The sequence below is a fragment of the Delphinapterus leucas genome, chromosome 14 (assembly GCF_059928025.1).
Source record: "Delphinapterus leucas isolate spDelLeu-1000000601 "Yukka" chromosome 14, BTC_Dleu_Yukka2, whole genome shotgun sequence".
NCBI lineage: Eukaryota > Metazoa > Chordata > Mammalia > Artiodactyla > Monodontidae > Delphinapterus > Delphinapterus leucas.
The window spans coordinates 66,920,477-67,064,655 of record NC_143142.1 but is presented as its reverse complement, the minus strand read 5'-3'; the positions used below and the strand labels follow the sequence as shown (position 1 = coordinate 67,064,655).

Genomic DNA, 144,179 nt, shown 5'->3' with positions numbered 1-144,179 from the left:
ATTAGCTCTGAATCTCCTCACTCAGCACAATCATGGCTGCAACTGGGGTCGATGGGAGTGCAAAACGGAGACTTTCTTCTCCCAGGACACAGGCAGAAAAACACGGCCCAGACCCACGCCTCCCCAACAAGGCAACTATGATTCTTCGTTGACCTAACACGACCAGCGATCCGAGGAAGGCTTTTATTTCCTCTCAGAGCTAAGAGTTCTTTAAGATTTGTTTACTCTCTATTTTGAAACAATTATAGACTCACAGGAAGCTGCAAAAATAGGACAGAGAAGTCCCAGGTACTCTTCACCCAGTTCCCCACAATGGTGACGTCTACCATAGGAGATCAAATATGTCAAAGCCAGGAAATTGACACTGAGACAATATGTATGCAGTGCGATGCCATTCACCATGTGGACAGGTTCCTGTAACCAACACCCCCTTCAAGATAACCACGCCAGCACCACAAAGGTTTCCCTTGTGCTGCTTCCACCCCACTCTCATTCCTAACCCCGGGTAAACAGGAATCTCTTCTCCATCTCCCTAATTTTGTCATTCGAGAATGTTGTATAAATGGAATCATACAGCGTGTAACATTTGAGATTGGCTTTTGGGGGACTATTCCAAATAAACTGTTATGAACACTCGTGTACGTGTTTGTGTGTGGACATAAGCTTTCATTTCTCTGGGATAAATGTGACATTTCTGGGTCATAGGCTAAAAGCTTAGTTTTTTATTTTTCTTTTTTTTTTTGCGGTACGCGGGCCTCTCACGGTTGTGGCCTCTCCCGTTTCGGAGCACAGGCTCCGGACACGCAGGCTCAGTGGTCATGGCTCACGGGCCCAGCCGCTCCGCGGCATGTGGGATCTTCCCGGACCGGGGCACGAACCCGTGTCCCCTGCATCGGCAGGCGGACTTTCAACCACTGCACCAGCAGGGAAGCCCTAAAAGCTTAGTTTTTTAAGGAACTGCCAAACCGTTTTCAGAGTATCTGCACCATTTTACGTTCCCATCAATAAGGGATGAGAGATCCAGTTTTTCCATGTCCTCGCCAGCATGCGGCTTTGAGCGTCTCACAAGCGTGGGCCAATCAGAACCCCTCCCGGATGTCAGTAGGTGATGTTGAGAGAGGCAAGTTCTTTATGGGGTTGCTAGTTGTAAGTCGTATTCATTACGTGTTTTTAAATTTTCTGTATTTCTGATGCTTTGACATCTGGGGGCTTGCTGACCCTGATGAGACTGCCCCTCCCAGGGCTAGCCAGTTCTTAGAGATGGTAAACCCGTGGGCCTTTCATATGCAAACTAACCAGTCAGAGCCCACACCCCCCAACCGCCTCCTTCATTGGCTCTTACATTTCGGGGGCCACACTCTCCCTCCCCTAATCACCCCAGGGACAGGTGTGAGACATCCAGGGGCAGCCCCTCTACCTCAGAGCCCATTGAAATTATTCAAACTAGCCAATCCTGCTTACCCTGCTCACCCATTCCTTCCCACAAGCACTGTAAAGGCTCTTGCCCACGTTTGTTTTGCTGCTGGGCCCTCTGCCTCCTGACCCACCGCGATGCTTCCCCGTGTGGCCCTGCACGGTGAGCCCAGTCCTCTTGGAAACTGTGAGAAACAAAGTATCTTTTCAATGGCAATTGTCTCCTGATCATGGGAAGGCAATTGTCTGCCTTCCCATATCTAATAATAAACCCTACATTTTAAAACTTGAGGACAATGTGCATTTAGAGTTGCAGGTGGTCCCCCTTACCCACCACGAGGAGAGCCCACCTGAGGATGAAACCCACCTACAGAAACACAAAGGCAAGACAGTGTCCTGATAGGATCATTTCAGGCCCCAGATCCACCTGTGCCTCAAAGGTGCCCCAGACTTCCTAGTACCTGAGCAGTTACCTCTTTTCGCTTTTCCCTAAACTATTTTGGGTTGGATTGCCCATCCCGAGCACCCTGACTGACGCACAGACAGGCCATGGTGACCCTGCCGAGGTGCTGTGCTTCAGCAAGACCCAGACCCCCAAGAGCGCTGCGGAAGCAGTCTGACAACTCAGCAAAGAAGGAGCTGGTGATGGGCACAAGTCTGGAGCATCTGTGAGGGGCTATGGGGAGAGCAGCTCTCTAGGCTCAAATTTCTCACCTGTAAAAGAAATGGCTTGGGCTTCCCTGGTGGCGCAGTGGTTGAGAGTCCGCCTGCCGATGCAGGGGACGCGGGTTCGTGCCCTGGTCCGGGGGGGTTCCTGCACGCCGCGGAGCTGCTGGGCCCGTGAGCCATGGCCGCTGGGACTGCACGTCCGGAGCCTGTGCTCTGCAATGGGAGAGGCCGCAGCAGTGAGAGGCCCACGTACCGCCAAAAATAAATAATAATAAATGGCTAGACTAGGTGTCCCTATGGACCCCTTCAGCCCTCACTCATGTTCCCCAATTCTCTAAGTTTTCATTTCAAAGGAAAAATAACACTAGCTAGGGCTCACCACCAGTCAGGCACTACGCTGAGTGATGCATGCACGCGAATTCATTTCATCCTTGTAACAGCCCTCCGAGGGGTGTGATTCTACAGATAAGGAAAGTGAGGCACAGATGGACGAAGACCAAGCTTGTAAGTGCAAGAGCTAGGATGAGACCCGAGCCGTCTGGCTGCAGAGTTCTCGCTGAAGACCACTCCTGAGCCCCTCGAGCTCCCCACACCCACGCTTCCCTCTGCTGGAAATTCTCCCCTTTCTGACCTGAATTCTTAGTCTCAGTCTCTTTCTTCAGTTCTTTTTAGTCTTTTCCTTCCCAGACTTAATCATCTGACTTTTTAGACTCCCCTCCAAAGTATTAGCTGCTGTTACTTTAAAATTTTCTTTTCTCTCTAAATTACTTCCCACATTGCCCCTCATGTAATCCCATAGAGCTGAGGGCCTTCCTTCTGGGACCAGCTCAGGCAAAGCCCTGCAGCAGTGGGGAATGGCACATCACAAGAGTGTTTCCGAGGCCAAGCAAAGGCCCTGGGGCAGCGGGGCTGTTAGGGGGCAGAATCTGAAATCCTGCTGGAGACACCGCCACTGAAGAATCGGGGGCCTGGGTTGCCTCTGTCTTTCGTTTGTGAAGTCTCACCATGGGTGTTCTTTTCATCTTCTCAATGTCCAATAATACAGTTTTCATTCCCCACCATTACCACCACGACTATTTATAGATGAGGAAACTTGCCCTAATATTTTAGCTGATAAACAGTGAGATATTTACAAGTGGGTCTGACTTCAAAGCTCTTGTCCTTTCTACTATATTATTAAATAAACTTTATAAAACACTACCCAGGGCTTCCCTGGTGGCGCAGTGGTTGAGAGTCCGCCTGCCGATGCAGGGGACACGGGTTCGTGCTCCGGTCCAGGAAGATCCCACATGCCGTGGAGTGGCTGGGCCCGTGAGCCATGGCCGCTGAGCCTGCGTGTCCGGAGCCTGTGCTCCGCAACAGGAGAGGCCACAACAGTGAGAGGCCCACGTACCGCAAAAACAAACAAACAAACAAACAAAAAACACCACCCAGTGCTTGACACTGCATTGTTTATGGCTAGCATGGGGGGCAGGGACTGGGCCCAAACAAGGGCAGCTTCTTTCTTTGGGAAGAAGCTGAAGTCAAGACGTGGTGGGTGAGAACCACACCAGGAGGCTGAGTACAGACCGCAACCCTTAGAGCAGCAGCATGAGACAGGATACTTGTGCCCTGGAGCTGACAATCGTACTGGGGGGCCAGGCTCTTCTGTAACAATAGCCTTGAATGCCCCTTTCTCCTACTATGGGGGTACATCATTCTCAAGGACAAATGGACCCAACAGCTATTTGCTGACCCAAAAAGGTGGTGTGAGGACTCTTGTGACAGTGCTCCCACAGCCATGGTGGTGCTTTGAGCTCCAACTGCAAAGGCAGCTCTGAAACAGGGCCAGCACCCTCCTCCAGCGGCCCCAGGGATCCCCCCACCCACACACTGGAAAGTATCTGATGAGCTCATTCATCCTGGGGCATTAGGCGCCCTCCCTGGGGGAACCAGGGCTCTGGGCCTGGAAGGAACTTACTGGGAGGCAGGGCTTGTCTCAGCACTGGGAAGAATTTTCTACGTTCAGAGGGGGGCAAAATTGGGACCCAGCCTTGTGCCACGTCCTCTTCTCTCTGGTGATGGAGTTTCTGACACCGTTAGCAGTCCTGGGACTGCTTCAAGCCACTGCTTACCTGCCCCTCCAGTTCCACCTCTGCCCGACATCGCCTGTGCCACGTGGTTCACATGCCACAAATGCCCACACCATCCTCTGTTTAGTGGCCTCTCAATGGGCCATCAGTCGGGAAGGTGACTCAATGACTGTCCCCTCCAGCTTCATGTCACCCTGCCTCTTGCCCACACCGAGAGGCTCTCACACTTACGGCAAAACTGGTATTTCCCTCACCAGGCTGGGAACACATCCCTTCCAAGGCTGACCTTCCAGGGACTTTGCTAAGGCGGCAGCCTTGACTGCCCTTCCCACCAGGGGGCGCCTTAAGAGAAAAATTCACGGGCAGCTCCTTTAGCAGCCGTTTCTCCTCTAGGTTCTTCATCAATTTTTTTTAAACGCAATTGTCCCGCGGCAGCGCATCCAGAAAACACATTTTTCTGGTCTCACCCCTACACTTTTCCACTTACCATGAATTGGCTGCTATTTCAGTAAAATAATTGATGCCTAACCTGGTGGGTTACTTTCCTTCAAAAGCGTTGAATTTTCAGGAAACTGAGACCCTGAGAGATTTAAGATCTCTATGCCTCACATTCCTCATCTGTGAAACAGTGATAATATTCTCTCGGAAAATGTTTGTGAGGATTAAATGAGTAACTACAGTTAACGAGTTCAGAACAGTGCCTGGCACATAGTAAGTGCTGACTCAGCGTTAGCTGTTGCTATTATTACTGTTGTTGTTATGTTCATGCCTCCGGGGCCTGGCCCTAGAACTTCCTCTTTGGCCTGTGGCTCCCCGGGCTCAGGCCGGGGACGGGGGGGTGTTCCCCCAACCTTTCAGTAACGGGAGCACTTTGGGGGCCTGATGGGTACCAAGCATCCTTCCGATGCTTTGAGCGCCAAGCCATTTGCATCAAGGGGGAGGCTTCCATTCAGGTCCAGGAAGGGAAGGAGCTCAGGATGCCGGCCGACCTTCAGCCTCAGACCCCAGATTCTGAGCAAACGAGGGCCTGGCTTAGTTCCTCCGCAAGATCGAGGCTCTTCGTGGACGAAAACGACAGCCGTCCTAGGCTGTCTCCCGGAGTCCTTGCGACATCGAATTAAAGAACCCTAATACCCGAAATCTAGGGACAGGACCACCGGTGTTAGTCCGGTTCCCGGCTCCGCCCTCGGGCTTGGGTACCAGGCGAGCGGCTCGGAGCTGGAACGGGCGCGTCCTCCTCACAGGCCGGCGACTCACCTGGGAGGAGCGGGGAGGAGCGGGGCGGAGGGGAGGCGGCACCGAGTAGGGCGCTCCGCGGGGCGTTGGCGACCCCTAGCGGTCGTCTTGGGAAGCGGAAAGCCCGAGTGCACCTCCCGACCCCTCGCCCTGGGCCCCCGCGGCTCCCCGCGGCTTCGCGCCCGCGTCGGCCCCGCCTTCCCCGGGGCCCCACGCCCCACTCCCTCCGCCCCTCCCAGGATCCCAGCGGCCTGCAGGCCCGGACTCGCCACACCCCGGACTGCAGTCCGCTTCCCCCCCATGCCTATACCCGGGTACCGGTCGGCCTCCGGACACCCCAGAGGTGACGAGGCGTGCCTGGGGGAGGGCGGGAGTCCCCAGGTGCCTAATGAGGACCCCCAACAGCCCGCCTTCCCCGGACACGTTGATAGGCCCGTACATTTCAATGGTGAGGGGGCAGCCCCCAAACACACCAGTTTTCCATTACGGCTCTGATGATAATCATGACGATGATGATGATGATGACGATGGTGATGATGGTGATGACGATGGTGAAGATGATGGTGATGGCTGCTAAGCTCTATCAACCCCTTCCTGGCAGCAGGCACATTGTTAAGTACTTCACATACATTTTTCTCAATTTATCCTCACATCAAACCTAAGACCTTAAGTATGCCTGTCAGTGCTTTACAGATAAAGAGACTGAAGCTTAAAGAAATTAGAGAAGTTGCCGAAAGTGCAACAATGAGTAACCACGGGCGGGTCTGATGATGCGGAGACACTCGAACCACTACCTCCCCGGTCTCCAGGTGTCTGCCAGTCACGGGTGCACAGGGTACCGCTGCAGTAGTGTTTTCACCCTCGGTGGTAGATTTTGCACGTCACCACCCTCCTTCTGAGTGCTCCTATTTGCCGATCATCAATGTACCAAGGAAAGGCGCCTCCGGAGCCCCAGGAGATGATCAGCAGGCCCCCCAGCCCTAACCCTGTCCTGGCAGAATCGCAGACATGCTCTCACCCCACCGCGTCTGCCTCTCAGCCTTTGTCCTCCAGACTGAGGCTCTGGTTCTCAGAAGGTCCCCCTAGGGACACTGCAACATGGCCTGGGCTGGCCTCAAACTAACTTCTCCATGGAGAATCCAACCTGCCAGGGCAGGAAGGCACCACCTCCCACTCGTCCTGTGCTGCCACCATCTCACCCCTCCGAGAGCCGCCCGAGGCCTCCAGCACAGGCCAGTTCAGTGGGCATGCCTTACCTGTTTCAAAGACCAAGGAATGAATGTTGTGTTAATTTCCTAGAGCTGCTGTAACAAAGTGCCACAAACCAGATGGCATAAAACAGCAGAAGCTGGGCTTCCCTGGTGGCGCAGTGGCTGAGAGTCCGCCTGCCGATGCAGGGGACGCGGGTTCGTGCCCTGGTCCGGGGGGGTTCCTGCACGCCGCGGAGCTGCTGGGCCCGTGAGCCATGGCCGCTGGGACTGCACGTCCGGAGCCTGTGCTCTGCAATGGGAGAGGCCGCAGCAGTGAGAGGCCCACGTACCGCCAAAAATAAATAATAATAAATGGCTAGACTAGGTGTCCCTATGGACCCCTTCAGCCCTCACTCATGTTCCCCAATTCTCTAAGTTTTCATTTCAAAGGAAAAATAACACTAGCTAGGGCTCACCACCAGTCAGGCACTACGCTGAGTGATGCATGCACGCGAATTCATTTCATCCTTGTAACAGCCCTCCGAGGGGTGTGATTCTACAGATAAGGAAAGTGAGGCACAGATGGACGAAGACCAAGCTTGTAAGTGCAAGAGCTAGGATGAGACCCGAGCCGTCTGGCTGCAGAGTTCTCGCTGAAGACCACTCCTGAGCCCCTCGAGCTCCCCACACCCACGCTTCCCTCTGCTGGAAATTCTCCCCTTTCTGACCTGAATTCTTAGTCTCAGTCTCTTTCTTCAGTTCTTTTTAGTCTTTTCCTTCCCAGACTTAATCATCTGACTTTTTAGACTCCCCTCCAAAGTATTAGCTGCTGTTACTTTAAAATTTTCTTTTCTCTCTAAATTACTTCCCACATTGCCCCTCATGTAATCCCATAGAGCTGAGGGCCTTCCTTCTGGGACCAGCTCAGGCAAAGCCCTGCAGCAGTGGGGAATGGCACATCACAAGAGTGTTTCCGAGGCCAAGCAAAGGCCCTGGGGCAGCGGGGCTGTTAGGGGGCAGAATCTGAAATCCTGCTGGAGACACCGCCACTGAAGAATCGGGGGCCTGGGTTGCCTCTGTCTTTCGTTTGTGAAGTCTCACCATGGGTGTTCTTTTCATCTTCTCAATGTCCAATAATACAGTTTTCATTCCCCACCATTACCACCACGACTATTTATAGATGAGGAAACTTGCCCTAATATTTTAGCTGATAAACAGTGAGATATTTACAAGTGGGTCTGACTTCAAAGCTCTTGTCCTTTCTACTATATTATTAAATAAACTTTATAAAACACTACCCAGGGCTTCCCTGGTGGCGCAGTGGTTGAGAGTCCGCCTGCCGATGCAGGGGACACGGGTTCGTGCTCCGGTCCAGGAAGATCCCACATGCCGTGGAGTGGCTGGGCCCGTGAGCCATGGCCGCTGAGCCTGCGTGTCCGGAGCCTGTGCTCCGCAACAGGAGAGGCCACAACAGTGAGAGGCCCACGTACCGCAAAAACAAACAAACAAACAAACAAAAAACACCACCCAGTGCTTGACACTGCATTGTTTATGGCTAGCATGGGGGGCAGGGACTGGGCCCAAACAAGGGCAGCTTCTTTCTTTGGGAAGAAGCTGAAGTCAAGACGTGGTGGGTGAGAACCACACCAGGAGGCTGAGTACAGACCGCAACCCTTAGAGCAGCAGCATGAGACAGGATACTTGTGCCCTGGAGCTGACAATCGTACTGGGGGGCCAGGCTCTTCTGTAACAATAGCCTTGAATGCCCCTTTCTCCTACTATGGGGGTACATCATTCTCAAGGACAAATGGACCCAACAGCTATTTGCTGACCCAAAAAGGTGGTGTGAGGACTCTTGTGACAGTGCTCCCACAGCCATGGTGGTGCTTTGAGCTCCAACTGCAAAGGCAGCTCTGAAACAGGGCCAGCACCCTCCTCCAGCGGCCCCAGGGATCCCCCCACCCACACACTGGAAAGTATCTGATGAGCTCATTCATCCTGGGGCATTAGGCGCCCTCCCTGGGGGAACCAGGGCTCTGGGCCTGGAAGGAACTTACTGGGAGGCAGGGCTTGTCTCAGCACTGGGAAGAATTTTCTACGTTCAGAGGGGGGCAAAATTGGGACCCAGCCTTGTGCCACGTCCTCTTCTCTCTGGTGATGGAGTTTCTGACACCGTTAGCAGTCCTGGGACTGCTTCAAGCCACTGCTTACCTGCCCCTCCAGTTCCACCTCTGCCCGACATCGCCTGTGCCACGTGGTTCACATGCCACAAATGCCCACACCATCCTCTGTTTAGTGGCCTCTCAATGGGCCATCAGTCGGGAAGGTGACTCAATGACTGTCCCCTCCAGCTTCATGTCACCCTGCCTCTTGCCCACACCGAGAGGCTCTCACACTTACGGCAAAACTGGTATTTCCCTCACCAGGCTGGGAACACATCCCTTCCAAGGCTGACCTTCCAGGGACTTTGCTAAGGCGGCAGCCTTGACTGCCCTTCCCACCAGGGGGCGCCTTAAGAGAAAAATTCACGGGCAGCTCCTTTAGCAGCCGTTTCTCCTCTAGGTTCTTCATCAATTTTTTTTAAACGCAATTGTCCCGCGGCAGCGCATCCAGAAAACACATTTTTCTGGTCTCACCCCTACACTTTTCCACTTACCATGAATTGGCTGCTATTTCAGTAAAATAATTGATGCCTAACCTGGTGGGTTACTTTCCTTCAAAAGCGTTGAATTTTCAGGAAACTGAGACCCTGAGAGATTTAAGATCTCTATGCCTCACTTTCCTCATCTGTGAAACAGTGATAATATTCTCTCGGAAAATGTTTGTGAGGATTAAATGAGTAACTACAGTTAACGAGTTCAGAACAGTGCCTGGCACATAGTAAGTGCTGACTCAGCGTTAGCTGTTGCTATTATTACTGTTGTTGTTATGTTCATGCCTCCGGGGCCTGGCCCTAGAACTTCCTCTTTGGCCTGTGGCTCCCCGGGCTCAGGCCGGGGACGGGGGGGTGTTCCCCCAACCTTTCAGTAACGGGAGCACTTTGGGGGCCTGATGGGTACCAAGCATCCTTCCGATGCTTTGAGCGCCAAGCCATTTGCATCAAGGGGGAGGCTTCCATTCAGGTCCAGGAAGGGAAGGAGCTCAGGATGCCGGCCGACCTTCAGCCTCAGACCCCAGATTCTGAGCAAACGAGGGCCTGGCTTAGTTCCTCCGCAAGATCGAGGCTCTTCGTGGACGAAAACGACAGCCGTCCTAGGCTGTCTCCCGGAGTCCTTGCGACATCGAATTAAAGAACCCTAATACCCGAAATCTAGGGACAGGACCACCGGTGTTAGTCCGGTTCCCGGCTCCGCCCTCGGGCTTGGGTACCAGGCGAGCGGCTCGGAGCTGGAACGGGCGCGTCCTCCTCACAGGCCGGCGACTCACCTGGGAGGAGCGGGGAGGAGCGGGGCGGAGGGGAGGCGGCACCGAGGAGGGCGCTCCGCGGGGCGTTGGCGACCCCTAGCGGTCGTCTTGGGAAGCGGAAAGCCCGAGTGCACCTCCCGACCCCTCGCCCTGGGCCCCCGCGGCTCCCCGCGGCTTCGCGCCCGCGTCGGCCCCGCCTTCCCCGGGGCCCCACGCCCCACTCCCTCCGCCCCTCCCAGGATCCCAGCGGCCTGCAGGCCCGGACTCGCCACACCCCGGACTGCAGTCCGCTTCCCCCCCATGCCTATACCCGGGTACCGGTCGGCCTCCGGACACCCCAGAGGTGACGAGACGTGCCTGGGGGAGGGCGGGAGTCCCCAGGTGCCTAATGAGGACCCCCAACAGCCCGCCTTCCCCGGACACGTTGATAGGCCCGTACATTTCAATGGTGAGGGGGCAGCCCCCAAACACACCAGTTTTCCATTACGGCTCTGATGATAATCATGACGATGATGATGATGACGATGGTGATGATGGTGATGACGATGGTGAAGATGATGGTGATGGCTGCTAAGCTCTATCAACCCCTTCCTGGCAGCAGGCACATTGTTAAGTACTTCACATACATTTTTCTCAATTTATCCTCACATCAAACCTAAGACCTTAAGTATGCCTGTCAGTGCTTTACAGATAAAGAGACTGAAGCTTAAAGAAATTAGAGAAGTTGCCGAAAGTGCAACAATGAGTAACCACGGGCGGGTCTGATGATGCGGAGACACTCGAACCACTACCTCCCCGGTCTCCAGGTGTCTGCCAGTCACGGGTGCACAGGGTACAGCTGCAGTAGTGTTTTCACCCTCGGTGGTAGATTTTGCACGTCACCACCCTCCTTCTGAGTGCTCCTATTTGCCGATCATCAATGTACCAAGGAAAGGCGCCTCCGGAGCCCCAGGAGATGATCAGCAGGCCCCCCAGCCCTAACCCTGTCCTGGCAGAATCGCAGACATGCTCTCACCCCACCGCGTCTGCCTCTCAGCCTTTGTCCTCCAGACTGAGGCTCTGGTTCTCAGAAGGTCCCCCTAGGGACACTGCAACATGGCCTGGGCTGGCCTCAAACTAACTTCTCCATGGAGAATCCAACCTGCCAGGGCAGGAAGGCACCACCTCCCACTCGTCCTGTGCTGCCACCATCTCACCCCTCCGAGAGCCGCCCGAGGCCTCCAGCACAGGCCAGTTCAGTGGGCATGCCTTACCTGTTTCAAAGACCAAGGAATGAATGTTGTGTTAATTTCCTAGAGCTGCTGTAACAAAGTGCCACAAACCAGATGGCATAAAACAGCAGAAGCTGGGCTTCCCTGGTGGCGCAGTGGCTGAGAGTCCGCCTGCCGATGCAGGGGACACGGGTTCGTGCCCCGGTCCGGGAAGATCCCACATGCCGCGGAGCGGCTGGGCCCGTGAGCCATGGCTGCTGAGCCTGCGCGTCCGGAGCCTGTGCTCCGCAACGGGAGAGGCCACAGCAGTGAGAGGCCCGCGTACCGCAAAAAAAAACAAAAAACAAAAAAAACCAGCAGAAACTTACTCTCTCACAGTTCTGGGGGCCGCAAGTCCAAAATCAAGGTGTGGGCCCTGCCATGCTCCCAAGTAAGAGGAGGCTTCCTTGCCTCTTCCAGTTTCGGGTGGTGGCTGGCAATCTTAGCGTTCCTTGGCTGGTAGATGCATCACTCCAGTCTCTGCCTCCGACTTCACAGGATCCCACCCAAAGCCCCTATTTCCAAATAAGGTCATGTTCACAGGTACCAGGGATTAGAACTTCAATATATCTTTTTGGAAGACACAATCCAACCTAAAACAACTGTTAAGGGCAATTTGCTTGTGGTCTGTTTTTCAATTTAAACTGAAGCTCCCGGGGCTTGGTTTGTCACAGCAAGCAAAAGGTTGGCAGTGTTTATGAGGTGCTGCCTTACACGCTGCAAAGATGTACTCGTTTCACCCCTGGTTCCTTTCCCTTTTTTTTTTTTTTTTTTCGGTACGCGGGCCTCTCACGGCTGTGGCCTCTCCCGTCGCGGAGCACAGGCTCCGGACGCGCAGGCTCGGCGGCCATGGCTCACGGGCCCAGCTGCTCCGCGGTACGTGGAATCCTCTCAGACCGGGGCACGAACCCTCGTCCCCTAAATCGGCAGGCGGACCCTCAACCACTGCGCCACCAGGGAAGCCCCCCCTTTCCCTTTTTATTAGTGCATCAATGGTGCTTTTGTTGTCACGGTACGACTGTGTTTACTCCAGGCTTAAGTGCCTCTGTTTCTCTTCCATGTTAGGTGTTAAAATGGAATATTAACTTGGAATATAGCCTCTCCCTCCCTGGCAGTGGCAAGAGGCATTCTAATGTCAAAATAGGTCAGGCTGACCTCGTGCACTCACTGAAGTCCAGACTCCTCTGCCTGGTCCTTAAGCCTCATCACAGTCCAGCTCCAGCTCGCCTTTCCCGGGGCTGCCTCTCAGTTCACACACTCAAGGGGTGCCTGCCTTTCCCAGAAATGCCCCTCGGGCTTTTGTAATCCTTGAGTAGGGAAGACTTTCCTAAGCAAAACATAAAACACAGAAAGCTGTAAAGGAAGTTTCTGAGAAATTTAACTACATCAATTCAAAACTTCAATTAGACATTGGGACCAATAACACAACTAAAAGCAAGAATCAGGCTGGAAGAAATCATTTACACATACATAACAGGCAAAGGATAAATATCCAGGTCCAGATATATAAAATCTTATACTAATAAATTTAAAATTACAATTCACCGAAAAAATAAACAATCCATAAACATATGAAAAGCTTCTAAACTTACTAATAATCAGGAAAACTCAAAATAAAATAATAGTAATACATCACCCTTAACCCAGTGTGACTGACACAATTTGTAAGTTGATAATATCCAAAGTGGGCAAAGGTGAGGGAACTCTAATACTCATTTGTTGGGACTGCAAAATGATAAGGCCTTCTGGGGGACAATTTAAAATTTTAAACTGGGAATTCCCTGGCAGTCCAGTGGTTAGAACTCTGCACTTCCACTGCTGGGGGCCCAGGTTCAATCCGTGGTCAGGGAACTAATATCCCACAAGTGCGTGGTGCAGGCAAAAAATAAAATAAAATAAAATTTTAAATGGGCAAACTCTTTAATCCAACAATTCTACTTCTAAATATCTATCCTAGAGAAATATTCAAGAAGCCCTGTGAAAGACATTTATTGTAGCATTTTCATAATATTCTGAAAAGTCAGATATCCATATTAGAACAGTGGTTAGATAAATTGTGGGCTATCCACACTATGGAATGTTGCAGCTGTTATATTAAAACAAGGCAGGTCTATATAAACTAACATAAAAAGGTGCACATATCACTGGATGAGAACAGAAAGTTGCAAAATACTAACATATATTTTCAATTTTTCTGAGACACATATTTTATCACATTTCAACATCTCTGAAAATCGGAAGTCACCTTATAATCAATGACATGTGAAGTGCTATTGGTCCACTGCCTATATTCCCTGAGTATACGTGAACCCTCAAAATTTCACAAACCCTTAAAGGGCGATTTGGTGAAGAAACATGAATGCTGTCTGTTGCCTGGAAACTTTGTTAACTTCTTGTCAGACGAAGAAAGTGTCAGCATCAAAAATTGCAGAATGCATGTTAACAACTTAGAGGAAACTCCCTGAGACGATAGTGAAGTGGTCTTTTAAGAAATGCTGCATCACAAGGCTCTCGATGGTGTAAAGAGGACACAGTATATAAAAACAGTCATGGGCAATTCAGGGTCAGAAGGGATTCGGAAGAGTCAGATTCTAAACATTCAGTAATTTTAGCAAACACCTAAACCAACTTATTTTATTTTCCATTTATTGGATGGACATGAGCTATGATACCAGAAAAACTTTGTGTAAACGTCTAAATAAATTCTTCCAATAAATGTAAAATAAAAATTACAAAGTGAAAAGAAAACATGGTAAATTACTATTTTTGTTTAGATTTACAGATAGTTCAAAGAGTTCCCATACAGTCCACACCCAGTTTCCCTTGTTATTAACATCTTTATTATAATGGTACATTTGTTGCAAATAATGAAGTGATATTGATACATTAATATTACTAAGTCCATACTTTATTCAGATTTCTTTAGATTTTCCCTAGTGTCCCTTTTCTGTCCCAGGAGCCCACCCAGGATCCCACATTCTATTTACTCATAATGTATTCTTAGGCTCCTCTTGGTTGTGACTGTTTCTCAGACTTTCCTTGTTTTTGATGACCTTCACAGTTTTGCAGAGTACTCGTATTTTGTAGAATGTGCCTCGGTTGGGATTTCTGATGTTTTTCTCATGATGAGACTGGGAAGAAGATCAAAGATGTAAAGTACCATTTTCATCACATTATGTCAAGGGCACAGAGTATCAACATGATTTTATCACTGTTTACATGAACCTTGATCACCCGGCTGCGGTAAAATTTGTCAGGTTTCTCTACTGTAAAGTTAATTAATTTTTTACAAAGATGTCAAAATAATTTAATGGGTGAAACAGAAAGACTTTTCAATAAATGGTGCTTGGACAATTGGATATTCTTATAGGGAAAAACCTTGACCCTTACCTTACAGCACACATAAAGATCAACTTGAAATGTATCACATACCTAAATGTAAAAACTAAAACTATGAAACTTCTACAAGAAAAGAGAAAATCTTCATGATTATGAGGTAGGCAAAGAATTCTTAGGACACAAATAACATAAACAATAAATGAAAAACAATAACTTTGATGTAATCAAAATTTTGAACTGCTCTTTGAAAGACACTATTAAGAACATGAAAAGGCGAGTTGCAGGTTGGGAGAAAATAGTCACCATACATATACCTGATATAGATCTTTCTACAGAATATATTTTAAAATCTTACAGTTCAATCAGAAGGCAAACAATCTGATTTTTTAAATGGCAAAAGATTTAAACAGACTCACAGAAAAATATATAAATGGACAATAAGTACATGAAAAAATGCTCAGCATCATTAGTCATCAAGGAAATGCAAACTAAAACCACAATGAGAGACCACTACATACTCACTAGCATGGGTTAAATTAAAAAGACTCACAATACCAAGTGTTGGTGAGGATGTGGAGAACTGAAATTTTCACACTTTTCTAGTAGGAAAGTAAAATGATGTCAACACTTTGAAAAAGAGTTTGGCACTTTCTTTCTTTTTTTTTTTTTTGCGGTATGCCGGCCTCTCACTGCTGTGCCCTCTCCCGTTGCGGAGCACAGGCTCCGGACGCGCAGGCTCAGCGGCCATGGCTCACGGGCCCAGCCGCTCCACGGCATGTGGGATCTTCCCGGACCGGGGCACGAACCCGTGCCCCCTGCGTCGGCAGGCGGACTCTCAACCAACTGTGCCACCAGGGAAGCCCTGGTACTTTCTTAAAATATGTGCATACAGGCAAGAAGTTTCACTCTTAGGTGTTTACTCAAGAGAAATAAAAACAGATATCCATCCAAAAACTTGAACATTAATGTTCATAGCAGCCTGAGGCATAATAGGGAAAACCTAAAACAACCTTGACGTTTTGCCAAGATATTAGGTTTCTGACATTCTGAAATGCCTCCAGGTGTGCTGGTTCAATAAAGAACCAATTAAATTGAAAACCAGAAATAGTGATAAATGCATGAACCCTCTATTGCTCTGTGGCTCATTCCTGGGCAAGATTTTAGCCGAGTCATGCCCCAGTCACAAGTTGGGAACAACCTACTGATTACATAGGATGGGTACCGTTCTGGGCACTACAGAGCACACAAAGCAGTGGAAGTCATGGTCCCTGCCTTAGCCTCTGAGCTCTCTAGTCTTAAGGAATTCCCGCCTGTCAGGCAGAGCCCACCTCCCGTTATAAAAGGAGAACCTGCCAAATACTTGCCCTCCCAGCCTCTCCAGCAGCCAAGATGTGGACCCGATGATCTAGGCTCTCCAATTATGTGTTCTTGACTCAGACTTCACTTGGTAGGCTACCGACACAAGACCTGGGGACGGTGCAGAATCCGCGCTGGCAAGGGTGGCTGGAACTGCAGAGGCAGTTCCCTCCAGGATTCAGAGGCAGTAACGACATCAGGCCAGCATAAGCAGTGAAGTCAAAGCTCGCTGCTGTTGCAGGGCCCAGCTGACAAGTTCTGCAATGTGACACAGGCAGTGCCTGGCTCTGTGGATTCCAAGCCCACATCTCCTGCTCTAGTTAGGATTCTAATTACCAAGCTGGATCCTTTTAACAAATTCCCTTTCCGCTTAAATTAACCAGAGCTGGTTTCTTTGCTTACTAGATAAACCAGGTCCTTAAGGAATTCACACTCTAGACAAGATGCTTACATAGATTCCCTGAAACAAGAGGGAACAAAGAAGATAGTATTACACAAGTGTTAAACTGGGTAGAATAAACTAGAGGCTCAGAGCGAGAGGGATTGCTCAGTGATTGAGGGATTTTCAGAAGAGAGGCTTAGCATGGAAGAGCCATCATAAAGGTAGGAAGTGAGGGGTTCCCTGCCCCATAGCCACAGGGCTGTGAGACCTGCAGGCCCCGGGACACTCTGTTTCCCTGGATTGCTCACGGTCTGGAGGAACATATCAGAGCATCCCTTTCTCTTCAGAGCTAGAGCCTCCGGGCAGCACCGTGATGAGCTGCGGTGGACTTGGAGGACAGCGTCTCAGGGCTCACTCCCCAAGCAGTTCTAGAGTGTCCTGAAGAACCTGCTGATAACATCATTCAGGGAGAACAGCCCCAGAGGAGCAAGTTCTAGTTCCTGGAGATCAGCCTCGAATGAAAGCAGCACAGAACTGAGAGGGATGCAGCTTATCCCAGCTTATCCCTTATGATTGGCAGTCCACCAATCAACACATCTCACTGAGCACCTAAAACATACAGCTGAGGGCTAGATTTCGTGTGTGGAACACGAAGTGTAAAGTGTGAGAACCCAGTGTGGCTGGAGAAACCTCCGGCTCACCTGAGGACAGTCCCCTCTAGCAAACGGGAGGTCTGAAGGGATGCTGCACAGCCAAGGTGGGCTTCCTCGGGCTGTGTCCTATGGAACACCAGAGGGGACGGCAGCAGTCGCAGGTGTCCCGGCCCTGCCCTCGTCCTGTTTCTGTGACCCGAGCTGCCTGAGACGGCAGCTGCGGCAGCCGGCTGTGTGCCATGGCAATCCTGCAAGTTTTGCCTCAACTAAAGTTTTCCCCAAGGTCCCAGCAGCCCTGGGCACCCAACCTCATATGAGATTTGTAAAAGGTTGTTCCTGACACAACTGTGCTAGTTCTGAATGTGGGGAGTGAGTTTGTGGGTGTTCATTTTCTCATTATACTCCATGTATCTTGTATATTATGTTCATTCCTTTTCATTGATTGAATACTACATGGTACTGCTTTAATTTACTTAAAAGTTTTACTGCCAAGAACTATAGCAAATGGGGATGTTTGCAAAGTTCTAAGGTGTCTTGGGAAGCACACAACTAGTAAGCACTGGACAGTGTGCCGTGGACCGTGCACAGGTGGCAGTCCTGACTTCCGGTTTGAGGCTGGGTTAGATGCCACACCAGGCTGATTCCAAGCTGATGATGCCAGCTGTCACTGCTGCCAGGACCAGTGGGATGGATTCCATTCCTCCTGGAACCCTTCCATCCCGGTCCCATCAGCTAGCTGTGTGGCTGCCTGACCTATTCTAAATCCCATCCTGCATATTCTGTTAAGCGTCTGTGTGAGGGGTGACTTCAGCTTTGCCCACTTCTCTAGGGTTTTCACCAGCAACTCACTACAGTGTCATATCCCCCTCCTCCTACCTTCACCTTCTGGTTCCAAGTAATCCTCAAGAATCCTATCGCTAACAGTGAAAAGATGTCCATGGATGACACTAGCAGTGGCGTCAGGCCTCGTTCACACTGGAGCAGTAAAACAGGCCACCTCCAGAAAAGTAACTAATTAATGGAACTAAAAGGTTATCTGATGTGACTGACCATAATAAAAGGAATTTCATCGTTCTTTTGCAAAGTTGGAGGCTAAAGTAAGAGACACACAGACTAAGCAAATGTGCACATTAAAATACTGAGGCAATTAATTTCCAGGAAAAAAGCAAAAGCCAAAAATAAATTATCCAAGAAAGAAAATACACACCAAGTGTCTCAGCTATGAATACTGAATTAAAGTTATGACTTAATTCTATCAGTGAATGGGAAATAATGGTGGTAGTGATAGTGTGAGAGAGCCAAATCCTCATTTTTCAGAGTAGGAAGTCAGTGGATGTCTAAAAAAAATTTTTTTAAACCAAGAAATGGCAATGCAAGTATGCGATTTAGAAAGATGGAGGTAAACCCAGAAAAAGAGCTAAGAAACAGGAATGGGAGTAGAGAGGGGTGAGGGTTAGGGTTAGTGTTCGAGAAAGAGACCTGTCTTTCATTGTAAGCCTCATAGTATAACTTTTTTTAAGATTAAACTTTTGATTTTGAGAAAATTATAGAGTCACATGCAGTTGTAAGAAATGATACAGAGGGCTTCCCTGGTGGCGCAGTGGTTGAGGGTCCGCCTGCCGATGCAGGGGACACGGGTTTGTGCCCTGGTCCGGGAAGATCCCACATGCCGCGGAGCGGCTGGGCCCATGAGCCATGGCTGCTGAGCCTGCGCATCCAGAGCCTGTGCTCCGCAACGGGAGAGGCCACAACAGTGAGAGGCCCGTGTACTGCAAAAAAAAAAAAAAAAGAAAGAAACGATACAGAGATTCCTCAGCAGTAACATCTTGCTAAATTATAGAGCAATTCCACACGGGTTATCCACATTAATACAGTTGACCCTTGAACAACACAGGTTAACCTGTGCTGGTCCACTTACATGCAGTTGATTGAATGCACAGGTGCGGAACTTGTGGGGACAGTAAAGTGATACACAAATTTTCCACTGCTAAAGGGTCAGCACCCCTTGCCCCCTGGGTTGTCCAAGGTCAACTGTACAGTCAAGATACACATTTCCATCACTACAAGGATCCCTCTGTTACCTTTCTGCTGTATACCCACTGACCTCCAAACTTGGCCTCTGGCAACCACTAATCTGCTCTTCATTTCTGTACTTTTGTCATTTCAAGAATGTTCTATAATTGGAATAATTTGTAATGTGGAGGAAGTGTCCTTTTTTACTCAGCAGCATGCTCTGGAGATCCATCTAGATGTGCATGTATCGTTTTTTCCTTTTTATTGCTGAGTAGTATTCCATGGTGTAGATGTATCACAGTTTGTTTAACCATTTGTCTCTTGAAGAACATCTGGGTTGTTTCCAGTTTTCAGCTATTACAAATAACGCTGCTATAAACATTCAGGTACAGGTTTTTTGTGTGAACATGACTTTTCAGTTCTCTGGGATAAATGCCCAGGAGTGCAGTTGGTGGAATTTGTGATTAGTTGCATGTTCGGTTTTTTAAAGAGAAACTGCCCAAGTGTTTTCCAGAGCGGTTGTAACATTTTACATCCCCACCAGCAATGTATGTGTGGTCCACTTTCTCTGCATCCCCGTTAGCATATGATGTACTTTTATTTTACCCATTACAGGTGTATAACGATATCTCATTGTGGTTTTAATTTGCATTTCTCTAATGGCTGGTGACGTTGAGTATCTTTTCATATACTTATATGCCACCTTATATCCTCTTCAGTGAAATGTCTCATGTCTTATGCCCATTTTCTAATGGGATTGTTTTTTTTATTACTGAGTTTTGAGAATTCTTTATATATTCTAGATATTGTCATTTCATTCTCTTAACAAGGTCTTTCACAGAGCAAATATTTTTAATCTTGACAGAATCCAATTTATCAAATTTTCCATTTATGGATTTTGATTTTGGTGTCAAGTCTAAGAACTTCTTGCTTAATCCTAGATCCCAAATATTTTTTTCTAAAAGTTTTATAATTTTAGGTTTTACATGTTAAGTCTGTGATTCATTTTTAGTTAATTTACATATAAAGTATAAAACTTGGGTCAAGGTCCGTTTCCTTGTCTATGTGTGTCCAGCTTCTCCATCACCATTTGGTGAAAAAACTATCATTTCTCCATTGAATTGCTTTTGCACCTTTGTTAAAAGTCAGTTGTGCATATTTCTGTGGGTCTACTTCTGGGTTCTCTATTCCATCTTATTGATTTGTGTGTCTGTCCCTCCAATACCACAGTCTCCACTACAGTAATCAATATACAGTAATTATATATATATACACACACACACACACATATTCAGTATACACACACACATACACTATATTTATAATGTCTTGAATTTGAGTAAACTAACTCTTCCTACTTTATTCTTTTATCAAAATTGTCTTACCTTCTGGTTTGCCTTTCCATGTGCATTTTAGAATAATCTTACCTATATCTACGAAAAAAAATCTTGCTGGGATTTTGACAGGAACTGCATTAAACCTGTATATCAATCTAGGGAGAATTGACATATTTACTCTATTGAGTGTTCCAATCCATGAACACACAGCATGTTCCTCCATTTAATTAGACGTTCTTCAATTTATTTCATCAGCATTTGTAGTTTTCAGCATACAAGTCCTATACATGTTTTGTTAGATTACACCTTTCTTTTTCAAGTGATTGTAAACAGTATTGTATTTTAATTTCAGCATCCACGTGGTCATTGCTTATGATAAAACTACCGTTGACTTGTGTACGTAAATCTAGTATTCAGTGACCTCAGTAGACTCACTTATTAGTTCTAGTTTTTAAATACATTCCTTGGGAATTTCTACGTAGACAATCATGTCATCTACAAATAGGGATTGTTTTACTTCTTCCTTCCCAATCTGTATGCCTTTTATTTCCTTTTCTTGCTTTATTACACTGGCTAAAACTTTCAGCACTGTGCTGAATAAGAGTTGTGAGAGTAGACATCCTTGATTTGTTCCCGATCCTAGGTGGAAAGCATTTAGTTTCTCACCATTTAGTATTATGTTAGCTGTAGGTTTTTTTGTAGATGTGCTTTATTAAAATGAGGAATTTCCCCTCTGTTCCTATTTTCTGAGTTTTTATCATGAATGGGTGTAGGATGATATTTTTCTTCTTTAGCCTGATAATGTGGTAGTTAGATTGATTTTCAAATACTGAGCCAGGCTGGCAGTCCTAAAATAAACTCCATTTGGTCATGGTGTATAATTTTTTGTATGTTGCTGAATTCTATTTGCTAATATTTTGTTAAGAATTTTTGCATATGTATTCATGAGGGATATTGGTCTGTTTTTTTTTTTGGTATCATCTTCGTTCGGTTTTGTATCAGGGTAATACTAGCTTCATAAAATGAATGGGGAAGCATTCTCTTCTATTTTCTGGGTAATATTCTGTAATTGGTATTAACTCTTCTTTGGTAGAATCTTCAGTGAAACCATCTGGGGACTGGATATTTCTTTTCAGGGATTTAAAAATTATTTCCATTTCCTTAATAGCTATAAGGCTATTAAATAATCGATTTCATGTTGGGTGAGTTCTGGTAATTTGTGTTTTTCAACAAATTGGTCAATTTCATCTAAGTTGTCAAATTTATGTGTGTAAAGTTTTATCTGTAGTATTCCCTTCTTATCCTTTTGATGTCTATAGTGGCTGTAGTGATATCCCATTTTATTCCCCATATTGGTAATTTGTGTCTTGTCTTTTTCTGTCAGTCTTGATAGTGGTTTGTTGATATTACTGATCTTTCCAAAGAACCTGTTCTTTGTTTCACTGATTTTCTCTGTTGGTTTTGTTTCAATTGTACTGATTTCTGCTCCAAATTTATTTCCTTCCTTCTGCTTGCTTTGGGTTTTTCTAAGTGTTTGAAGTGGAAGCTTTAAAGTACTGATTTGAGATTTTTTTTTCTTTTTCTCTAATGTTTGCATTTAGTGCTATAAATTTCCCTTTCAGCACTGCTTTAACTGAATCCCACAGATGTTGATGTTTTCATTTCTCATTCAGTTCAGTGTATTTTTTAAAAATTTCCCTTGAGACTTCCTCTTTAACCCATGGTTTAGAAATATACTGTTTAGTTTCTAAGTGCTTGGAGATTTTCCTGTTATCTATTACTGATTTCTAGTTTGATTCCACTGTGGTTGGAGAACACTTTATATGATTTCAATTCTTTTAAATTCATTAAGTTTTGAGTCTATCTTAGTATATGTTCTGTTTGCACTTGAAAAGCACAGTATTTTGCTGTTTTTGGATGACTTGTTCTATAAATGTCAGTTAGATCATATTGGTTGATGGTGGTGTTGAGTTCTTCTATATCCTTGATGATTTTAACTATTCTATCAACTGTTTAAAAAGCTATGTTGAAGTCCCCAACTATGGTTGTGGATATATTTCTCCATTCAATTCTATCATTTTTTGCTTCCCATTTTTTGCTCTGTTGCTTGGTGTATACACACTTAGAATTAACTGTGTTTTGATGAGTTAACTCTTTATCATTACATACTGTCCCTCTCTATCTCTTGGCATTTTTCTTTGCTCTTAAATCTACTTTATCTGATACTAACATAGCCAATCTTGCTTTTCTTTGACTGTTTACCTAATATATATTTTCCTATAAACCTTTTTCTTTCAGATTGCCTATATTGTTATACTTGAAGTTTCTTGTAGACAGTATATAGTTGGATCATGTTTCTTAATACAGTCTACCAATATCTCTCTTTTAATTAGTATATTTAAACCATTTACATTTAATATAATCATTAATATGTTAGATAGTAAGTCTGACATTTTTAAAAACATTTTCTCTTTGTTCTGTTTTTTTGCTTGTTTTCTTTTCCGCCCTGCCTCATTGTGAGTTACCTGAACATGTTTTAGAATTCCATTTTGATTTATCTATAGTATTTCTGAGTTTATCTCTTTGGTTAGCTTTTTCATAGTTTTAAATATTTACTCTGTATACACTTAGAATCACCTTAGGTAGTGTTGCAATTTTTGCTTCAACTAGCAAACATAATTTAGAAAACTCAAGATGAGATTTACGTATTAACACATATTTTTGCTTACCATATATATTATTTTGCTTACCATATTTTTAATTTCTTCTTGATATTACCTTTCTTCTTTTATCATTTCCTTTCTGTTTAGAGAAACTCCTTTAAGCATCATTCTTTTAGGGTAGGTCTGCTGGTGACAAATTCCCTGAACCCATCCTGTCCATCTGCCTGGCCCAAAAGGACTACATCAAAATAAAGAAGTAGATGCCATCCCCAAAGTAGGGCCAGAACTAAAAGAATTGTTCTTTTAGAACAGAAAGGGCTGAGGGTAAAGGGCACTACAATTTATCACAGTGAGAAGACAGGGTGAGAAGGGTTTCAAGAGGAGTTGGGACTTTTCAGGTTGTCATTTGTGGGAGCTGTGATAAGGCAGGAGATGGAATAAAGCACAAAGAATCAAGGGTCAAAAGTAGAGGGCAGAGAGAGATGAAGAATACACAAAACTGCCCTTACTCCTGAAGAGTTCCACAAAGGAATGCTTTTTGTTTTGTTTTTTTCCCCTCAACAGCATGCCAATCAACAACCCTCTCCAAGTTCAGCTTAAAATACTGTAAATTTTAGGTCAGGCGAGAATGAGTCTCTCAGCCTGATAAATGTCTCTGGAACTCACATCAGCAAGACGAGAAAGAAAATTCTGATTTGGTCGTGATTTTTTTTTTTTTTTTTTACAAGCCATTGCCAAAGAAACACCTTACCTGACCACCCCCTGCCCCACACTGACCCCTCATTTCATAAAGGAGGCAGCTAGGGGGGAATAGCTTTCTTTATCCTTAGATGGGCAATGATAGGGTCAGTCTCCAATTTCCAATTTCTGTCCTTTAAGTATCTTGGTTCTCATAATTCCCTAGTACCGACCTCTTCAACCACCATCATTCCACTCTCTCCTTTTAGAAATGAGAAAAGAATGGGGACTGTTCTCCCATGGTCATATTTGAAATGCTGTAGTTCCCATTTCAATTGTCACAAAGCAATGAAGGAAAATGTCCTCAAGTCTGAGAATTCGCTACGTGATTAGAAATTCTTTCTAGATCTAAAACATCCACAGGCTTTAAGAAAAAGAATGAGCACATAATGATTTAATTGGCTTTCTCTTTTAATCAAAAACATACTTTGTTACAGAGTTCTCAGGAAAGGTTCAACTATTTTTTAGCCACAGACTTCAACCAGGCAAAAGTATACAAAAAGCCACAAAAGAACTACCAGCCTTAGCTAACCAGTTTTCCCAAAAGCAGAGGTTAAATGTGGCTCTTCTGTGAGTTTTGGCATAGCTGCATTCCTCTGACTTCAGAGAAGGAGAGAGAGTTGGGAAATACTATCACCAAATCTGTTCCCAACCCCTAGTCACCTCCTCCAAATGGTTCTGCAGCTCACCAGGTTTTCATCATCCAGGAGCTTTCACACTTTTCCCTTAAATCACATGTCCAAGGCATCGGCCAGAACCCAACTTGGAAGAAGTTTGCTGACTCTATGTTTGGCCTTTTAACCAATCCAAGCCCATGAGTCCTTCTATCAATGACAAGCAGCCACAGCAACAGCAGCTGGTTTCATTCCTTCCTTTCCAACCACCACAGAGCTGGCCTCTACCAGGACTCCCCAATCCCCTACCCTTGACCCACCCCCCAAGGAAGGTTCTCAAGGTCCTTGAAAAAGCCAAGTCCATTAATTATACTCATCCAAGGATAGGCTGGAAGAGAACTCTGAAAGGAATGCTCCAGCCAAAAGTCTTCTAATCAAAATGGACCTAAAAAGAGCCAAAAATAAAGTGAATAATCATCCACTGGTATTGATTTCTTGAGTCATATAAACCATTTTAATTGACACAGTTCAAGGGAATTTCCCTGTTTTCAGAATAGAAGAGTTAAGAAACCAAAGACCCAAAGCAATGACCTCTAATAACCATTAGGCATTTACAGTAAGTTTTCAATCCATTTTAGTTTTAAAAAAAAATTACCAGCACACAGTACTTAAGAGGATGGTGTCACACACATACCAACCCAAAAGGTAGAATATCATGACTCCAAAAAAAGCCTTAATACACCTTGAATAGAGATGATGGGAAAATAAGATAAAGGCTTTTCTCCATTTTTTTTTTTTTTTTAAGTATTTATTGCAGCCCCCAAGGCGGTGCTAGGCCTTTGGTTGAATTTAAGTTTTAAGGACATATTATGTAACTTCTTGTCCACAGAACAGTAATAAAATATCAAGCCTAGTCTCATTTGAATAATGTGGAAATAAGTAAAAAGCCCCCTCAGACAGCAGACCAAAGGTAAGGAAGAAATCAAAAACTGCTGCAAGGTAGGCAAGGTCACTTAAACTTCAGAGCTGGAAGAACTCATCTAGTCCAACTCCCTCATTTTACAGATGAGGCAACTGAGGCCCAAAGAAGGTAAATGACTTGCCCAAGGTCATACATCAAATTAGTGGCAGAGCGCAAACTAGAGAGTGCAACTGTCTGGCCCCAGCCCAGAGCCACTACTAGTTTCAGGTTGAACAAGAACACTAGTTCTGAGACCTATTAAGAAAGCATCTGAAATAAACTGAAAATTAACCACATCAATAGAGAGAAATGATTGTCTTCACTAGAGTTTTCTCCTTAGTTCTTCCTACATTAAAAAAAAAAAAAAAGATGATGAAGAAAGGAAAAGAAAAAAAGGTTCATCCACTCATTCAAGTCTGATGTTAAAATCCCTGAAAACATCAGCAATCACTTTAGCTACTCCTTGGGGCAGGATATCAGACCCTCAATTCTCATAAAGGCACCTAAAGATCAAAAATATCTGTAGAGGAGGAAGGCCAGAAGATAGGACTCAAAAAGGGGACACCAAAACAAAACAAAAATGACCCCCTCATTTTCCAAGGTTTTTGTTTTTTTTGCTGTTCTTTTCTTTTTGCTGGTGTCCTCTAGGTAATGGTATTGCCTCTGGCTATTGATGCTAACTTAGTAACCAACCCTTGTAACCTCAGTATTTGTTTGAGCAGCATTCAAGTGGAAGCAACTAAACCTTTCAAAGGGGAAAATTATGAATATGACTCATTTCTCTCTATCTGAACTACCTGAAACTCAGCAAGAATCAGGAAGCACACTAAGCAGTCAAACTGATATCAAATGCCAAAGCAGTGAAGTTCTTTTCAATACTTTACAGGAAGCTTCCTTGGGTCCTGTCCCAGTTTGCCCTGGTGTTTTAAAGAAAGTTCTACTAAGTATGGTTATCTGGCTTCCTTGCCCAGTCGGGAAAATGAATCAGAAAGGGAAGAAGGAACTAAGGGGAGGTATACTAGTAACACACAGGAAGTGGTTGCTGTCATTAAAGGGGCGGGGGGAGTATAACAAAACCAAACATTCCAAACCATAGGAGTCTGCGACCATTTAGTGCAGGTAAAACAGTCCCACATGTCTTAGCAGCCTCTAAGGTCTACAAGACAGGAGGCACAAAAGAAACACTGTATCTAGTATGTTCTCTAATGTACATATCAAATAACTCCACCCAAAAAAATGGCCAAAGTAAAAAAAGTTTTACTGCTTAAATAAGGCAAGTTTGGATTATGCAGAAAATTCCATTCCACAGTGATACCAGATAAATAAGATAAACAACCTAGCAACACTGGGACAAGTGCTTACAGACAAGGCTGGGCCTGAGGATGCTATGAATAAGGCCACTAACTTTTTACATCCTTCCTGATATATCTTAGGAGAAAAGAAATTATCTAGTTGTGAGGAAAAAATAGAAAGGTTGCACACAAGATTCTCATACCCCATCTTCAATAATCTTGCAAAGGAGGACTTAGGTGATTATTTACAGATAGCTATCCGCAACAATGGGTTCTGCCTTTAGGAAGGAAAAAAAAAAAGCATTTTTTTCTATCTGCTAGTCTTAGCCAAACCCCATCCACAAAAGAGTTGTTAACTGACTTTACATACATGTAATTGCTTTCATATACTCATTTACCCCAGTAACCTAAAATTCACCATTTTCCCAATCTGCTATTATTAAATGCCAGTAAAATGACTCAATGATGGAGGGAGCAACCTATAGAAACTATCAACAAAAAGGATTATTCTGCCTTACTGAGAATAAAACTTCTTCTTCCAAAAGGCTCTCAAAGAGGTTCTGAACTAATCTGATTTTGCATAATAGCTAGTAACTACTAACTAGTTACCACCAAACCAGGAATCGAAATACTTCACCATATATTCTTTAATCTCCACATATACTTAAGAAGCACCATGGAACATGTAAAATTTCCCTTCTTCAGATGGGCATGGTCAAAAAGACAACTGCAATAAACTTTCGAAATAAGATATTTATCATCTGGAAGACAGGACATTTTATTTTGCCTTCAATGTTCTATTACAAATACCCCCTCTCTACACTACACCCTTCCACACGAAAGTGGATTTTTAACTTTGAAATACAACACAGCTCATATGTGTTCATTTTATTTGGGTTTTCTGAGTATGGTTATCCCTAAGCCAGGTCACTCAACCTGTAAACCTACAATGTTTACAGGAGGAATAGGACAGGCAACCTATTTGCCTATTAGGTCAATACAAACGAGCCATGCTTCTAGAAAAACAAGGTTATACGGCAGTGATTTATCATCATTATCTTTGTATACCAGGGGTAGTATACTATAAAAAATGACAGACTATATCCCACAAAAGAATCTACTCCCTGGAAAATAAAGGCAACACCATTTTGGATTTAAGGATTTCCCTTTGATAATGCACTGAAAGGCACTAGACAAAAGTGGAATGGGCCTCATACTGGATTGATTATAAAGGTACAAACCTGGTTCATCTCTCTCTCAGCTTCCACTGAAATTCAATATTCTGAGAGTCTCTGAGACATGAACTAGCTAGAGAAAACACACCCAGAACCATATACTCAGAGCAATCAGATTCCAAGAACTGTGGACACTATTCTACTCTTAAAATAGCCATAAAATCTTAAACACTGTGATTCTTTTAGTCTTACTCATCAAAGATGACTACCTCTAAGAAACGTAAATACTGTTCAACAACTATAAGCCCTCAGAAATAACTGATTATAATATACTAGATGTTTTCTCAAAAGCATGTGACTGAACCTAGGCACAAGTATAAAGCAATTAATAACTAGAAGTACTTCTATGTACTTGTCGTATTTTTATGGCTCTTTGCAAAAGGAAACCAAAGTGGGTGGCTTGGCCTGAAAGACAGACTACTTAGCAAATATTTTCCACAATACTTTCCCTAGATGATTAAACATGTAAACCTTCTTTAAAGTAGAATAGGAGGCAATGGATTATATCATAGCATGCTTGTGGTTCTAATCTAACATCCTCAATTTTTAAAATCTGTTATTCTAAAACTCTCTCCTCTTGCTCCTATTCTTCATTCACAATAAAACAGACCTAAGTAAAAAATTTCTAGAGAATGAAGATACCTTTTAAAAAATCTGCCAATAAAACGTAAAATCACCAAACTTTACAGATTAAGATTAGGTCTTTAACAGAAGTATCTGTAAGTACTCAAGAGTATAAATGAGTTGGTAGAAATGTTATTTTAAAAAACAAAATACAAGTAGCTTGGATCAAGATATGTTTAAATCACAGCAATAAGCAAACTCAGTGGTTTCTAGGATGGTCTTACTAAGAAGACCTAAGCAAAGAAGTAGAAGATTTGTTGATTTAAGTTGATATAAGGATGACTATCATGCATTAAGTGTTTCTCATGTCTCAAACTTGTAACACACCTGAAATAATCTTATTACACTTAGAAAGGCCCTCCATGAAGAAAGCAAAAACAGCTGAAAGATAATCCTTGATTTATTTCACACTATTTATCCTGTAGACAACCTACTTATAGACAATCAGGCCTAGTTTTGCTACAGTAAAATAAAAGTTAAAAAAATAACCAACCCTACACTTGATACATAATGTCCATAGGGAAGTCCTGGTAGAGTGGGAGAAAAAAACCAAAGCTGCCCAATAGTACTGGCTGTTTGCCTGTCACTTAGTAGAAGGTGTCTCGCCACTAAGGTTGGACTCAAAAGTGCAAAAGAAAAAAAACTTAAAAATCAAACCTAGAATTCAACTTTGCATGTTGAGATTCAGTTTTATTTATGCTACTAGCTAAGTAAAAAGCATACATATTGTATCTGTGGTACAGTCAATACATTTGCAACTTTTCTACTTAAATTCTCTATACAAAGTCACTGCCAATTCATATGATCATTGATGGCAAAGGGCTTAGAATAACCAAAAGGTATAAAAAAGTTTGCAGTCTTGCCCCAAGATACAAAAACTGAATTTTAAACAATGTCATAACATACATGATTTAAACAGTATACGAAAAAAAAGTCACACATCAAATCAAGTACAAAAATATCCAAACTACCTATTATGAACGGTAATGTTTCCCTTATTCTGCACTGTATTTAACACAGAATTTAGCAATTCCCAAAATATTCATTATTTAGTTTAAGCACTGCCACCTTTGCAGAATGGTTAAGATATTAGATGGAGTGACACTGCTTTTAGTGTTTTTAAAAATACAAAACCTTTCCCTATGTTAATGAAGGAAAGAAATTCCTCCTCTAGGCTTCTTAGTAACCAACCCTGTGCCTAGAAATATAGAATACATCTACTGTTTAACAGGGCTAAAGTAGATTTCGTGATAAATAGTTATCCAACAAAGATAACAAATGTAATTTTAAATGATATTCCTTTGGTAATTTTAAGGAATTCTCAATATACAGAGATTAGTGTTTTGCCTTGGCAAAAGAAAAATTGAAGTCGCAAGACAATCTGAATTGAAATCATCTTCACTAGTTTAACTTGAAAAAAACATTTGCATAAAAGGTTATAATACATTACTATCTTCTTTTTTAAACACAGAGTAAAGTTGCTCTTGGTAAAATTAACTCACCCGCATGGCACAATATTTTGGAGTAAAGTATGTTCAACAATAACAACTCACACACAAGATAACATAGGTGAATTAACTTTGAGAACTTCTCTGCCTTTAAAATCAGCAATATTGAATTTATTCTGTAGAATAACACACATATCAATGTTCTGCATATAAAAGGCTCTAAAACATTTTAAAGGGCTAAATTTTCCAGCATTGGAATGATTCCTTCATACATAACTGGTGAAGATTTAATGTGTTTTTCCTGATATTCAAGCTCTGAGCCATGCCTGAAAAGTTCTAAATAGGAAAAAAAAATTGTTTAATCCAGTTTCTGTCTGCTAGGAGCAAGGCAGCAAACACATTTTTCAACCCCTTATGAAAAGATAAAGCAGAACAAAAGTGAAATATATCTTCAGATTATAAACAGGATTGCATTTTATAGTCCACCATCCTGATAATGTTAAGGGCCCCAACACTAAGTTAAAAGACCTCAGTCTAAAGGCTGTGGGTCGGCAATAGGCATGGTGTGAAGTACTTCATCTAGGAGCTGGAGGGCCCGGTGTAAGTGAATCTCAATCCAGCAAGGTGTTTCCTTGATGCTCTGTCTTGGGTAATCAGGCCCCCAGCCTTTCACAAAACTCATCCTGAGTATGCATAAACGACGAAGGTCATCAACACCGATTCCAGCAGCAGCTGACAAACCTAACAGAAAAGATTTAGATGACGTCAGAGGGATAGCTGATCTCTTCCCATCCTCCCTAAATCTTACATTAATAAGGTGATTAGCTTTCTTTACTTCATTCTCCCCAGCATATAACTTCTCTGTCAAGGTGCCAAAAAGTAAGTGTAGATCTATACTTTATCAACAGGGACTGAAAACTTTTGGTAAAGACCACCTACATTCCACATGGGTCTTCTAGCTACCATCAATTATGAATTACCACAATCCACCAACACCCCACCTGTTTTTCTCTTTAGAAGTGGAGGTGAAGGAATAAAAAACAACTTGTTTTTAAGAGGTAGTGCATGTCTACAGGTTGGTTCTAAGAACCTTACTGTCTGTCTAAACAGTCTAGTTCAGAGTAAGACATGACTAATAATGAGACAGTTAACAGTCCTGGTTCCACTAAGACTTCTTGGGTGACCCAGATGATGTCTGTCTCTCAGTTTCACAATGTAACAGAGATAATATGTAATTACTCAACAGGGGGCAGTAGATGAGAATGAAAAATTTAATAATAGATCTGGATTCTTTAGTAAAAGCATGTTTATAACATCAAAACTAGCAAATTAATGGTTTAGATGCCCAAATCTTTAAAAAAATAAAATTTTCTAAATGAGTATGCCTTATCTACCTCGAAATTGTAAACTCCTGAACATAAGTCACAACGGAGACTCTGCATCTAATTTTCCAGTCAAAACATACAGTCATATAGTCAATCTGCATTCATCAATATTACAATGAAACTAATGGGAGGAATTTGTTATGTACTGTAGAGAAACCTGCAGGGCCACTGCAGTTTTCTTAGCCAGTGTGATTTGCTTACCACACTGAAGAGGTTAAGAACAGGGGTTGAATGAATCACTAGTTATGCCTTCAGACGTGGAAGATGGGTGCCACGTGTTTCCATCATAAAAGTCTATAGTCAGGAGTTTAACTCTGCAGTAAAAAATTCCCCATCAGTGTGAAACCTGGCACACAGTTCAATTTTACCCTAAAATTAAAAAAAAGTCTACAAGTTACCAAAATACCACCCTCACTTAGTTTTCTCTCCATGCTTAGCATACTTAAGAAAAAACTGGAGAGGTGCCTAACTCTGAAACTGAAATATGCTTTCCTTCTAGAATAAAGCAAAGCATGTCGGTGATCTCAACCCACCCTGGCTGGTGAGGCAAGAATTAAAAGCATCAGCAAAAAAAAGGGGAGACTGATCAATATAATATAACCCCCTTTCTCCTTTATCCCATACTCCCTTTTTTGATACAAAAAGAATGAACACAGGGTCCTAAACAAAGGGCAACTATTACAGAAGAACAGTTCTCTTTTTTTTGTTTACAAATTCAAAAATGTTATCCCAGTAAAAAGGACTTTAATTTCTATTATTGCTGAAATTAACTAATCAACTGAGTCAATCAAGATAAAACGCCAACTATTGCACTTTAAAAAAAAAAAAATCAAAAGTATACTTACTGATAGCTGGGGCTATTCCACCTACTGATCCGGGGCCAGGGATGTTTCCTGCCACGGCTGCTGCCTGGGCAGCTGCTGCAGCTTGTGCAGTAGCTGCCTGTTGTTGCATCTGACGATGACACTGACGCAAATCAAAGACCTTAAAAAAAAGTACAAGTCTCATGCCATGAGTCCAGCAGAAAATATTCCATACATCAAAAACCAATGCACAATTTATTTAAAACTCATAGCTTAATTTAGCTCTCAGAATTAAAGAATTAAAAATTTTAATTTTTTATGTATATGTAGTTCTTAGGAAAGGTGGCTTGAAGCTCACCAAGAGGCACATTTCACTATGAGGACAGCTTTGGCTGCCACAGCTCTCTGTATCCTTTATCTAGAGTTCAGTGTGGGGCAGCCATTATTGTCCTTGTGAAAAACCACACCACTGTGTAAAATGAACAGTTAAGAAATCATCCCTCCCTTTCATAGCCAAATTGCTGAGAGTTTTCTTTAGGCTGAATCGATGGCCTAGATCACACGGCCAACTTCTTTTCTTTATCATTCTATTTGGAGGAGTGAATAAAAGGCACTGTCACTATATAAGAAAACAACTACATTTCTCAGAGATGCACACTTTAATCCATAGGAGCAAAATAACATGATATTTAGGACTTGTTTTAAAATACTTTAGAAACAGAGGAAAAAGAATAGATGAAGTACATGTAAAATCTTAACAACTACTGAATCTCAGTGATAGATACATGGGATTTCATTAACTAGTTTCTCATTACTTTCTGTATGCTCATGATTAAAAAAAAAATGCTTAGCTTTGAATCCTATCACTGATACCTGCTACCTACATGGGTTAAATTTCTTAACCTCTCTGAGGCCTCAATTTTCTTATCTATAAAATGGGAATGCTAAGTGTACATGCTTTTTTATAAGGTTGTTATAAACTTGGCATAGTATACAGTAAGCTGTCAATAAATGTTACTTATTATATTTTATTTTAGTTTTGGCCTCCCATGTAGCCATTGACCTTTCAGGATAAGTTAAGGCGTTCATAAGTAATTTCAATGTTCTTTATCAGCCATGCCAAGGGCTGGCATTTTTTAAAGCACTGGAAGATTACACAAGCAGAGTGATCATCTTAGAAGTTGCAAGAAAGGAAAACAAGGACAGAGCAGAAGCAAGACTGCTCAATGCACTTTTTTTTATATCATTTTAATTTCTGAACCATGTGACTATATTCCTTTGTCAAGAGTAAATTACATTAAAAAAATCCTTCTAGTATGCACAAAACCCAAATATAAGCAAGCATAACTATCCTTGACAATAAAAGAAATCAAAGAATGCATAACATAGTACTTTATCAGATAAACAACAGGTTTGGAACCCAAACCATTAGTTTTCAGATGCCTGAAAAATTCTGACTGTCTTTAGCCATGGTATTTACATGAAACATAAGAGCATACAACAACAATAAACAAGAGAACCCTCTTCAAACAGCAAACCACATTCCTATTTACTTATTTCTCTACTCAATGCCAATCTTCCAGCATCAATGACGGACAAAACTTAGACTATCCCATTCTCTGAAGAGATAGAAATTTGTCACAAATAGATGTATTTATTACCTGACCAAACTATCAGTCCTAAAAGGCTTCAGAACAGAAAGCATGACAAAGTCAGGTCTGGAAATCAGAAATCCCGCAATGCCCAGAACAAAACCCACTGTTTTTTCAAGATTCCCAAGAGTCCATTAGATTCTGAAATTTTCCACTGGGCTCTCTGACCTCTTAGAAGGCATCACCTAGCACAGTACAAAGTGGGACTCAAATATTTGAAATGCCAAATAGCTCTACAACCACTTTTTTTTAAAGAAAGAAACTAACAAACCTTATTTTTTAGAGCAGTTTTAGGCTCACGATAAAACTGGGTAAAAAGTGAAGTGAGCTCTGCCTCCCTACTCAATCACAGCCTCCCTCACCGTCAACGCCCCGCACCACAGTGGTGCCCCTGCTACATCGATGAACCTACCCTGACACACTGTTATCACCCCAAATTACAGGCTACATTAGGGTTCACTCTTGGTTTTATAATTCTATGAGTTTAGACAAATGTATAACGACACGTATCCAACGTTGTAGTGCCATACAGAGTACTTTCACTACCCTAAAAATCCTATGCGCACTGCCTATGAGTTCTTCCCTCCTCTCTATCCCTGGAAACCACTCATCTTCTTACCGTCTCCATAGTTTTACCTTTTCCAGAATGTCACAGAGTTGGAATCATACAACATGTATGTAGCCTTTTCAGATTGGCTTCTTTCACTTAGTAATGTGCATTTTAGGTTCCTCCATGTCTCTTCATGACTTAATAGCTCATTTCTTTTTAGTGCTGAATAACATTCCACTCTGTGGATGTACCACAGTTTATTTACCCATTCACCTACTGAAGGACATGTTGGTTGTTTCTAAGTTTTTGGCAGCTGTGAATAAAGCTGCTGTAAACATCCGTGTGTAGGTTTTCGTGTGGACATACGTTTTCAAATCATTTGGGTAGATATTAAGGAGTGTGACTGATGGATCATATGGTTAGAATACATTTAGCTATGTAAGAAACTACCAAACTGTCTTCCAAAGTAGCTGTATCATTTTGCATTTCCACCAGTAATGAATGAGAGTTCCTGTTGCTCCACATCCTGGCCAGCATTTGGTTTTGTCAGTGTTTTGGATCTTAGCCATTCTACTAGTATGTAGTGGTATCTCACTGTTGTTTTAATTCACAATTCCCTAATGACATATGAACTTGAACATCTATTCATACGCTTATTTGCTATCAATGTATCCTCTTCACTGAAGCATCTATTCAGGTCTTTTGCCCATTTTTTAATCAGGGTGTTTTCTTACTGTTAAGTTTTAAGTGTTTTCTATATTTTCGATAACAGTCCTTTATCAGATGTGTCTTTTGCAAATATATTCTCCCAGTCTGTGGCTAATCATCTCATTCTCTTGACACTGTCCTTCGTAGAGCAGACATTTTTAATTTTAATGAAGTCCAGCCTATCAACTGTTTCTTTCATGGATCCTGCCTTTGATGTTGTATCTAAAAAGTCATTGCCATACCCAAGGTCATCTCCTATGTTATCCTCTAAGAGGTTTATGTTTTACATTTAGGTCTTTACAACCACTTAAAAAAATTTTTTTTTAACCATCATTAACCTAGTATGTCCCGGGAGGAGGGAATACAGCTTACTTATAAATTCCCAGGGTTCAATATGTTCTCAACATATCCCCACCTCCACCATGAGTTATTAAAAATAACCAAGACATATTCACACATAGGTTCTTTACAATATGTTATAAACAATCATAATTTCGATTGTCTTAATCTAAATCTATGCTAACACCAGGAGCACATATTAACCACAGAGATGAAATTTTAAAACTTTTATCTGCAGATGTAGTAAAAATGATTCATTAAGCACCTCAGCAAACCTTCTTTCCACATGGGTTATTTATGTAATTACAGCACCCACACCAAAAGACATATTATTGGCTATACTGCTAACTAAAACTCAGGCTGCTTCCCCACTGTATACTCTGTCTATACCATAATAGGTTTCATCTGTTATACTGGATAGCAAAATTAAGGCTTTCATTGAAATGCAACCATCTTCCTTTCAAAATTTGACTGAGTTGTTGATAAAAACAATTCAAAGTAACCAAAGGTTTTAAATATTCTTTTTGGCTCAGATCCAAAACATATTTCATCACCACCCCTGGGCTAATCAACAATTTACCTCTGATTTCATTTATTTAAACACATTTCCTGTGGTTACTCTCATATAAGTTTATTACAAACTTATTATTTAACAAAGGTGAGTGTCATAAAGATCACTGTCAACATCTTCAGGATATTCTCTTTCAACCAGGAGCCAAATTTTGGCATTCTTCTTTATAAGGCTCAGTTACAGTACTCTGTTTAAATCAACACCAAGAAATAGTAATCCAGAAAGAGAAACAGGTAATTGTGTTGGTGGTATACTGGGCATCTGAATATAAGACTGCTTTAAGGACTTGCTAAGTAATCTGACCTGGAGGTAAGAATCATGATATATAGTAAATGGGAATAAACTTAAGTGGGATCATAATAACCTTCAACCTAGTCCAGCTGTGGTTTAGAAACACAGCCTGCCCCCTGCCCCTAACATACATGTGTTCAAAAACAAACTGACTCATCATCATAAGAGAAATGCATATCAAAAACCACCACAGTGAGATACCACTTCACACCCTCTAGGATGGCTAAAATCAAAAAGACAGATAACAACAAGTATTCATGAGACTGTAGAGAAATCAGAAACTTCATATACTGCTGCTGTAAATATAAAATGCTACAGCCACTTTGGAAAACAGTTTGGCAGTCCCTTAAAAAGTTACACAGAGGTATTTTATGATCCAGCAATTCCACTCCTTGGTATATGCAAGAGAAATGAAGACGTATGTTCGCACAAAAATCTGTACGTGAATGTTCATAGTGGTATTATTCATAATATAGCCAAAAAGTAGAAACTCATATGTCCATCAACTGATGAATGGATAAACAAAATGTGGTATATGAAATATTATTCAGCCCTAAAAGGAATGAAGTACAGATATATGCTACATGGATGAAGCTTGAAAACATTATGCTTAGTGAAAGAAGTCACAAAAGACCACATTATATGATTCCATTTATAAAAACTGTTCAGAGTAGGCAAATCTATAGAGAGAAAAAGTAGGTTAGTGGTTGTCTAGAGCTGGCGGAAATAGGTTGTTGGGAGGTAACAGCTAAAGAGTACAAGGTTTCTTTCTGGGGTGAAGAAAATGTTCTAAAATTGATTGTGGTGACGGTTGCACAACTCTGTGAATATACTAAAAATCACTCAATTGCACTCTTTTAATGGGTGAATTATATGGTATGTGAATTATCTCAGTATCTCAAAAAAGCTCTTAAAAAACCTGAGTGTCTACTGCTTAAGCAACACAAACAAAACAGATCTTACTTTTGAAAGCAAAAGAGCAATGCCACTTAAACAGAATTCAAACATTTGCTCCATTTAAAGCTTGTAAAATGCCATTTTGTTACATCAGATTTTCATAAATATAAGGTGACTGCTATATCATGAGAGAAGCAGGAAAAAAAAAATCAACATCTTAGGAGAAAAAAAAATACAATTTAGTCCTAGCTTCTTGGTTTATAAAATGAAAGAATGGTTCTTCAAACCTATGTTTTCCTCATTTTAACTAAAAAGAAAAAAATGTGTTTGTGTGTATGTATGTGTATTGGGGGTAGGGATGGATTCCCCCATGTGGACTCCCCAATGTAAGGGCACTCCTTCCAAGGGTTCATGTATCTGTATGCAGTTCACCCCAGTAACATGATCTCTGGTGATAATCTACCTGACAACCTAAACTTTAGTTACTGCGGCCCAAAAAATTAGTAAATGAAGAAAAGGCCAATGGTTAGATTTAGGATAAACTTGCATCTCTTTCTGGCTAATAAGAAGACTCTTCTGAAGAACAATATACTTAGTAAACAGAAGTAACTATTTTTAAATCTTAGTTAATATAACAAAAATGGGATTTTTTTTACTCCACTAAAATGTACCACAAGAGAGTTATTTATTGTTCAAGGCAAAAGTCTGAGATTGCTATAAAAGTCTATCCATGACAGTGGTTTATCAAGTGATGACACGTCTCATACCTGGGTGGCTTTTCAAGGACCATTTGTACCAAAATAGAGATACTACATTATTTGACAATCCTAGAAATTAATTATACAAGATTCCACATTTTTTAAGCTTAAATGTTTTAAATACTACCTCATATCCGTTAAGTTCATAACTACTGTCTGGCACAAAGTATATATTCAACACTGTAGTCCTCTGTCCATTCACTTCTAATTGCACAAGTAATCCAGAGACTTGTAGTCAAGATGGATGCATAGTTATGCATAATCACCTTTGCTCTCTGCTCCAAACATATACAAAGGCTAGAAAAACTATTAAAAATAGATATCTTCCAAGCCAATCATAAAATTCATGTGGAAATCCAAGGGGCTGGCAATAGCCAAAATAATCCTGAAAAATTACAAAGTTGGAAAGCTCACACTCCCCAATTTCAAAACTTCCTACAAAGCTATAGCAATCAAGAAAGGGTAGTACTGTCACAAGGATAGATATATACAGCAACGAAATAGAATTGATGGCCCAGAAAAAAATCCTTTATCACTTAAGGTCAATTGAGTTTTCAACAGGGTGTCAAGATAATTCAATAAGGGAAAGAACAGTCTTTTGAACAAATGGTTGCTGGAACAACTGGTTCTCATACAAAAGAACAAAGTGGGATCCTTTCCCTACACCATACACAAAAATTCACTCAAAATGGATCATAGACCTAAATATAAGACCTAAAAGTATATAACACTTAGAAGAAAACATAGGCATAAATCTTCATGACCTTGCCTTAGGCAATGGTTTCTTAGATATGACACCAAAAGCACAAGCAACCAAAGAATAGATAGACTATACTAAATTTTAAAACTTTTGTGCTGCAAATCATTATCATGTAAAAAGTGAAAGACAAGCCAAAGAATGGAAGAAAATATTTGCAAATCATGTATTTGATAAAGGACTGATACCCAGAATATATAAAGAACGCTTATAACAATAATAAAAAGACTAAAAAATCCAATTAAAAAATGGGAAAAGATCTGAACAGACATTTCTCCAAAGAAGAAACACAAATGGCCAGTAAATACACAAAAAGAAGTTCAACATTATTAGCCATTAAGGAAATGCAAATCAAAACCACAATGAGGCAGATACCACTTCATATCCACTAGGATGGCTAAAATAAAAAAGGCAGATAATAACAAGTGTTGGTGAGAATATAGAGAAACAGAAACCCTCCATATACATTGCTGGTGGAAATGTAAAACAGCACTACCATTCTGGAGAACAGTCTGGCAGTCCCTCAAAAAGTCAGACACAGAGTTATCTTATGATCCAGCAACTCCACTCCTAGGCATATATCCAAGAAAATGAAAAAATACATCTACCTAAAAACTTACACATGACTATTCATAGCAGCATTATTCATAATAGCCAAAAAGTAGACACAACTCATGTCCATTAACTTATGATGGATAAACAAAATCCACAGTGGAGAGCAAGGACGAAAGACAGAAGGTACTTGGGGTACCAGCACCAAACAGGTGTAGAGGACAGGAATTTGACTTCTCAGAGTGATATGGAATGAGAAAACAGGCTCTCCGAGGGCTACAACTGGGCACCTGCCCATAAATCAAGTGCTGGTAAAACAGTTTGACAGTTAATTCAGAAATGCAACTAGGAATAAAATTCTTGTCCATGGCATAGGTAAGCATCAGAGAAATCTATGCAACAGGAAATTAGGCCCTGAGCATACCTGGGGATTGGAACTCAATTTCCTCAAGTGACAGAAATTCCTCTACCTTCTAAATATAAGAATTGGTCCTGAGATGTGGATCCCAGGGTGCCAGACTAAGGCAAAGCTGCCCTACAGGGAGAAGCAATGACAGGAAGGAAAAAATAAAAAATAAAATCTCTTGAGAAAAACTTGCCAACAAATATTAAACAGACTACAAAGCATACGAGGAAACACAGCACCACTTAAAAATAATAACAAAGCACAAATAAACAAAATTCCTTGTGGAAAAATTAGAAAACACAAATAAAGATAATTCTATTTGTGTGCTAAGCAATTTCCTAGGACTAAGTGAAGAGGCAGAGTTAATTCCACTAACTTACAATAGCTAATCTTAAACATGCTGAGGATGACGGTGAAAAATCTGAAATTAGAAATATATTTAGGGTATCTAATTACCATCTTCCACTTTCAAAAACAGTGTATGTTATAAATTAAAATTAAAATAGGTTGAATATGTAATAATTAATGAAAAATACCTCAGGCTTAATTTGCAAAATAATATAGTAAATAAAACTATTTAATGCACAAAATAACCTTAAAAAAAGTGGTACTGAAGAATTTTTCATTTCTCAGTTCTTAATGTGAAAAGCTATACTTTTAGAATTCCCTTCCATAAAATCCTAAAGGTTGGCTACGATGCAATTTCAGAGTCTGAGTTTTACATATTTTATATCAAAGGAAATTTGGAGGTTTCACTCAGTATTTTCAAGAGCCTGTGTATTACCCTAAAACATTTAACAAATTTGCTAATAAAACAATAGGGCATGAATGCATCCACAAAACTAAATAACCAATCATATCAATAAAAGTGCCCAGGAAATGTGTTTTATATACAAACATAATTTGATTATTTAATACATAAAGAGACATTTTTACACTCCTCCCACCTCCATCTCAATTCTTTAAACAACAAACAGAGCTTTCCAAGTCTAAAATATTTGAGTAAAATTGCAACTAACCTTTATATATGCACTTGGGTAGATCTTATGAACAGCGTCTCCAGGTGCACGCCCAGCTTCTCTGTCTAAGTAGTAGCTCTGTACAAAGACTGCGTGGTCACTAAGGCACCTGACCCAAACATCACCTTCACCTTTACATTCCAACTGCACACCTTTGCCTATGTGCAACCTTAGGAAGAAAAAGTGAATCACATTTCATTTTGATAAGTATTTAAAAATAAATTTTAGTTCAGATTATATAGCATACCCAATATTGAAAAATTTTAAAGAATAAAGGACATTATATAATACCATAACCAAAAGATAGCCACTGTTAACATTTCTGTATGTTTCTTTATTTTTTTTAGTATCCTATTCATATGTAATAATGATGAACATTCACATAATGCTTATTATGTATCAGGAACATTCAATATAAATTCTCACTTAACCTTCACAATTCAATTTAAATTAATTTAAAAATTCAGTTAATCACATGAGCCAAATTTTAACTGCTCAACAGCTACATGTGGCTAGAAGTTACTATACTGGACAGCACAGATATAAACCATTTCCTTCATCACAGAAAATTCTATTAGACAGCACTGGCTTAGAGAGTAGATAACTTATCAAAAGCACACAGCTAGGGATAGAGCCAAGATTATGTGCTTATGCACACACACATTTCCTTAAAGATTTGAGATCACACAGTACCTAAAATTGTGTGTTTTCCTGTAATATTTCATCTTAAGTATTTACATTTGATTATGTAAACTTTTTATATTTTAATGACTGCATAAAAATGAAAGTGTATTAAAATTTACTTAACCATTTACCTTTTATTATCAGTCTTCCATTATAAATAACACCTGTGGAAACATGTCTTCATTTTATGTTATTTCCTCTCAATAAATTTGGAGAAATACCATACAATCAGAGGAAATAAAAACTAGTTTTCAAACCGGGTTCCAAAAGGTCTAGTTACGATTCAAAACACAGAAACCTCACTAACTTTTAAAAAAAGACTGTATTTTATCATCTTTTAAATAACAAACATCTACAATTCAAATGAAATGCTTACAAATTCTGAATTTTCAAGACGATCTTTATTCTTTTATCTATATTTGAAAACATAATTTACATTGAAAGATATCTCTGAATAAAACACAATGTACTATGTTCAATTTTTAAAATTAACTATCTATACAATCAATACCTTGCTCTCTCAATGGCTTCTGTCCTGTGGACATTGGAGAGTTGACCCAAGCAAAAGCGATCTCCTCCAGAAGGGTCTACATAACCATCAACAGTAACAACAGGACAGCTTGAAGGAACCTTAAACGTCTCTCCTACTTGAACATCCATTTCAAAGTAAGCAATGGAACACCAATACTCAGGAGCTATAGGAGATAAATGGGAGAGAACAGCCAATCATGTGAGAAAGATTTAAGGCTTTTACTTTCACTCCATATGACAAAGCTTTTCTTAAAGGGTGAAGGAAAGGGATAGCACCCAAAAGAATTTATAATGCATTATAAAGTATGCACTGCCATGACTTCTACTTTTCAGCTTAGTATCTAACATTCTTGAAACTTAAAAAAAGTCATTTTTAAAATCTGGAATTTGGTTCTTACCTGAAAGTACCCAATCAACAGGGAATTTAAAGACCGGAAATAATTAGAAACATAAATTTTTTTACCATGATGTTTCATCTAACTGCACATAATATTTTCTATGTAGTCTGAACTTTTATTTTTTTTTAAAGCACACTGATTCTAATACGTATTTCAGAGAAGTGTTCTTGAATAACATCAATCTATGGTATATATTTATAGATCCCTAAATGAAAGAGAGGGCATAACCAAGTCAGACATCACAGACAAGAGTCAAGGTTAATTACACTCCAACTACACAGTTTCTATGAGCAGGATTTTTCAGTTGTCTCTTGGATGAAAGGTCATTTGTCCCATCTGTATTTTTAGTGAAGTCCATTCATGTTAACTACTATAATTTTTTTAAATTATTTTTTTACATAGCAGGTTCTTATTAGTCATCCATTTTATATACATCAGTGTCGACATGTCAATCCCAATCTCCCAATTCATCACACTGCTTTCCCCCTGACCGCTTTCCCCCCTTGGTGTCCATACGTCTGTTCTCTACATCTGCGTCTCAATTTCTGCCCTGCTAACTGGTTCATCTGTACCATTTTTCTAGGTTCCACATATATGCGTTAATATACAATATTTGTTTTTCTTTCTGACTTACTTCACTCTGTATGAGAGTCTCTAGATCCATCCACGTTTCTACTAATGACCCAATTTGTTCCTTTTTATGGCTGAGCAATATTCCACTGTATATATATATATACCACATCTTCTTTATCCATTCGTCTGTCAATGGGCATTTAGGTTGCTTCCGTGTCCTGGCTATTGTAGATAGTGCTGCAATGAACATTGGGGTGCATGTGTCTTTTTGAATTATGGTTTTCTCTGGGTATATGCCCAGTAGTGGGATTGCTAGGTCATATGGTAGTTCTATTTTTAGTTTTTTAAGGAACCTCCGTACTGTTCTCCATAGTGGCTGTATCAATTTACATTCCCACCAACAGTGCAAGAGGGTTCCCTTTTCTCCACATCCCCTCCAGCATTTATTGTTTGTAGATTTTCTGATGATGCCCATTCTAACTGGTGTGAGGTGATACTTCATTGTAGTTTTGATTTGCATTTCTCTAATAATTAGTGATGTTGAGCAGCTTTTCATGTGCTTCTTGGCCATCTGTATGTCTTCTTTGGAGAAATGTCTATTTAGGTTTTCTGCCCATTTTTGGATTGGGTTGTTTTTTTTAATATTGAGCTGCATGAGCTGTTTATATATTTTGGAGATTAATCCTTTGTCCGTTGATTCATTTGCAAATATTTTCTCCCATTCTGAGGGTTGTCTTTTGGTCTTCTTTGTAGTTTCCTTTGCTGTGCAAACAGTTTTAAGTTACATTAGGTCCCAATTGTTTATTTTTGTTTTTATTTCCATTACTGTAGGAGGTGGATCAAAAAAGATCTTGTTGTGATTTACGTCAAAGAGTGTTCTTCCTATGTTTTCCTCTAAGAGATTTATAGTGTCTGGTCTTACATTTAGGTCTCTACTCCATTTTGAGTTTATTTTTGTGTATGGTGTCAGGGAGTGTTCTAATTTCATTCTTTTACATGTAGCTGTCCAGTTTTCCCAGCACCACTTATTGAAGAGACTGTCTTTTCTCCATTGTATATCCTTGCCTCCTTTGTCATAGATTAGTTGAGCATAGGTGCATGGGTTTATCTCTGGGCTTTCTATCTTGTTCCATTGATCTATGTTTCTGTTTTTGTGCCAGTACCATAATGTCTTGATTACTGTAGCTTTGTAGTATAGCCCAAAGTCAGGGAGTCTTATTCCTCCAGCTCTGTTTTTTTTTCCCTCAAGAGTCCTTTGGCTATTCGGGGTCTTTTGTGATTCCATACAAATTTTAAGATTTTTTCTTCTAGTTCTGCAAAAAATGACATTGGTAATTTGATAGGGATTGCACTGAATCTGTAGATTGCTTGGGGTAGTAGAGTCATTTTCACAATATTGATTCTGCCAATCCAAGAACATGGTGTATCTCTCCATCTGTTGGTATCATCTTTAATTTCTTTCTCAGTGTTTTATAGTTTTCTGTATACAGGTCTTTTGTCTCTCTAGGTAGGTTTATTCCTAGGTATTTTATTCTTTTTGTTGCAATGGTAAATGGGAGTGTTTCCTTAATTTCTCTTTCAGATTTGTCATCATCAGTGTATAGGAATGCAAGAGATTTCTGTACATTAATTTTGTATCCTGCAACTTTACCAAATTCATTGATTAGCTCTAGTAGTTTTCTGGTAGCATCTTTAGGATTCTCTATGTATAGTATCATGTCATCTGCAAACAGTGATAGTTTTACTTCTTTTCCAATCTGTATTCCTTTTACTTCTCTTTCTTCTCTGATTGCGGTGGCTAGGACTTCCAAAATTATGTTGAATAACAGTGGTGAGAGTGGACATCCTTGTCTTGTTCCTGATCTTAGAGGAAATGCATTCACTTTTTCACCACTGAGAGTGTTTGTTGTGGGTTTGTCGTATATGGCCTTAATTTTGTTGAGGTAGGTTCCCTCTATGCCCACTTTCTGGAGAGTTTTTATAATAAATAGGTGATGAATTTTGTCAAAAGCTTTTTCTGCATCTACTGAGATGATCATATGGTTTTTATTCTTCAATTTGTTAATATGGTGTTATCACACTGATTTGCATATATTGAAGACTCCTTGAATGCCTGGGATAAATCCCACTTGATCATGGTGTATTATCCTTTTAATGTGTTGTTGGATTCTGTTTGCTAGTATTTTCTTGAGGATGTTTGCATCTATATTCATCAGTGATATTGGTCTATAATTTTCTTTTTTTGTAGTATCTTTGTCTGGTTTTGGTATCAGGGTGATGGTGGCTTCATAGAATGAGTTTGGGAGTGTTCCTTCCTCTGCAATTTTCTGGAAGAGTTTGAGAAGGATGGGTGTTAGCTCTTCTCAAAATGTTTGATAGAATTCACCTGTGAAGCCATCTGGTCCTGGACTTCTGTTTGTTGGGAGATTTTTAATCACAGTTTCAATTTCATTGCTTGCGATGGTCTGTTCATATTTTCTATTTCTTCCTGTTTCAGTCTTGGAAGGTTATACCTTTCTAAGAATTTGTCCATTTCTTCCAGCTTGTCCATTTTATTAGCAGAATTGCTTGTAGTAGTCTCTTAGGATGCTTTGTATTTCTGCGGTGTCTGTTGTAACTTCTCCTTTTTCATTTCTAATTTTATTGATTTGAGTCTACTCCCTCTTCTTCTTCATGAGCCTGGCTAATGGTTTATCAATTTTGTTTATCTTCTCAAAGAACCAGCTTTTTGCTTTATTGATTTTTGCTAGATTTCTTTGTTTCTATTTCATTTATTTCTGCTCTGATCTTTATGATTTCTTTCCTTCTACTAACTTTGGGTTTTGTTTGTTCTTCTTTCTCTAGTTCCTTTAGGTGTAAGGTTAGATTGTTTGAGATGTTTGTTGTTTCTTGAGGTAGGATTGTATTGCTATAAACTTCCCTCTTAGAACTGCTTTTGCCGCATCCCATAGGTTTTGGATCGTCGTGTTTTCATTGTCATTTGTCTCTAGGTATTTTTTGATTTTCTCTTTGATTTCTTCAGTGATCTCTTGGTTATTTAGTAACGTATGGTTTAGCCTCCATGTGTTTGTGTTTTTTACGTTTTTTCCCCTGTAACTGATTTCTAATCTCATAGCGTTGTGGTCAGAAAAGATGCTTGATATGATTTCAATTTTCTTAAATTTACTGAGGCTTGATTTGTGACCCAAGATGTGATCTATCCTGGAGAACTTTCTGTGTGCACCTGAGAAGAAACCGTAATCTGCTGTTTTGGGATGGAATGTTCTAATCCATCTAATGTTTAATATCAATTAAATCTATCTAGTCTATTGTGTCATTTAAGGCTTGTGTTTCCTTATTAATCTTCTGTTTGGATGATCTGTCCATTGGTGTAAGTGAGGTGTTAAAGTCCCCCACTGTTATTGTGTTACTGTCGATTTCCTCTTTTATAGCTGTTAGCAGTTGCCTTATGTATTGAGGTGCTCCTATGTTGGGTGCATATATAATTGTTATATCTTCTTCTTGGATTGACCCCTTGATCATCCTGCAGTATCCTTCCTTGTCTCTTGTAACCTTCTGTACTTTAAAGTCCATTTTATCTGATATGAGTATTGCTACTCCAGCTTTCTTTTGATTTCCTTTTTCATGGAGTATCTTTTTCCATCCCCTCACTTTCAGTCTGTATGTGTCCCTAGGTCTTAAGTGGGTCTTTTGTAGACAGCATATATATGGGTCTTGTTCTTGTATCCATTCAGCGAGCCTGTGTCTTTTGGTTGGAGCATTTAATCCATTCACGTTTAAGGTAATTATAGATATGTATGTTCCTAATACCATTTTCTTAATTGTTTTGGGTTTGTTTTTGTAGGTTGTTTTCTTCTCTTGTGTTTCCCACTTAGAGAAGTTCCTTTAGCATTTGTTGTAGAGCTGGTTTGGTGGTGCTGAATTCTCTTAGCTTTTGCTTGTCTGTAAAGCCTTTGATTTCTCCATAGCTTTTGCTTGTCTGTAAAGCTTCTGATTTCTCCATCAAATCTGAATGAGGTCCTTGCCCGCTAGTGTAATCTTGGTTGTAGGTTCTTCCCTTTCATCACTTTAAATATGTCATGCCACTCCCTTCTGGCTTGTAGAGTTTCTGCTGAGAAATCAGCTGTTAACCTTATGGGAGTTCCCTTGTATGTTATTTGTCGTTTTTCCCTTGCTGCTTTCAATAATTTTTCTTTGTCTTTAAATTTTGCCAATTTGATTACTATGTGTCTTGGTGTGTTTCTCCTTGGGTTTATCCTGTATGGGACTCTCTGTGGTTCCTGGACTTGGGTGGCTATTTCCTTTCCCATGTTAGGGAAGTTTTCGACTACAATCTCTTCAAATATTTTCTCGGGTCCTTTCTCTCTCTCTTCTCCTTCTGGGACCCCTATAATGCGAATGTTGTTGCGTTTAATACTGTCCCAGAGGTCTCTTAGGCTGCCTTCATTTCTTTTCTTTCTTTTTTTTAAAATTCTGTTCTGCAGCCATAAATTCCACGATTCTGTCTTCCAGGTCACCTATCCGTTCTGCCTCAGTTATTCTGCTATTGATTCCTTCTAGTGTATTTTTCACTTCAGTTACTGTATTGTTCATCTGTTTGTTTGTTCTTTAATTCTTCTAGGTCTTTGTTAAACATTTCTTACATCTTCTCAATCTTTGCCTCCATTTTTTTTCTGAGGTCCTGGATCATCTTCACTATCATCATTCTGAATTCCTTTTCTGGAAGGTTGCCTAACTCTACTTCATTTAGTTGTTTTTCTGGGGTTTTATCTTGTTCCTTCATCTGGTACATAGACGAGATGAAAAGGCAGAGGGCTGTCTTTCTGTGAATGTGGTTTTAATTCCACAGGCTGCAGGATTGTAGTTCTTCTTGCTTCTGCTGTCTGCCCTCTCAGTTTAAACCAGGTTTAAACTGGTTTTTAAACCTCTTTATTGGAGTATAATTGCTTTACAATGGTGTGTTAGTTTCTGCTGTATAGCAAAGTGAATCAGCTATACATATACATACATCCCCATATCTCCTCCCTCTTGTGTCTCCCTCCTACTCCCCCTATCCCACCCCTCTAGGTGGTCACAAAGCACCGAGCTGATCTCCCTGTACTACACAGCTGCTTCCCACTAGCTATCTATTTTACATTTGGTAGTGTACATATGTCCAAGCCACTCTCTCACTTCGTCTCAGCTTACCCTTCCCCCTCCCCGTGTCCTCAAGTCCATTCTCTATGTTTGTGTCTTTATTCCTGTCCTGCCCCTAGGTTCTTGAGAACGTTTTTTTTTTTTTGATTCCATATATGTGTTAGCATACAGTATTTGTTTTTCTCTTTCTGACTTACTTCACTCTGTATGACAGTCTCTAGGTTCATCCACCTCACTACAAATAACTCAAACTACTACAATTTTAACTCTGAAAATGTGTTGAATGTATTCATTTGAACTTCAATAAATGATTTTAAATAACTGAGCAAAAGAGAGCCACTACTAGGTTTGGTTTACAAATATCGTTGATCAAGTATTTCTAATTTTTGTGTGAATACAGTTATTACATAGAGCCCACATACATGCAAATTATTTGATTTTCCTTTTTTAAATAACAGGTATTTATGGGGTACATAAGAATCACTGTAGGCACACACAGCAGTAAACAAGGCAGCTATTGTCCTATTTTCATGGAGGTGCAGAGGCAGACAAGTAATCAAATAAATGAACAAGACAACTCAGGTAATGATAAACACGGTGAAGAAAATAAAACAGGGTATGGGACAGAAGATGAGTGGAAAGGTACTTCAGACTAGACAGTAGGGGCACATCCTATCCGAAAAAGTCAGACCTGAAAGACCATGTATCTATGTGGAGACTGTGAATGAACAGCTCAAGAGGAAAGCAAATGCAAAAGCCCTAGAGCAGAAAGGGGTCTGACATAAGGGGGGAATAAAGGCCAGTGCCATTTATTAGAGATTGAAAGTTTTCTATGATAAACCAATTATTTATCTGCATCTCACTATGCCATTTATGAACTCTGGCTGACCTAGAATTTTCAACAAAAAGATACTCAGAATGACAAAAAAAATACATTTCTTCAAACCTCCCAAAAAATGTTAAAATGAAGTATAATTAATGCTTAAAATATATTAAAAACAAAAATCCTGTAAAGTCTATGTATCTAATTGCTTTTCAAAATGTTGTCAAGGAAAAAAGGACTTTCCAATGAAGTATTAATAAAAGAGACCACCTGAAAACTGGATGATTCAAAAACTTAATAATTCAAATGTTTTGCCATACAGAACGACCAACTAATCACAAACACTCCTTTAAATATTTTTATTATTTATAATAAAATATAAATAATAAAATAATATATAATAAAATATAATAATAAAATATAATATTTATAAAAATAAATATTTTATTTTTATTATCATGAGAACATGAAAACCAGCGATATACTGAAGTGCCTTCTTAAAAAGCTAGTTTTGAAATATTTATGAAGCTGTTCCTTATAGTAAAACTCTTTATTAAAGGCATCACATTATGCTATGGACAAGAAGCTTCAGCCAACGTAACAGGCAGGTATACTGGTTGAAGCTAAAACTAAAGAGGTTGTTTAAGACAAGATAACAATTACCCAATGTTTTGGCAGCAATAAACAGTAACAGCACTTTAATAAGGTCTTTAACAATCAGCCCAAACAGTAAATTTTGTTACAAATAATATCCTGAAGTCACGAATGTTTTCAACGCTGGTTAAAAAAATGAGATCCAAGTACATGCATTTCCTAGTTCATATTGAAGAATACTATTTACAAGTGAAGTTCCATGGCAAGCAATCTTTTTTCCGAGAGAGTCAATTGAGGGGGAAAAGGGGAGCTGTATAATCTCCATGTTTAAATAAGAAAAATAACTTTTATCATCATAAATTGCAACATCTGCAACTACACTTAAACATTATGTTATTATTTCCCAGTCACCAAAGGGGTTTTTGTTTGCCTAATATTTCAGACAGCATACAACAATGATGGTTACATAAAGCTGCATTTGGCAAGCTCTGAGTATAAAAGGAAAGTGACATCAGAGTTGCACCACGGACCAGGGATGAAAAATGACCTTCTAATTAAAAGGATTATTAAGGCCCAGGAAAGCAGGAGGAAGGGGGTTACTATCTGTGAGGAGAGACAGGGCTAGAGGTAACCTAATAGGTAATCCAGAGAAGTTAGTGGTGCTGGGATACAAAATACCATGTGAAAACCTTTTCTAAAGGTTTAGAAATGGTTCTAAAGGCTTAGAGTCCACTCTAAATTTGTTATACAACCAGGAGGGAACATTCTTATTTTTAAAACAGGAGGAGGTAACAGGAAACACTCATTAAGCCTTTCTAGATCTCTCTGTGCTCTTTTGCTCCAAGGACCAAATGCCACATAAGTGACAAGTCTGCAGCCTCTCAAAACTAGTATCAACAGCAAGACAGAATTTACTCATTTCCAAGAGAGCTTTCTTAACGTCCCAACTCACTTGAAAGGGGGTGGGATTGTTATGTGCTTGCTGACGTTGCTATTTTTAGTTTCTTGTTCCTTAAGTTAGTGAGGTTCAACTGGTCCCATGAAGTCTATGGGCTGCTTGCTCATCACGGACCAGAGGAAAGGTTTTGAAAGACGAGTTAAGAACATGAATTTTTTTTAATATAAAAACTCAGCTAAATATTTTTTGTAATGAGAAAACATATTACAAAGCACAGCTTTATCAAAAAATTGTTATTCAATTATAATAGAAAATGTAAGTCTCCAAGGTATTATCTTTAATTTCTGAAACAAGAGTCATTCAAGAAAAAGTTAGAAATTTGGTTGAAGCACCTAAATGACTCATTATGAATTATTCCTTTTATTATTTATATCTGAATGAGATGTCCTATGTGAATCTTTCATGAAAATATAAAGGTACTCTCTTAAATGGTAGTTAGTTCCAAAGTACTAGAACACAACCTGAATTTGAAAATCTGTGAATTCTGTATTCATTTATCAGTGACCAAAACAATCTCAAAGACGCTGAGGTGGGCTTCCCTGGTGGCGCAGTGGTTGAGAGTCTGCCTGCCGATGCAGGGGACACGGGTTCGTGCCCCAGTCCGGGAAGATCCCACATGCCGCGGAGCGGCTGGGCCCATGAGCCATGGCCGCTGAGCCTGCGCGTCCGGAGCCTGTGCTCCGCAACGGGAGAGGTCACAGCAGTGAGAGGCCCGCGTACCGCAAAAAAAAAAAAAAAAGACGCTGAGGAAACTCTTCGCTTTAATTTGCAATCAATATTTAATTTAATGAATATATCTCAGCTTTACGAAAAAGCAAGAGTGTTAGTCCATAAAAAGAAATGATTAAAAATGAAATGAGTAACTTTTTCCAAAAATATTTTTCAACTTAGTTATCAAAGCCTAGAAATCACCAAGTATATGTCCTGTCTGAAATCTTTTATACCAAGGTAAAGACCAATCTAACTTTTTTTCACTTTCAACAATTTATATTACTTATATTTCCTAAGACATACATGCAATTATATTCAAAAATACTTTATCAAAACAGATATACTATATATTATTGATGATTTTTAATTATTAAAAATATTTTACGTATTCAGATATGCATATTTCCCATCTATACAGTCCTAAGTCAGTGGTAGAATATTTTAGCATTTCTTAATCAAACCTTAAAGGGCTGCATTAACCATACACCTAATACAAAATATTTTTACTTTGGTTTCCTTTTCTATTTGTTCATGAAACAAGGATAGCAGATCTTATAAACTACTAGCTAGGATTTACAAAGCACTAGATAACAGGGGACACGAGGGATTAGGGAATGCTTCTTCACAACTGTGGTGTGACTTTAAAAGAGGCCACCACACTTAAGAGGGTAGGGGTGTGAGGTATGGCGCCAATGATTCTCACCTCCTGATATTCACATTCTTGTATAGTCCCCTCTCTACAAAATAGGATCTTAAAAAAATGAAGATGTGATTTATGAGGTTAAGTCTTAAAAGACCCCGAGGTTCTGTCTTGCTTTCTCTAGATCACTCAACTTTGCAGGAAGCAAGCTGCCATGTGAAGATACTCAAGAAACTCTGCAGAGAGGTCCATGCAGAAAGAAACTGGAGCTTCCTGCCCACAATACCACTAACTTGCCAGATAGGTGGTAAGCCACCATGAAAGTGAATTCTCCAACCCCAGAAAAGCTTTCAGATGGTGGCAGCCTGAGCCAACAACTTGACTGCAAGCTCAAGAGACTATGAGCCAGAGCAAACAACAGACAACTAATACAGAGTATATAACATATCTGGCAGAGAACACCATGCACAAAAAAAGTACAGAGGGATGATATAGTCAAGCAAGCTTGGGTGAGCAGTTCAGGATGGTTAAAGTATGAAGAGATGAAGTTAGAGAAGTATGCAGGGTCCCGGATCAGAGATCCTTTTCTGCCCAGCTAAGGAATCTGGACTTTATCCTATAGGCTAAGCAATAAGTAGGGAAGCCAGTGCAAGTTCTTCAACAGAGAAATAACATAACTAGATTCAAATTTTAAAAGAAATACTGAGTAGCAGTAGAGATTAAATGGTAGGGAGGAGGGCACTATGACTGGAAGCTGTCCCATTAGGAAGACCAGTCAGCATATTCTCTTACCAGTGCAAGAGGAGAAATGAAGAACAGCTGTGAGGTAGAACTCTTCTGGGGCCCATCCGTATTCACAGTCAGAGAGTTCACAGCCAGCTGGGCTCCAACAAGCTGACTCCATTAATGGTACAGGCGCAGAGCTGACCCCTCCCGCAACCACGTGGACAAAGACCTTTCAGTATCATCCTCGCCATTAAGTCACTTCCCGTTCTACTCAAAAACAGAGGCTTTAATGCCAGTGCAGGGTCCTACAGATGCATATCCTCAAAACTAGTGAATGCTATTCCCTAACCACCAGGAGCTGTTAGGCCTCAACATGAGTTCTACCATGAGAATGAAGTAAATCCATCAAGAGGCCAAAGCAACTGCTGAATCCAAAACGGAGTCCAAATAACTAGCTAAATGCCACCATTCCCAACCCCACTCCACTATTCATCCACGGTAGATCTTTCTTCAGAGCCCTGATTATCCCTACTCCTGTGGACCACCTTCTGCCAAGCCATATGAACACTGAGAACCACACCCCCCAATTTGCCAGGGGTCACTACTGATTGTCAATGGTGCTGCCTTGAAGCCAGCAAAATTCTCATTCTTAAGACTCCAGATTTCCCCCTTTTATCACAATATGCTTATTAACATGAATTAAGATTCTGATACAATGATTTCATTTATATAATTTCAAGAAGCAGTAAAACCAAACTACTGGATTGTTTAGGGATGCATTCATCATTTTCAAAGAGCAAAAAAATTAAATCCATAAAAAGCAGGATAGTGGTTATCTCTGCAGGAGGAGATGAAAAGTTTTTGACTGAGACAAAATGCATGGGGAGGGAAAATTTCTGAGGGTGCTGTAATGTTTTAATTTTCAGTCTGGGTGTTGGTTACACATGTGTTGGCTTTAATGTTATTCATCAGACTGTATGTATACTGGTTTTATGTACGTTCTCTTTATTACATTTCTTAATAAAAATGTTTATAGAAAGGCAAGACCCCCTGACCCACAAAAAATGTTTAAAACCACAAAAATATGCAAATAACATACAGAAAATCCACTTAAGAGGATAATTTAACTAGTAATATGTATGATTAAAAAATATGTTAAAAAATATAAACATGTAACTAGTAAATATGTATCGTTAAAAAATATTTCTGTCCCACCAGCAGCATTTTTCTCCTTATCAAAACAAATATTTGCCTCCTAAATCAGTAAAAGTTAATTGAAGTATCACATCTACTGCTGGTGAGCATGATAAAACTGGTTCTCATACTCTGATGTGATCACTAAAGCAATGTGGCCTTTTGATCCAGAAATTCTTCAAATTCCCGAAACTGAAATATGAGAAGAATTATAAGCATAAAGATCTTACCCTCAATGTTATTTTTCTTTAACAGCTAGAAGAAAAGTTAGAACCAACATAAATAATAAATAGCAGAACACTGTTTAAGAAAATTATCTATTTGAGGAACTATAAGTTACTCTTTAAATTGACCATTATGGTTACTGTAGTTATATTTTTTAAAAATCTTCAATGGAAATATATACTGAAATATTTATGTATCAAATGATTATATAGTATTTCCATCAAAATGATAGGTAAGGATATGAAAAGTAGGTGAGGGTATAAATGAAACAAGATTGGCCATTAGTTGATAATAGCTGAAACTGAGGAATGAGTACAATTTTCTATACTTGTATTTGGTATATGTTGAAATTCTCCATAATAAAATTTTTGTAAAACTAGGGGGAAAATTAAGGTGATGAACTGAAATTATATAGCTGCATCTTTCTAAGAAAAACAGATAGGATAGGACGGAGGGAAGAAAAGCAAATCAAAATCCACTGTTTATGTTAAGAAGCCTTCAATATTTTCTTTTATTTCCAAACTTTCTCTTTTATTACTTCTATAGTTTACTTAGCTATTTCATCTACTCTTTTGAACATAATTTAGTGCAAACAGTTTCTAAATTGCAGTTAACCAGAGATTCCTCAATCTACCTTCTAAGACAGATACGGTGTATTATTTTTCTGTTCAGCATCTACTTCAGATTCTTCCTGGCTTTTTAAGCTACAGTTTTACAGGTGTTCTATTTTGAAACCTAGTTTCTTCTACTGCATATTTATGTATTACATGCATCTTAAAACTGGTATTTTGGTACTTTATATTTTAGCCGAAAATGCAGTTCTTGTCTTTTCTTTCAGAGACAGTTAAAAAAAATCAAATATGGACAGTTTATGTGTGCTTATATTGGTTACTCATAAACTGTTGATTAACTAATGCCATAATGAGTATTGTACTTATCTGAAAAGTTAAGTTACTCTGGAGTTATATTAAAATCTCTCTGTGTGTATGTGTTTCAATTGCCATAAAGAAAAGCTAAATGTAGGGAATTAATTTTGAAATACACTTACCAGGATGGTTAGAAATGGGAGGCTGGAATGCAAGCTCATTGTGAACTGGCGGCCCTAAAGAAAAGACAATAAAAATCCCATTTTCATTTATTAAAAGTTTTCCAATGCTGAAACTTTTAATAAACCTTAAATATAACTATCATACCTTAGGAACTGTTTAGATCAAGCTTATGCAATGTCTAAGAATGTAAAAGCTTAGTTTACTTTATAATTATAATAAGCAAATACTCTTGAATTACTTTTGTAGCCATTTAATAGCCAACATTTTAGAGCTGTATACCAACTGTTAAACAATTTACGATAGTTGTACATGCAAAATTTAATGTAATTATAAATTATCCATGTAATACAGTACAATTCATAATGTAATATATAATAATAATTCAAATTGTGAGGTCCATTTTAAAACAAGTGTTTATCGTTTATTAAATTAAGAATATTTACAAAATGGCACAGTAGCTAACATAACTGAGAGATTATTATGTGTTAAGACATTGTGCTAAACACCTCACATGAATTATTACATTTACTTCTTACAACATCCCTGAGACAGATACTACTATTACTACCCTTAAGTCTTAGGGAGGTTAAATAATTTGCCAGTGGTCACACAGCCAGTTAAGGGTCCAAACTCAGCACCCGTAACAACTATGCTGGCCCAGGCAGCCATTAAAAACTACATTCTCTTAAGACATGGAAAAATAGTAACATAACTGTAAAAAAGCAGGGTACAACAACATAGTCACAGTCTGATGTCCTCCTCCCCCCAAATTTATATATATACCCGACTATATGACTGGAAGGAAAAATGTGACAAAATATTAGAAGTAGATATCTCTGGGTATTAGGATTCTGGATAACTTTTATTTTCTTATTTATTCCTCTGTGTATTTTCCAAGTTTTCTTTGGTATTATTAATCTTATAATGGAGGAAAAGGGATTTAATATATATGAAAGATTTATACTCTTGATTTTACTAGGCCAAATGAACAATGTTCCTGTTCTGCCTGAAACTACAAGCTATGGTTATCAGTAGGGTATCCCTCCCAATCAAGCCTGCACAGAGTAGAGGAATGACAGATTCAACATCTGTGTGTCTATGGTATGCTGAACTCTGTGGTGAGAGAAACCTTGAGATCTTGACACTCAAGGAGTTTCAATACACTTAGGGTGGATATACAGATACACATGAGATCTAACAACATACACAAAACAAACAAATGAATGGCAATCAATGTGGTGTTAATGAAATATCAGCAACAAAGAAATAAAAGTATTCTGTAAATATCAATCCTCTAAAACAAAGGTATGATAACATAACTATGAAAAATAAAACTGTTTACCAAAAATACTGAAAAGCACTAATCATTTAATGAAACCAAATTGTAAGATGACTAAAAGATGTAAAAACATTTTTAAAAAATAGAAAGAAAACAAAGTTCTCAAAAAGAAAAGGCCCTTACAACAAAAACAAGAGCTTACAGTAATGTCCGGGATGGGGCGGCATAGGCGGGTGGTGCTGAAGATGGCCGTTTTGATGGTGAGGCAAATTAGGTGTGTATGGTGCAGTTCTACTTCCAGTCCAGGTGGTAGTGCTGTCTAAAAATTAAGGCCCACATGGATTAATTTGCTTTTATAAACTCTGCCTATTTTTTCTCAACTACTTAGAAGATTTTAAAAAGCATATACATACTATGATGGTAAGTAGCTGGCTGACCAGTAAATCCATTCTGCTGCTGTCCTGGCTGAGGCCCTGAAGCTATCTGCAACAATCCTTCACTATGGCTGCCTGCCAGTATACTGGCAGGCTGACCTAGAGGAACAAGAAGACATTAATATGGTACATTTATAGAGGCAATCCTATGGTTTTATACAGTAAATGAAGGATCAATTATATCTGATGGTCACAATTACAAAGATGAGCAAAAAGTAGAATTCATCCATGGCCTATATAATAAAAAAACCCTAGAGTCATCTATAAAGGCAAACCTTAACTTGAAGAAGTTCAAAATTATTCTATCTTTAAGTAATATCTAGCTAATTTTATTGGCCCATTTCTTCACAAATATTCTTCAAATGCCAGCAAAACCCCACTATAGGTCTAGCCTATCATAATAACTTCTTCAGAAGCACATCAGCTCACTCCCAGCCACTCCATCTAGCTCTGGACCTTTCTGACTAGGACTCCAAAAGTCCAGGCTCAAGAAAATGTTGAAAACTGGAAAGTTCATTATTAGCAGCACGGGTACTAGTAATGGCAGAATGCTAGAGGGTGATCAAAGAAAAGGAGAGCAGGCAAATATTTTAAATGGAATGTGATGGGTAAGGTGAGAAGGTTAAAAAAAAAAAAAGGTAAGCTCCACTGTCCAATCAACACAGCATCTGCTAGTTAAAACAAAACAAAACAAAAAATCAGTCTATTTTGAAATTTTTTCATGTGCTTTTAAAAATCAAGAATTGCCTCTAAGAACACTATCATACTCCTGGATTCACAAGAAATTAGTTGCTCTCTCTGTATGTAATATACCAGGAGAACTATTCTATTCAAAACCATTCTAAGAAATTGCTTACATTTTTAAGGCTTTATTTTTCGTACAGAAAAAGCTTAATTTCTTCAAGCAAGAATTAATTAAGTCAACTGTGCATCTCACTTGGAAAGCAATGAAATTCCATAATTGTTATTTGTTACTGTCATTACCTCAATCTTTTCTCATCTATGTGGGAGTATAATCAGATAGAAGAGAGTAAATGACACCATTGCTCGAATATGCAATGAACAGCTCAAAGTATGAAGAAAAAGGAACATCTTTCTCCTCTCTACAACTCACATTTCTTTAAGGCTAAGATTATAAAATTAAAAGCTAAAGAGACTACTTCAATACTCCCTATTTTTTTTTAAGAGGATGTTTTCAGCTACCTCCCATCCTATTCATCCCCCTCAAATTTTTGCATCTTTAAAGGTTAATTAAATTTTTACTCTTGCTTTTTAACGACTGTACATGGCGCATACTTTTAGCTATCTTACAAAAACTGTCACTATGCAGAAGAAATTAAATTATTTTAATTTATTACAGATATTTAGAAAGAAACCCTGAAGATATTCAGGTACCAAATGAACATAAAGCCCACTGCAGTTATCTGTACTGAGTATTTCCATTACACAATTCCAAGTACATAAAATGAAATTAAACAACTAAATCAGCTCACGTAGTCTTCCAATTCCCCTATTTTAGTCCAATTTCTTTTCTTTCTTCTAATTTTATCAATACACTTTTTGAGATCTAAGGAAACATTCTGCAACAAATTCTAAAACTTATGGTAATCATTACTCATTGCGAAAATATATCCAAAAAACACCAAGACAAAATTATCCACATTTCATTCATATCACTTTATTTGAATAGGACTCAGCCCCAGGGAACGTAACAGTTAAAATGAAGTCACTTTAGCAAGCATCAACAAAGGCATGCAAATTCAACCTCCAGGTAGTATCAACAGAGGTTAAGTGGCACTAATCTATGCTCAAGTGGCTGTAACGTACCTTCTTTTATTCTCCTTCCCTACCCACTCTGTTTGTCAACTATATTCCCAAATTAGTGAATAAAGAGTAGACAGATAACAGAAGAACCAAGTGGTTAAAGGTTCAGGTTCTCAAGTTTGTGTTTAACCTATATGGCCCACTTGGAATATGCTGTCTATAGTGAGACTGTCATCTCATGTAGCAAATCCAAAAGATATTGTGTGAAGAGGTAAAATGAATTAAAGAGGGGGAAATTTGGTATACTTTATTTGAAACTCAATTGTAGAAATCAGTCCTCCATTTATTCCAAAGATCAACTTTCTATGTTGAATCTGATCTGATATTAAACAGAATAATGCTTCCTTTGATATCAACTAACAAGTATCAGTCCAGATCTATCAACAATTCACTGCTGATGTGGGCTTAGATACAATCTCCTTAGCAAGCAGGTACAAATAACACAATACAAATGCGAAGATCCTGTTCTGTGATTAATTTAAAAACAAAAAAAAGGCCACTCAACTTGCCAAGTTGAAAACTGTCCAACCTTTGGTGGCTATGAAAATAAGGTCATTATTTCCTTGACCAGGCCCCAAGAAAATCTGAACCTAATAGCACTCTGCCTCCATGACATGGCAGAGAAGGTGAGTACCTCTTTAATGGGAAGAATCTTTTGAAAATAGACTTGTTAGAAAAAAAATAAAATAAAGTTAGATACACAGAATTTAGCTTTATTTCAAAGTTGACTAAAATACTTAACATCTATCTTGAGTTTGTTACTAACAAATTTGTCAAGATTCCTTTTTCTAAGTTTGCACAACTGGAGACTGAGATGACTATTATAAAGTAATATTCTGCCAGATAAAGCAAAATAAAAATACTGATTAGAGGAAAGCTTGCAATTCCATTAACAAAGATTTTTATAAACCTCTTGGTTCAAAACTACTTGTTGGTAACTTAAATATTTCTCTAAAGTAGATCTGAAAGCTTAAGAGACTTCTTACTTCTGCGTGTAATAAAGTACAAATTACACCATTAATTTAAATCATTACTTAAATTCCAAGTGACTATACATCAACATAAGAACATTTAAATAAATTACAAACACCATTTTTTTCCAGGACAACTCAAAAACCTATTTAATGCTTGTTTACCTATGAAAGATACCAGAGTACTTTTAATTTTCACTTACTTGGAGGTTTCCTCCAAGTGGCTACCTATAAATATATAATGGTTAGGAAAATTCATCTTGCTGACTACATCTGACTCTACAACTCACTTGTGGAAGCCACAGGAATGTTGGGAAAGTTGGTGGTGCTGGTAGCATTAGACTCAGATGGGGCTAAGAGAGCTGGGGTGCTGTAGGTCTCCGTCGATGCACGATTACTTGGTGGATGCTGGATGGTTTGAATTGAATGCCCTTCAGTGGATAATGATGGCTGTCCCTCAAAGTCATGAACATATTCATCCTTCACCAACATACTAGGTGGAGCTATACAGAAAAGCAAACATATTTTAAAATCTTATAAGCTTCTATTCCCAGAAAAAAAAATCTTATAACTAATATAACAACACCTTAAATCAACTATAGTGTATATCAGTCTAACTCAGAATTTTCTAGTACTATTTTTAAAGCATACTATTCTATCAGCAAAAGCTATTTATTTAGAGGTAGTGGCATCAGCTCAATCTGACTGACTCCTTGAAATCTGAAGGTAGACCATATTCCAACAACCTCCAGCAATGGTCCTAAAGAGGTATTTTTAGTTTCTTGATTAATAATCTAAAAGTAATCATCACCTTAAATACATAGAATAAAGTAGACAAAAAATCAAGTGGCTGGGGAAAATATTTACCTAGTTAAGACGACCAAATTGAGATCAAGTAATTACTTTTTAAAATCTTTTTGCTAATTTCACGGTGTAAAAATATGAGTGGGATCTAACAGCTATCCAATTCCAGATCTAGAATTACTGTTTAGTAACATATTCTTTGAAAGTGAAGTATACTGAATGTCCCCTAAAAGGTCAGAATGAGCAGAAAAATCCCAAATGGTAAGTCAAACTGAAATTTCCTTCTAGAAACCCAATCCAAATAATGATGTTTGATAAATATGTAGTGTGAAAAAACTCGATAAACAACATCTTTCACCTACGTGGTTACACCTTAATAAGCAAAGCTAGGCTCTAGCTGATATAACACCTTTTCTTGAACAAACCAGGGAATAATTAGTTGGCTTTGTTGTGAGGAAAAAAAGGAAAATTGAAGCTGCATTTATAATAATCAATGGTTCTCTTGCCCAGAACCTCCCCATTTCTTTTTAGGCTATAGTTTTGGGGTTTGCTTTTTATCTTTAGCGAACAACGCTTTACTGCATCTGAACTAACACTACCCTAGAATTTTATAATCCGTTGAACTCTAACACTAGGTTCTTTTCTTAGAGCAGTTAACAGTCCACAAAAAGACATTCTCTTTTCCATTGAGAATCAGCATATAATGCTCCTTATCTTTCTCTATGTTAATCTTTGAAAAAATCCATTACACATAAATACTAACTAGTTACACAGCTACTTTTTTATTAAACTGAGAATATTTCAAAGAGGTAATAATAATCTATTGTTCAGACTTCCACATACAATCTCTTAAAGGGTTTTTTCATGCATCAAAAGTAATGAAGATGCTGATATTTTTAAGACCCATAAATTCCACTACAAAGAGTTTCTCTTTAGAAAATTCTATGGAAACAGAGATAACCAAAAGGAGCTTAACATATCATTATATGTCAGTAAAAAAAGTGGATCTAACCACTCACCACTAATGTTGGCCAAATTATAAAAATGCAAAGAAAAAATCATTTGAGACATAAAGTGGGTATGACTGTATTTATTCAATTTCTTAAAAATTATACTCTTCAAAAATATATATATACTCTTCAACAAAGTCTTATGATTTTCTGCACATAGATCCTGACATCTCTAGGGATTCTTGGAAATTTTAGGGTTCTTTGCTGTTTATAGCGACTGGGATCTTTTGACCAAGATAACAGTATTGCTAGTACATAAGGAGAAAGTTACTGATTTGAGGATATAGCTGGTCAACTTGATACTCATTATTTCTGCTTTTCAGTTGACGTTTTGGCTTAATGGGCAATCATAACAACTGAATTCTGGGCATTCCCTGGTGGTCCAGTGGTTAGGACTCGGTGCTTTCACTGCTGTGGCCCGGGTTCAATCAATCCCTGGTCGGGAACTAAGATCCCACAAGCCACATGACGCAGCACACCCCTCAAAAAAAAAAAAAAGATTTGAAAATAACAGCTGAATCCTGCTTTTAAACAGTTATGCCTCATAACTTTTTCTTGCCTAATATGTTGGTTAAACCTTCCCAAGTGTAAGTTTGGGACTTCTACCAGTCTACAGGTCTCTTTAATCAAATAACTTAAAACATAAGTTTCTTAGGTAAAACTGGCTATCAACAAGGATAGATGTCTGCAATATACTTTTGCCAAGAGAAAAAAGGTAGGTTATAAAACACCACTGTACACTATGATCATACTCATGTTTAAAAAATCATATAAGTGAAAAAGCAAGGTCCAGTACAGTGCACAATACGCTTTTTGTGTAAGAAAGAAGGGAAATAATACATGTATTTTTGCACAAAGAAACCCTGGAAGGAAACACCAGAAAACTAAAAAAAGTGATTACCTGAGGTAGGGGGGAATGGGGACAGGGGTGGGAGCACTTCTTTTCACTGTATACCTTTTTATAGTATTTTGATTTATGGACCATGTATTGCCTATTCAAAAAAATAAGATTGAAAAAAACATATAGTATATATTTTTAAAGTCCAGGAAACAGACACCAAACTATTAAGTATTTCTCTTTATGGACTAGCATTCAACAAATTAATTCACTGAAAAAATATTTATTGAGCACCTATGTTCCAGGTACTGTTCTAGCACTTGGGATACAACAGTAAACAAAAGAAAGATCACTGCCCTCACAGAGCCTACAGTCTTTTATGATATTTTTCTATTGTTTAAATATCTAATAGTGAGCACACATTACTCCAGCCCCTCCTAGCTGTCTAATCTTGGGCAAGTTCCTTGACCTCTCCAGGCACCAGTCTCTACATCTGATAAAATGTAAATAATGCCATCTACCATGTAGGAGTATTATGAGAATGATGACACAATATTTGTAAATTATTTTGACACAAAATAAATACTTAGAAAGTGTTAGCTATTATGATTTAACCATACCCTTAGAGCAGACATACGTGTATATAGAGATTGTAAAATGTTCTGTGAGGAGTAAAGAACACATAGCACACAGAAAAGCTGAAGACACTGAGCTCATCCTAGGTCTCTGTTCTTTATTACCACCAGCAAGCAGGTCACAGCTTGTCTGATGGTACTGTCACTGTCTTATTTACCTTTTCTTTCCTCCACTAGACTATGAGCTCCCTCAAGGGGAAAAAACATACCTTATTTATCTTATCATCCCTGGAACCTAACACAGTACCAGGCAATACATGCTCATTAAATATTTGTTAAAATCAACACACAAGTCAATGTGGTCATGGAAAGTTTCACGAGAGAGATTAGACAGGCTGGAAATGATTACCACCAAGATCCCAACTCAAAAGTGAAGGAATTATCCCATTTGCTTAACTTTTAACTACCTGGCCTTATATTATTTCTTTGTCCAAATCTAAAAGGCCCTGTGAGAAACACCTGTTGTTTTCTGAGGAAAGAAGTCAGCCTTTACACAGCCACCACTAGGGGGATCCATAAGGCTGAATATAGGGCTAGAGCAACTAAAAGGGGCTATCAACCCACACAAGCCCATCAATAACAAGTACTCCTAACAGCAGTATTTTAGGACAGGAAGCAGTGTAATGAGTCTTCAGAATCAGATCTCCTCACAACCACGCCCCTAGGAAGATTCTGATATAGTTATCACTACAGCTGCCCAACCCCTAACACCCACTGAGCTAAAAGCTTTCATTCTCCAAAAACATAGATGAAGAATGGTGAAAATCTGAAGGGTGTTTACTTTCAAAAAGAGGTGATATGATATCAACGTCTGTGTGGTGAAGAGACTGGGTTTTACCCAATCAATCTTAAAGCTACCCTTCTCAGACCACCACAACAGCTTCCCTTATCAGCCCACTGTTCTCAGAAACCAACTAGCCCTTAACAAGTATGAAAAGGCACTAGAGTCTTCCTTTATTATTACTGACATGGAAGAGAAGTGGAGAATAAAAACAAGTAGACTTCCATGCTCTTCCTAAATTTTAATGTCAGATATTTCTGACCCATCTCTTAAGATTCTGCAACAAAAGAGGTGCTGAGCCACTAATTTGCCTTCAAAACAATGGCACACCTTACTAAGATGACAGTGGCTCTTTTATCAGAATTTCTCTGCAAATTAATCAGTTCTTACAGAAATTTCAGTTCATTAACATGTTCCAAGAAACAGAGCTGAAGTTTTAACAGACCTCTGTTCTCAAATATTACACACAAAAAACACCTCCCATATGTTACATTTCCCCACCTCAAAACACTCTTTCCTTTTAAAAATAGGATTAGAACATCTGTGATTGGCAGATACTTTAAAGTAGCCTTGTTTTATTTACTCAAAATGTAAGACTGAAAAAAATTAATATAGTACACAGTTTTAAGTCCTTCATAAAATTACCATTCATAAAAATAAGTTGGGCTGAAATGAAGAAAAATGACAATTTTGGTGTTTTTAAACTATATTACACATGATTCTAAATCATCAGAGGTTATTTATACCCATTTAAATTAAAATAAATACTTTGAGGATTTTCAAAAAAATAAAAAAATAAACTGGCTCTGTGAGATTTTCTTCCAAAATAGCCAGTTTTTACCAATTCAAAAACTATTCTTCTTTTGTATGTTTTATGTTCCCCTATCATATTTTTTAGACTACTTTCGGTCATAAACAGCAGTTCAAAGCCAAAGAGCCAACAGCCTATTTAAATCCAGTTTTAAATGCTGATGAATGCCCCCCCCAAATCTACATTTCCAAAGCAGTAAGTTTTTTTCTTGTCAATGTTACCAGCACCCACACAAACCAGTTCTGGGTCAATAAAGAATAAAGGGGATGGGGTAAAAGAAAAGAGAAAGTTACAAGAAACGAATTACCTACCATTACTCTGCAGTGTTAATCCTGAGAGATCTTAAATTTTTAAAGGAGAAAAGAAAATAAAACATTAATCATTAGCATGAAAATAATTTCCATTATATTTAAAATAACATAACGTAAATTTAAGCCAGGGATTCAAAAATTCCATGAACAATTTCAATTCAAGAATAGTAGTATAAATGCTATCTAACAATGCATAAATGCTTTCCATCTTATTTTTCAAAAACAATGTTCTAAGTGGGCAAAATATCAACTATGCATACTTAGTTTTAGCAGTCAAAATACAAGTTTGTTCTGAATTCAAATTTAAGTATTTGTATTTCATTAAAAATGTCTGATTCTTTAACCTTAGTTGAAGTCCTGGGCTATCTCCAAATCTGTAATTTAACTTAGAAAAATTAAAACACTATTGAGATCTTTTCCCTTTGTGCTTCTAAGCATAACAGCAAAGTCTACTTACCAATTCCAGGTGATACAACTCGTTCATAGTGATATGGATTCACACAGACACTATCACATTTTAAGTCAAATGCATACTGACAATATTTAACATGTTTTAATTCGTTTTTGTGAAGATCAGGCCACCTCCAGAGACGGGCATAGATCACATGAGGAAATCCTTTCCGACCAGCCACCTAAGAAAAATAAATGAACATTTATTGAGCATCAGTTATACAGCACACGTTATACAAGGCACTTTATATGTTCTCATTTAATCCTTACAGTCCTGCAGAGTCAGTATTATAATCCCCACTTCTTAAATGAGAAAAACTAAAGCTCAAAATAACTTACTTGGCCATGGTCACAAAGCAATAAACGTAGGTATGATTTCAAGGCTTATGCTCAGGTTTTAAAAATGCAAAAAAAAGTACGAGTTTGAAGAAGAAACCATGCCTTAAAATCTAGAAATAAAAATTTTAAATCTAACAATATAAGCTTTCTATATGTTTCTTTAAAACTATTAAATACAGGAGATGTATTATGTAGTTCTATATGAAAAATCTGATCAGTGAAAATAAAAGGTAAAGAAAATTTGTAAATGTAAGTTTTTAACCCCGCAAGTGTTAAAAGTATGCTTGAATTCTTGGATTGTTTTTCATATGAAAAGTACCAAACATACAATATCAGATTTCTAAATTATAAAAGAACTGAGTGTAACTCAGTTTTTAAAATGTGCATATAATACAAAAAAAAAAGATACAAGGATGAATACCAAGTTACTAAAGATGTGGCTTTTCTTCTGATTTTTATTTTTATTTTCCAAATTTTCTACACAGAACATTTTTTTTTAGTCAAAACATTTAAAAACTTTTAAGCTATATCTCTGTTGTATGAAAGATACATTCTTCCATATATTCCCATAATATGTACTGGTACAGGATGTACTACGATATCTAAAGAGACGGAGCAAGCATTACATTTCCCATAGTAACTTAAGAGGAAAAAAGAATTTGTAAAAATCTGCCACTACCGAAGATACAGAAAAGCCTCTAGAACAAGACTAACCTGAAGCCTTCCATCCAATGTTCTCTGTATGGTAACACATTTGCTAGGGTGAGCTCCATTTGTAGTTATAGCTGTTATTAAAGAATCCAATTCATCTTTTTTCTCCTTCAGTTTCTTTACCAAACTTTCAATTGCTCTTTTTGCAAATGTTTCACTCTCTCCACCTTGTCTATGGCACATCAAACTATGTACAATGCTCAGACAGGCATCATTACTTGTTGGTGTATTCGTAATAGACATATTGTCCATTTGTTAGTTATTTCTTTTAAATCAAATACGTTTCCAATTTCCGGAGCAATTTTGATCTTTTGGAGGCAGTGAAAAACAACGGCTAACGTTGCAATGAAAATTATTAGACATGTGGTATTCAGGATAACCTAAAAAAAAAAAAAAAAGAGAGAGACAGATATTAGAACACATTTCACAAACTAGATTCAATTTCTCGGGAAAAGATGGAATTGCTCCAGTTAAGTCAAAGACTGAATGGACATAATTAAAATGTGGTGCTTAGCATTTTAAATGACTTAATTAAAATGTTGCTGTTTTTGACATTCCCAAAATGTTAAAGTTAGGCCTTCTCATTATTATAGAAGTATGTTCAATCAAGTCCTGTCGACTGTACTACACCCTAAAGTAAAATCTTAACACAACTTCTTAAAAAGATTACTTATGAAGACCAGCACTTTAAAATATTCTTGATCAACAACTAGCTAAACCTAAGTCTATCACTGCACATGAAAAATTCACCATCATCTGGTACCAAATACTGTTTATCAGTTAACAACACACAACTTTGTTATAACAGACCACTGACAACAATAAAAAGATGAATAATTTTTAAATGGGCAAAGGATTCTAATACTCATTTCTCCAAAGAAGAATGGCCAATAAGCACATGAAAGGTACTCAGTATCATTAGTCATTACTGAATTGCAAATAGAAACTACAAAGAGATACCACTTCACATCCACTAGGTTGGATAAATCAAAAGAATAGACAAAAAGTATTGGCGAGGGACTTCCCTAGTGGTCCAGTGGTTAAGAATCCGTCTTGCAATGCAGGGGACACCGGTTCAATCCCTGGTCGAGGAACCAAGATCCCACATGCTGCAGGGCAACTAAGCATGCATGCCACAACTAGAGAGCTCAAGTGCCACAACTACAGAGACCACACGCTCTGGAGCCCGCGTCACAGCTAGAGAGAAGCCTGCATGCCACAACGAAAAGCCCACTCACTGCAACGAAAGATCCCACGTGCCGCAACTAAGACCCAACACAGCCAATAAATAAATTTTTTTTTTTAAAAGAAGTATTGGCCAGAAAGTGGAGAGAATGGAACCCTCATATGTTTCTGGTGGGACTGCAAAATGGTACAGCCACCTTGGAAAGTAGTCTGACAATTCCTCAAAATGTTAAACACCGAGTTACCATATAACCCAGCAATCCCACCCTTAGTAATTCCATCCAAAATTACCAGAAACCTATGTTCACAGCAGTATCTTATAATAGCCAAAAAGTAAATATAACCCAAATGCCCCTCAACTGACGGATGTATAAATGAGTATGTCTATACAATGCAATATTATCCAGTCATAAAAATGAATGAAGTACTGATATTTGCTTCAACATGGATGAACCTGGAAAACATGTTAGGTGAAAGAAGCCAGTCACAAAAGGCCACGTGTTGTATAATCCCATTTATATAAAATATTCAGAACAGGCAAATGACCAAAACAAAAAGTAAATTAGTGGTTGCCAAAGGCTGGTGGGGGGGAGGAGGAGTGACTGCTAATGGGCATGGAGTTTCTTTTGGGAGCGATGAAAATGTTCTAAAATGGATGGTTGTACAACTCTGTCACTATAGTGAAAACCATCAAATCATACACTCTAAAAGAGTGAATTTTATAGTATGTGAATTATATAGCAATAAAGTTATTATTTTTAAAAAAGAGAGACCACTAAATTCCTCAAAAGATTTTACCCATAAAAGCAACAGGGTAAATTATTTTCAAAAAAATTAAAATATAGAAAATGAATATTAATTAAAAATCCATTCAACATTCATAACACAAACTAACTTATCTAACCTCAAAATCTCACATGGAATAAGAAAAGGCCATCAGCCTAAGAATAAACGAGATAAAGCAGGAGTGGAGGCTGTACTTATGCCAGGTTGTTTTTCATTTGTTTGTTGATGGTGTTGCATTCCATGCTTATTTTGCTTTTATTTTCTTCGGCTATTTACTTGAATTTTAAAAGCCTACCCTCCACGACCAAATTAATAAAACTAACTCATCAGTCCCTACCAAAACCTGTTCCTCTTCTGACGGCCTTTACTTGTACAGCTTAAACTCCACTCAATTACCCAGCGTTGGAAAGCTTGGTAAATCATCTTTGCCCTACCTCTTTCTTTGACTACGTACCTACATTCTCTCACAAAGTTACATGATTCTTTATCTTAGTCATTTCTATCAATTTCTATTCTACCAGACACTGCTGTAGTTTTGGGCTTCCTTTAAATTTATATCACTTGCTATTTAACATGTGTTCCCCTCTATTGTTATCTGTTTTACATAAATGCCTGCCCTAGGCAGAGAAAAAGCAGTTTTTCTTATACCCTTGAATACTTAACCACTTGCCCACATGCTGAGGGTACACTTTCCAGATAACCAAAGATTACCTGCCTGGTAGGTTTTAGAGTTAGAGATCTGGATTAGAATCCCAGCTCTCACACTAAGTAGTGGGACAAATTAAGTTACTTAAATTCTCTCTGAACACGGATTAAAAGGAGAGCATACAAAGTGAAAAATCTATATTAATGTTTAGTAAAAAGCAGCTACTCTCTGAATACTAAAATGTTTATTTTAATTGTTTTAAAAAGAGATTTTCCTAAAACACATTATGTATTTTTCTGCATTTTCTCCTATTAAAATTTGTCAAAGAAAATTTGACCAAAAAAATCAATGCAGGGGGTCCGGGTTCAATTCCTGGTCAGGGGAACTAGATCCCACATGCCACAACTAAAAAAGATCCCGAATGCCACAACTAAGACCCGGCACAGCCAAATAAATAAAGTGAATAGCTGCTACTCACTTCCGGCAGAAGTGGCATTTGAGCTGCCACATCTTCAATGCCTATTTATATGTCAAAAATAAGTATTGGCAACACACCTGTAGGGAAAGGGAAGGAAGGAAGGAGAAAGAGCAACCACTGTGTATGCCAAACCAAACACACCTTCAACTCACATCTGGCCCAAGAGAATCACCAGTTTGAAATCTCAGAATGCCAACCTCAAAATTATAATTTCTAGACTTCAAAAGCTTTCAGGGACAGGGACTGTACTCGTCTTAGTCATCATTGTATGCCCAATTCCTAGGACATATAACCGTTTCTTATTGTTAAATGAATGCATTTCTGCACGTGCTTTCAGATTCATGCTCAGGCTATTTCTTTTGCCTAAAATATCCAGTCCTATTTTATCTACTTGGTGAAGTCCTAGCCATTCTTCAAAGTGCAGCTTAAATGTCTCAATTTCTCCAAGAGTTTCCCCTAACACAGTCTCCTCTCCCCACAATCCTGAAGGAGAATTACTTCCCTGGTGTGTTTACTGTGTACCCTAGTATATTACCTGATGCCTCCATCAAATTAAAAACACACCCCAATTACAACACATTATATTATAGTTGTTTATGTATTTGTTTCACACCCTGTTGCTATAAGTTTAGAAGAAAACAGCAACACCTTCCCATCTTAAAAATTCCTAGTACAGTGCACAGTTCCTTTCATATACCAGGCAAATGCTTGCAAGTTGACTACAGCTTTTTTATTTGGTGTCATTTCCTTGCAACAAATTTTGAAGAATGCAAATGCTTATGTCGTTGAAATCATTTTCTGATATTATATTCCAAAAGATTTGTTCCAATTTATAATGTAATTAAAGTGTTTGTAACTATTTCATCACAATCTCCCTGTTGGATGTTATCATCTCTAAAATTTAAGCTATTTTTGGCCCTAACAGTTTCTCAGAAACTGTTTTAATTGCACATTTCTTTGAACACTAGTGGAAATATTCCTATGACCACAAGTGTCTGAAACATAATTTAAAAGTTCCTTGTAATAATAAAAAAAAAGTTCCTTGTATAAAAAATAATACCCGCAGGGGTATATAGGTGTTGTTCTACATTAAATAGCTCTAGATTATAATTTTGTAAAGAGTGGTATGGAATGATAGTAGACAAGGGCACTGGACTGGTATAAACAAAATTATATATTCTAATCAAAGCTCTAGCAGCATGATTACGCAAGTTAACATCTCTTTCAATTCTCTTATCTATAAAATGGAAACAATATCTGCCTTGCCAAGTTTATAGACTGGCTATGGTGATCAAATGCAACAGGATATAAAAGCAATCTGGGGACCATAAATTGGCCAATTCAGCAAACACTGTATCCGCTAGGAGCAAAGCACTACAGATAAAAAAACAAGTAGCACATAATCAGAAAGTGGTTCTCAACTCTACCCAGCAGCCCTCCCCAACCTTTTTGGCACCAGGGACCGGTTTCGTGGAAAACAATTTTTCCATGCACGGGGGAGGGGAGGGAATGGTTCAGGCTGTAATGCGAGCGATGGAGAGGCGATGGAGAGCGGCAGATGAAGCTACCCACCCTCACCTGCCACTTACCTCCTGCTGTGCGGCCCAGGGGGTTGGGGACCCCTGCTTTTGAGAATACCCCCCCTTTTTTTTTTTTTTGCGGTACGAGGGCCTCTCACTGTTGTGGCCTCTCCCGTTGCGGAGCACAGGCTCCGGACGCGCAGGCTCAGCGGCCATGGCTCACGGGCCCAGCCGCTCCGTGGCACGCGGGATCTTCCCGGACCGAGGCACGAACCCGCGTCCCCTGAATCGGCAGGTGGACTCTCAACCACTGCGCCACCAGGGAAGCCCCACCCCATTTTTATAACAAATAATTTATATCAGCCCATTAGCTCTCCGGAAACAAAGTTCTAACCTATTTACGCTTTTTAAAAATTTTAACAATGCCCTAATTATAATATAAAGGGGGAAAAGATTAATATATAATGAAGTGTGTATTTCAATAAAAATGCTCAGGCATATCAACAAAATCAGAAAGTATAATAAAGAGGTTGGATGCCTGAACTGATATAGTAAATCACCATAAACATGACAACTACAAATTCAGACCTTCCAAGACAGGTGTGTTGTTTTGGCACAATGGCATTGCAGTTGGTGAGGTGGATTTTCCAAAATAGTTAACTGTCAATAAAGTTCCAAACAAAAAAACTTCAATTAAACTGAATTAATGGGATTGACATGTACACACTACTATATATATATAAAATAGATAACTAATAAGAGCCTACTGTATAGCACAGGAAACTCTATTCAGTACTCTGTAATGACCTATATGGGAAAAGAATCTAAAAAAGAGTGGATATATGTATATGTATAACTGATTCACTTTGCTGTACAGAAGAAACTAATACAACATTGTAAATCACCTATACTCCAATAAAAATTAATTTAAAAAACAAACAGGGCTTCCCTGGTGGTGCAGTGGTTGAGAGTCCGCCTGCCGATGCAGGGGACACGGGTTCGTGCCCCGGTCCGGGAAGATCCCACATGCCACGGACCGGCTGGGCCCGTGAGCCATGGCCGCTGAGCCTGCGCGTCCAGAGCCTGTGCTCTGCAACGGGAGGGGCCACAACAGTGAGAGGCCCGCGTACCGCAAAAAATAAAAATAAAATAAAGAAATAATAATAATTAAAAAAAATAAAAAACAAACAAAAAAAGAAATGAATTAAGAGAAACTTACTTCCCAAAAACTGAATATATATTAACATGGAGTTAGGTTCTAGGCTAATTATACGTTTTCCTCCTACATGAATATTCTGGGCATTTAAAAGTGTTGTGGTATGCAAAAAATTCTTCACAGTCTCTCACGTGCAGGATGGCATCCCTAGCCACCACCACCACCACCACCACCCCCCACCCCCCCCCCCACCCCCCGCACCAAAGCCCCTCCCAGTAACTTCCACAACATCTCTTAAAGAAGCAGTACTTACTCCACTGAGAACCACTGATCCAGACGATCCAACATATCATTACACTAAGTAACAGATGCCTAAAAGCGGTAGGAATTAAAGTGATCTGGAAATAGGAATGCATGGAAAATCCACAGGTAAGCTAAGTCTTAGCATGATGTAACAGTCAGGCTAAGCTAGTCTATGTCACAGTGACAACCAACTCCCAAATATCAGTAGCCTAAAACAAAGGTTTGTTTTCTGCATAAGCTATATGTCAATCACAGATACATGCCCATAACAGCACTGTCCATCACTGCTCATTGTCATCTCTCATGGATTAGGCTAACAAAGTCTCCATTTCTACATATGTCCTTAAATGGCAGGGGAAAAGATAGGTAACTCATGCACTGGCTTTTAAACGTTGACTATCACTTCTGTTCACAATGGATGGACCAAGTCACACGGCCATGCCAGTGGTTCTCAACCAGGGCAACTCTGTCCCTCCAGGGACATTTGGCAATGTCTAGAGACAATGCTGACTGCCACAACTGGAAGGGGGAGGTGGAAGGCAGAGCAGTACACTGGTATCTAGTGCGTGGAGGCCAGGGCCGCTGCTAAACATCCTACAACACACAGGACAGCCCCTCCAACAAAGGATGATCTGGCCCCAAATGTCACTAGTGCCCAAGCTGAGAACCCAGGACCATGCCTAATTTCAAGGTGGGGGAGGGACACAGAGAAGTAAATATTAACCACGTGCCAGAAGAGAGCCATCAGAATATGGACGGGAGAGTACTTACAGCTACCACATGTGAATAAGAATTTCCCAGGCTGAAGGAAAATCATAGGAAAAAGCAGAGGGACAAGAGTGCAGATGTTTTGTCTAGAGCAGGTTTCTGGTAGAGAGGGGGAGGAATAACAGCATTAGATCTGTATTAGAAAGAAAACTACAGTGAGAGCATGGAGAAGAGCTTTGCAAAGAGGAACAGAAAACCAGTCAAGAGACAGTGATCAGAAGAGTGACAGGGCCTAGATTAGGGGCATGGGCAATGGAAACAAAAGGGGAACCAGTAAGACGTTTCTAGGTAGAACAGACTAGATTTTTTAGTCAACTAAGTATAAGGAGTAAAAAGAAGAGTCAAAAGATGGCCTATTTCCTAGATAGGTTAACAGAATGATAAAGAAAGAAGAAAAGATTTAAAAGAGATTAAGTAACAAATTCAGCTTTAAATATGCTGAGTTTGAAGAGCTCTTTAGAGAAGTTAAGGTTACTTGAAAGTCTCCAACACACAGGTATTAGATAAAATCGCTGTAATAGAACAAGCCATCCCACAGCGATGGGGTAACGGGAGGCAGGAAGTCAGCAAAAGGAACAGAGGTTTGTTCTTATATCTACCTATTTTGTGTTTTGTCTCTAGCCTTGCTGTTAAACATAAGCTGTCACCTGAAGTTGACCATAGGTCTAAAAGCAACTCCATGGACTACAAAGCCAAAATAATTAAAATACTCTCTAAAATTAAAAAGGCTGAGTACTGACCTGAGAGGCTCTCACAGAAATTCATAAACTTTAATGAATGTTGACATTTTTTTATTTCTTGGATGTATGTTTACTTTTGGATTATTGACTACACTATGTGAAACAAACAGGTATATTTTCTAGAAGTTATAGCTACTTTGGTCAAGGATCAAATATGGGAATATTTGGGCCTCCCTGGTGGCGCAGTGGTTGAGAGTCTGCCTGCCGATGCAGGGGCCGTGGGTTCGTGCCCCAGTCAGGGAGGATCCCACATGCCGCGAAGCAGCTAGGCCCGTGAGCCATGGCCGCTGAGCCTGTGCGTCCAGAGCCTGTGCTCCGCAACCGGAGAGGCCACAGCAGTGAGAGGCCCGCGTACCGCAAAAAAAAAAAAAAAAAAGAAAAAGGGAATATTTGAGAGTGCTTAACAAGGAAAAAAAAAAAAAATAGCCTGGCCTGGTGAAGAGTATCACTAGAAAGAAATTCTAAGCATAGGCTTACAAGCTGGGGCAGGGGGCAGGGTTCGGTGCACAGGATTAGTTCAACTGCGTGCAGTACAAGTTACAGCCTAGATTGAGCTTTGTCAAAATAAGTGCAGTTGGAGGAGAACCTCCAAGAGCATAAAGAATTACATGTGCAGGTATTAATGATTATAAAGATCTTAGATGGGAATAACACAATCAAAGAAACAAAAAGAACTTTTTTTTTGTGGTAACTTTTTTTTTTTTTTTTTCTGTACCTGGGCCTCTCCCATTGCGGAGCACAGGCTCCGGACGCGCAGGCTCAGCGGCCATGGCTCACGGGCCCAGCCGCTCCGCGGCATGTGGGATCTTCCCGGACCGGGGCGAGAACCCGTGTCCCCTGCATCGGCAGGCGGACTCTCAACCACTGCGCCACCAGGGAAGCCCCTTGTGGTAACTTTTAAGATGAACTACAGGGACAAATTTAGAGATGTGCTTCTTGTTTACCCATTGGGATTAGATTTAAATGTCATACTGGTACAGCAATTTCACCTTAAATAATCTTATTTAAAAATTAACATTTTTCTGAATGAATAAATTAAAGGTTGTTAAAAGAAGAATCAACAAAGTCCTCTAGTTGACATCTGTTTTTTGTCTGCCAGCATATAATTCCCCTTCTATAACAGTACTCTGATTTCCCAAGGAGAATCTCCCAATCTGGACAGGTGGGACAATCCCAATCCTGACTAACCAGAGCTACCTCTTAGGTACATTAGCTGTTTCAAAGATGGGAGAGGACCCAAGTCAGGCTAATAACACAGCTCCAGGACTTTTGTTGGAACTACAGAGGTGGGGGGGGGGAGCTCTTTGCTGGGCTTGAACTTGAAGCTGAGAGTAGTTAGTCTGGAACCTATCTGAGACGTAAACTAACAGAAAGCAAAGCAAAGCCAAGAGATAGAATCCTGATGATACTGGCTTCTTGTGACCCTGGATCCAGCACTCTGAGGCCAGCTCTGATTCCAGACGAAGCCAATGAATTCCCTTTTTACTTAACTTGACTGCTACATATTTCCCAGTATATAACTGAACAAAAATTGAGCTAATCAAGGGCCTACGGTATAGCACAAGGAACTACACTCAACATTATGTAATAACCTATAAGGGGAAAATAATCTGAAAAAGAATATATATATTATCTATATATCTCATCCATATATACATATCTGAATCACTGTGCTGCACACCTAAAACTAACACGACATTGTAAATCAACCATATACTTCAATTTTTAAAACACTGAGTTAATATTCTCAGAAACAGCAGCAATATAATACAAACCACATATATAAACAATGGAACCAACCCGTAATCTTCTCAATAATACAGATAATGAGTTACTTTAAAATAGCAGTTGCTAGAGGGGTGGGATAGGGAGGGTGGGAGGGAGGGAGACACAAGAGGGAAAAGATATGGGAACGTATGTATAACTGATTCACTTTGTTATAAAGCAGAAAGTAACACACCATTGTAAAGCAATTATACTCCAATAAAGATGTAAATAAATAAATAAATAATAAAGATGATACAAACAGATGGAGAGATATACCATATTCTTGGAATGGAAGAATCAACATTGTGAAAATGACTGTACTACTCAAAGCAATCTATAGATTCAATGCAATCCCTATCAAACTACCACTGGCATTTTTCACAGAACTAGAAGAAACAAATTCACAATTTGTATGGAAACACAAGAGACCCCAAATAGCCAAAGCAATGTTGAAAAAGAAAAGTGGAGCTGGAAGAGTCAGGCTCCCTGACTTCAGACTATACTACAAAGCTACAGTAATCAAGACAGTATGGTACTGGCACAAAAAACAGAAATATAGATCAATGGAACAGGATAGAAAGCCCCAAGATAAATCCACACACATATGGTCACCTTGTCTTTGATAAAGGAGGAAGGAATACACAGTGGAGAAAAGACAGCCTCTTCAATAAGTGGTGCTGGAAAAACTGGACAGCTACATGTAAAAGAATGAAATTAGAACACTCCTTTACACCATACACAAAAATAAACTCAAAATGGATTAAAGACCTAATTGTAAGGCCAGACACTATAAAACTCTTAGAGGAAAACATAGGCAGAACACTCTATGACATAAATCACAGCAAGATCCTTTTTCACCCACCTCCTAGAGAAATGGAAATAAAAACAAAAATAAACAAATGGGAACTGATGAAACCTAAAAGCTTTTTCACAACAAAGGAAACCATGAACAAGAGGAAAAGACAACCCTCAGAGTGGGAGAAAATATTTGCAAATGAAGCAACTGACAAAGGATTAATCTGCAAAATTTACATGTATCTCAATATCAAAGAAACAAACAACCCAATCCAAAAATGGTCAGAAGACCTAAATAGACATTTCTCCAAAGAAGATATACAGATTGCCAACGAACACATGAAAGGATGCTCAACATCACTAATCATTAGAGAAATGCAAATCAAAACTACAATGTGGTATCACCTCACACCAGTCAGAATGGCCATCATCAAAAAATCTACAAACAATAAATGCTGGAGAGGGTGTGGAGAAATGGGAACCCTCTTGCACTGTTGCTGGGAATGTAAACTGATACAGCCACTATGGAAAACAGTATGGAGGTTCCTTAAAAACTAACAATAGAACTACCATATGACCCAGCAATCTCACTACTGGGTATATACCCTGAGAAAATCATAATTCAATAAGTGTCATGTACCACAGTGTTCACTGCAGCTCTATTTACAATAGCCAGGACATGGAAGCAACCTAAGGGTCCATCAACAGATGAATGGATAAAGAAGATGTGGCACATATATACAATGCAATATTACTCAGCCATAAAAAGAAACGAAATTGAGTTATTTGTAGTGAGGTGGAGGGACCTAGAGTCTGTCATACAGAGTGAAGTAAGTCAGAAAGAGAAAAACCAATACCATATGCTAACACATATATATGGAATCTAAAAAACCAAAAAAAAATAGTCATGAAGAATCTAAGGGCAAGATGGGAATAAAGATGCAGACCTACTAGAGAATGGACTTGAGGATATGGGGAGGGGGAAGGGTAAGCTGGGACAAAGTGAGAGAGTGGCATGGACATATACACTACCAAGTGTAAAATAGATAGCTAGTGGGAAGCAGCCACATAGCACAGGGAGATCAGCTCGGTGTTTTGTGACCCCCTAGACGGGTTGGATAGGGACGGGGGGTGGGAGGGAGACGCAAGAGGGAAGAGATACGGGGATATATGTATATGTATAACTGATTCACTTTGTTATAAAGCAGAAACTAACACACCATTGTAAAGCAATTATACTCCAATAAAGATATTAATAATAATAAATAAATAATAAATAAAATAAAATAGCAGTTGCCAAACTCTCTGGTCTCCAGTCCACTTACCTACATTCTTAATTATTGAGAATTCCAAATAGCCTTTGTTTATATGAGTTACATCTATTAATATTTATCATATCACAAATTAAAACAAATGTTTATTTACTCTATTAAATTAATTTTAAATAATAAACCCATTACATATTAATAAATTTTATGAAAAATAACTATTTTCTAAAACAAATAAAAAAGTCAGCATTCAGGGGCTTCCCTGGTGGCACAGTGGTTAAGAATCCGCCTGCCAATGCGGGGGACAGGGTTCGAGCCCTGGTCCAGGAAGATCCCACATGCCATGGAGCAACTAAGCCTGTGCACCACAACTACTGAGCCTGCGCTCTAGAGCCCGTGAGCCACAACTACTGAGCCCATGTGAGCCACAACTACTGAGCCCACGTGAGCCACAACTACTGAGCTCACGTGCCACAACAACTGAAGCCCGCGCACCTAGAGCCCGTGCTCTGCAACAGGAGAGGCCACTGCAATGAGAAGCCCGTGCACCACAACGAAGAGTAGCTCCCGCTCACTGCAACTAGAGAAAGCCCGCGCACAGCAGTAAAGACCCAACGCAGCCAAAAATAAAATAAATAAAAAATTTTAAAAAGTCAGTATTCAGAGTGACACTGTTTTCCATTTTTGCAAATTTCTTTAACGTCCAGCTTAAGAGAAGCCAGCTGAATTCTCATATCTGCTTCTGCATTCAATCATTGTGATATGTTGTTTTGGTTAACGCTTATGAAGAAAATATGCCTCACACAGATAATTGGAAGAGAAAAGACTATTTTAATGGCCCTTTTAGATAATGATGGATATTCTTCTTTCATTCAACACCAAAATGCAACAAATGGCAATTCCTAAAGGTTAGCTGCAATGTGGAATCTGAAACTGTATCAGTGAACTTCTTGGCTCTGCTATATAAAAATCCATTGGTCCATATTGTGCTTTGAATGGATCTCCTACCCATGCATGATTTGTAACATCATGCATTGGTCATCTGGAAAAACACTGGTTCAATGATTTATACGGACCTTCCCAATGTTGATACATTTCTTTACACAATGTATTTTTAAAAATCACATTGCTAAATCTCATCACCAATCTCATCAGAAAAATCTTTAAGTACTGGGAAGCTGGCAAGCCCATGGTGGCAGATACTAGTTTTCCAAAAATCTAATTTTCACTTGAAAGATCATATTTTTATCATTGGCAACAAATAGTTATTTTCCTTGAGTGGCAGGCTCACTTCACTTATTTTCAAGGAAATGTCTGCCAAATATCCAAGTCTAAGTAACTACAGTTTACCTATCAGTCATTCTTTTAAGTAAAAATAAAAAAGCAGATAGCTTAGCGTGCAGCTCAATCAACAAGTGCTTTTCCTAGAGATGAACCTTGTACGCTGATTGCAGAAGAACTTTATGCACACTTCCATTTAATCACACCGAATACTGAAAAGACATGCACACCAGGGTAGATATTTTAAAAATTAAAACTTTTTACTGCTTCACCAAGGATATTCTTAAGAGAAACTGGCATTTTTTCTTTTTTTTTTTTTTTTTTTGCGGTACGCGGGCTTCTCACCGTCGCGGCCTCTCCCGCCGCAGAGCACAGGCTCCGGTCACGCAGGCTCAGCGGCCATGGCTCACAGGCCTAGCCGCTCCGCAGCATGTGGGATCTTCCCGGACTGGGGCACGAACCCGCATGCCCCGCATCGGCAGGCGGACCCTCAACCACTGCGCCACCAGGGAAGCCCCTGAAACTGGCATTTTTTCAAATGCTTAACGTGTGTTTGGTGCCACTGCCTTGACTCAAGCTAAAGTGCCAGCAGTTTACCCACCACTGCTTCCCTACCATCAGTGCAAATGTCAACACAGTACAAGGGCACATAATGTCTCAATTTTATTATGTGAATAATTTTGATTTCATGAACCCCTAGAAGATAAGGGTCATGGGGACCCCCAAGAGTCCGTGGACCACACTTTGGAAAATACCATTTTAAAAGATTGTGAAGTAGGATGAATTTTAATAACTGAAAAATACATTTCATAAAACCTTCTAAATGAAGGAGACTATCAAGTCATCTAGCTTATTCTTTCAAAAGGGGCTGTATCAGACTTCCCCGTGCAGTAGGCTCAGGCCTACTAAATATATATTGAGTGGGGCCCTACCTTTAAAAAGCACCCTGGGAGTCTGAGTTGTTGTCAGTTTTACAAAGCACTGACGTAGTCTATGCTACTCCACATGCTTCACTTTACGAATTACCAAAAAGATAGTGAAACAAATTGCAGTGTCAAGAATATATGAAACGAATTTAAAAGATTAATTACATAGAAGTTATGCCATTTTTCTTACTATTAGCCAGCTGCTTAATTTCAACATCTATACACATAAAATTCTTCCTTCAACTAGTTTTGGTAGGAAACCTCTATGACACAGATGCACCTAGTGTGCTTATGTACAGTAATCCTTTCACCAGATGATTCAATGACTGGCCACATACTGATATCAAATGCTCCAGAATTCACTAGTGAATACCGCTGATAAATAACCTTAATCCAGTCTTAACGTTTAGAAATACATTTTGACTTGAAAAAGACCTGAATTACATACATTAAGATACAAAATCATACCTTACTACATACCAAAGACAAAATATTCAGTAGAAGTCTTTTTTTTGACATCATAAATATGATTTGCATTCTAAACATGCAGATTGGGGTTTGATGAACCCCAATGAATTTTAAGTAAATTACTCCAGCGCACCAATGATCGCAAAGTAAAGCTTGTACTGTATCAAAACAAATGAAGCAATAAAGATAAGCACACTAAAATATCCAAAGGCTTTAAAATCAAGAGGTCTTTTTTTTTTTTTTAACAATACAGATTCCCATGCCTCCTGCACTCCATTCTCATCCTGAATCTGTGTGTTTTGGAATGGGACAAAGAATATTTTGTTCTATTTTTTTTAAATAGCTCTTCCAGAGACGCAGATGCAACTACTTGTAGATCAGCACTTATGAACTACTTCAAGTAATACATTGATAAATGGGGAACTGAACATGCCCCTCTAGATGATCTCTAAAGAACTGCTAACTAGTTGGGCTCGTTGAGCAACTGTCTCACAGTGTGTAAGTTAACCTCTGATAGTAAAACCTAAATCAATGCAACTTGCTTCTCAGGAACCAGCAAAGTGACCAGTTAATTGATGCCTAGAAAATGTGACGGTTTCCAAGCAGATTAACCTCTAGGAAGATCAAATTCCCACTGGGAGTTTAGATGCAAAGTTTGGCACCTAAACAAAGTCTTTAGTCTTTAAAAGGAACCCAAATAAGCATTTTAGAATATGTCAAAATATCAACTTCCTATTTGGGATAGCAATGATAAACCAACTTCGCATCAGGAGAGATATAGCTTCCTATAACTTGCCACCAGACAATTCAAATTAATTGAAAAATGAAGAAAGAGATTCAAAGAGGAGAGAGACAGAGGGACAGATTTGGAAACAAAACAAATGTGGCAATACCTTCAAGGAACCCATTAAGTCGGAAGTGAGATAATTATATCACGCATGTGTATATCACTGTATTAAAGAATGTAAAGCTGACACAAATGAAACAGTTAAAAAAAAAAAAAAGAAGAAGTTAGAGGACCCTAATAGCTCAACAATTTCGGAACTCTGATCTGGCTGCACCCCAAGCCATTTGAGTCACAATTTCTGGAGGTGGGTTCCAGCCATCGGTATTTTGTAAAGCTCCCCAAGAGATTTCAAAATGTAGCCGAGGTTGAGAACCACTGCCCTAAACCTTGGGAGTGAAAAAGCAATAAAAAGACGAACCCCACACAGTTACAAGTTTTCCAAACCGCAAACAATTCTCATTTAAAATGTAAATAATGAAGTACAGTCTTTAAGCTTAAAGGTATTTACAATTATCACCAACTTTAAATTAAGATGTAAAAACAGGCACTCTTTACAATCTCTAGTAGCTATCTGACCTAAAATCTGCAGTAGTAAACAATCAAGACTTAAATTATAAGATTCTGATGACCTATCATCTTAGTTTTACATAAGTAAGTACTACCCTAGTTTTTATCCACTGTCATGGTTAAAACAAATTTTCCTGGATGCCAAGTACACCACGTAATAGTGTCAAGGTGACACAACCTAAAATATCTTGTTTTAGAAACTGGAATTTAGCCACATTTCCTATCACCAAAATTACACATATTAGGATGAGAAAAAAAATCCAAAAATTCTAAATCTGACTCATTATTAAGCATATGTTTTGGCATATTATGATGCTAATAGTACCATACTAAAAGTTGCTCAAATGAATAATACCTAGACATATTTGTCAACTGTTTGAATTTCTCTTTTTAAAACAATTGAATCTTCATCAACTGTGGAACAAAAAACCCAAAATTTGATAATTTAACAAAGTGGTATTAAATTCTGTGTTATGCTGATCTAACTCCTTTAACTTTAGTGTAGAAAATAATGAAATCAATCAAACTCATTTCAGTCAATTAGTTTTATACATGATTGTCACCTCACCTTTAATCATTACTGAAACAAAAGAAAAATTTCTGCCTAACTACACTATCTTCTAGGGGAAAAAAAGGAAATCCAAACATATACAACGAGCAGGGAAACGGCCAACGTGTTTAAAGAACGATTCACTCTAAAATCACTGAATAAAAAAATGAAAAAAAAGTTAGGTATAAGCTAGAAGGCGACACAACAGAACTGAAATAAGTAAAGCTTAAACATAAGAAAAATAATGTATGTTCTCACCAAAAGAGACAAAATTTTAGATGAGACTAAATATGCATTTTAATTGTAATGAGTGAGGCAGATCCTGTAGGGTTAACTGCCCTAGTAGAGGCCTCAGCACTTCACAGCTCAATTAGAATAGTGTCTAATGATGTTACTATAACACCGGCTCAATCAGAAAAAACAGCTTCAAAGCCAGAGAGCTGGAGTGTGACTGGACAGCATAAATTAGTTTAATACTTGCTCTTTAATTTGGGGGGAAAAATCTGAAGGGGAATGCAGAAAACTTAATTCACACACAAATGGTGAAACAGCTCAACTAAAATGTAGCTTAAGAAAGTGAAGTATAGGTTTTTAGAAATAAGATTTGCTGCTTCCTAGCATAAGTAGAATTGCTTTGAGCAGCAAAGACTTCGGAAAAGGTCAATGATGCATACAAAACTTACTCTGAAAAATTTCAAAGTGACTTTCTCAGCACAAGTTTTCATTAAATCTGAAACAGGTTTGCAGTTTTTTCTACACTCGCTCATATCGAAGAAACTTAGCTAAACATCGAAGTTTCTACTTAGGCACTCCCACTTCAAAAATAAAAAAATTAAGATGCAATACCTCCTTAAAGCAACCTCACCCAAAAACCTGGAAAGCAAAGAAAAAGTCACTTCTATTAATAGACTCACAAAATGTTATATAAATTTTCTCTAGAACAACTCTTAGTTTTAATTCCAACAACTTATACCTACATAATTCATCACCACCCTTAGACCTAAAGATACTCCAAATTTTAAACGCTTGGCCCACCTGTATTACACTTGTACTGTAACAAACTCAAAATCATAACATTATGGGAGAAACATTGTAACTAAAAAATCATATTTTAAGATGTTAATTATATCAATCATTTACAACTTGAAATGTCACGTACTAACCATATCAGAACTTTGCAAAAGAGAAAATAAGTCTTTAGCAGAAAAAGAAAAATTGCACATTAGAACTCCCCAGGCTATATTTCAGCTGAAATATAGTCTAAGAACAACTTAGCAAAGACAATTTATGAAAACTACAATAAAAACTATTCAAGTGCAACGTTCTAAATCTAATTAACACCCGAATAGTCAAACTGCTACTGGGACTAAAAGGATGCTAATTCTTGCAAAACTCAAATGTTGTTAAAAATCAGCCAAGACAACATGCTTTCACAAAGCCAATTGAGGCTAATTAAAATGATTCCCCATTATCTTATACTTATTATTCCTAAATAACTGGCAGTTTCACCTTAAACTACAGTCCAAAGACTAAAGACGTTAAGAAACTAAATTCAAAATAAACTATTTGAAAATAGGCAAATATATTTTTTAATTTTACTAGGGTTTTCGCGGGGGGGGGGAATAACTATCAATTTTCAATAGGGTTTTTTTTAAACCTCTCTATCCCCCCCCCAAAAAAAACCGTTCAAGTTAACAAAACACACCAATTTCTTTGAAAATCTTTAAAAATCTAGCTTAAGAAATCGTAACAGCAGTTTGGGGCATGTGATGGAGCCACCGCCCTACACACCCCATACAAATTTCACGCTCAGTACTTGTAGTCCTAGCAATAAGATAAACTATGTCTTTTATTTTTCATTAGGAGTGCGGCGGGCGAGTGTCAGCTGCTAAGAATGTTTCCTGCATACCGCCATCACCCACAATACTCAAGAAATAAGTAAACAAACCAAAGCCAGAAACATAACTGGAATGCCTCAACCAGGAAGAGAAAATAAGGGACAAAGAGAAAACAAAAATTTGCTTGAGAAAAGAAATTAAGACAAACCATTTACAACTTTCATTTAGACCTAAGGCAGTACACTCCGACCCGACTCGCTCGGCCAGGAGGGACACTGAAACTACTCAGAACAACAAAGAGCAGCGGCGGCCGCTGCAGGAGTCCCAGTCCGAGTTCAACTTGATTCCGCGACAAACTGCGAAGGGAGTTCGGGGCCGGAGGACCGACCCCGGAGACCGACGGACGCGAGGCACCACGGCTCGGTCCGACCCGCGCCGGGGCCGTCGGCCCGTCAGGCTGCCGCGCTGGTTCCCCGGGCCGGCCCGCCGGCCTCCCGCGCGCTACACGCCGCCGCCGCCGCCGCCGCCGGGAGCCCGCCCCGGGGCGGGGAAGCCGCGGGCGGGGTGCGCGGGCCCGGTCGGGAGAAGGGGAGGGACATGGCGCGTTACCTGGGCTCGGGCGACGGCGAGGGGCGTCCGCTCTCCCGCGGCGGTTCGTCCGCGGGGGCGCCGGCCCCGTCCCTCCCCCGGCGGCCCAGAGCGCTCCTCGGCCCCCGCGCTGAGGCGTCCGGGCCAGGCCGCCCCTCCTCGGCGCCGCGCCGCTGCCCGCGCGGGCCGGGCCGCCTCGAGCTCCCGGGCCGCCCCGCGGCAGGGAGCCCCTCTCGCGGGGCGCCCGGCTCCCCGCACCCGCTCCCGCTCCCTGGGCGGCCGTGCAGCCGAGGGGAGGGCGGGAAGGGCCTCCGGAGGAGAGCGGGCGGCCGCGAACGCGGGCTCCGCCACCCGAGCCGCTCCGTTACCGCAGCGGCGACGACGACCAGGGCCGTGTTGTTGCTGCCAACTTGTCGAGAGGACACTGAGCATGCGCGCGCAGAGACCACATCCGGGTAATTTCAGGGTTTGGCCCTTTTCTCCCTCAGCTTTCCTTTCTCTTGGCTGCCCCCGCCTCCAGCCGGAGTGACGAGGGTCGTTCTGCGCAGGCGCCCGCGGGGCAGTACAGTCGGCGGGGAGCCCCGAGTCCCAACCTGGGATCGCCCTGGCCGAGGGCGCTTCCCGCAAAGGTCGGGGGAAAGACTGCTTGGAGGGAGTGGTCATCAGACAAATGGGCGTCCCTTTGCTAAAAAGTACCCAAGCAGCGCGGGAGAACTCGGCGTGTAGTGGGTGTCCAGTAAGTTTATAAATAGCGATCAAAAGGGCCTCGTTTATGAGGACCAGCGTGGGCACAAAAATTAGACTTTAATAGCTTGCTCTGGGGAGAAGGTGGTTGTAGCGGTTTAGTACTTTGGAAAGAGACTAGGATGACTGCAGCCCTGGGTCACTAAATCCAAAGGTGTTTAAACCCTTGAGATGCCTTCTTAGGTTGAAAAGGTGCGCAGGCCAATCATGGAACCATAGATTTGAGAGCCTGGACAGGTGTTACGAAAAGTCGGTGGTTCCTGCTGGAAGAGATTTAGTCAGACCTCGGAGTTGGAAGGGACTTTCAAGGTCCTACAAGACACCTGTTAACTAGGTTACCAGCTGGGTAGGGAAAGGTGTAAACTCTGCTCTTGACTTTATACTTCTTTTATTTGAAAATTTTACAGGATGAATGCATTTATTTGATATTTTTAAAATTTCAGAAAACACATACTAATTACATATATATTTTTTCACCAACCAGGAAATATTTCTGTTGGGGTCCCACCAAGACTAATTACTGTCGGAAGGCTCTTAAGTCTTGTCGCCCAGAAACTGTCTATTCCCCCACCCTAATCCCATGCTGTCCTCTCTTTCACAGCTTGGGCTCTTTCTTCTTCTGCACGACAGCCTCTAAAACTGTGTCTTCAACCTGGTGTTCCCTGGGGTTTATGAAGACTTTCCAAGACTAGTTTTAAGGGAATTCATTTCCAGATGCCTCACTGCAATGTGTACTATAGTCTAAAATTACTCAGCTTGGGACTTCCCTGGCAGTCCAGTGGTTAATACTCCATGCTCCGAATGCAGGGGGCACGGGTTCGATCCCTGGTGGGGGAACTGAGATCCCGCATGCCACATGCGGGCAAAGATTTAGAAAAAAAAAAATTGCTCAGCTTGAGAAAGCACCTGAAGACACAGCATCCCCCTTTCAAAACTGTTCTACTCCCGCCGTCCAACCAAAGTAAAAACTCTCACCCATTACTAAGGCGCATCGATCCAAGATGTAAAAAACCTCCAGGACAATTCAGAGGAACAAGTCAGAAATTGGTGACTGTGCTGAGAAAGTGAATGACTCAAAGCGAATGGTTATAAGTTATCTTGCAAGTCAGGTGGTTTTCAGTTATTTGCTATCAACAAAATTGAAGGAAAACCTAACTATGTGATTTGATAATAGATCAACATGTGATATTTGGCAGTATACCTCAGAAGGAGTTAAAAGAATTGATAACATTGCTATATCTGAACTTCCATTCCTATCTCTCGCAATTATCTATACACATGCATCTTGTCACCTTTGCCGTACTCTGTTGGCCAGAAGCAAATCACAAGTCCCACCCCCACTCAGGGGAAGGAGACCACACAGGACATGAACACCTGGAGGCAGGATCATATGGGGCCACATTATATGGGGCCATATTTATTTATTCAAAGGACAATCCCTATAAGCTCAACCTCCTCAGAATTTCTTCAGGTTCCGTTGCCTCCTTGTTTAAGGGAAACCTGACTTTCCCCTGGGGCACTGCTTCCCCTCCCCCTCTCAAGTCGTAGGTCCTGTATTTTCAACCATGAGCCTCATAGACTGGGCCTGGAGGTGAGGTAGGCCTCCTGCTTGCTCCTCCACAATGCTTCCAGACCATCCCTCTCTCTCCTCCCCATTAACCTGCAGCTTTAAATCTTGTCATTCAGTATCCCTCATCATTGCTCTCATTCCTCTTCATTTTTTCATCATTTGCTTTTGTCAGTCACTCCAGTACCATTTCAGTCCTAAGCGGTTGTAATATATACCCGATAATCATCCCCATTCCCTGCCCTCTCAGTTCCTTGACGTCCCCTCCAAGGATCTTGTCCTACCCTAACTCAGCCACTTATTCACTTGGCATAATCACGAGAGCCTCATCAAACTCAATAACTTCTTCACAGTTTCAAACCCCTCACACTCTGAACAGCCCCTCCTATTTCCATATTTCCCTGTAGTACTCGAACTCCAACAACTCTGCAATCCACTTATCCTCTCTCCCATCCTTACCCAGCTTACACTCCTGGTCAGTCATTACAATCACTCCCTGGCACACCACACCCTCAACCCCCTTTCCTCTTCCCCCTTTGCCGTGCTTACTGGGCAAAACCACAATCCTGATTCAAGCCAGCTCTCCATCTACTTCACATCAGCCCCTGTACATCTGAATGTGGCTAAAGAAAAACACAATCACGCTGGCTAGTTTCACTTTAATTTCATCACCTGGAACTTCAAGTGGGTCCTTAGTGCTGCCCAGGAATTCTACTTCCCTCCTCCATTCTTCTGGATGTCATACCTCTCTGTCCTCCAACCTGTACCTCCTTCCCTCTCATCCTTGTTTTTGATTCATAATCTTGTTTCCTATTCCAGTGAGAAAGTTGAAGCAATGACACGAAAACTTACACAGAATCTCGCCATCTCATCTACCCATACCCACATACCAGCATCTGTAACCTGTTCTCCACCTTCCCTTCCATTACGTAGGTGAATTTTCCATGCTGCCAGCTAAAGCCAGTCCCTCTGCTAAGGCAATAGACCCCAATATCATCTTGCTTAATCAAGGGTGTCACCATCACTCCACCAATTATCCTCCCTCCTCTATCTTATCAATGTTTCCCTCTCTACTGGGTGATTCCCATAAACTTTTATAAGCAGCTGTTATTTCTCCAGTCCTACAAAATCTTCTCTTTGACCCACTTCCACTGGCAGTAACTGCCCATTTCTCTGCTTCCTTTGCAACGAAACTCCTAAAAGAGTTTTCTGTGCTATCTCTAGTTCTTCTCCCATTCTAGAGCAACAAAATACATAACATATGATACATTTAATATAAAGTTGAAAAACATGCCAAATATGATGTATATGTTAAGACTACATACATAGGTAATAGAATCATAACAACACACATGAGATTACATATGTGACATATTTTAGGTCTTCAGCTGAGAGGGTCTCCCACCCTCTCTTAAACCCACTCCATTCATGCTTTCATCCTTATCACTTTGTCAAAACTGTTCTTGTCAAGGTCAACAATGAACTTCACATTGCCTAAGTCCAATGACCTATTCTCAATTATCATCTTAAATTGACCTCTTTGTAACAACTGATACAGCTAACCACTTGATTCACCTTTTTTTTTTTTTTTAACTACACCCTCTTGGTTTTCTTCCTCGTCACTTCATCAGATCCCTCATTCCCTTACTTCTTTCTTCTTTGTTGATTCCATCTCTTCTCCCAGACCTTGTAATGACTCAGGGCTCATTCCTTGGATTTCTTCTCTTTTCTATCTCTACTCATTTTTCATTGGTGATCTAATCAGGCCTCCTGACTTTCAGTACCATCTAAGATACATGAGATCATCATATATGATGACAACTCCCAAATTTATATCTTCAGCTCAGACCTCTCATTTAAATTCCAGATTATGATACCCAGCAGCCTACTGCACATCTCCTCCCTCAAATCTGTTCAGCCCAACAACCTCCCTGTCTCAGTTGATGACAAGTCCACCCTTCAAGTTGCTCAGATCAAAAGCCCTGGAGTCATGCTGGACTTCCCTCTTTCTTATACATCCCATGTCTAGTCCAGAGTCAGAATATTCCTCACCACCTCCACTGCTTCCCCTGGTCTGTTCCACCATCATCTCATGCTTGGGTTAGTCTTCTAAAAGCTCTCCCTGCTTTCATGCTTGCCCCTTAGAGTCTATTCTCAACATAATGGCCAGAGTGATCCTCCTAAAATACAAGTCAGATCATATCATTCCTCTGCTTAAATCCCTGCAATGGCTCCTCATTTCACTCAGAGTAAAAGTCTGTATCCTTAAAATAGTCTCCAGGGTTCTATGAGATCTACACCGTCACCACCCTTCTGATCATTACCTCTCTAATCGCATCTCCTGATACTCTTCTCCTGGGTGACTCTGCTGTAGACTTACTGACCTCCTAGCTGACCCTAGAAGACACCAGCCAGGTTCCCAAGGTAGGACCTTTGCATTAGCTGTTTCCTCTGCCTGGAACACACGTTTCCCCAGATATCTGCATTGCTAATTCCCTCACTTACTTTAGTCAAATGTCATCTTCTCAGTGAGGCCCACCCTGACCTTTCTGAAATCACAACCTATTCTGAACCCTCATTCTACACCCCAGATCACGCTTACCCTGCTCTATCTTTTCCCATAGCTCTTATCTTCTAACATACTGTCTTATTTACTTATGTGTTATGCTTAGTGCTTATTGTCTCTCATCTCCCCCTAGAATGAAAGCTCCACAAGAGCAGGGATTTATCTGTAGTGTTTACTAAGTTATCCCAAGTGCCTAGAGTTCCTATTGACATATAGGAGGTGCTCAATAAATATTTGTTGAATGAATGAACAAGGTGTTTCATGCTTCTATCCATACAAGTGGAAATGAGAAATAGAGTTGACTCTGAACCCTATTTTATTCTGGCAAAAATATTCTACACTTTAATGGTTGATCAAAATTCATAGTATGTAATTTAGATAAATTAGATATTCAAAATTGAACCAAAAGAATAACAAAATTATATTGGTAATACAATTGAGATAAATGTTTTAAACTTAGAGACTCAAAGTTTTTTTTATTTTTATTTTTATAGGGAAATAAAATAGGCTGATCAATAAAAGACTTTCCAGCCTAAAATATTACATTAAAATGTTCCGGGGCAAGTGGAATGGAAATATAATATAAAGAGATAAAGAATGATGTTAAACTTCTTTTAAAGAAATGCTTTTTATGTATTTTTTAAATGGATGATAGATGCATCGTGATATTTAGATTCCCTTGGATACACTTAAAGAATGATGTAACAATCTTATTTTTAAATGCCAGTACCTATAATATGCCAAAAATAACAAACTTTGCCATTATTTAAACTTAAGATGAAACATTTTACATATGACCTTTAAAAATACAAGAAGAAACATAGTTTGTCAAATTTCTTTTAGGAGGTAAGCAAGAAATTTTGAAGACCACAGCCCCCAAAGGATCCAAGCTACCACCTTTCCTGAGACCTCCCTGGGTGAAACGTCTCAATTCCCAGATCCATCTCTGTCCTGGGCAGGCAAAGGCTTGAAAGCTTTCTTTCCCTTTTGTTTTCTTTGATGGCTCCACCTCCGGTGAACTGGAGCTTCCCCAGGGTGAGGAGAATACAGAGTTTTAACCTTTTCATCCCAGAGATGGAGACAGAGAGCTCTCACCTCCTGTACTGCCCACCTAGGAAGGAATAGAATAATATACAGTATTCTTGTGGAAATGACATAGCAATTAACAGCCCCAGGCAAGAGGTAGTACATGATCATTTTGGGGTTAACCCAGTGTTTTGGTATTTTTTTTTACAATTATCCAAGTTGCCTTTGATGATCACTTAACATTGATTAACCTGAACACTGTGTTTCCCACATTCCTAAAAGCACTATAGTAAACTCTGTCATCTCCTCTGGCTTAAAGTGTAGGAAGTTATGCCTGAGGCTGACTGATGTGCATTTGACTATCTGGTGATTTGTTGTTTTAGCTTTAGAGGCGGCCAAAGCCAGGCTTGATGAGGAAGGGAGAAGATGGTGGAGCCAAGGCTCCAGTTCCTTGCTTGCTTTTGCTCTTTCTTTCTTTTCCTTTCTTTTCTTTTCTTTTCTCTCTCTCTTTCTTTTCTTTCGCTTTCTTTTCTTTCTCCCCTTCCTTCCTTCCTTCTTTCCTTCCTTCCTTCCTTCCTTCCTTCTCTCCCTCCCTCCCTCCTCCCTCCCTCCCTCCCTCCCCCCTCCCTCCCTCCCTCCCTCCCTCCCTTCCTTCCTTCCTTCCCCACCGTAATAGCTGGATCCAGCAAGGGCCACAAGGGCAGCTGTGGACAGATTCCCGAGGGGGGAAAGGGGTGAAGGCAGGAAGGAAGGAATCAGGTGGGAGGGGAAGGGAAATCGCGGCCCACCTTTGTCTGGTGGCAGTCCTCTAAGTATTAACAGGCTGGGAGGCAGCTGAAAGTGAGGGACAGGAGCAATGCGAGCCGTCTTTGTCAGTCCTAACCGTTCATGCAATGAATGTTTTATTCAATATCTACCAGGTACCGAGTTCTAAGGGCTTCTGAGATAAATCTACTATAGCACATGCCCTTGAGTACCTCCCAGTCAAGTGGGGGAAGAGTGAAGTGTTAGTAGACAATTCTGGTGATGTGGGGATGGAATATGTGAGAGAAAAGAGAAAGAGCAACCCCATCTTGCCTGCGGGAGTTCAGAAATCTTCACAAGACAGTGACATTTGAGCTAGATCTTGAGATAAAGCAGGAGTTTGCCAGTAGAAAGGGATTGAGCGGGGAATTTCAAGGCAGAGAAAACAGCCTAGAGATGTGGAAGTGGTTGGTGTGTTTGTAAATGATTTAAAGAAATTTCAATATGTAGCCACAGATGTATTTGGCCATATACAAAACAAAACATAATATACTACTTATAAGAGGTTACTTACTGTGGCATTGTTTGCCGTAACAGGCTGTTGGGAATAACTCAAATGCTTACCAAAAGGAGGCTAGATAAATAAATTATGGCACATCCATACAAAGGAACACTATATAACTGTCAGAGTAAAGTTTTTTGCTGTACCTGTATGGAAAGATCTCCAAGGTTTACTGCCAAATGACAAATCAAGGCCCAGGACAATGTGTATATTATGCTATCTTTTCTGTTAAAAAGGAGAAAAAGTAATGTGTATTTATGACAGCTGTGGTTGTGTGGAATGGAGTGGGAAGTGGGCAGATGGGGGACGGGTGGGAGGAAAGTTTTCACTCTACACTTTCTTTTGTTTTTGAACCATGTGAATGTATTCCCTATTCAAAAAATTAAATTGAAACTTGTTTGCAACTTGAAATTGAAAGCGACTGGAACGTATCTTCTTCTTCCTCTCCTATAAGACTCAGTGATCCTCTAGGACCCCTGATGTTTTTCAAGGTTGAGCACCCTTTCTTTCTGCTCCCAGACTAGGCTGTGAGTTCCCTGAGGACAGAGGTTCTCTTCTCTCACTCCCTCCAGAGTGCCTAACACTGGGCCTTGCATGGAATGTTAGAATATTTGTTGAGTGAATGCACAGAGGGGACAGGTGTGAGATGAGGCTGGGAAGATAGATTCGGGGCCAGCCTATGAAGGAAGACATGTTGATGAGTTGAACAATGGAAGACAGGTATGTTTGGGTTTTTTTTTTTTTTACAGTTTTATTGAGGTATAATTTTACATTTACAAACTTTTTTAGGTAGAGAGATGAATTTGGGTAAATGCATACATCGTATAACCTCCACCACAATCCAGTTTTAGAACACTTTCATCACTCCAAAATGTTCCCTTCTGTCCCTCTGCAGTCAATCCTCACCTCCGTACTCCAGACCCCAGGTAACCACTGACATGCCTCCTGTTGCTAAGGTTTTGGTTTTTCTAGAATCTCATATAAATGAAATCTTAGAGTATGCAGATTTTTGTATCTGGATTCTTTCACTCAGTTGTTTTGGAGATCCAAAATGTTATTGTGTGTATCAGTAGTTAGTTCCTTTTTACTGTTCAGTAGTATTATATTGTATGTATATGCAAATCCATAGAAACAGAAAGCAGATTAGTGGTTGTCTGGGGATAGGAGAGAGGGGAATTGGGAGATATATGGTTTCTTTTTGGGGTGATGGAAATGTTCTGGCATTAGATGGTGCTGATGGTTGTACAAAATTGTGACTGTACTAAAAGACACTGAATTGTACACTTTAAAATATTAAAACTCATAGAAACAGAGAGTAAAGTGGTGGTTGACAGGGGCTGGGGGGCAGGGGAAGTAGGGAGATGTTGGCCAAAAGTACCAGTTTCTAATTATAAGATGAATAAGTTCTGGGGACCTAATAGTATATGCTGACTATTGTTAACAATACTGTATTGTATACTTAAAAGTTGCTAAGAGAGTAGATCTTACATGTTCTCACCACAAAAGAAAAAACAATGTAATTATGTGAGGTGATAGATTTATTAACCTTATAATGGTAATCATTTTGTGATATATACATGTATCAAATCATCACTTTGTACACTTGAAACTTAAATGATGTTATATATCTCAGTAAATGTGGGGGGAAAATAAAATGGTGAATTTTCTTTTTTTTTTTTTGGCCACGCTGAGCAGCTTGTGGGATCTTAGTTCCCCCGCCAGGGATTGAACCCGGGGCCCCAGTAGCGGAAGCGCTGAATCCTAACCACTGGACAGCCAGGGAATTCCCAAAATGGTGAATTTTATGTTACATAAATTTAGGTAAGCATCACTAGCATGGTTACTAAGCAAATAGTCTTTGGAGGCAGACTGACTTGGTTCAGGTCCCCATTTCACTCCTTACATTGGACAAATTATTCCAAGCCTCAGTTTCTTCATCTGTGAAACGGGGGTAAAAAGACAGCCTTTGTCACAGAGCTGTAGGGAGGACTTAATGAGATAATGCATGTAAAGCACTTAGCATGGTACCGACAAGCTCCTAATCAGTAATAGCTACTTTTTAATCCACCCACACCTGTCCTGTCTCAAGTCTCAATCTACAGGTGGTTAAACTGAACCATCAGGAGATTTAAAAAACTTGTCCCCATGTTGAGGGACATTCTGTAAGAGAACTGATCTTTTTTTTTGTGTGTGTGTGGTATGCGGGCCTCTCACTGTTGTGGCCTCTCCCCTTGCGGAGCACAGGCTCCAGATGCGCAGGCTCAGTGGCCATGGCTCATGGGCCCAGCCGCTCCGCGGCATGTGGGATCTTCCCGGACCGGGACACGAACCCATATCCCCTGCATCGGCAGGCAGACTCTCAACCACTGCGCCACCAGGGAAGCCCGAGAACTGATCTTTACTTTTCAAAAATGTCAATGTCATGACAGACTAAAGAACGGTTCTAGATTGAAGGAGACTCAATAGACATGACAGCTAAACTCTACGCGTGATTCTGAATTGGGTGTGGGGAAAAAATTGCTATCGAGGACATTATTGGGACAATTGACAAAATTGTAATATGGGCAACAGAATCAATGTTAGATTTCCTGATTTTGATGACTGTAGTGTGTAGGGCCAGGACTAGGTGTGGCAAGCAAGGCTCCTAGGGTGCAAAATTTAAGGAAGCCCCCCTTGGGATCACTCACTCCCAGGCCTTGCTTGCCTCCCCCTGGATCTGGCCCTGGTGTTGTGATGATGTAAGAGAATGTCCTTGTTCTTAGGAAGTACACACTGAAGTATTAAGGGGGAAGGCATACCAATGTATGCAACCAACCCTCCAAGAGTTCAGAAACATTAATAATATTTATATAGGTAGAGAGAGAAAATATTAAAGCATATGTGGCAAAATGTTAACATTATAATTGGTGAATAGGGATAAAGGTATACAGAAGTTCTTTGTACTATTCTTGCAAGTTTTCTGTAAGTTGAATTTTTTAAGCCACTTGCCCATGTGATAAAGTTCCTTTAGCAGCAGAGCTGGAATTTGAACCCTCTGTAGCCTCCAGCCTGCCACACACTGTACTGTATGGAGCTTCCCGGTGACCCTTATAGTTATAAGCTGAAGCCAGGGCCTCGGAGGGCCTCCTGACCAGGTGCCTTAGGAAGAAGGTGGACCAGGTGCTTTAGAGCAGTGTTTCTCCAACTTTTAACATGCACACAAATCACTTGGGGATCTTGTTAAAGTGCAGATTCTGATTCAGTGGATCCCAGGTTGGGCTGGAGTGTCTACATTTCTAACAAGTTCCCAGATGAGGCTGATACTGCTGCTCCCTGGATCAGAGTTCCAGAGGCAAGGTAGACTCTAGGGCCCAGAACTATAGGGTCTAAAATGCAAATTTTAGGGCTTCCCTGGTGGCGCAGTGGTTGGGAGTCCACCTGCTGACGCAGGGGACACGGGTTCGTGCCCCGGTCCGGGAAGATCCCACATGCCGCGGAACGGCTGGGCCCGTGAGCCGTGGCCGCTGAGCCTGCGCGTCCGGAGCCTGTGCTCCGCGACGGAAGAGGCCACAACAGTGAGAGGCCCGCGTACCGCTAAATAAATAAATAAATAAAATAATAATAAAATAAAATGCAAATTTTATTGGGGAGGGGAATAATGGTAAGGAACATTTAGGAGACAGTCCACAGTTGTGATTCTATGCACTTCAAATGGTTTTCAATCATAAGGTCAGCTTTCTTTTTTCAAACATCCTTTCATTCAATGTACATGCAGAGTGAGCCTACTGGATGCCATACTTCAGAGTAAGGAATTGAATGGTGATGAACATTAACTGAAAGGGTTATAATTTATCCAGTCTTTCCCCTTCCCTAGGAGACTCCAAATCAGCCTTAAATCTAGATAGTTTTTAGTCCAACAAGTGAACTTGGCATCTAACAGTCTCACAAAGCACCGAGCTGATCTCCCTGTGCTATGCAGCTGCTTCCCACTAGCTATCTGTTTTACATTCGGTAGTGTATATATGTCCATGCCACTCTCTCACTTCGTCCCAGCTTACCCTTCCCCCTCCCCATGTCCTCAAGTCACAGGCACAAGAGGGAACATTGCAGGCAGGGAGTGCTATAAATGATGATATCATCAAAAGCAAAAACAAACAAACAAAAAAAGAGTTGGCATTTGTGCTATAGTATCATTTTAGGGATGTAAGAATTTTATAATGAGTATTTGTACAAAGGGATTGTAGCTTTCAGCTCTAAGGGGGAAACTGTTATACCTTAACATCACCAACATCTTTTCTTTTTGAAGCATTTTTCCTGGGAGACAACCTTGAGGAAAATCATTAGCTTTACCTTGAACCAAAACTACAGTTACTATTTTCTGAGCGATTTGAGGATAATCAAGTGGCACCTTTTAGAGGGGAGGTACTTGAAGGAGAAGAAGGATGCTGTGAGCATCTCAGCAGCACACACCCCACATCTAACCCTCAGGAAGGAGCCGTGTGAAGGGTAAGGACACCTGGTTCCAAGACTCAGCCCTTCAGTCCCCCTCTTCCAAGAAAAGGAGGCCGGCAGAGCCCTCACCTCTCTGAGGCTCCCAGAACACTTGCCACTGCTCTGAGCGTTTTCTTTCCCTTTTTCCCAGTGGCAGCTGCTGCCTCTCTGCTTTTGCTTCTTCCCCTTTCCTTTGCCTGGCTGACTTTCACTTCCCTGGCACTTCTGCTAAGCTGCACCCAGCTGCTGCCTTTTTTTTTTTTTTTAACATCTTTATTGGAGTATAATTGCTTTACAATGGTGCGTTAGTTTCTGCTGTATCATAAAGTGAATCAGCTATACATATACATATATCCCCGTTTCCCCGTGCTCTTGTGTCTTCCTCCCACCCTCCCTATCCCACCCCTCTAGGTGGTCACAAAGCACCAAGCTGATCTCCCTGTGCTATGTGGCTGCTTCCCACTAGCTATCTATTTTACATTTGGTAGTGTATATATGTCCATGCCACTCTCTCACTTCGTCCCAGCTTCCCCTTCCCCTTCCCCGTGTCCTCAAGTCCATTCTCTACGGCTGCATCTTTATTCCTGTCCTGCTCCTAGGTTCTTCAGAACCTTTTTTTTTTTAGATTCCATATATATGTGTTAGCATATGGTATTGGTTTTTCTTTCTGACTTACTTCACTCTGTATGACAGTCTCTAGGCCCATCTACCTCATTACAAATAACTCAATTTTGTTTCCTTTTATGGCTGAGTAATATTGCATTGTATATATGTGCCACATCTTCTTTATCCATTCACCTGTCGATGGACACTTAGGTTGCTTCCATGTCCTGGCTATTGTAAGTAGAGCTACAATGAACATTGTGGTACATGACTCTTTTTGAATTATGGTTTTCTCCAAAATATACAAGCAGCTCATGCAGCTCAGCTGCTACCTTTTAACTGTCCCCACACTTCCTGCCCTCCGCTGCCTCCCTGCCTATGGCTACCCAGAGCTTGCCGGAGCCTGGCCTGCAAGGTGAACCTGGTAGAGAAGCACTGCAGGATCCAGGGTCTGCTCCTATGTTGCGAGGGGGGCACAGCCCTTTCTGAGGCCACGCAAGACTCCTCCATTGCTGGGTACCTGCATATCCATGTACGTATCTTTAATCGCCAAGGAAATGAGAAGGCCCTGGAAGCCACTGGTGGTCAGAGCTGTTTCCTCTCTCTCCTTTTCAGGGATGCTGGTTATCAGGTCAGCTCCTACCTGGTTCAACAATAACACCTATCCTCTCTAAAAAAGATGCCCTGGCTCAGAAGCCCCCTCCAGCCTGGATGCCCATCTGCCCTCCCCAGCACATAGATAAATGGCTTTGCAGGGGGGCTTTCTGGTCTGAACTTGCCTGAGGCTACGCCAGTTAGTTAGAATGCAGGTCCTAAATCCTATCCTAATCACAGTCCGCAGAGTCCCCTGGGATAAGGTTCTTTGTTGGAGGGTTTGACCCAAAGGCCCTGGAAGACAGGCTCATGCCCTCCTCCCCTACAGCCTGCCCTAACTGCTCCCCCAGGGAGCAAATCAGAACTGATTCTTCAGCAAAGGAAAAAGCCACAGTGGGCAATCACAGGCCAGGCCTAGGGTTTGCCTCCCTCCCTTCCCCACTTTTCCAACGCTCAGTCATCCGTAGGGCCCAACCCTCTGTCTACCAGTGACTCTGTCTCAGCTGATCTCATCCAAAAAACCACAAGCCCCCAACTGGCACCTGATTTCCTACCATCTTGTGTGTTTGCATTCTCCTTCATTAGGAGACAATAAAATAGCGGTGGGCATTATGGATGAGCTTTGGAGTCAAAGGGACCTATGTTCAAATCCTTCTCCATCACTGTGTTCCTAGGCAAGTTACTGAATCTTCTCAGCTTTAGTTACTTCATCTGTAAAAATAAGTATCATCATACTTCTTTAACGTTTTTTCCCTGAGAATTAACTGAAAATTCTCTCCAACAAAAATTTTTTGTGTCTACTGTTTGCCAGGCACTGCTCTAGATGGGGATGTAGTGGTGTATAAGACAAATTCTGTCTTTAAAGTGCTTACATTCTACAGACAGTAAACATGTAGCCAAACAAATAATATAATATTAAATAGTGATTTTTTTTTTCAGAAAGATCATAGAGAATAACCAGATTTGGAGAGAGGGTGGAGTAGTATTTTAAATAGGGTGATTAGGGAAGGTTGTCTGAAGAGGTGGCATCTGAGCAGACCTGAGATGTAAAGGAGTGAGCTATGCAAAAATCTGGGGAGAGCAGGTATAAAGATCCTGAAGTAGAAATGAGCCTAGTGTGTTAATGTAACAACAGTAGGATCAGTGCAGATAGGACAGGGTAAGAGAGAGGAGCAAGGATGGAGATAAGATCAAAGAGGTAATACGTGTGGGAAAGATTTAGCATGTAGTAAGTGCTCCATAAATTATTCTTGAAGGGATCTCATTTTCCTAATAAGGCTGTATGCTCTTGAGGGCATTCATATTGAACAAATATTTACTGAGTGCCTACTAGGTGTCAGCTACAGTGCTCCAAGATAGGGATATAATAATGAACAAGACAATCGTGGGAGAGAAAAATAATAAGAAAATGAGCAGGGTGCAGTGCAGGATTGCAACCTTAGGAGCTGAACTTGGACTCAGGGGCATCCTGATGCTTGCCATGCTATTATACAACACTGCTTAGGGAAGTGCCCAGTGAATCATTATTTGAATATTAAGAGATGGAAAAAGAGATACAGGGCAAATATGAACCAAAAGAACTCCATTTAATATCACTCAATATAGACCTTAAAGTAGAAAACATCATAAGGGACAAAGAGGACTTCATATGCAGTATAGACTGAGAAGCTATAAAGATTATAAACTATATGCACCTAACAATATCACTTCAAAAAAATATAAAGCAACAACTGATAGAAGAATCAACAACCGTAATTGGACATTTAATATAGAGCTCTTCCTTAACTTACTATGGGGTTATATCCTGATAAAAAGTTGAAAACACGTTTAATACACCTAAACTATTGATCATAGCTTAGCCTAGCCTACCTTAAGCAAGTTCAGAACACTTAACATTAGCCAACAGTTGGGTAAAATTATCTAACACAAAGCCTATTTTATATAATAAACTGTTGAATATTTCATGTAATTTATTGAATACCATACTGAAAGTGAGAAACAAAGTGGTTGTATGGGTACGTAATGGTTGTAAATGTATCAGTTGTTCACCCTGGTGATCTTGTGGCTGACTGGGAACTATGATTCACTGCCACTGCCCAGCATCAGGAGAGAGTATTGTACTGCATGTCGATAGCCCAGGAAAAGATCAAAGTTCAAAATTCAAAGTACAGTTTCTACTGAAACTGTATAGCTTTCCCATCATCGTACATTTGAAAAATCTTAAGCTGAACCATCATAGGTCAGGGACTGTGTGTATTACCTTAGAAACTGATAGATCAAATAGTTTTTTTTTTTTTTAAAGTGAAGATAAAAATATATATATTTTTTAAATAAATTTATTTATTTACTTATTTATTTTTGGCTGCGTTGGGTCTTCGTTGTGGTGCATTGGCTTCTCATTGAGGTGACTTCTCTTGTTGCGGAGCACTGGCTCTAGGCGCACGGGGTCAGTAGTTGTGGCTTGCGGGTTTTAGAGAGCAGGCTCAGTAGTTGTGGCGCACGGGCTTAGTTGCTCCACGGCGTGTGTGATCTTCCCGGAACAGGGCTCGAAACTGTGTCCCCTGCATTGGCAGGTGGATTTTTAACTACTGCACCACCAGGGAAGCCCCTATAAAACATATTTTAATGACTCAATTAGTAAGCTCAGTCTAATAGAGAGCTTTATACTCAACAAATAAAGGATATATATTCTTTCCAAGAATATATGGAATAGTCTCAAAGATCAGTCATGTACTAGTCATGCACCTCAATAAATTCCAAAGAGTTAACATCATACAGCCCATGTTCTCTAATGAAGAATGCAATAAATTTAGAAATCAATAACAAAAGGATAGCTTAAAATTCCTAAAAATCTGAAAATGCAAAAAATACTATTAAATACCAGAATAAAGATATTAAAATAAGGAAAATTACCAAAAAATGAAACACCACGTGTCAAAGTATATGTAAGGTAGTCCTTAAAAGGGATTTATAGTGCCACATGCACTTATTTAACAAACAAGAAATATTGAAACCAAATGAGCTAAGCGTTCAGTGCAAAAGCCCATAAAGATAAGGGCAAAAATCAATGATATTTGATGATGGTGGGGGAGAGGAAAGAAAAGCAATAAATATGAATAGCAAAATCAAAAAATAATTTGTTGAAAAGAACGATAAAGGAAATGAGTATATTGGTGTCATTGAGAACTGAGATTTTGACATGGCAGAAAGGAGATATACATGTAAGATGGATGAGGTTACATACTTCTGAACTTGAATTGAAAGTATGTGGGGCTTCCCTGGTGGCACAGTGGTTAAGAATCCACCTGCCATTGCGGGGACACGGGTTCGAGCCCTGGTCCGGGAAGATCCCACATGCTACAGAGCAACTAAGCCCGTGCACCACAACCACTGAGCCTGCGCTCTAGAGCCCGTGAGCCACAACTACTGAGCCCCTGTGAGCCACAACTACTGAGCCCCCGTGCCACAACTACTGAAGCCTGTGCGCCTAGAGTCCGTGCTCCGCAACAAGAGAAGCCACTGCAATGAGAAGCCCGTGCACTGCAATGAAAGAGTAGCCCCGGCTCGCTGCAGCTAGAGAAAAAAGCCCATGCATAGTAACGAAGACCCAACACAGCCAAAAATAAATAAAATAAATTTTAAAAAGAGGCCAAATGCACAAATTTTAAGGGGAAAAAAAATCCATAGATTTGATGAAATCAAAATTAAATATTTCTGTCCTATGGAGGCCATCATAAATGGAGCTAACAGACAAGTGGTCAATTGGGAAAAGTTATTTGTAATATTCAAAATTAACACAAAATAAATACTTATAATATTCAAAAAAATTCCTTTAAGATAGCTTTAAGGAAGGGCTTCCCTGGTGGCACAGTGGTTGAGAATCTGCCTGCGGATGCAGGGGACGTGGGTTCGTGCCCCGGTCTGGGAATATCCCACATGCCACGGAGCCTGGGAAGATCCCACATGCCACGGAGCGGCTAGGCCCTGAGCCATGGCCACTGAGTCTGTGCGTCCGGAGCCTGTGCTCCGCAACGGGAGAGGCCACAACAGTGAGAGGCCCGTGTACCGAAAAAAAAAACCAAAAACCAAAATAACACCTGGTAAGTATAAAGATAGCTTTAAGGAAAAGACAGGGAATCTGACAGAAAACTAAATGAGCATAGGATACGAAGAGGCGATTCACAGGAGAAACCTGCATGACTAATAAGTCTGCTAAGAGATGTTTAACCTCATTAGTAATCAGTGAAATGTAAATCAAAACTAAATACCATTTTACACCTCTCAGATTGGAGAAAAGGAAATCAGATGCCATTAACTGCTGGCAGTGGGTGGAATGACAGGACGCTTAAGGTGCTCCGGATGAGACTGTAAGTGACTGTTCCTGGTGTTGTCATTCAGGAGAGCCCTGGGCATTACTGCATGAGGATAAGGCTGGGTAGCCCTAAACCCCAGCAGTTCCACTCCTGAGCTTATCCTCAAAAGAAACTTAAGGTTGTTGTGAGAATCAAATGAGCTACATTCAGGAATCAAAGATTAGTTCTTTTGCCCCATCCCTTTTTGGCAAACTCTTATTTCCAAGTGGCCCTCAGACTTTTTCACCTGGATGTACGTAATGAAGTTGGCAAGAGGGAACTAGAAAGGGAATACCCTTTCACAAGATGACTGATTGCCAGCACTTGTCAGTCACTTCCTGGTTAACAATCATAGGAGCAACAACACTTTTCACCCTTTGGGCACTTAAAAATTTGCTAAGCATTTTTGCACGTGTGATCTCATGTCAGCTATTCAATAATTCTGTGAGGAAGGTGCCATTAACATTTTAAATTAATTTATTAAATTAAAAAAATTTTTTAATTGAAATATAGTTGATTTACAATATTTTGTTAGTTGCAGGTGTACAGCAAAGTGATTCGGTTATGCTTATATATGTATATATCTGTATTCTTTTCCATTACAGTTTATTACAAGATACTGAATATAGGTCCCTGTGCTATACAGTAAATCATTGTTGTTTATCTCTTTTTTTTTTTTGTGGTACGCAGGCCTCTCACTATTGTGGCCTCTCCCGTTGCGGAGCACAGGCTCTGGGCGTGCAGGCTCAGCGGCCATGGCTCACGGGCCTAGCTGCTCCACGGAATGGGGGATCTTCCTGGACCGGGGCACGAACCCATGTTCCCTGCATCGGCAGGCGGACTCCCAACCACTGCGCCACCAGGGAAGCCCTGTTTATCTCTTTTATATATGGTAGTGTGCACCTGTTAATCCCATACTCCCAATTTATCCCTGCCCCTTCCCCTTTGGTAACCATAAGTTTGTTTTCTATGTCTGTGAGTCTGTTTCTGTTTTATAAATAAGTTCATTTGTACTAATTTTTATATTCCACATATAAGTGATATCATATAATATTTGTCTTTGTCTGACTTCACTTAGTATGATCATCTCTACGTCCATTTGTGTTGCTGCAAATGGCATTATTTCATTATTTTCTATGGCTTAGTAATATTCCACTGTATATATATATATACCACATCTTCTTTATCCATTCATCTGTCAATGGACACTTAGGCTGGCTTTTGTAAATAGTGCCTCTATGAACATAGGGGTGCGTGTATCTTTTCGAATTAGAGTTTTCTTCTTTTCCGGATATATGCCAGGAGTGGGATTGCAGGATCACATGGTAGTTCTATTTTTAGTTTTTTGAGGAACCTTTGTACTGTTCTCCACAGTGGCTGTACCAGTTTACATTCCCACCAACAGTGTAGGAGGGTTCCCTTTTCTCCACACCCTCTCCAGCATTTATTTGTAGACTTTTTGATGATGGCCATTAACTCTTTTTTTTTATAGATAAGGAAACAAAGGCTCAGAAGATAAAAATCCAAAGAAGTCTCATAGCTACTACTCAGGATTGTCAGGATTTATATTGGATCAGATGGCTAGGGAGCACAGTCACCTGTTAGGTTATATTAGTTACTACTCTTTTGGTTGCAAATAATAAAACTTCGACAGGAACAACTGAGGGAGGAAAGCCCTAAGGTGATGGGGAAGGCTTTCATTTCTGCCCAAACTACAGCTGCTCTTGTCCTAGCTTTCCCTGATCTGTAACCGCTCACAGCTCCTCCCCACTCTGCCCTCAGCATTGACCACACCAGACCCACCTCCTCAATCTCATCTACCATCATCACTTCCTTCCAAGGCCTCACTTAGCAGAAACCACCACGGATGAAGCCACCACTGCTACTTTAAGGGCATTTGCATTAGCAGGATCTTAAAAAAAAATCAGGAAAGAGTGATGGGAGAGAAATAAGACAAAGAAAACAAAATGCCTAAAGAAAATGTACAAATGGCAAACATATACTATTGAAAAGAGGCTCAATAGTAATAGTCATCAGTGAAATGCAAATTAAAACTACAGTGAGACACCTCTTTATGCCTACTAGGATAGATAAAATTAAAATGACTTGCCATGCCAAGAGCTAACAAGGGTGTGGAGTGCCTGGAATGCTGGTAGGTGTGTAAAATGGGACAGTCACTTTGGAAAGCAGTTTGGCAGTATCTTAAAAAATTAAATATAGGGCTTCCCTGGTGGCGCAGTGGTTGAGAGTCCGCCTGCCGATGCAGGGGACACGGGTTCGTGCCGCGGTCCGGGAAGATCCCACATACCGCGGAGCGGCTGGGCCCGTGAGCCATGGCCGCTGAGCCTGCGCGTCCGGAGCCTGTGCTACGCAACGGAAGGGGCCACAACAGTGATAGGCCCGCGTACCACAAAAAAAAAAAAATTAAATATACATTTACCATATGACCCAGAAATTCCACTCTTAGATGTTTATCCCACTGCCCCAAGTTGAAAATATATGTCTTCACAAGGACCTGTACACAAATGTTCATAGCATCTTTATTCAAAATAGCCAAAAACTGGAAATAACCCAAATGTCCATCCACAGGTGAATGTACAAACAGATTGTGGTAAATTCATTCAATGATCCACTATACAACAATAAAATTTCATGAATTATTGGTACATGCCAAAACATGGTGGTTGGGACGCCCAATTTGGGCATCTATATATTATATACAGTTAAATAATTAGTTATTCTTCTACAGTATTTATAGCTTGGAATATTTATGTTGCAGTTCTTATGTTAACTAACCATTCCTTGTGGTGTTTCTCAGCCTTGCCTGATAATAAGAATTACCTGGTGCAATAGACTGAATGATGGCCCAACTGTGTCCATGTCCTAATCTCTGGAACCTATGAATATTACCTTATATGGCAAAAGGGACTTTTCGGATCTGATTAAATTAGGATATTGAGGTGGAGAGATTATCCTGGATTATCTGGGTGGGCCTTATGTAATCATAATAATCCTGACTAATGAGACACAGGAGGATTTGGAGTCAAAGGGAAAGCAATGTGACGTTGCAACCAGAAGTTGAAGTGGTGCACTTTGAAGATGGAAAATGGAGCCACAAGGCAAGGAATATCACTAGAAAGCCACTATGAGGGACTTCCCTGGTGGCGCAGTGGTTAAGAATCTGCCTGCCAATGCAGGGCACACAGGTTTGATCCCTGGTCCAGGAAGATCCCACATGCCGCAGAGTAACTAAGCCTGTGTGCCACAACTACTGAGCCCACATGCCACATCTACTGAAGCCCGTGGGCCTAGAGCCCGTGCTCCACAACGAGAAGCCACCACAATGAGAAGCCCGCGCACCGCAACGAAGAGTAGCCCCTGCTCGCCGCAGCTAGAGAAAGCCCACGTGCAGCAACAAAGACCCAACGCAGCCAAAGATAAAAAGGAAAAACAAAAAAAAGCCTTGTTGTTAGAAAGCCACTAGGAGCTGAAAAAGGCAAGAAATTAATTTTCCCCTCAGAGTCTACTGAAGAAACCAGTCCTTTCCACACTCTGACATTCGTCCATTGAAACTGATTCTGGACTTCTCATCTCCAGAGCTGTAACATAAATTTAAGTTGTTTTAAGTCACTAAGGGTTTTGGTAATTAGTTACAGCAGCAGTAGTAAACTAATACACCTGGGTTATTTGTTAAATGTACAAATTACCATTCTTCTCCCCTGTAAATTCTGATTCCATTGGTCTGAGTGGGAAGCCCAGGAATCTGTTTTCTAACAAAGGTCCAGGTGATTTTTACCTTCAGACAAATTTTGGAACTACTACTGTAGTGGATTGTGATAGCCCAGCCAAATTCCTCATCACCAATTTTCTGGGAACAGACCCCATCTGCTTGCTTTGATTTGCATGTGGAGACATGACCAAGGATTGATGAATCCTGGAACTCACCTGAGTGTTTGAGACTGGTCCATGGGTGGACATATGGCTCACACTGGCCAATCACAATCCTTCTCTGTGAATTTATACATGGAAGCCGTGCTTTTTCTTTGTGCTGGGATGGCTATGCTAGGATGGATCATTGGCCTGCCTTTGCTGGCAACCATCTCTGACTACACGGAGGAAGCCCATCTGCAGTAGGAAAGGGGATAACAAACAGAGGAGAGCAGAGTTAAAAGTTAGAAGGAGAGAGAGGGAAAACTCTGATTCCTCTGAGCTGTGGAACCAGTTGCATCTGATGCTGGTACCATCCCTGTTCTTTGGACTTATAAGAAATCGATAAATTCTGTTATTGTTCAAGCTCACTGAATGGGTATTCAGTCCTCTGAAATATAAAGGCTCCTAGCTATCATACTGGGGTGTTATGTGGAATAGATCCCTTACATTGTCTGGCTTTCTCTTCACCCCTTTCTATGTCCAACATCAAATGTTTCATACTTGTCTATGCCAGTTTACACTCATCTGATCAGAATATATACGCTAACTGCATGGAGATTTTAGTCATTCTGTCTCTACCACTCACGCTAACTCCTTTACATCATAAACCAAGTAAAGTCCGTGCCCATCAGCTGTATGTTCAGGCTACTTCTCTTTCTACTTCTGATCCTGTTCCCTCCTAACTATTTAGTGACAAGAAATTCTGGGGTGGTGGCTCTCTTCCAGTAAAAACAGACTCTTCAAAACTATGATTGCTTTTATTCAAAGTTCTGTCTACAAAAATATTGTCTGCTGCCACATTATGTGGGGTTTCATAGGCATCTTTAGCTTGAAGTAAGGAGCAAAGAGGTTGAGTACTTGATTGGAAGATTCCCCGCCACTATTCAAGTTAGTTCTTCAATGATTGTTTTTGATCTTTCAATCCCAAAGTTTCTCAGTTCTAGCAGATGCAGTTAAACACAGTTATCTGCAACATTTTCCTGGTATAAATCTTCATTGCCAAGGGGATGGGCCTATAGCATTACAAACTGGGACTGACCAAAGGAGCCTTTACACACAGACCACCGTTGGCGAGTACTGTCAGGTCCTTCATACAGTCTGGCTGTAAAACTTGGTGGAAGAATTCCTAACTTTTCCCTCTGCCCGGAGAGTGGAAAAGGACACTGGCTAATAGTCAGAAAACTGAGTATAGTCTTGGCTCTGCCATTTATTACCACTTAGTAAACTTAGGCAAGTCAGTTAACACCTCTTGGTTCTAATTTCTTCATCTATAAAATGAGATTCATGATACTCCCCTACCTGCCTACCTTACTGGGTGATTGTAAACATTAAATAAGGTATACAGACATAAGGTATTATTATGCACTAAAACAAATGTAAAATTTAATAATGGAACCCTACTCCTAGACATCTTTATTTAAACCTGGGATTGTAGAATTGTGACTATTCTACTTCTAAGATTGAAAAAGTGGATTGCTTCTCATAAATCAATTTATTTAATATCCATACATTATAATGAGTTAGGAATTATGTGGGCTCATATACGGAGTAACATCAAATTTGGAATATCAGGATATTGCCATATGCAAATGGTTGAAGATTCAAAGTATGGATACACATAACAACGTAAATAGATGCTACAAATTTCTGCAACACATGCCTAAAAACAGTCTTCAGCAGATATTTCTAAATTCTGTCTAGATTACAGCTTTTGAACAAAACAAAAGCCCAATGGATTTGGACCAGAGATCTCTAAAATCTCCTCCACCCCACAACTGTCTTTATTTAGTACTAAATTTAGAGCAGATGGAGAAACCAGCAAGCAAGACAATGCCTGCATGTGTTAATAAATTAATACCGCTGAGCCAAACCAGTAGAAGAATCTTGAGTGGGCTCTACATGTTAGCTGAGCTACAAAGAATGCAGGGCTCCTGCTTTTGAGGAGTTTATAGTCTATATAATTTACATATGCTATTGTTTACCAACATTTTTTTGAGAACTTACTATATGCCAGGCACTATTCTTAGTGTTTTACTCATATTGACCCATTTAATCCTCCCAACACCCCTGTGAGATAGATACTGTTATATTATCCAGTTTACAGAGGAAGACACTGAATCTCATAGAAACTAAGTGACCTTGCCCAAGGTCACATGCTACTGACAGAGCTAGGATTTCAAACATCGCACTCTTAGCCACCATGCTAAACTGCTCTTCTAGAAAGGCATAGAAAGGAATAGAATGTCCTATGACTTCACTTCATATTTACTATGAGGATATGGGCTGGGGGTACAGAGTGAATTATTTCCTTGATTTCATATTGAAAACTGATAGGGTCTCCCTGTCATTCAGTTTATATACATTTATTCATTCAACAGATTTTTTTGAGTGTCTATCTAGGTCAGGCTGCTCTGATGAGATGACATTTGAGCAGAGACCGGAAGGAAATGAGAGGGTGAGCTATGAATGTAGCTGGGGATGGAATGTTTCAAACTCAGGAAACAGTAAGTAGAAAAGCCCTAAGGTGGGCACACGCTTGGTGTGAGGAACAGCGAGGTGACAGAAAGAGCAGAGGGTGATAGGAGATGAGATTGGAGCAGAGTGAGATTTACCACGAAGCCAATGACACTTGCCTGGACCTCTGTTCCTGAGGGGAATTTTGGGAGTTGTGGAGAGTTCTAGATGGGGTGGTGGAGCCAGGCTGCAATCTGGAAGAATCTCTGTGTAAGCACGTCTGATAAATTGCCTAAAGTGATATCAGAAGAAAGAGATCTGAATTAAATTGTTGAGATTTATTTTCTAATTCTAAATTAACATCAGTTCTGTAACTAATTTTATATTTGTAGTTTGCATTCTTTTCCTTAGCAAGGACCCACGTTCCTCTTTCCTTTCCCTCCTGTTCACCTATGGTGTAAGCCTCAGGTTTGGCAAAATCTGGGTCCCACCCTAGACCAGGGAGATTGGAGGTGGCAGTGGATAGGGCTGATCACTTAGGGCCTGGTAGAACTTGGTTGGGATTTTGACCTTTACTCTTGAGTGAGACGCAATATTATTGGGGAATTTTGAGCAGAGTAGTGATGTGACCTTAATTATCTTTCTAAAGGATCACTCTGACTGCTGAGCTTAAGGCGGACTGTGTAAAGAAGAACTGTACAGTTGAAATACAAGGAGAACCACATATGTCATTTTAAATTGTTTGGTAGGCACATTAAAAAAGTCAAGTGACAGGTGAGATTAATTTTAATGATACATTTTATTTAACATAATATGTCCAAAATATCATTTCAACACATAATCAATGTAAAAAATGATTGAAATATTTTATATTCTTTTTCTCATATTGTGTGAAATCCAGGGAATATTTTCCACTTATAGTACATCTTGGTTTGGACTAGTCACATTTCAGATGCTCAGTAGCACATGTGGCTTGTGGCCTAAACAGATTCAAAGCAATGTGTCCTGGACCCAACCTTCCTAAACTGGGGGGGTGTAGGTACTCCCTACCCACCCTCTGGGCTGGTGGAGTACTCTGAGGGCAGTTTCCAAACTCCATGGGGGTTAAAGCTGAAGTGAATGACGAGGGAACACCCCGGGCTCAGATCTGAGGTTTGACAATGATAATGTCTAACTTGTATATAGTACTTTCGGTTTTAATTGTTTATCTATGTTAAATCATTTAATCTTCATAACAGTTTATTCATGGCAATCCTATTACCATTCCAGATTCACAGATGAAGAAACTAAGGCAAAAGAGAGATGAAATAATTTATTCAAGACCACACTGCAGTTTTACTTCAGAGTTTGTGCTCCCATCTACTACACCAGTGGTCCTCCCAGTAAAATATTTCATCATTCCTGTTCTCCTTTTGATTGTGCTCCATTCTACTTACCTTTATTAATAGTATTCTTATGCTTTTTTTTTTTTTTTTTTTTTTTTGCGTTACGAGGGCCTCTCACCATTGTGGCCTCTCCCGTTGCGGAGCACAGGCTCCGGACGCGCAGGCTCAGCGGTCATGGCTCACGGGCCCAGCCGCTCCGCGGCACGTGGGATCCTTCCGGACCGGGGCACGAACCCGTGTCCCCTGCATCGGCAGGCGGACTCCCAACCACTGCACCACCAGGGAAGCCCTTTTATGCTTTTTTTGCATACTTTTATTGATCACTCTATCATATTTTTCTGTAACAAAAATCTGAATATATTGAAAACAATTTTTTTATATTTCTTGTGGCCAAAAAATTTCTTATGGATTGACTTATCATTAAAATTATAAGTAGTTATAATTTATCAAAATAACCTAATTACAAGTTACTAATATGAAAAGTTAAATTTTATTGGAAATACATTTCTTTTTTTTTTTATTTATTTGTGGCTGCGTTGGGTCTTCTGTGCTGTGTGTGGGCTTTCTTTTTAGTTGCGGTGAGTGGGGGCTACTCTTCATTGCCGTGCGCGGGCCTCTCATTGCGGTGGCCTCTCTCGTCTTGGAGCACCGGCTCTGGGTGCGGGGCTCTAGAGCACAGGCTCAGTAGTTGTGGCGCACGGGCCTAGCTGCTCTGCAGCATGTGGGATCTTCCTGAACCAGGGCTCAAAACCGTGTCCCCTGCATTGGCAGGCGGATTCCTAACCACTGCACCACCAGGGAAGCCCCGGAAATACATTTCTTAAGTGAGATCAATAAGTCTTTTTTTTTTCCTTTTTTTACAATCAGTTCTGTGTCCATTTTTATGGTCAGGCCACTTAAGATGGCTGTTGTACATCCCCTGCTAGATCAATGCCTGCTTTACCAAAACCCTACGCACATGACTGACCTTTCTATGTATTTGGTCCAGGCCCCAGCTGGTGATTGTTCTTATCAAAGGCACAGTGAGGGGCGTGCCCCTCTACTGGGTTCCCTGGTAACTAATGAGCCCACCTGACATTAATTCCCCTATAACTGGTAATCTCCCTTTCCCCCAGAGACGAAGACTGCCACCATGTCCTGACTGCTGGCCACCACACAGGATGGGGTGTCGCTCCAGGACCTTGCTTCAGACGTGTAAGCTCCATCCATTAAACCATTGACGTCTCTGTTGCTGACTCCGGGCTCTTTTATTGGTCTTGAAGCTGGGCAAGCACAGGCCTTGTAGGCCTGTGTAGTGCAGCCCAAGACCATTGATAAATATTACTTAACACTAAAGCATGACCAGGTTCAGTACCCATACTATCTCTAGTTTTCATTTTTATAGATGTGAGCCCTGAGAATCTTGTTTTATAAGTGAGTAAATGGGGATGAAAATAACTTTGTAATAATAATGTTACTCAACTTTTCGAACCATGTCCAAATTGTGTACCCAAAATTACATAGCAATTGGTGATTGCCAGAGGCTGGGGGGACGGGGAAGCAGGGGGTTGTTGTTCAATGGGTATAAAGTTTCAGTCATGCAAGATGAAGAAGTACTTGAGATCCATTGTACAACAATATGTATATAGTTAACAATACTGTAATATACACTTGAAATTTGTTAGGGTAAATTTATATTATGTGGGTTTTTTGTGGGGTTTTTTAACCACAATTACAGAAAAAAAAGAGTCAAGCCTGATCCATCAACTGATGAACAGCTAAACAAAATATGGTATATCCACACAACGGACTATTTATTATTCAGCCATACAAAGGAATGAAGTTCTGATACATGGACATAAACTTGGATGAACCTTGAAACATTATGCTAAGTGAAAGAAACCAGAAGATCATGTATTGTATGATTCCATTTATATGAAATGTCCAGAATAGGCAAATCCACAGAGACAGAAAGTAAATTGGTGCTTGCCTAGGGCTAGGGGGATGGGAAGCTGAGGGGTGATAGTTAAAGAGTAAGGGGTTTCTTTTCTGAGTGATGAAAATGTTCTAAAATTAATGATGGTGATTGTACAACTCTGTGAATATACTGAAATTCACTGAATTGTACACTTGAATAAATTGTGAGGTATGTAAATTATATCTCAATAAAACCGTGTTTGAAAATTACATAGTGACTATATTCATTTTCGATTGTTGCATAACAAAATACCAACAAAATTAGCAGCTTAAAATACCATATATTTATTATCTCACAATTTTGTAGATGAGAAGTCCGTTGTGAGGGAGGGGGTTTGTAGTTGTTGACTGAGTTTTCTGCTTAGGGTCTCACAATCCCAAAATTAAGGTGTTAACAGGGGCTGGGCTCTTATATGGAGGCTCTGGGGAAGCATGTTTCATTCTTGCTGTTGGGAGAATTAAGCTCCTTGCAGCTGTAGGACTGAAGTCCTGTTTTCTAGATTCCACATATATGCATTAATATACAATATTTGTTTTTCTCTTTCTGACTTACTTCACTCTGTATGACAGTCTCTAGGTCCATCTACACCTCTACAAATGACCCAATATCGTTCCTTTTTATGTCTGAGTAATATTCCATTGTATATATGCACCACATCTTCTTTATCCATTCCTGTCGATGGACATTTAGGTTGCTTCCACGTTATGGCTATTGTAAACAGTGCTGCAATGAACATTGGGGTGCATGTGTCTTTTTGAATTATGGTTTTCTCTGGGTATATGCCCAGTAGTTTTTGTTAATGTGGTGAATAATATTGATTTTTAAATGTTAAACAAAACTGGCATTCTTAAATAAACTCCCTTTGTCAAATGTCTTATTCTTTTTACATGTCACTGGATTCAATTAGCTAATTATTTTAAGAGTTTTTGTGAGATAAATTAGCCTGTAATTTTCCTGTCTTTTGATGTCCTTAAGTTGTGGCATCAAGGTTACTTAGAAAAAGTAACAGAAAAAGAGGGAACATTTCCTAACTCATTTTCTGTTTCCTGCAAGTGTCTGTGGAAGAAAGGTATATTTCTTCCTTAATCGTTTAGAATGATTCACTAGCAAAACCATCTGGGCCTGGAGTTTTGTTTTTTTATAAGAAGGGTTTAATCACAAATTCAGTTTCCTTAATAAATAGAAAAGTGAATAGTCCTATATTTTTTCTTGTGTCAGTTCTAGCAAATTGTGTTTTTTAAGGAATCTGTTTTAGTAATTTACTTTAAAATTAAAGTTATTTATATCATCTTCTTTTAACTTATTAAACGATCTGTAGCCATGTCTCATTTTGCATTCCTGATATAAGTATATTGTAAAAAATACTTTTAATAATCTATCATTGGATCAACTGATGAATGGATAAATAAAATGTGGTATGTCTCCACAATAAAATATTATTTGGCCATAAAAAGGATGAAGTAGTGATATAAGCTACAACATGGATTACGTCTTGAGAACATTAAGCTAAGTGAAAAAAGCCAGTCACAAAGGACCACATATTATATGATTCAACTTGTATGAAATGTCCAGAATAGACAAATCTATTGAGACAGAAAGTAGATTAGTAGGTAAAAGTAGATTAGTGGTAGAAAGTAGCTTAGGGCCATGGGGTTTGGGAAGAAAGTGAGAGTGACTACCAAAGGGTACAGAGTTTCTTCTGGGGATAACTGAAAAGTTCTAAAATTGATAGTGGTGATAGTTGCACGACCCCATGAATATATGAAAACCCACTGAATTGTATGGTATGTGAATTATATCTCAATAAAGCAATTAAAATCTATCATTGGACAGATTAGCTACTCCTTGATCTGAACTTGGTGAGATCCTCCTTCAGTTTTATTCAAAGCAACACACTGGAAACTACCCAACTTGAAAAGAATGTGTTACCCAGTCATTCGTGTTTTCACCCCAATACCAATAATTCAATTATCCCCTTCTTTGGTATCCTGGAGCATTGTACAATTGACCCAGTAAGACACTTTGCCTATGCTAGTTCTCAGAAAGATTGATTTTAGGAAATATTTCATATGAAAGCATGCCTGTATACCCTTAGAAAAGTTTTTGCATATCTCCAGGGGTACAGATACCCTAGTTTGAAGACCACTTGCAGTAGGCTATACTACCTTTCAGTGTAGGTGTATGGCGGAGAAAATTGATGACATTCCGGTAGCTACTAGCTGTGTGAAGATGTGTTCCACGCAAGACCCTTTGTAAGCCAGTTAGGAGCAACACTTGGATTGCTGCCCCAGATGCCCCAGACATGGATATGTCTACAAGGTCAACTCCAGTCCAGGATGTTTGATGGAGATATGGTGTCATTCAGACAAGCCTATGATCTGGAAGCCACAACAATGAGGAGAACAACCTAGACAAAATAGCCTTGGTTACATTTCGTGACACTGAACTCAGTGTTGCTTAGCTCTACCTGAGTCTGCCTGAAGAGTTTCTGGAAGTTACAGGGGGATTTATATAGCTGGGAAACTTGATCCTTCGCCTTTCCCCTTTTACTTTTTTGTGGGCGAATTTAGTCTTTGTACCTGCTGTGAGTGTGGTTAGCATGCTGACATCAGAGCCACAGTGTTTCTCAGCTAGCTTTATTTAGGAGCAGAAATATTCTTTACTTTGGATAAACTTAGGCACCCCCTTCAACTTCCTTATCCTCGATGTGACAGCTTTTTAATCCTTAAAAATATGTCTGTCGGGCTTCCCTGGTGGCGCAGTGGTTGAGAGTCCGCCTGCCGATGCAGGGGACACGGGTTCGTGCCCCAGTCCGGGAAGATCCGATGTGCCGCGGAGCGGCTGGGCCCGTGAGCCATGGCCGCTGAGCCTGCGCGTCCGGAGCCTGTGCTCCGCAACGGGAGAGGCCACGACAGTGAGAGGCCCGTGTACCGCAAAAAAAAAAAGAATGTCTGTCGAGGGCACCTAAATATCTGTGTCCAGGTGTCAGCTAGAGCTACCCTGTCCTTTAAGGTATACGTGAAATTGGCTCAACCCTCTATTACCTCCCCATTCCATGGGTTATGTAAAGGTCAGTGCCCTCCTTACCACCTTCTGAAAATTCCTGGGAGAAGGTTCTGGTGGTCACACCTCTGACTCTGCTCCTTCTGAACTGTATTAGTTTGGGATTGTCTCATTCTTTCACTCCTGCTGTCCTTTTCCCACCCAGGTCAACCCAGTCATGGAATTCAGAACGTGTTCTAGTTTGGTGGTGTGAAGTGTTGAGGAGAGATCCCCAAATCCTATGTGTCCAGCAGACTTCAAAGAAAGTCTGCGGGAAATGGAGGGACTTACTTTAAAGCAACGCAGCCACCATAAAATTGAACATCAGACCTCTGTGTTCTTAAGGTTCTTCCACCGTTTCCCTACCCTGCATGGGGCTCCAGACTCCCGCATGGGGCTTGGCCTTCTCCCCTCATTCTTTATACCTTTGTTCTGAGTTTCCTATGCATAGCGAAGGCCAACATCCCACTTTCTCAGGCAGAGAAACTCCTTTTTCCAGCCCTTTCCTGACTCTAGGTTATCTGTCTGCATATCTTAGGACACCAAGCTAAAGCTTTAGAATTAGTATTTATAAAGATTTGCCTCATTTTAAGGTCATAGGCAACCACTGTCTTCCTCTCTATTTTTAGTTCAGAGATTAAGGGTAGGGATTTTTGCTTTTTTTTGCTTTTAATATTAGTCAGGAAAAATCCCTAGGAGAACAAGGTATTGCATCTTATAGAATAACAGGATGGCAAGGAAAATTGAACCAGTCACCACTACTTATTGAATGCCTAATTTGTTCCAGGGGCTGAGCTAGGCGCTAGGGCACAAAGGGAAACAAAGTCAGACACAGTTCTGCTCCTGTGAAGCTTACAGTGCTAGTGGGAAAGAGAAGCATCAACTGAATATTCACAGGAACAAAATGAAAATATGAAGTGACAGGCAACAGTAATGTCGGGTGCCGGTACTGTTGAGAGTCACATGCGACCTAGTGGGGAAGTCTGGGAAGGCTTCCAGGAGCATGTGACTGCAGAGCTGTGAGCAGAAGGCCCAGCAAGGGTTAACTTGGGGAGAGGAGGAAGAGCGCTCCAGGCTGAGGGAGCAGGGTCCGGGCCCAGGGAGCAGTCCATGCCAAGACTGTGCAACAACAGGAGCCTCTGACAAAGGACTGAAGGCCCACGTGGCTAGGGCCGCACAAACGAGTGGCGCCGTTCAGTAAGGTTAGCTGGGAAGGGAGGGCAAGGCAAGAACGTTAAAATCTGCGCGCTAGGCTCAGATCTGCATTTTGAAAAAAATCTCTCTGTGGTATGGAGGATGGATCGGAATGTTAAAAAGTCTTGAAAGGAACTGTTAGCTGCCTGGGGCACCCATCTGGAGACACCAACTGACAATTATTTGGAGCAGGGTCTTATCTATGTTTATGTGTTTTAATGTAACTTTTAAACTAAAGGACACACACATACGCACATAAGTAGTTCCAAATACCAAATAGTACTAGGGCTCTTAGGCTTATATAAAACAGTCCTCTGCCTGTCCCTCCCCATATCCCTTGCACCTTTCGCTAAGGATCCTCCACTCTTACTCACCCGGTATTTACTGCCACCTGCCCCTTTTTAAAAAACATAATATGGTTAAAGTACTCTTTATTTTTTACTTCGTACTATGGAAGAAAAGAATTTCTCAATCTTACCCCATGTCCCACCGCACCCCACCTTAAACTCTATTCTTATCCTGCCAAAGAGTGAACATCACCAGCGTTTCCTTTTTATTCTCCCCATAAAAACAAACAAAAAAAATAACTCTTGACTCATTCAGTACCTAAAAAATCCATCGGTCAGTAAGGACAGAAGCAGTACATTTCACCATAAATTTATATCTTTGTGAAGACAAAAGTTACCTTCACTGTTACATCTGTCATGAACATATTTGAAGCAGGAAGGATGTTTACCCCTTTAAGAAAGAACGGTCAGATTTTAAGGTGACATAAGAATATTCAAGGAAATCACAGTTGAATTATATGTGGTGCTTGAAAGACACAATAAAGTTATTTTCACTAGAGGGCAAAAATTATCTTTATAAGACAAATGTCTTGGAAGAGAAGTGTTAGAAAAGTCATTAATTGATGATATTCAATATCATCTATCAATGGAGTAGTGAAACAGGCCTCTCTCATGCTGCTGCGGTTTGAGTTGGAAAACAAGTGGGAGATTCTTACCCAGAGTCCAAAACAGTAAGTCAGATGTTTTGACCTTCAGAGAAATCAATCCTAAGGAAATACTCAGAGATACAAAGATTTATGCCCAAGAATATTCATGATAGTATTATTTATAATAATGGAAAACAATCTCAATGCCCCAAAAGTAGGAAAACAGGTAAATTATATTACCTCTATAGGATGGAATAATATAAAATCATTAAATTCATGCTTTCAAAGAACAGTTAATACTGTGAGGAAATGTTCATGTTAAATGAGAAAAACAGTTGAGGTCAACCTACATGTAAAAATATGCATGTGTGTAATATACATAGATCTATAAGCATGTTTAAATATACATAAAATATTTATACACACCTCAATTTTTCAAAGTGCATAAATAAAGACAGCTTTTTCTCCTCATGTGTTCTACCACTCATATACTTCAGAATCACCTGGGGGTGGTTTTTTAAAAATGCAGATTCTTGGGTTCCACCCCAGACCTACTGAATTAGAGTCTTTGGAATCAGAGCCCAAGGATCTCTGGCTACCTATGCACCCTTGTCCACCTATGTACTACCTTGAGTTATACTGACTCACATCTCAGTTTGAGGATCACTGGACCAAGGCGGTAGCTCTCTGGATGGTGGAATTATGAGTAATCATCTTCTTTTCTTGAATCTTTAAAAAAAATTAACTACTGAGCATATGCTGCTTTTATGTTTAAAAGTTTATTAAAAGTATATTAATGAGGCATGGGTATTTGAAAACAAAGATGATTTGGGGTATATTTGGGCAAGTCTAAATACCTTTAGAGAAACAGAAAGTGCATATTTATTTAAAATAAGCAGGAACCTATGAATTCCTGACAATTGGAAAGTCAGTTTAAGACAAAGAAAATACTATACTCTGTGTAGATATGGAACTTATTACTTCAATAAATTGTCCAGGTAAAAATTATAAATATAATACTTTTCAGAAGTATTAAGAAACAGCATTTCTCAGTGTTCCAAGATGCTCCTTGGCAAAAGAGGATTCAGTAATCAAATAAATTTGGGGAACACCACATATTCTAATTCCATCTGGAGTCACATAACCATGAACAAATTACAAGCTCTAGGAAATCCAATTTAAGATTCACTCTTAATTCTAGCTCCACAAATTCTTAGAATGTGTTCTACCATTAAGAACAAATTCTAGGCCAGAAGACAGTCCAAGAAAGAACTCTCACCATGAACTGATACCCTACACTTAATCCAACATATCAATTCGTTCCACATCATGTTCTCTGAGGGCTTAGCCCACACATATTAATAGAGCCTGATTCTAAGGGCTTGAGCTCAAGTCAGCTCTCAAGGAATGCTCAGGAACAGCAAAATGGAGTGGTAGGCTATAAAATCAGAAACACTTGAAGGAACTGCATATTTACTGATATTTACCTATCAGTCTTCAGCACTTAGACAGTGAGCTTGAAATTCTGTCTTATATTCATTTATGTACTCCCAACGCAGTGAATGAGGTACCACCAATCATGCAGCTAAAATTTTTGGACAAATACAGTCATAAAATGGGCTAGGCACAGGTTCTAAACTTTAGGTCATAAATTTTGTGCATTCATGACATCAAGGCCTCATTTCATTCAATAAATATTTCTGAGTGCCTACTATGGGTGGGTATTTCCAAAAATGCAGAGGTGACTAAGATACAATCTTTACCCACAAGAGCTCCAGGCATTAGAGGTACTAGTACTAGCCATTCCCTCTTGTACAGGTTTTGGCACACCGCTGGTATCTAATAAATGCTTGTTTGAATTGAGTTCAGAAGTCAAGATACACTTTAGGTCTGGTCAACTTTGGTACTTGGCAGGCCGGGAGCCTAGAGCAGGGCTGAGTCAGACCACTCTGGAGACTGCTTCAGAATGACTGAGATATTGAGTAACTAGACCCATCTTGATTATCACTACTCTAGGGATTCCAGACCCAACCAGGAGTCAATTTTTACTAGAAAAGCTCCAGGACCCAAAGAAGTTTAATAGTATACACCATGACAGTCTTTCTGAATAAGTGTACAATAAACTCATAGGTTCTTGAGATGTTAATAGATAGTATACGGTGAAATATGACTCAGAAAGGGGTTCAATAGAGTTGACAGGCCTCTGTACTTTAGGACTTTATGCCCTGAAGCAATGTGCTATGCTCCTTTTATACACTGTCTTATTTAAGTTTTTCCCTGTCTTATTTTTCAGTGACAATTTCTCACTGTCTTATTCTTATTTTTCCCATTTTTAGAGATGAGCAGCTAAAGCTCAGAGAGTAAGTCATCTGCTCCAGAGCACACAGGACCATCATGAGGTAAAGAATGGGACTCTGAAATCAGGTCCTTCTGGCACCAAAGACTGGCTGGTGATCCCTGAAGCAGTGCTGTTTTTAATGTACTTATGGGAACCAGAACTCTGCCGGAGGGACACATAGCATACAGGGTTTCCCAAACTGATTTGATGAGGGAAGCCTTTTGACTGAATCAGTACTTGAGACTACCTCTCCATTGACACATTTTGAGAAATACTGTGGGAAAATGAGTCCGAGATACCCCATGAAAGACAGAAGGGAGGTGGAAGGCAACTCAGGAAGAAAAGCTATTCTAGAAAGAACATTTACTAAAACTGTGCTCAAAGAATTATTTATTGGAAAGCGTAAACGCAAGTTGGACAGGTATCATTTTTTAACCTCCAGATTCATAAGCTCCAGCTCATAGCTCATTTATGACAAATAATATTTGATAAGATGTTCCAATTCCAACATATTCCCTTAGCTAGCTTTTTAGGATTTGTTGTAGAATTTGACTTACCTCGTAGTTCAGTTCAGTATGTCACTAATTTTTATAAAGTATATTCACAGTGGGAGTATAAGTTTTAACTTGCTGTGTATCTCAACAGGCCTGCAATATGCATTTTGGGATGAGATAATTCTTCACTGTTTAGGACTGACCGAACTTTGTAGGATCTAGCATCCTGGCCCCTACTGACTAAATACCAGTAGTAACCGCCCCTAGTTTTGACAAGAGACATCCCCACAATTTCAAAACTCCATCTAAGGGAGAGTATCACCTCCAACTGAGAACCACAGGTTTAAAGCAAACTGGAAAGTTCAATAAAATATTAATTGGAGGATAAACACCTAGCCTGACTCTGCACTCAGTATTCAAGCAAAGAATTCAAGACTTAACGTGCCAGCTTCAATCCTTCATATCCAATGTCTCATTACATTTCTCTCTATTCTGTTAATAACATGAACAGATTCAACACAAAATGCCAAAATACCATTTTTAGCCAGGAGGGCCAAGCCCTGCTATTGCTTTGCCAACAACAGCAATAAAGCCGGGCAGAAGCTAAGCCCAGGATTGCATGGCATATTGGCTACCCTCTGAGGCAGCAGCCACAAAACATGTACACCTGAACAGTCTATCATTTTGTCAAGTGTGGACTTGAAGAAGGATTCTGGCTTTATTCTTTTTAAAGTGATCTATTATCACAAAGCTTGCTCCCTTCTCAATGCTGAGTTAGTTCAGCAATGCAGCTCCATCCTTGTTAGGATTGTTAGGACCCAAATAATTTTAGACCAAAACGACGACGACAACAACAACAAACTTGACTGTTCATTCAGTAACATATTCACAGACACACCAGAATGCATTCAGGAACACTGGCTTCATTTCTTGATTGGAATGCCAATCACCATAAAATCTTCTGCTAGAGTCACTTCTTGGAGATCTAACACTGATTCAGCTTGCTTTTTAAGCTCTACGATCCCATCTGTTTCTCCTTCTCTGGCCAAGGCAACTGGTTTGTACCTCTGACTGAAGTGAGTCAGAACGAGCCTCTTTGCTTGGCACAGCTTTGCAAATGCTGCTGCCATGTGTGGCGTGCTGTGGCCGTGTTCTTTTGCTTTGTCCATCTGGGTGTCATCCAGGGTTGCTTCATGGATCAACAGGTCTGCTTCAAAGCACAGCTTCACTCCTCCATCATCCACAACCCCAGAACAGTCACCCAAAATGCAGATTTTTCTTCCAACAATAGGCTTTTTTAAGACATCTTGGGGAGAAATTGTAACTCCATTTTCCAGAACAACAGAAATTCCATTTTTCAGCTTCCCATAGGCAGGACCTGGCGGAACACCTAATGACAGAGGCAGATAACATCACGTCATGGGAATGGCATTTATGACTTGTTAAGAGAGTCTGTTTCAACAGCACAGCAAATAGCAAGTGGAAAAGGCATCCAATTCTTTTCATAATTGTTATAAATATTTTATTACTTGTGGAAAGCTGGAATATTTATACATTTTTAAAAGTTCACTGTTGGCTATTGGTATTAGCAATGCCCGAGTACTTAAAACATTTCCAAGCACATGTGTCAGATGAGTTTTAAGCTCTTAAGTCCCACTAAAACCTTATTACAGTCAAGATATCAGCCTTGATTCTCTGCTGTGCATGGGAATAACATTATTTGAGAGTGCTGTATTTAATAAGCTCATCTTTGGGTAAAATTAAAGAGCCCATTTAAATGACAAGGTACCAACAAACTAACATAATAAAAAAAAACTGTTAGAGGGGATTGTCTGGATCACAAGATCAAGCAGAATTTCAGGCAGTTATAAATAATCAATCTTCTTTGTAGATAGGGGCAGTTCCATGTTTACCAAACTGGGCTTAAATCTCATATTAATCGAGAATAACACCTGATCATCACTCTGGGCAACACATACAAACAAACAGAATGTGTTCACTAATTCCAACACAGATCATGTTTAAAGTTTCCCAATACAACAGTATTTTCACAGGTTTTTAGATAATAAAAATACCTTTGGCCTAAGGCACTTTTCCTCATTACTCAGCATTTTGTTTTAGTTGGAAAAGAAAGAAGACATTGCGTAAGTAAAGAAAAGACACACAAAAAAACCATCACCATCACTATGTTTTCACAGGCTCTGTTGTAGCCATGCCAAGGAAGGTGGTATGCTGGAGGAATGATGTACCCGGACACTGCTTTGGGAGAGGCGCTGAAGAACTCTCACACATGATGGCCTAGCACGGAGGAGGTATGAAGCCTTTGATGGGCCCCAAGCCAATCTTTGGATGCTTGCTTCCGAGTGTGATGAACCCAGGTATGTAAAACTGGTTAAGGCAGTGTTCTAAACACCAAATTAACTTAATCAAGGTTGATTGACTAGGCAAAGTCAATAAAGAAGGAAAACCCAGAAAGCAGTTGGTTGGAGTTGCATGGTTAAGAACTATGGCAAAAAGTCTCTGGCCAAAGATGTCATTGAAAACATATTTCAAAAACATGACATGAAAAAATAAAAGCCTAGACCTGAGACAACAGGTCCACTCCACCAACCAAGATAGTAAAAGCTGAAGATAAGACAGATCAAGAATGTGCATCTAGGGAGCTGAAGAGAGAATTCAAATAGATGCTTGGTTTTTGCTCTGTATAGCATATTTTGGCCTCAAGAATTTCCCTTAATAAACAAACTTTGGGCAAAGGAAGTAAGTAGAGAAAATGTCAGTTTTAGGCCTGGGAGACAAGAAAAGAAGGTTTCTATGACACTTCTAACTGCTCTGGTTAACAACAACTCGATTGACGAGAAAGGAAAAAAAACACTTACCAAGATCTTTCAGTTTCTGTGCATTGAGTTTACCTGGGCGTTTCTTCTCCACAACTGAAAATCCAAAGGAGGGTATTCGATGAAAGAGGCGAAATGCTTTCACAACAAACTGTTCATCATCAACCAGGAGGTATGAGTTTTCTTCTGAGTCTAACACGATAGTTCTTCCCTGTCCGTCTTTGGGAGGGTTGTCTGCTTTATTCACGTGTACAAATTCTTTCAGTTCTTCTGTAGGACACTGATCCGCTGTAGGCACCAGCTCATGGACCACATAAGGGAAGACCAACTCCGTGTGAGAAAGTTCCATGGTTTGCCAGATGAAGTCCCGAAGCCCCGCAGGGCCATAGATTTCGATCGGCTGTTTGGTGACCATGGAGCCACTCTGCAGGCTGATTGTGCAGAGGAGGCCAGGAAGGCCAAAGAAATGGTCTCCATGAAGATGCGTGATGAAGATCTTAGTAATTCTCCCTTTTGATTGAGGCAGAGAAATAAATTTGGGAATTTTTCAGAAATAAAACCCATACAAAGCTACTTGAAACATGCATAACAACTTACATAGAAAGCAATAAAATGAATTTAGAAGTTCTACTTATCACCATAAACTTATTTCTTTATATTCTTCTACATGATTCTAGAAGCAAGAAAGACAGGTATTATTTCACTAGATGGTTTTAATAAGATATAACTTTTTTTCATAAAACATCTTCAAATTATACAGTGTTACAGTTTTAAGAGTACTTTCCTACACATCCTCTTACTGGGGAAAAAAAAAAAAAAAAAAAAAAAGGATAAAGTGTACCAAAATGATTCACATAAGTTACCAGATAGGCCACAAGTGTTAAAAACATCTGGCAGTTACACTGCCCCCTACTGCTCCCTCTGAGAACAGCAAATATGAACAGTACTTCCAGCATAAAAATGTTCCCCTGGCTCCAACGGACTGGACCAGTGCCTGAATTCAAAATTGCCTTTTAAGGACTCCACACTGGACAGAGATTAACTAACCAAGCCAGAGCCTGCTTGTCTGGGTGAGGCCGAAGAAGGAGAAAAAGGAAGGGGGATGAGGGAGGGAGAGGAAAGGAAGGAGGGAGAAGGAGGGAGGTGGAAAGGGAGTGGGGTGAAGAACCGAGGGGGAGGAAGTGGGCGATAGATGCAGAGTGCAGTTTAGAGGGTAGATCCCCCATGGTGCTACGTAAAGGCATGTGGGCCCCTCCCTTTCTCTCAATCTGAACTAATACAACAGCTTTTCCAGTGCATACTGACTTAGGTTGTAACTTGATTTAGCCATTGGTAAACTGAATTTACTCCTGGTATGTGGCAGGATGCCACATCAACATTTTTCTCAGATGCACCACAAGGCCTTTTAAAAGCAACAATCACAATTAACACATTTTTAGTATAACAGTGGCTTCCAGTCCTAGCTCATGGCCCACCCATTTCAAACATTTGATACCATAAAAGAACAGGAACAGTTTATCAATGCCATAAAAGAACAGGAATAGTTTATTGTGATGGGATTTGTCCTGTGACATCTAGGTAACAGTGTTCTCCAAGCGAGTGTTCCCAGTGTTACTACACCAAGCCAGGCCCCTGTGGCAGAGAATAGACTGGGCAGAGGCTGATCTTGAACCTTGAAAATCGCCAGGAGGCACGCTAGAAGTTTCCTCAACATACTCCTTTTTGTTTTCTCTTTTTAGTCCTTGTTTTTGCAGTTTTTTGACTTCTGGAACCCTTTCCTTGCCCCCTTCCTGCTGTCTGGGCTGCCAACACGCCCCCAAGTGTGACCTGAGGACTCAAGAGACTAAAGAACTACAACAGTTGTTGAGTCTCACGCTGACCTCAAAACTGCCAAATCAGACTTTCTGGGCCTCTCCCTATCTACTGCAAAACACAGCCAAAACTGAACACCAAAACACTCTGTGAACTCAAAGCAAGTGAGATAAATTAAGTAAGAAAAGGTACTTCCCACAGATATCACAGTTTCAGGGAAGACAAACATTTCATTTTTCAAGAAAGTTGATTTCAGAGGGAGAAGGAATGGCAACCACAATTATCAAAGGTAAGAGGAAGCTATCAAATGAAAAGAGAAAAATGCATGAGTTCCCTTTCACTTAAGATCACGAAAGTTACCAGGGAAAATGTCATCTGTATAGGAGTAGAATACTAAGCATCCTCTAAGGGATAATGCAGTGATATTTAGTGCCGTAGGAAAATGCCTGCAATACATTGTTCATACGTAATATTCAGTTGAAAAAAAGCAGGTCACACCAAGTATAGTTTGATTCCATTTATGCAAAATTATACACACACACAAATACACCTACACCGTTACCATATCTACATGTATAGAAAATTCACCAAAGAGAGGGGGATTTAGGCTTCTTATTTATATTTTTCTGCTTTGTTTGAACTTTTACAACGAGCATGTATACTTATTATAATCATTTTTAAACTTATCTTTTATAATACTTTTTGTAATCATTCTAGAGGAAAAAAAGGCTTAAGCTCACTCTTTAAAATTATGAAAAAAGCAGACACGGCAAACCTACACTTTTTAATCAGATGCTTGCATATTAGGACCAAGGAAACTTGCAAGAAGTATATCTAGAGAAACAGAAAATACTTCCTTATGAAACCCATTACCCCAGGAGGTAGTATAAGCTAAAAGGGCTTCAATGACTCCAATAGCGATAGGTCCATATTGGGTTATTGAGAGAAACCAAGATGTTTTGAGGGTGATGCATTCCAGGTTGAGACAGGGGCTTTTGAAGCGCTAGAGTGTCTCAGCTAATGTTCTGGGATTACCATATCACCCTCCTCTCTGAAGCCAGAAAATTTTTTCTTAAGTCAACAAAATTTTGTAAACTAAAGGTTCCCTTAGATTTTATTTTATTATAATTTTTTGCCAAACTTTTATTTTAAAAAGCTCAAGCTTTGTGCATTGTTTAAAAATATATATAAAATAGCTGTAAAATATAAAACACTAGAGAAAGGTATTGTGGCAGATAGAGTTAAGGTGGTACATGGGTACCACCATGGCCCCTGCCTCCTGCTGTTCATATCCTTCTATAATTCCTTCCCCTTGAGTGTGGGTGGGACTGGGGACTTACTCCTAACCAGTAAAATATGGCACAAGGATGCAATACGATTATGTCATTTACAAGACTCCATCTTGCTGGCAGACTTGCTCTGGAATCTCTCCCCCTTGCTGGCAGTAATCGAGCAAGCTACCCTGAAGCAGAAACCCCCATGACGAGGAACTACAGGAGGCCTCTAGTTGCCGCAGGCAGCCTCAGTCCTACAACTACAAGGATTCTGCTGACAACCTGAGTGAGCACTGAAAACAGATTCTTCTCCTAGTGGAGACTCTGATGAGACCGCAGCCCTGGCCAAGACCTGGATTGCAGCCTAGTGAGACCCTGAAGCAGAGAATCCAGCTAAGCCAGGCCTGAACTCCCTGACCCACAGAAGCTATGAGATAATAAATGCAAATAACCCACTAAATTTATAATCTGCTATGCAGCATTACATAACTGATACAGGTACTAAATAAAAAGTGAAGACTTACCCTACACCCAAACCTCTTAACACAACAGTTACTTGTTTCTATTTTAATCACCCTGCCACCTTAACCCCTACTCTCTAAACTGTTAAATATTACAGCCTCCACTCTGGCATGTGGAGGCATGTTCTCGTGAAAGGAACCCCTGTGTGATCCAAGGGAAGTAAAGCACAATACCTGCTCTGACCTCAGGGTTTCAACATAAGACAGTATATAATCAGGGTTGAACTGTGTACACCTCAAGGCCACATGTCCCAAGTGCATTAGTTCCTTCTTCCAACAGCTCTTTTCCTAACTCCCAATCTTGGTCTGGGACATCATCACCTGTAACTTGTAATAATTCTTCACTTCTTCACAGACTAGGAACTTACTCAGTCACCACCTGCTGTTGGCTCTATAAGTATCTCTTTGAGTCTCTCATCTTCATCCTTATCCCTACTTCCTGCTTCAACATCTTCATCTTCTCTCTCTCTCTCAGGTGAATGCCACTGCCTTGGAACTGGTCTCCTGATGCCAATCTCTCTCTCCCAATATATTTGCCATTGGAAAACTGTCCTAAAACACAAATCAGACCATGTCATTGCTCAGCTTAATTCTTTTTTTTTCGGCTTAAAATTTTTTAATGATTCTTTGCTGCCAATAGAATAAGGTGCAGATACCTTATAATACCACAGGAGTCCTCATAGTCTGCCCTTACTTACTTCCTTAAGCATTCTTATCTCTCATCTATCCAGCCAAGTACTCAAAGTTCTGGATAGCTTAATATTCCCCAAACATGTCATTTCTCTCCTAGAAACTCTTGCTCACTTTGTTGTCTGTTCCTTGAAGGTCCATCCCTACTTCTCTCCCCAGAGAAACTTCTATTCATCTCTTACATCCTAGCTCAACTGTTACCATCTCTAGGTTGCTTTCCCTGAACACACAGATACAGTTAGTGCCCCCCTCCTTAGTGCTTCAAAAGTAGTTAGAAAACACCTCCATTATTCTTACTTAGCAAATTACACCATGACTGTTTGCATGTCAGTTTTCATCACTAGACCAAGGAATCCTTGGATGATAGAACTATACTTCCTTTAGTCATCAAATGCTAGGTACTGTGATGAGTGGTAGGAATTTCAATAACTACCATTTATCAAGACCTAACAAGTGAGAGGCACTGTATTAAGTGTTGAACATCTTACTCATGCATTAACTAAACAGATATTACTAGGCATCTACTAGGTATGTAAGTGATCACTGAGTTTACTTTATTGTACAGGGAAATAAACAGTGACCACAGAAACAACTATTTAAATAACATAATTTTAGATATTGATGATGCTAAGAAGTCAATAAAAATAGCACAAAATAGTAGAATGCCTGGGGTGAGGAGAAATTACTTAACCCCAGAGGTTCAGCCTTTGAGAAGACAGCATTTGAGCTAAGATTTAACTGATGAGAAGGAGACAACCACACAGAGAAGGGATTATTGTATACAATTCTCACAACCCCTTCTAAGTCGAGTTTTTAAGCCCATTTGAAAGGTGAGCAAAGTAAAGCTTAATTGGCTGACCTGCTCAGGTAATAAGCCGAGACACCGCTGGGACTGGAACCCTGGTCTGCCTGACTCTGGGCCAAGGCTCTGGTGAACACGGTACTCTTCAGTCTGCCTGGTGCTAAGCTCACTCTGTTCCCTATGGCTGGAATGCCCTTCTTCTCCCCAGCCCAGGGAACCCTTCCTCCTCCTTTAACAGCTCACAGGTCACCTTCTCTGAGAATGACCCCAAGTGGAAAAGAACATTTCACTCCCCAGAACATCTACCACCCTTTGTATTCTCTCATGATACTTATACCTATCTCCTGGTGGAAATAAGTATGTTCCTTTGCTTGGGCAGTGTCTATTTAATATGTCTGATGTAACCCACTCCATCCTCCATGCCCTAAGCCTATAGAAATCCTTGCTCTCAACATTTACAGGAAGAATGAAAAGTAAATACATAAATAAGGAAGGAAGGAAGGAAGGGAGGGAGGGAAGGAGGGAGGGAGGGAGGGAGGAGGGAAGGAAGGAAGGGAGGGAGGAAGGGAGGAAGGGAGGAAGGAAGGGAGGAAGGAAGGAAGGAAGGAAGAAAGATAGTTTAGTGGGTGTGGCCAGATACCCCAGCGCCTTCCAAGTATTGCCAGGGCTCCAGCACTGAAATGGAGTGCAACTGTCAGGGCTTTTCTAAGCAAAAGGCCCAAGGAGAGCCAAGAAAATGAAGCAGAACGAGAGACAGCCTTAATGAGAGAGCTGAATGCACACTGACCTGCTTTAAGTTGGCTTTTCATAAGCTGTGTCTGGGTTCCCTCCCCACAGTCAAAGAGCCAGCACTCGCCTTCACACCGAAGGACCAGAGCAGAGGCACCCCGGGTTGGGGATGGGTATGCTGCGCCTGTCCCCAGAAATGTCACATCCATAGACATCTTCCACCCTGGAACGAGAAGAGCCCTTAGGGATTATTACACATCGCTGCTCAAAATCACCAAAAACAGGTTCTTGTGAGTTTTACTATTACCTATGTTTTGGTTATTAAGAATAGCTTGGATTCCTGTTCTCTAATAGTTTTCCACAGAAATCCAAAGAAAGATTTTAGTAACTCTTAATCAGTTAAAACCACAAATTACCAAACCTTGTATGACTGCTCACACAAACAAAAATAAATGTTAAAAAAGCCAAACCCAGTCAATTAATAACTATAATTGAATTCCAACTATATGACATTCTGGTAAAGGCAAAACTACGGGAATGGTAAAAACACAGTGGTTTGACTCTACAAGGTGGGTCCTATATCATCATCCCCATTTTATTTTATTTATTTATTTATTTTTGCGGTACGCGGGCCTCTCACCGTTGTGGCCTTTCCTGCTGTGGAGCACAGGCTCCCGACGCGCAGGCCCAGCGGCCGTGGCTCATGGGCCCAGCCGCTCCGCGGCATGTGGGATCTTCCCGGACCGGGGCACAAACCCGTGTCCCCTGCATCGGCAGGCAGACTCTCAACCACGGCGCCACCAGGGAAGCCCCATCATCCCCATTTTAGAGATGGGGAGGCTGAGGCACAGAGAGGTAGTGACTTGCCTAGGGTCCCACGGCTAGTAAATGGCAGAGCTAGGATTCAGACGCCAGGACACTAGCTCCAGGGCAACTCTATCGTGTCACCTTCTGTCTTAAGCATTCCTTATGTTGTAGCTTTATTATCCATAACAAAGGTCCAGGCGACACCTTAGTTTCAGATGTCTAGCCTCTAGAATTGTGCAAGAATAAATTTCTGTTGTTAAAAAAAAAAGGACAGTGGTTTGGGGGAAGGGAGGGAGGGATGAATAGGTGGAGCACACGGGATTTTTAGGACATGGGATTTAGCACATGGGATTTTTTAGCAAAACTATTCTGTATGATACAGTAAAGACAGACACACGTCATTGTACATTGGTCAAAACCCATACAATATACAACACAAAGAGTGAATGAACCCTAATGTAAACTTTAGTTAATAATAATGTATCAGGGAACCGGATCCCACATGCATGCTGCAACTAAGAGTTCATATGCCACAACTAAGGAGCCCACGAGCTGCAACTAAGGAGCCTGCCTGCCGCAACTTAGACCCAGTGCAACCAAATAAATAAATAAATAAATAAATAAATATTAAAAAAAAATAATGTATCAATATTGGCTCATCACTACCACACTAATGTAAGATGTTAATATTAGTGGAAATTGGGGGAAGGAGTGGGTATATAAGAACTCTGTACTTTCTGCTTATTAATTTTTTTAAAAAGTCTTTCTAATAAATAAACAACTCTAGTGAGATTCTGGGCAAGAGCTGGAATTTAATTATGCTCACTAAGTGATATCTCTGGTGCCCGTGGTGAGCAGCCCTTTCTCTGAAACATCATAAACCACAGCAATGCTCTACAACACTCTACAGTAATGCTAATACCACACAGTAATGCTGAGTGAACGACTCATTCCCATAATAATAGAGTCCATGAGGGGTTAGCACCTGGGCTTCTGATCTTATAAGTGATCAGCAATAACCTGTTGAGTGTGTAGATTTCTGCCAACTCCTGAGATCTCTTTTTCCTTTTACTACTTTTGGGCACATCTATCTCTCATATACTTCTGTGATAGGAGATATGCATCAAATAAAATAAGCACAAACTCAAACTTATATATCAATATAACCAATTATAGAGCATCCACATTGATGGCAGGGAAGAAAACAAACATATTAAGTTTAAGAAAAACTACTAAAACAAGAAAATTTGGCAGCGAGCTGGATAAATATATCATCTATAGGGGAAAAAAATCTATCAAAAACTTTTCTCAGTCCTAGCAATAGCCAGATAAAAATAAAAATAAGGAATAAACCCCTCACTCACAAGAGAAAACTAAGCCTTATAAAATAACTAGAAAGTTAACAGGAAAGGAATAGACCCTAAAAGACCCAAAAAGAGATACACATTAGCTTTCCTGATAGGAAGATATACTATCACAGAAATGTCTATCTTTTCATAATTAATGTATATATATTTAATATAAATTCTATCAGATTTCCAGTGGGATTTATCTTGGAACAAAAGCAGCCCAAAGATCACATGGAAGAAAAACTACATGTCTGAGAATGGGCAAGAAAAGTACACAAAGAATGGGCAAGTACACAAAGAATGGGCAAGAAAAGTACACAAAGCATTGAGTAGTGACTTAACTTTTCTAGATATTAACACTTACTAATCAGGCATAAAGAAAACAGAATAATATTGGCACAAAAATAGAAGTGACAGAGAAGGGACAGTCCAGAAATAAACCCAGGTACGTACAGAGATCAATATACAACAAAAGTATAAAAAGGGTGGCTTTTTTAATGAACAACACTGACATAATTGGCTACTTCTACAGAAGAAAGTAAAGCAAGATTCTTATTTTGCATTGTATATAAAAATACATTCCACATGGTTTAGAAATATAAATGTGAAAGGTCCAAAAAAATATGTTCAAAAAATTAGGAAAATATGTATATAACTTTGGGGATGAGAAAGCCCTTACTGACAAGACATGAAACCCAGAAATTTTTTAAAACGACATTTTTACTACATAAAAACTTTCATATATCAAGATTCTTAAAGTCAAAGGACCAAAAAAAACACCTGGAGAAAACTGTATTGTATGATAAAGGGTTAATGCCCCTAAGAAATGGTCCAAGTAAGTGCATTAATAAGAACAAAAAAACTGATAAAATAGAAAAATAAGCAATGAATATACACAGGAAATTCACAGCAGAAATCCAAACAGCCAATAAGCATGAAAAGTGCTCAGTCACCCTGTAGTCAGAAGAAATGCAAATTAAAGGAAAAGAGACATTATTTTCCACACATCAGCTGGCAAATATTAATGCTATCCAGTGCTAACCAAGACAAGGGAAAATGGGTACCTGCATTTTACTAGTGGTGTTTAGTATGAATTGCTATTATGTTCTGGGAGAGTAATCTGGCAATATATATTACCAGTAATAATGATGCTGCTAATAGCAATATACTTTAACCCAGCAATCCCATTTTTGGAAATCGACCTTACAGAAATAAAAGATCTGTGTACAATGATGTTTATTGTGCTACTTTTAAGGTGGCTAAAATTTGGAAACCATCTGAATATATATATACATATATATATATGTGTATATATATATATATATATCTCAATAGGGAAACAACTGAATATTTTATTGTATATTCATATCATGAACTATTTATTCTACAGTTCAGTCAGGTCTGTAACTCTTGTGCTGAAGGGAAGACAGTGAGAAAAGTTACAGATGGCTATGGCATAATCTCATTTTTATAACAATGCCCAAACCCCTACATTATACAAGACAGTCTGGTGAGGAAGAATATACACCATATTGCTAATATTTGTTATCTCAGGGGTGATTAAAATGATGGTGGTGATAGTGGAGATTATTAACTTTTCTTTTAAATCTTTGAATTGTTTTTCGTTGCAATAAGCAGCATTTCATTTATTTATTTGATTTTAATTTATTTTATATTTAATTTACTTAATATTGATGATTTTTAAGAAATGTGTCATAATGCTGAACATGCTCTTCTAACTACATATCACCTGATCTCCCTTTCCATTTGGGGATACAGTCACCTCACACATCAGGTGGGTGGTACATCTCTCCACCCCCCACACAAGCCTTGAGGTTATTGCTAGTGTCCTTTCCATGTGTCACTCCACATTTTCACTTCCAAGATCAAGACTTCCTCTGATAATATTTGCAGAGGCTTTCTCATTGGATTGCAGTTTGCAAGAGGCGGAAGAATACACAGAATGTAGAAAGTTGAAAATTTAAAGTAATAAATGCAGAAAGTATAATAGAATATAATCACTTTGCATGTGTAACAAATAATAGATCTAAGCCAGTGGTACAGAACCCTGGAGAGTATGAGAGTATTAGAATCACCTAGAGAGCTTTTAAAACATATCAATGATTGGGCTCCATCCCAGAACAATTAAACAGGAAATTCTGCAAAAGACGTGTGTATTAGAATTAAAAAAAAAAAATTCTTCCCCTGTGATTCTAACATGCAGTCAGTTTTGAGAACCACTTAGTGAAAGGCTAATGGAGAACTATAATGGATGGATCGGGCTGACGTGAGCTCACTAGTCAACTAGTCAATCTTTTTTAAAAAAAACTTTTGTTATGAAAAATTTCAAACACAGATTAACATAATGCACTGTCACATACCCATCACCGAGCTTCAACAATTATCAACTCACGGTCAATCCTGTTTCATCTTTATCCCTCACCCATCGTCTAAGAATACCTGACAAGTGGTATTATTGGGTACTTCCATCAGGGAGCACATGCTGTCTGGCTGTCTCTCTTTTTCTGACGTTAACAGCCACTAATGATCATTTCCAGAACCAATTATTTCATTAGGGGTTGCCAAGCTGATATTCTCTCATTCCTTCTGTAGTTATTAGCTGTCATCCTTTAGTAATTCCCTGATCAATTAGTCACCCTGCAATACAATTTGTACGGAAAAGGTCCAGTGATCAATCTTGACACCACAAAGAGAGGCAAGACCTAATCCAACTCCTGATGCGATGTAATATGAAGTACACAGTAATTTAGGAGCTTTTCTTGCCAAAAAGTATAACCTGCATCTGGAAAAGGCTGTTATCTCAATACCAGTTTATTAAAGGACACCACAGGGACGGAAAAAGCAAAATTCAGTATGTACGAAACATTACAGGACAAATGACTTGGCTTCTTCAACAAATGAAATACAAGGAAAAACAATAATAAAGAGGGAGGAAGGGGCTTCCCTGGTGGCGCAGTGGTTGAGAGTCCGCCTGCCGATGCAGGGGACACAGGTTCGTGCCCCGGTCTGGGAGGATCCCACATGCCGCGGAGCGGCTGGGCCCGTGAGCCATGGCCGCTGAGCCTGCGCATCCGGAGCCTATGCTCCGCAATGGGAGAGGCCGCAACAGCGAGAGGCCCGCGTACAGCAAAAAAAAAAAAAAAAAAAGAGGGAGGAGATGAAGAGATATGAGCCGTCAACCAAGTGTAGCATGCGTAGCTTGTTTTGACTCCTGATTTTGACAGTGGGAGAAAAAAAAAGAGACAACAGGGGATATGTAAACTTTCACTGGATAGATGGTAACATGAAATTCTTATGAGATTGATGATGGTTTTATACTTAAGGAGTTACTGTATTCTATAAACATAAACAAGTATTTAATGGATGAAACGGTACATTTAGATTTACTTTAAAGTAATCCAGTGGGGGTGAAGGTACCAGATGAAACTGACTGTGAGTTGGTACATTCAGTACATGATTCTATTTTTGTATATATTTGAAAGTTTCCATAATAAAAAGTTGAAAAACAAGCCAAATAATCAACTCTTCCACTAGGTCGGAAGTAATCAGAAGTTAATTTATTTAATCAGTGGAGCATGTTTTGTGACATGCACCATTCTAAGCACTAGGAAATAAGTGACCAAACCAGATTTTGATCCCTGTCTTTTTGGACAAAAAGAAAAAAAACAAAAAAACCCAGCCGCTTGCTTTTTCATGACTATGAACCACTTTGGAGGAAGTGCACATTCCGGGCGAGAACACAGCACACGATCGATCGCAGAACTGTCACTTGACACTCTGGGCCAGTGGTTCTCAGTCCCGGCTCCATATCACGAACACCTGGTGATTCTGGGGCCTCAGCACTTGGAAGGCTTCCCAGAAGATTCTAAAGGCTGCCGGGTTCAGAACGAGTTTCTAGGCAGGCAGTGCCAACCCTGCCATCACCCAGTGGTGCAGGTAGGGCAGATACTGCCAGCCTCCATTTTAGAGATGAAAAAAGCGTGACCCGCGAGATGAGTGCGCGGCCAAGGCCGAGCCAGGGCCAGAGGCCAGGTCTCCAACCGTTGGCCAGCCAAGCCTCTCCTCCAATTCAGCATCAGTGTAGCAAAAGGAGGAGTGGGCGTCGGCAGGAGCGCCGGGCAACTGAGGCCCCCGTCTGGGGGTGGGGGTGGACGTGGACAAGGCGCGTGCTCTTCCCCGGCGCTCCCGGGCCTGGGTCCTCTGCTCCGGTCCCGGCCCGCGAGTCCGCAGGAAGCGCGCCCTCAGCCAGCTCGGCGGGCGCGTGGGGGGCCTCAGCGGCGCAGACCCTGGCCCGCCCCCCTCCGGCGCACCCTGCCCCACTCACCCACTCCCCGAGACCCGCGGCAAGAGCCGAGGGTGGCGCAGGCCCGCAGCGAGGCCCAGCCGTCCACGGGGACACGACGCGCGCGGGCGGAAGTGCGCCGCCGGCCGTGCCCACGTGAGGCCGCTCTAGGAAGCGCCGGAGGTCCGCGCTCGGTGGTTCCCGCCGGAGCTCAACCGCGCCTGGAGGCTAGGCAGCGGCCCGGGGCATCCGCTCTGTGCTGCAGTGGGACTCCCTCTCTTTCACTCGCCCGCACCAGCGCGCTGGGTTCGATGGTGGCGGTAACCCGTGAGGACCAGAGCCCCCAAGGTGAAAAACATATACGGTTCAGCCTTTTGTTTTCCGTGTAATGTTTTCAAACAAGAGTGTTCTACCAGATGCTTTGCTCTGGCATATCTTTGTGTAAAGTCTGTTCTTTCGTGGGGATGAATCGTTCTATCTTAATCACTAAATCTGAAAGTGTAAGCTTGCGCTGCCTTAGAATCAGAGTTCATAGCAGCGTTACTATAGATCCTGAGTCTCCGCTCCATTTCACTTTGCTATTCCAGGTATACAGCGGAATGTTTGCTGAAAATCTGAAGCGGCCTGTGCTGTGCACGCACGAGCGTCGCAGGTGTGTTCACTTAGTGAACGCACAGCATTGCCTGCTGGACGCGCGAGTGAAGAGCCGGGGCCTAAACTGCGTGTAGTAACTACAAACCACGGGGAAAACACTCATTGATTTAAATCCCAATTTTCAAAATTTCAGGCTTGGGACTTCCCTGGTGGCGCAGTGGTTAAGATTCCCCCTGCCAATGCAGGGGACACGGGTTCGAGACCTGGCCCAGGAGGATCCCACATGCTGAAGAGCAACTAAGCCCATGTGCCACAACTACTGAACCTGCACTCTAGAGCCTACGAGCCACAACTACTGAGCCCACGTGCCACAACTACAGAAGCCCGTGCACCTAGAGCCTGTGCTCTGGAACAAGAGAAGCCACCGCAAGGAGAAGCCTGCACACTGCAACGAAGACCCAACGCAGGCAAAAATAATAATAATAATTTAAAAATTTCATGCTCCTATGCAGTGCTAGATGCACTGGTATTTGCTCACATGCTCAAAGTGGTCAAAGTATCCAACAGCTTCATAACAGGAATAAAAGTGCTGTGGATGTGAGGTTTTTAAAACTACCTGGATAGAGGGATCAAGATCCCATCCTCCCCCCCCCACCCCCCGACCCCGACTGCTTTGCTCAATAAACCATTAGATCATTTACTTTTGGACCTCTTCAAAGCTTTTATTTATTCAAGTGTTAATTGAGCTCCGACTTTGTGGATAGTATTATTTTTGGTGCTGAGTTTTTTGTTTTTGTTTTTTTTTTGCAGTACGCGGGCCTCTCACTGTTGTGGCCTCTCCCGTTGCAGAGCACAGGCTCCGGACGCGCAGGCTTAGCGGCCATGGCTCACGGGCCCAGCTGCTCCGCGGCATGTGGGATCCTCCCGGACCGGGGCACGAACCCGCGTCCCCTGCATCGGCAGGCGGACTCTCAACCACTGCGCCACCAGGGAAGCCCGAGAGAGTTTTTTAAGTATGTCATGGCCCCTGGTTTTAGGAGCATACACTGAGGTTGGGAAAAGAGGTATCAGGAAGCCACTAACAATATGAGGGAACAAAAGAGAAGCCAAAAGGAGTGATAAGACGATAGAAATAGGGAGATCACTCAGTTAAGAAAGGGTTAGGGAAAACCCTGGCAGTCCAGTGCTTAGGACCCTGCGCTTTCACTGCCAAGGGGTCCCACAAGCTGCGCTAGGTGCCCCCCACCCCCCCCAAAAAGAAACAGACTTGAACTGGTTCTTGTAGGATGGTCGAGACTTGGATTAGTGTTCTGGAAATGGAAAAATAAGGTGGATTTGTTTGTGTAGGGACTGGTTTAGCAAAGTATTAAAAACTGGACCTTGAACGTTATTTATTCTGACACTTGCCTAGCTAGGAAGTGCTCAGGAAGACACATTCTACAGCTAGGTCTCGATCACAACTCAGCTAGGGCTTCCCCACAGCGGTACCCTCCATAGATCTGCCCACTCCAGAGGTTCCTGGCTGGTTCCTGCCACCCACGACCCATACCCCAATCAAGGTTTCTTACAACTCCTCAGAGGTTCTTATAGCTTTAGAGAATACTGGACAGTGCTTTTTGTTCGTTTTTAAAACTTTACATTATGGGAAATTTTTAACATACACAAAAGTTGAGAAAATGTTTAATGAACCATTATGTGTAATCGTCACTCAACTTCAACAGTTAGTAACACCTGGTCCAATTTGTTTCCCCTAGAACCCCTGCCCCTCCAAAGGCAACAAAAAGCCCTGGATTATTTTCATTTCCAGGCACAGTATCATTTTTTCCATAAACACTTCTAAAAGCATTTAAGGATCTTTTCTTTTTAAAAAAATTTCATCTCTGTATAATGATGGTGGATAGTTCAGTATATAAATATAAAGATAAGGACTTTAAAAAATGCAACCATAATATCATTATCGTACAAAGACAATAATTCCTTAACATCATCAAATATACAGTCACTGTTCAAATTTTCCTGATCATCTCATAACTTTTTACAGCTCATTTGTTCTAGTCATAAAATCAAAATATAAAATAAAAGAAATTCAAAGCTCTCTTAAAAAACTTAGCTACAGGGAGATTGGTTCAAGATGGCGGAGTAGAAGGACGTGCTCTCACTCCGTCTTGAGAGAGCACCGAAATCACAACTAACTGTTGAACAATCATTGACAGGAAGACACTGGAACTCACCAAAAAAGATACCCCACATCCAAAGACAAAGGAGAAGCCACAATGAGATGGTAGGAGGGGCACAATCACAATAAAATCAAATCCCATAACTGCTGGGTGGGTGACTCACAAACTGGAGAACACTTATACCACAGAAGTCCACCCACTGGAGTGAAGGTTCTGAGCCCCACGTCAGGCTTCCCAGCCTGGGGGTCCAGCAATGGGAGGAGGAATTCCTAGAGAATCAGACTTTGAAGGCTCGTTGGATTTGATTGCAGGACTTCGACAGGACTGGGGGAAACAGAGACTCCACTCTTGGAGGGCACACACAAAGTAGTGTGTGCATCGGGACCCAGGGGAAGGAGCAATGACCCCAGGGGAGACAACCTGACCTACCTGCTGGTGTTGGAGGGTCTCCTGCAGAGGCGGAGGGGGTGGTGGCTGTGGCTCACCGTGGGGACAAGGACACTGGCAGCAGAAGTTCTGGGAAGTAATCCTTGGAGTGAGCCCTCCCAGAGTCTGTCATTAGCCCCACCAAAGAGCCCAGGTAGGCTCCGGTGTTGGGTTGCCTCAGGCCAAACAACCAACAGGGAGGGAACCCAGCCTCACCCATCAGCAGACAAGCGAATTAAAGTTTTACTGAGCTCTGTCCACCAGAGCAACAGCCAGCTCTACCCACCACCAGTCCCTCCCATCAGGAAACTTGCACAAGCCTCTCAGATAGCCTCATCCACCAGAGGGCAGACAGCAGAAGCAAGAAGAACTACAGTCCTGCAGCCTGTGGAACAGAAACCACATTCACAGAAAGATAGACAAGATGAAAAGGCAGAGGGCTAGGTACCAGATGAAGGAACAAGATAAAACCCCAGTAAAACAACGAAATGAAGTGGAGATAGGCAACCTTCCAGAAAAAGAATTCAGAATAATGATAGTGAAGATGATCCAGGACCTCGGAAAAAGAATGGAGGCAAAGATCGAGAAGGTGTAACAAAGACCTAGAAGAATTAAAGAACAAACAAACAGAGATGAACAATACAATAACCGAAATGAAAAATACAGTAGAAGGAATCTATAGCAGAAGAACTGAAGCAGAAGAATGGAGTAGAATAAAGAAAAAACAATGAAAAGAAATGAAGACATCCTAAGAGACCTCTGGGACAATATTAAATGCAACAACATTTGCATTACAGGGGTCCCAGAAGGAGAAGAGAGAGAGAAAGGACCCAAGAAAATCTTTGAAGAGATTATAGTCGAAAACTTCCCTAACATGGGAAAGGAAATAGCCACCCAAGTCCAGGAAGCACAGAGATAAACCCACAGAAAACATCATTCTCAATGGTGAAAAACTGAAAGCATTTCCTCTAAGATCAGGAACAAGACAAGGATGTCCACTCTCACCACTATTATTCAACATAGTTTTGGAAGTCCTAGCCACAGCAATCAGAGAAGAAAAAGAAATAAAAGGAATACAAATTGGAAAAGAAGTAAAACTGTCACTGTTTGCAGATGACATGATACTATACATAAAGAATCCTATTCTATGATTATGTGAGAGAATACCTTTGGTCTTAGGAAATGCACACAGAAGTACTTAGGAGTAAAGGGGCATCATGTCTGAAATTTATTCTTAAATCATCAAATAAATACTTATATAGTGAGAGAGAAAGAGAGAATGACGAAACTAATAGAGCAAAATATAAACAATTGGTGAATGTTGGTAAAGGCGCTTGGGAGTTCTTTGCACTGTTCTTGCAACATTTCTAAGTTTGAAATTATATCTATATTAAAAAATAATAACAATGAAAAGGAGGGAGTGATCAACTGTGACAAATGATGCTTATGGATCTAGTAAAATTAAAGTGTGACCTTTGAATTTGGCAGTGTGTAGGTTTCTGTGGATGCTGGCTATGAAGGCCTGATTGGAGAGGTTCAAGAGCAAGTGGAAGGAGAAGAATGGAAATCAGGAAGTATAGAGGAAGTATTGAAGGGTTTTGATTTAAAGAATAGTGACTTGGGGCAATAGCTGGAGGGGAAGAAGAGTCAGGAGTCCTCAGCCCCAGTCAGCATGACAGTGATCCAACAGAGGGAAAATGGATGATGCAGAGAGGAGAGAATTGATGAGCAAGGCCCTTAAGCAGGTGAGAGGAGATGGTACCTCATGCCCAAGTGGGGGGCTGGTCCTGGCTGACAGGAGTGTGGCCCATTCCTAAGCACGTGGGTGCAGATGCAGGTTGGCACTGCCCTCCAGCCAAAAAGCACCAGGAGCACAGCTGTAACTGTGACCGAGTTGGGTTTATCACTGCAGCCGGGGAGAGTGCACACATGGGGAACTCTGGGGTGTCAGTATGAGTGTGTTAGGAAGCATCTATTACAGGATTCGGGGTTTCGCTGGGTAGTTTTGCAGAGGGCCCACGGAAGCCGGGGTTCACTCTGGATTGGGTGCTGTCAGGAAGCAGGGACACACGTATGACTGATTATCTCAATAAACCTTTTCTATAGGGAATGCAGACTAGAGTGAGGCTAAAACTGTCATTGGTAAAGTACTGTAATCAAGCATATTAGCCAGGATGCGGGGGCCGGAGGGAGGGCGCGAGGGAGGTTATTTCTGTGGCTTGGACAATGCTTAGGTTTGTCCGTGTGTAGACGTGATGCTGGAGTAGCCTTGTTTTGGTCTTGATCCATCGTGGTCAGAGTGGCCTTGTCTGATGTCTTGATCCATTGTGGTCAGAGTGGCCTTGTCTGATGTCGATGTTCTTGTCTGATGTGAGATGGTTTCCATTCAACAGGAGCGCACTGGCCGAGGCCTAGCTGTGAGTTCCTAGTATCAGGCCAGCTCCTGGAAGTTAGGAGCTGCTGCTTTTCACTTTCTCAAGGTTCCTGGGGAGACGGGGAGAAGGGGAGCTTGAGGACATTCTCTTCTGATCGTCTTATTTGTCTGTGAAATAGGAAGCAAAGCTGTCTTGAGAGCAAGGGTGTGGGAGGATGTCGGGGAATCTGACAGCAGGGAAGGTATCAGAGTCACTGGACAGGCAAGTGCCAGGAGCATTGAGGGTGTCTTGAAATCAGTGATTTTGACTGAGCACGACTGGGATGTTCTACAGCTGTGTTGTGCTGCTCAGCCTGTGCTCAGAGGACGTGGAGAATCTAGTTTAAACAGGATTAGAGTTTTGTCAAAACAGGACGCGAGAGCTCTGAATAGTGGCTTTGCCATTTTAAGTAGCTATGTGACCCTAAGAGTTCTGTGCCTCAGACCTTACATCTGTAAAATGAGGAAAATATCAGTACCTAACACCTCATAAGGTTGTGAAGTTTAAATGAGTAAATGGGTATCAGGTACTTAGAACAGTGCCTGGCTTGAAGGAAGTGCTCAGTAAGTATGAGCTATTATACCATTTCCCCCTTTATCACAAAATCAACATACAGTTTTCCTGCTTTAGTATTCTAACGTTAGGGTCTTAGAATCTGTATGCGGTAGGGGGAAGAGATGAGAACTCATTCCTTTACTCCTCTGATTAAACAAACTAAGGAGAGAAAGGGAGTAGGGAACCAAACAGAAGGAAATGAAAAAATGGGGAGCACGACTAGCTCCACAGTGAATTTCGGTCTAACAGCATAGTCCCAAGGGATCAAGTATTCTGCAGTGTGCATGTGTTTTAAGGTTTAAAATAATACCAAGTTTTAGGAGTGCCCTATATACAGCAGCCTTTAAAAACAAGGTCATACATTTCTGATGCATATGAAAATTTTATTAAGAAAATACACACATCTCGAAGTTTTGGATGAGCAGATACACACTACTATATTTAAAAGAGATAACCAACAAGGACCTACTGTATAGCACAGGGAACTATATTCAATACCTTGTAATATCCTATAAGGGCAAAGAATCTGAAAAAGAATATGTGTATATATAAAAACTGAATCATTGTGCTGTACACCTAACACAACATTGTAAATCAACTATACTTCAATTTAAAAAAAGAAAATACACACATTTCAGTAGAATTTATGAGAAGAAATTTATAACAAGTGAGAAGAAAACAGTTCACGCCATTAGGAAGTTTTTAGACTGACTCCTGGAACCATCTGGAGTAAGTCAATCTGGTAAAATACACTCTACACAAGGCGTTCCCCTTAAACCGGTATTCCCATAAGCTATTACCAGAAGACGGCTTATTCCATCTCTTTATCTTAAATACAAAGGTGAGAAAGGGTAAGCAATGACTTTTGCTACGTGTGGCTTCTTTCAAGTCAACAATGAATGCTTGGGATGTTACCAAAGGAAACACAATATCAATTGCAAAATATGGTTTTAATTTCAGCTAAAGGTCATTAGGCAAAGTATAATAGAACATTAGGCAGAAATTTTACTTTGTCAAATATTCAGCTAAAATAGATCTCAGAAATTCCTTATTCCACACATACATTTTTATATTACTACTTTCTGTTATGACCTTTTAGTGGAAGAAGTTATAGACATGGATGTAATACAATAGACGTAATTAAAAATATATCTTACAATTCCAATTCATGTCGACATCGGCAGATGTCAAGATACAAAGTGTATAAGCACTATTGAAACTGATTTGCACAAAGTGATAGCAGTTGGTGGTTTTGTGAAGATCAGCAAATCAAAAGATGTTAGTGAGCTGGAATTTTTGGTGTAATTTATCAAATTCAAAACCAAATCTTTTGTTTACATCTAGTACTTAAAATGCTTAAGACTAACAAATTAAATAGGTTTATGTTGTATTTAAATTATAAATGGGAAAAAGTAAAAATCAAACGAACTGGTAAAACACGTTAAAAAGGACCTAAGACTAATATCATAATAGGTGAACAATTTTCATCTGAAATAACAATTCCTGAAGATAAGGTATTAAGATCCAGATAAAATCGCCGGTCACAGAGGCCCTTCTTCCCTGAGAAGGGCTGAGGTGACACACAGCTCTGCCTCTCACCAGCAGAGAACTTGGGCAAATCTTTTAAACCTGTCTGAGCATCTGTATCCTTCTCTGTAAAAGAGGCACAGTGACAGAAGGTGGTTGTGAGGATTAAATACGCTGATGCAGGTAAGCTGCTTAGACAATGCCCGGCGGAGTAGGTGCTATCCATAAAATTTAGTTTATCATCATTTGCTAACTGAACATACCTAACGTGTTGGTGATAATTCAGTGACTATGTAGGAATCAATGATTTGCTAGAACGTACACTTAAAATTAGGAAAATAGAGGGGAACAGTTTTCCTAGAACATAAAAGGACATACTGAAAATTGGGGAGCATATATCCATAAATTTCCCCTTCGTCTTAAAACTTTTAAAAGTATGCTGAATGTAGGGGTAATTTCCCAAAGAGCAAAGTGGAAAATAAGTTTTTATTTGGGAAAAACAGGATTGATTAAATAGCCATATCCAAGAGTCAGTTTACTGGCAAAAAGCTGTTACAGAAATATACAAAGCATCCCAGTCATTTGACTTAATTTGTGTTTTACGTCACTGAACTCTGTACACATTTCCAGACCCTGACTTTTTCTCTTTGAGAGGCACTATTTTCCATACCCAAGTAACGAAAGTAATTATTGTTTTAAAATCTAATCACTGGTTTATTTGAGAAACTGCTGGCAAGGATTAAGGGAATTATGCAATAAGAGTCCTGTCCTAATTAGGCCCAGATTAATTTATAAAATTTGGAACAAAGCATTGAGCTTTTTGTCCACTTATATTAAAACATCTTGACTTCAGATGAGAGGTAAGTTTTCTGTAGTAAAATTGTCTTGAATATTTTAAATATTAAGTATGTTACTTTATTTAGCTTGTCTGTGGAGGATTTATTTCATTTTAACATCTAGATGTACATGAAAGTACAAATGATAAATCAGTTGAGAGCCAAAGTAGATAATGAATCTCTCTGCCATTTTCTATAAAGTCAGCAATGTACCTGCACCTGTGGAGAGGAATTACGATATTGGTGTTGCTTCATTCTTTAGGACAGTCCCTTTAAATGGAATCCCAGTAGAGAGCTTTGAGCTTTATATTAATGTTCTCAAGTATGTATGCGCAACACAGCTGATTCCGTTTTGGTGAATTCAACCTAGGAGCTGTTCGAAGTTTGAAGAGGTTATTTTTGAGGGGTACTGAATGGGCTTGGGAAAAGCAACAGGAGCATTTGGATGAAGTATTTTTTCTAAGGCAAGACTTCTCCCACTCCTCTACTCTCCCCTTTGGGCTTTCTCAGTTATCTGAGAGTAAATAATGCTCCATACCCCTTGATAATTGCTATGCTTTGGTCTCAATTCATTAGCAACTCCTTATCAAAGGAGAATGTAGAATCTCGTTTCTCCAGAGGCTGATAATTTAGAGAAAGAAAAGACCAAGGACAGGGTAAGTCATATCATAAGACAAATAATAACAGAGAACAAATGCCCACTTGATAATCTTTTATAAATGAAAACTAGTTGCTAGGTTTTCCTTAACAAGTATATTTAAAATCTAATTTAGAATTGAACAATGTTCTATTTACATATTTTCAGAATAAGCTGTTTAAAAGTTCTGTATTTTTGTTCTTATGAACATCCTCGGTAAGTTATACATAACAAAAAATAGATGAAAGAACAGAATTTCAGTTTTCTTTTTCAGAGAAAGTATATACTATCTGAGCACTAAACTTAAACGCACACCACACTCAGTACTCTGGAGCAGTGCCACTCAGTGTGTTCTCTATACCAGCAGCACGGGCATCACCTGGGAGCTTGTCAGAAATGCAGGATCTCAGGCCCCACCCCAGACCCACCGCATCAGCAGGAGGAATTAGTTAGCTCTCCACATGATCTGGACATCCACTTTAAGACAGTGATTGGGAG

The 144,179-nt window shown here is 40.4% G+C and overlaps 2 protein-coding genes and 1 pseudogene across 6 annotated transcripts; 1 reads left to right on the top strand and 2 right to left on the bottom strand.

The window, feature by feature from the left end:
* Positions 1–28,824: 28,824 nt before the first annotated feature.
* SMAD4 (SMAD family member 4) lies at positions 28,825–84,853 on the bottom strand. 4 transcript variants are annotated; one of them, XR_002646166.3, is made up of 13 exons: positions 84,457–84,853; positions 66,022–66,398; positions 64,976–65,150; positions 64,519–64,548; positions 59,619–59,831; positions 56,513–56,632; positions 56,302–56,418; positions 54,820–54,873; positions 41,774–41,957; positions 40,579–40,747; positions 32,121–32,259; positions 31,477–31,589; positions 30,521–30,631 (listed from the first exon to the last, which is right to left on the bottom strand). XR_002646166.3 is itself a non-coding variant. In XM_022584466.3 (12 exons), the coding sequence occupies exons 2-12, from the start codon at positions 66,268–66,270 to the stop codon at positions 30,420–30,422; spliced, it is 1,662 nt and encodes a 553-aa protein (XP_022440174.1). In that variant the 5' UTR covers positions 66,271–66,398; positions 84,457–84,852; the 3' UTR covers positions 28,825–30,419. The 4 variants fall into 4 exon arrangements, 3 of the variants coding, with proteins under 3 accessions (XP_022440174.1, XP_089751326.1, XP_089751327.1); XM_022584466.3 differs by lacking the exon at positions 31,477–31,589 and having other exon boundaries at positions 28,825–30,631; positions 84,457–84,852; XM_089895200.1 differs by lacking the exons at positions 31,477–31,589; positions 84,457–84,853 and adding an exon at positions 84,056–84,339 and having other exon boundaries at positions 28,825–30,631.
* Positions 84,423–114,315, top strand: LOC111180253 (uncharacterized; annotated as a pseudogene). The gene is made up of 4 exons (XR_002646167.2): positions 84,423–84,890; positions 95,930–108,821; positions 109,317–109,429; positions 110,548–114,315. The product of XR_002646167.2 is annotated as an uncharacterized LOC111180253 (transcript).
* A 4,955-nt stretch (positions 114,316–119,270) lies between these two features.
* On the bottom strand, positions 119,271–134,674 carry ELAC1 (elaC ribonuclease Z 1). Its single transcript, XM_022584467.2, has 4 exons — positions 134,558–134,674; positions 128,115–128,279; positions 122,271–122,738; positions 119,271–120,781 (listed from the first exon to the last, which is right to left on the bottom strand). The coding sequence occupies exons 2-4, from the start codon at positions 128,269–128,271 to the stop codon at positions 120,315–120,317; spliced, it is 1,092 nt and encodes a 363-aa protein (XP_022440175.1). The 5' UTR covers positions 128,272–128,279; positions 134,558–134,674; the 3' UTR covers positions 119,271–120,314.
* Positions 134,675–144,179: the final 9,505 nt, after the last annotated feature.

Coding starts and splice junctions, on each gene's coding strand:
- SMAD4 (XM_022584466.3), bottom strand. CDS start 66,270: ATGGACAATATGTCTATTACGAATACACCAACAAGTAATGATGCCTGT. Junction 56,419..56,512: donor GCCAGCTACTTACCATCATA/GTATGTATATGC, acceptor CTTAATTTTTAG/ACAGCACTACCACCTGGACT. Junction 40,748..41,773: donor GAAGCCATTGAGAGAGCAAG/GTATTGATTGTA, acceptor TTTCTTCCTAAG/GTTGCACATAGGCAAAGGTG.
- ELAC1 (XM_022584467.2), bottom strand. CDS start 128,271: ATGTCTATGGATGTGACATTTCTGGGGACAGGCGCAGCATACCCATCC. Junction 122,739..128,114: donor GAAAAGCCAACTTAAAGCAG/GTCAGTGTGCAT, acceptor CTCAATCAAAAG/GGAGAATTACTAAGATCTTC. Junction 120,782..122,270: donor ACAGAAACTGAAAGATCTTG/GTAAGTGTTTTT, acceptor CTCTGTCATTAG/GTGTTCCGCCAGGTCCTGCC.